We start from the raw sequence: 144,179 nt of genomic DNA, 5'->3' as shown, positions 1-144,179 counted from the left end.
CGGGAATTGAACCGGCGCTGCAGAGGCTGTGGGCAGCTTCGCAACCCAGCGCTCAACCGCTGCGCCACCGGGGAGGCCCCATTACATAGTGTTCTTTCCTATATTTTATTACCTATTTTTGGATGGAAGTATATTTTAATTGATGTAAATAGCCTTCCTTTGGGTCCCATTCTCTTGTAGCTTTGTTATCCAAACCTTTAGTCTGAGCCCAAGTTTACCTTTAGAGCTAAGGTGCATTCCCTGGAGACAGCAGAAATTTGCATTAGTTTTACTATTCTACATATTGAGAATTTTTGTTATCTACTCTCCTAACAATTTTCAAATGTGAAATACAGTATTATTAACTATAAACACAACCATAGTGATATATATTATATCCCTAGGACTTACTGTCTTATAACTGAAAGTTTTTACTCTAATTTCATCCATCTTCTGCTCACACTCTCCATCTTAGCATCCATAAACCTATTCTCTTTCTTTGAGGTTTTTTTTTAAGATTCTACATTTAAATGAGATCATAAACTATTTGTCATTTTCTGATTTACTTGTCATAATACTCTCAAATTTCATCCATGTTCTTGCAAAAGGGTAGAATTGTATTCATTTTTATAGTTGACCAAAATTTGTATGTAAACATATATATATATATGTATATTCGTACATATACACATACCCATATATATCACTTTGCATATCACATTTTATTTATCCATTCATCTGTGTACAGATGGGCATTTAGATTATTTCCCTGTCTTGATTTCTGTATATTATACTTCAGTGAACATACAAATGCAAATACCTCTTCAAAATAGAAATTTTATTTCCTTTGTCTAAATATCCAGAAGTGAAATTGTTGGACCATATGGTAGATCTGTTTTTAATTTTTTGAGGAACCTGCATAATATTTTTCATAGTGGCTACACTAATTTTTATTTTTCATCGACAGTGCATAAGTGTTCCCTGTTCTCAATATGCATCTCTTGTTTTTGTTGGTTTCATTGTTTATAATAACCATTATGACAAGTGTGAGGTTAAGCCTCAATGTGGTTCATATTTGTGTTTCCCTGGAGACAGTGATTTTAACATCTGTTGACCTTCTTTGTATCATCTTTGGAACAATGTCTATTCAGATCTTCTGCCTAATTTTTCAGCTTGATTGTTTGCTTTGCTTTTATTTTCTTCCATTCTGGCTTGTGGCAATGTAATTTACAATTTGTGTGAAGTGAGGGAATTGTTTGTTTATGACATCCTGGTAGTTCTTTATTTTTATTTTATTTTATTTTATTTTATTTTATTAAATATTTATTTATTTATTTATTTATACAAGCACTGGGTACAGTCAGAAGCATGGGAGGGTGAGAGAATTCACCAGAGCCAGAGCAGGGAACAGAACAGGCAGACTGACAAAATACACTGCTGAGGGGAGCAACGAGCACAGCAGGAGAGGTTTGTCATGCCATGTGGGACTCTCTTCTGGGGCAGGGGATCCAACCAGTGCTACAGAGGCTGTGGGAAGCTTCCCAGCTCAGCGCTCAACCACTGCGAAACCAGGGGAGGCCCCCTGGTAGTTCTTTATTTAGTGTTGTATGTATATTCTTCTCACACATGAGCAGATCAGTACTCAGCCAAAGCTTCAGTATACTCCCCTACAGTCTTATAGATCTATAGAACTTTCTTTTTACTTTTTCATTTATAAACTCATTATCTTGTGGAGTTTTTAAGACTCATATTTAGGAACAGGTAACCAATACTAAATGCATTCCGAATATATTTAATCATAGAGATAACATTGTTTTTCTTATACATAGCTCTTATAAATATCTTTAATAAAATAATATATTTATAAAATTACAGTGATTATTTAGAGTAAGATAAATTTTCACTGAAATTTATTATTTGAGTATGAGGAAAATGCATAATCTGAAATGACATTAATTTGTGATAGATATTGTCAGAAAGTAAAAGAATTATATGGTAGTATAATCAATATCTATGATTGTAATTGTATCTTTTACATGTAAAAGTAAATTGTTTGACAATATAGATCTATATTAGTCTTACTTGACCACATACTATTTGTATAACAAAATATATTTTTGTCATTCTTCCAAGTCCATGTATTTGTTATTAATTTTTAAAATAAGAGTTTATTCTTTTAACTGTGGTAACATTAGGTTTCTCCCCATCAGAGATAATTACCATAGGATACCTGCCACCAAACCATTCATAGTCCATTAACATATTCCATTGTGCTTCCTTCCCTCCTTCCTCTTATTCTGTTAGTCTCTTACAAACTCTTCACCACATATTTTTTTCCGCAAATCTTAGCTGTTTCAGCATCCATCAGCTGTGCTCTTTTTTTTTTTTTAAGATTTATTTATTTATTTTATACAAGAACCAGAGTACAGGTCAGAAGTGTGGGAGGGTGAGAGAATTCACCAGAGCCAGAGTGGGGAGCAAAACAGGCAGACTGATAAAATACACTGCTGAAGGGAGCAGCGGGCGAGGCAGGAGAGGTCTGCTGCGCCATGTGGGGTTCTCCTTGGCTGGTGGGGAATCGAACTGGCACTGTAGAGGCTGTGGACAGCTTCGCTTTGCAGTGCTCAACCGCTGTCCACGCGGGAGGCCCCATCAACTGTGCTCTAATCTCCTAAACTGATTGAGACTGCTGATTTCAGCACGCATTTTCCCTCTGTGTACGACAATCTTGTAAACACCCTCTAGGAACAAGCAATGAATGTTATTGACCTCACCTTGTATTTTCTCTTTTCTCAGTGATCGTGGTTTTGTGTTATATATTGTCTAGTAGCTGAACATCCGAGTTCAAAATATTGTTTTACACAAAATTTTTTTAAAGATTTATTTGTTTGTTTGTTTGTTTATTTATACAAGCACTGGGTACAGTCAGAAGCGCAGGAGGGTGAGAGAATTCACCAAAGCCAGAGCAGGGAGCAGAGCAGGCAGAAGGACCGAAGTACACTGCTGAGGGGAGCAGCGGGTGGCAGGAGAGGCCCGTGTGCCATGTGGGACCCTCCTCCGGTGCCCGGGGAGCAGCCGGGAATCGAACCGGCGCTGCAGAGGCTGTGGGCAGCTTCGCAACCCAGCGCTCAACCGCTGCACCACCCGGGAGGCCCTTACACAAAATTTTTAATGCAAATGGTAAATCTAGTTCCCATTAATCCATCTTGACTAATGGTGAAAATTCTGCTTTTGTAGTTTCATTTTTCAAGATGAAATGTGATAATAAAATCATTTTCAGTTTCTGTTATAATGAATTTGCTGCACATATGAATGGATTTGCTAACTTTTCCAGCACCATTTATTCTGGATAATGAGGACATACTCTATCATCGTACAAATTTGTTACTAACACTTTAATATCCAAGAAAAACTCAATTTAATCCAACAAAATTAGAAATAACAATGTGAAATATTAGTGTTTTCTAGGATTTATTTAGTCTCTTTGTTAGTTATATATAAATTTTTGCTACACTTTTATGTCAGAAGATAATAAGACCTCGTCACTTGTTATAAGTGTTGCTTGATATAAATAAAAAATAAAATATCCATATTTATATGCTTTTCATTTCAATATTTATGCAAATCATTCACTTAAAGTTATACTTTCAATTTGGTAATAGATATTCTTTCTCTTCTTTATTCATCATTGCCCATGTAAAGCCATGGCATCTTTATTTTTTTAATTAATTCATTTATATTTTTTACATTTTTGTTCATTTCTGTACAATGTTTGATTTCTCCCCTCAGGTGTAATCCCCTTAAAATTCCCACCATTCCACCATTCCATCGCCCATGAACCATCACCATACTCTCTTGTGTTCTTGTCTCCCCTGTTTTGGCCCTCTTCTTTCCCATCTCTCAGGTGAAACTAAAGATCTTCATGGTGGCCATATACATTTGGAAACAATTGGAACATTAATTTTAATATGTTAAATATCAGAAAATCAACTTTGTTAGTATCTTAAACATGTTTATAAGGCATACTTGTTATGTTTTCCCAAATCATCCACCTGATTTTTCCATTTTATCACTCTCTCTTCCCAGGAAAACAGTTGGTGTTTTTTGCTGTGGACCCAATTCAATTTCTAAGACTCTTCATAAACTGAGTAATCGTTACAACTTCTATGGGACGAGATTTGAATACAATAAAGAATCTTTCAGCTAAAAATCTTTCAGATGAACCAGGGCTCTAAAGAAGGAATGAGTGCAATTTCTAAGACTTTGAAACTCAGCTGAATCAAACAGTTTTGTCATGCCAAAGAATAGAAAAGTTTTCTTATTTATGATTATTTAAAATGGAAAATGCAAATAATGTGGCAAGATGATGGTTCACCTTACATGTTTAATCTGGAAGACAAAAAGAACTTAAAGGGTATTTGATATGGTGATTCAGTTTTCAATTGCAAATTAAAGAAAACTATTGGATGCTCACTGTTGATTTTTATGGCAGATTCAAAAGTCTCCAGTGAGGAGCTGCACTTGCTCACTGGGAAGCTGATGGTCTTGGTCCTCTTAAATTGTTTTGCTTGATCAAAGATAAGATTAAACAAAATTAAAATCTCATTTAAACACATATATCTATATATAAAAACAGAGTAGCTTTGATTTGGAAAAACTTCTGGCAAATATATTAAGTGCTTGAAAATACAACACAGGACTCTGTATTAATACGGGTAATTTGTATCAGTATTTAATCTCCATCACTACTGATGCTAATACCTCTACTTGATATCTGACTTTATGCTCAATAAAACTTTTGCAAATATTGATATAGTATCTATTTTTATATTTTTCCTCTGTCTTGGGAAATTTCCTCCCCTGTAGCATGAATTAAATATAATGATTTAATTAATGCTTTTCATTCTCAATTTATTGAATCTGTTAAAGTTGCATAGTAATGAGGGCAGTATGATTACTATAATTATAATTATTTTTTTCCTTTATGAGCATTTTGGTCTTATTGTTTTTATTTACTTCCTCCCCCTACCCCAGCATAATTTGTTAGTTTTTAGCCTCTTAAGATACTTTGTTTAATATGCACTTTGAAGTCAAAGGATGTTGTATCTTCAGTATCACTGAGATATGCTATCATTCTCTTTTGTTACAATTGGCTTATGCTGGACTTTGAAATTATAAAACACATTTCTATTAAGAAACCTGTATGTTACTTGCTATACAAGAGAAAATACTTCATTAGTTATTTATATTCAAGTTTATAATCAAGAACATTATAATTCCTCTGTCTGGTACCCTGGTTCTCCATCCAGGGAATTACTGAATTTAGAGTTGCTGTTTTGAATACACTTGTGTAACCTTATCAATTTATGTATCCTAATCATTACAGTGTTAATTCAACGGGAAAAAAAATACATTTCACTAACATAGTAAGAATTAAAGCATTTTTACTATTTAGTGATTTTATTTTGTAGACATCTGTCCATTGCTATCAAATATAGCACATTGTTAAAATTGGCAGCACAGATAATCTTGCCTTTGCTAAAATTTTGCATGATATGATATATATGATAGATGATACTATATTTTTTGGTCTAATTCACCAATCCCAATTAACTTTGTTAAATCACCTTGCATTGATGCCCATAAACATATTACTTATAGATATTTATACCTCTCCTTGGGATTCTTTCTTCTGCTCTGTGGAGAAAGGTTAAATCAGGAAAAGATAGGGAAATGTGCAATGCTCCTCCAAATTCAGATCTGAAGGCATATTTTCTAACCAGCACATCTTTTCTAGGATTTGCTTCGGTTTAGTTTTGTGTGTACCTTTGTTTTTTTTTTTTTTTTTTTTCTGTATTCCACATATAAGTGAAAATTTTCCACTTATGTCTTTCTCCTGCTGACTTATTTTACTTAGTATAATCCCCAACCAGTGCATGGTAACATTTTCCAAATTAAAAAGAATCTTTATAAAAATGCATACCAGAAGAAACATAACTGTGTGTAGACTTTGTTTGCAATAGTGATTCTTTACTGATCACGATTTATTTATGTGATTATATTAAATATATCTAATTTTAGTAAAATGGGTGTTTCAATACATTCTCCCAAGTAGGTCTGCAATTCTAGATGAGTTTTTGTCTGCTTTAAATTCCACTGATGTTCAAATGTTAATTGTTAAATATAGGTAATTTTTGCTTTTGCAGATAGAAGTGAAATTAAAGCTTCATCATGCATGTCTGAGAGCTTTGTTTTGTTTTGAGGGATACTTCCTTGGGAACTAATTATTCTTAATCATATCTGAAAATAATATTTTTAGTGGTAATCAAAGTTAAAATTGAAATGGTATCCTTGAAATCTCTAATGCTCACTTTTCCTTAAGTAGGCGAAGTTTCTTGATAAGATAGTAAAGTTTTAAAAACATCATCTATTTGAGCATGGGAAGCCCTGAGGATTTGAGTGTCACTGGATCTAACTAAGGATGTGACTTCTCAATGTGGTATTAAGATTTCTCCTTAGAACTATATTAGTAGTTACTAGTATTTCTGGATAATGTTTCTTTTTGAGAACCTGATTAAAAACATATGATATAAATATAAAAACATTTTCTATACAATTTTGAGGGACCCACAAAAGAGAACTCAGAGTTTAAGAAATAGAACAAAATTATTGTAGTAATAGGTCTTTTATCTATATTTTTCTTTGAATTTGGGGGAGAACTATCAATTTTTATAGCATTATATAGGGATTTAGTTCTGTGTAGAAAATAAGAAAATTCTCTGTATGAATACCATCAGTTTTTAATCTTGGGTTTCCAGTTTTATGAAAGGGAAGGTTCTAATTTTTCATCTTAGTAATAACAGAAAGCTTAGATTCAAATACATGCCAGCATACACACACATCACATGCATTTATGACTTTTTTTGCTTTCATTTATAAATTCAAATAAAAATGAAATTATTGATAATATTTTTTTATTTAGTGACTTTAAATGCCAGTCAAATGATTGTATTAACAGAGACATCTAAAAATAGAAAAAAAATTCTTATTTTGCAATTCATGAAACTGAGAAGCCCAAAAGGAGATGGTGTCTTGCTTCAAGTCATCCATTGAGTTTCTCAGTGTTGAAACTGGAACTCAGCTTTCCTAACCTATGCTGACTCTTTCCACCTCCTCATGATGTCTTTATCTGATAAGATATAGCTAGTCCTGTTATTCTTAATGTAATCTCTCTATAAACTGTAGTGCTACGTGGAAAATAAGGTCCTGAATGTTAATTCCAAAATTGGATACAGAAAATTACAATTTTCCTCTTCTATGTTTGTTAGTCTTGTTTGGCTTGTTAGAATCTATTTACAGTATCAATTTTAAAATATGACAATTATACTAAAGGGGTTACATTCTCCAGAATATTGTATTAGACACTTAATAGTCAAGATTTTAGGAAATGCTGATATTATAAATTCAGATCTATATTTATAAACAAAAATCATAACTTCACCATCTTTCTAACAACCCAGGGTAATGTTGATATTAAGACAAGTTTTTATTCTCTCTTTACAATGTCCATAGATGACTTCATTTTGAAGAGGAAAAGGGCAGCTTTTTGTAAACTAGTGAGACAAGAAATACATGAAGCCAAGCATAATCTGATTGGCATTAACTTTAACCACCACAGAACAATTATTGAAATGAAAGTGCAAGTTTATACACTAGAGAAGAAGCACTAACTCAGATTCAATATATATAAAGAATTGGGAAACTATATTTCATTTTATAAATCATTTTATTTATGATAAGTTCTAGTATATTTCTAGAAAACCATTGTTTTGGAACTTATGGTAAGGGTTAAAAGTTGGACATGCCTTCACCATTGCTCCAGTGTTTTTATGTAGTACCCACAAAGCTCGGTGAAGTTTTCTAAGGCAAAAAAAAAAAAAAAAAAGGCAACAGAATTTCCAGCACTTAACTAAGAGGGTTCCATTAGGAGAAAAGTGAAAAAAGGTTATGCAAAACATTCAGAATTAGCAAAAAGTGAAGCAGCAATGCTTAGAATAATGGCCAATAATTTTTAAATAAATTACAGAATTTTTATATGGTTCTAAACAGAAAATTTATATTTTTGTACATACTCTATATATTTTGTTTCTTTTCTTTTACAATGTAGTGAATTCACCAGTATTCTTAGAGTGTTAAGCAACGCTTTAAGACTTCTTAAAAGCATTAAATGTCTAATAGTAACAAAACTATATGGTGAAATATGAGAGTAAAAGAAAGAAAAATCATTTAACATATTAAGTCATGATAATACTTTTCTAACTGAATAAATATATGCTCAAATGTGTGACATAACTATTCTAGTTCTCGATAATGTAAAAAAAATGTTTAGTTTTTAGGAATCCTTCCACATTTTCACCCCCACTTCATTTTAGGAGACACTTCATCTTTGATCAGAATTATTTTTGACTTCTACTAAGAATTAGAGCAAGATGAGCTGCTGGTTGACCTAGAGATAGCCCCTATATTTGATGGGAATCAGCACTATGTAAATGCTCTAATTTACATGTTGTCATAAAAAGAGAGCAGGAGGCTGTGCTGCCTTGCTCTACTGTGTGCCCCACACATTAACAGTCTGTCATTTCAAATTCCTATTTCTTAGCTCATATGCTTTCATCCAGGGGATGAAACATTCTTAACAACATAGATGTGAGTAACACATTCTCTTTGTTATATGATGACAGTTTGCTGGTAGTAAGCAGCATATTCATTTGAACTTAGTTATTGATTCAGTGTGGCTTTGTAACTGATTTTAGGGGTGAGAAATTTCCCCAAAGCATAAAATGGGTACTTTGCTTGCCAGCTAAGAATATACAAGAGTCAGCATATTGAGGAGGGAGAAGCAGTTAAATCTAACCATAAACACATGTATGTGGAATATAAAATGAAACATATAGAAAGAAACATAACACATCTTCCCACATATATGTTGGAACATGAACTGGGGTGTATTTTGCACTTTGTGATTAGACATTCTGCACAGTTTAATCTCTACTCCAAGGGACTATCCAGTTAGGAAAATACCAATTTCAAGTCAGCTTGGTTTCTTTATCCACTACCTCCTATTTAAAGGAATTTATTTACTTATCTGATTACAAAATGACAATAGCAGGAAACTCTTAAATTTCTTTTTTTCATTAAAATCTAATTTCAAAGTCAAGAAGGGTCACTTTTTTCACAAAAGAACATTTTATTTTTTCTTGAACTGATTTAATTAAAAAATAACTATTGGTGAGGCAACATCAGTTTATAATATATAAAGTTCATGGTGTATAATGTATAATATGTCGTCTTTATACAATATGTGCACATCATCAAAAGAGTAGTCTCCATTCATCACCATGTAATAAATCCCTTTTACCTGCTTCACATTTTCCTCCCATCCCTTCTCCCTTCTGCTTTGTGGCTTTGCGTTTGTTTTTGTCTTGTTTTAATGCTTATGTTTCTTTCTATATTCCACATACAACTGGAATCTTTTGGCGTTTAATTTTCTTCATCTGACTTATTTCATTTGGTGTAATATCACAGAGGAACATTTTAAAGGCAGGCCTGTACAAAAAGACAGCTTCATCCAACCATGTACTGACCTAACTGATCATCAGAATTACCTTGGAAGCTAGTTAAATACACAAATTTCAATTGCATGCCCCTCCATATGGCAGGAATATTTCTAAAGAACTCTGTAGTATGTTGATAGAGGACAGCTCAGCAGCAAATGGTTACTAGATTACTAGATTCTTTTAACTGACCTTCACAATTTTCCTGCTTGGAGAACAAAGCCAAGTTTATCATTTATTTATAATCATTATAAAGACTGTATTGAGTTGAGTTTCAGCTCAAGCAAATTAGACTTCTTAGTTCTTAATTCTATCTCACCTCAGTCACCAGTCTACTCTAGAATCATCCTATTTCCTCACTTTAGCCTGTGGACAACATCATGTCAGAATTTTAATACCAGTTCATAATAAGTGATAAACAGAAGTGTTTACAAGGAAACAAAGGCAATTTACCTAATTAGATGATGTCATTTAGGAAGGTTGAGTGGTATTTATTTATTTTTTATTGAAATAAAATTTATTGTAATGTTATGTAAGTTCTGTACCTTCATTGTTGAGAATCAGCATGTGTTTATACTACATGAAATTTACCACTAAATTTCCTTCACATCTATCTTTCACCATGCCATTATTCCCTTTTACCCTGATTTACCCGTTCTCCCCTTCACACTTTCCTTCTGGTAACCACTAATTAATTTGCAATGCAAACATTAATTTTTGCTTTATTCAGTTCATCTATTTTTTTTTTTACTCTATGTACCATCTGTTAGTGGAATCAAGCAGTGTTTATCTTTTTCTGATGACTCTTTATTTGGTTGAATAAATGCCCAGCAAGCAAAATCACCAAAGTATCATGGCAGATGAACAACAGCAATTCTTTCATTTTTTTTTTTAAGATTTTTTATTTATTTATACAAGAGCTGGTGTACAGGCCAGAGGAGTGGGAGGGTGAGGGGAACAGCGGGTGAGACAGGAGTGCGTCTGCCACACAATGTGGGTATCTATCTGGCTGGCCAGGAATCGAACCCATGCTGCAGAGGCTGTGGGCAGCTTCACAGCATTGTGCTCAACCCACTGCAACACTGGGGAGGCCCCAATTCTTTCATTCTTATCCAAAGAAAGCTCCATGACAACAGGTTCCTTTACGTATTAAATCACCCCTGAATGTATTTCCAAAGATAGACCATGGAGGGTGGGTGATCATAGATGAGTCACTTTTCCTCTTTAAACCTTAGCTTTTGCACTTACAAATGAGAAGATTGAGAATTGCTGCTCCAATTTGTAATTGAACTCATTTGGGTCATTAGTAGTATGAGTTCTGGACTTCTCAAACTCTAGTTATATAAAAGGAATTGGAAAAGGAACTCCCAGATTTACTTACTTGGTATTAAATTCAGACCCGAAGAAGTTAAAATTTTTCATCTCAATTCACATTGCAGTGGACCCACTAACTTGGTCAGTAAGCTACACAGCCATAAGGCAAGTGAGCCAGGAAAAACAATTTCCTTTTATAAAGTGGGAATAACCCCTATTGGCACAGGGGTTAAAGACACATGCTATCAAGCTACCACCAGCCACTGCAGCACTAGTTCAATCCCTGGCTAGGGAGCTAATCCACATGGCACAGCAGACGTCTCCTGTCTCTCCCACCGCTCCCCTCAGCACTGTATATCAGTAGATCTGCTTGTTCTGTTCCCCACTGTGTCTCTGGTGAATCCTCTTCCCTCCCCCACACCTTTGGCCTATACCCAAGTTCTTGGATGCATAAATAAATAAATCTTTGAAAAAAAATGAGGCTAATTAGTTGCAATTCAGTTCTCCCTTGACAGTGTGCTGGTTTCAAAATTATACATTTTCTCTTCCTAAGTGTGGAGTGAAAAAAGTCCTGGCTCAGAAATTAGAAAACTTGGTTGTCCCTATTGCTGAAAAATGTTAGACCACATACAGAAAAAGGGGAACAATATCTTCATTTGCTTAACTTACAATGATGTAATAAGGCAAGATTATGTGGGAGAGGACAAAAATTGAAAAAAAAAGAAAAGAAATTTCCTGGGTAAATTTCCCTCAGTAGATTTCTTGATAACAAAATAAATATAAAGAAATGCTTTAAGAAAATACAAAATAGGCTTTTATGAGTCAAATCCTTTATAACTGAGTTAGTAGTTAATTGTATTTTCTGAGCAATTAAAGAAGTACCTGTAGATAAACATGCATCACCATTATGTCTTTGTTCTTCGCAGATATCCATAAACAAAGTTTTTGGCTATATATAATATAACTACCTTCTAAGTTCCTCTGATTTTGGTGAGGTCCAGTATGCAAGAGTTAGCTATACTTATCTTGTCGATTGAGCTAAGGATTGCTAGAAGGTGACAGAAGTTGCTTATTTAAGGTTTGATGGATGGAAAATTGAGTGTTTATGATACACTCCACTGAATTAAAACCAAAACCTTTATCTTAGAACTAGAAATAGTTTTATAAAAGAAAAAAAAATGCTGCAATGTTGTTTAATCCTAGATGGAAAAAATAAATTTATATTTTCCTTAATCGTACCAAAGATACTTCATATTATGTATGTTCATCAAAACTCATTTTGTAGAATTTGCATTTTCATCTTTTATGTGTTTGTTCATGTGAATGGTGGATTGGAAGAAAAATTTCCTTAATGAAAATGACATTCCACAATGATGTGTAATAACATTTTCCAACTTGTATATTAAGTACCACATGGTGGCAGATTGGCAACTGGAAGAAGTATAGCCCTCTCTTCAAAAGGTGAGGCATTCAGAGATCCAGGTGTGATTGATTCTTGTCTGGTGAAATAAAAGTTCGAGTTTATACAGTACTGGAGAGGAAGCACTAACTCAGATTCAATATATATATAAAGAATTTGGGAAAATATTTATTTTTATATGTGATTTTATTGCTGGTAAGTCAAAGTATGTTTGTAGAAAACCATTGTTTGGAACTTAAAATAATGGTTAAAAGTTTGACAAATAAAGATTAGACTACTTAAAAGTATTTTCATTATAAATAAATTGTGCACCTTTGAGGATAATAATTAAGAATTGTCTCCAAGATTTTGAGAAAAGGATAGTGTTGTTTTCATTCTTAGGAAAGACTGGTTTTACATGCAAAGATACTAAACAAATAATACTTAATGGGAAAAATTCTTTGAAAAACTTTGCATGTCATGTAATGTCAAGTCAACACTTGTAATTTTCATTTCAGCAAGACCTGTATTGGGGACAATAGAATTCTAACATCAAAGTTTAAAATATGGTGGGTTTGGAATTTGGGGTTGTTTTTTGATTTGTTAATTTTCTTGGTACTATTCTCATAATTAGATCTCATAATTATTTTCATTAAACTGAAATATTTATCCAATTTTAAGATGTCAAAGTTATATGTATATTTTTCTGCACAGAAAATTAATAAAATATATGTTATTTGTGAAATCTAAATATCGTGTGTTTATACCTGATCACTGAGGTTTTTAATTTTATCTAAACATTGAGTGTGCACTATGAATATTTATGTCCAAATAATAACTCCTGCTTAAATGATTTTGTTTGTTCCCAATTTATCCCCATCACCCCCTTATTAAATCTGTAAATTATACAAAATAGATAATAACAATATTAATTTGCAGGTTTTTCTATAAGTAGGAGATGAGGCATTTGCTGTACACTCTGAGTGTATGCATTCAGCTACCATCTGAAAACTAGCTGTGTGATTTCACCATCAGAAAATGTAGATCAGAATTTTCTCTAAGATTCATTCAATTTTGTGTTTCAATTTTGACTGTGAACCTCTATGTTATAGTGGACAGGATGCATAAGAATGCTTCAGTATACTTGACTGTAGTAATCTTTAGGTCCTAAAATATGTATAGTAAGGTCTGTAAGATTGGGAAACCTTCTTTTATCACCATAATGAAAAGATACTCTTGTTCAGAATTAAGGACACACTTAGCCATGTTTCTAAAAGTATGCTCTTTATGTTCAGCACTTTCTTAAAAAGTCACTCATGTGTCAAATCAAAGGCCTATGTGTTCTAATTTATAGTGTTTGTAGAACTGATGACTTGTCTGTAGAGTTTAAAGAGGTCTGCTGTGCCATGTGGGTGGCTCCTTGCCGGCTGGGATGGAACCCATGCTGCAGAGGCTGTGGACAGCTCAACTGCTGCCTTAAGCAGGTTACTTCTCTATGTGGTACTGCATTTTTCTCAGCTGGTTCCTATCACATCACAGATTTTAGAGAATTTGCAGTTCTGAAATGGTATCTTGTCTCCTGTATTTTACCAAGGTATCACTCTTTCTTTAATGGGCATTTCAACTGATCAACTTCAAATGCATTCAAAAGTCATGATTTGCAGTTATGTGCTATATTCTTATGTGAATGCATTGCTTGCTTTGTGTCACATTGGGACCCTCCAGTGCTTGCTTTAATGTCAATAGCAGCAGTGTTGTAAAATTACTCAGCAGCAGAAGATAGTGGGGGAAGAACACAAAAGATAATTGGAGAAAACACTTTTGGGGTGTTCAAGTCAAGGAAACCAATAAAAATCTCAATTCTGAAGATTAAATGTTCCTCTAAAGTCTTCCTATATTCATACCGATTGTGTTCTCAGGAATATTTTTGTGAGAGCTAAGAAAAATGAAAATGTGTGACAGTAAAAGTGCCTCATCAGACTTTTTATTAGTCAATGAAATCCATAAGAAACCTTAAATGACTGATGTGCCATTGGCTTTGTCTAAAGCTTGCTGATAAATGTGCCAACTACTGGAATACCACAAACATCTGAAATCTGATTGTGCAGTTTTAATGTAGATGTACAGTATCGTGTGAAAAATTACTTTTGACTTAGAGTGGCCATTAATTGTAAATTTCAAAATTGCCTTATGTGCATTTAGACAAGGTGATTTTTTAATTAAATTTCATATTTGTTCATACAAAACACTTTGGTGGGAGGTTTTGATTTATAAGCAGATTTATACTTCATTAAAAAGAAACAACTGTATTATGACTTGTATAATTTTTATGGTGATAGTAAGAAGTGATCGATTTTTTAAAAAAAACTTCCTAATAGAGTGCTAGGGTAATATGACACTTTTGTCTTCCAAAGCAGGTAGAAATGTTAGCTGGAAATAAAGCCTCAATGACAGTTATTAAGAGTTTCTTAGCTAGTCAAAGGGAGGATTTTTTTGTTTTTTTAATATTTTATTTATATATTTTTTACATCTTTGTTCTTTTTTAAATAATGTTTGCACCCCCCCAGGTTTAGTCTCCATAGAATTTCCTTCCCCAATGCACCCGTGCACCATCACCTCAGTCCCCTGTGCTCCTCCTCCCTCCCTCCCTTGATCCCTCTCCTTCCTCCTTCCCTGCAGGATGTCTCTGGTTTATAATTATCTGTTAGGTTTTGTTTTGTTTTATTGTGTTTTGTGTTGTTATTATTTTTCCCCTGATGTCTTAGTTGGTTCCCCTACATTCCTCCTATAAGTAAAGCCATCCAATATTTTTCTTTTTCCTTCTGAATTATTTCACTGAGCATAATTCCTTCTAGCTCCATCCAGGTTGCTGCAAATTGTGGTCCAACCACTATGGAAAGCTGTCTGAAGATTCCTCAGTCTACTAAAAATGGAGCAACCATATGACCAAGCAATTCTACTCCTAGGAATCTACCCAAAAGACACAAAATAATTGATTCAAAAAAACACCTGAACCCTTATGTTTACTGCAGCACTATTTATAATAGGTAAGATCTAGAAACAATCCAAATGCCCAGAAATAGATGACTGGATCAGGAAGATGTGGTATATATACACAATGGAATACTATTCAGCCATCAAAAAAGTGAGGATTTGAATTGAGGAAATAGTCCAACAGATTTTACCTCTGAGATCTGCCCAACAAATACAAATTTGAATTTAGTTTGTATTGGTAGAAACAAAGAACTCTGACATTAACAATGTCATTAGTCTTGATCAGAGATGTCTCATTTATGTTGTCCTGACCTAATGATACGCCAGTGCTAGAGAAAGGCAATGAAGGATTAATCTCTTCACTTCTGTGGAGATGCAAAGGCTGGATGCCTACTACAAAATCTTCTTTATCTGGTTCATTGATTGTTAGTGGGTGTGAAAAAGACTGACTTGACTTCTAGGCAGCGGCTTTCCCACATAGGCTAGGCTACATTATAGAGCCTGTTCAGATTTTAAGTCTGTGAAGATGGCTTGGCTGTCTTGCTGGTTAGAACAAAAAAAAAAAAATTCTATAATATGTTCACAATAACAAACCAACCCCCAAAAAATCTAATAATGTGTCACAGCTGTTAGAATTTAAGTTTTTCATTTGGAACAGTTGCCTCTATCTGTTAACTCTTATATGTTACCAGGGGACTACCCACATGGTGTGGCAGATCTCTCCTGTCTCGCCTGCTGCTCCCCTCAGCAGTGTATTTCGTCAGTCTGCCTGTCCTGTTCCCCGCTCTGTCTCAGGTGAATCCTCTCACCCTCCCACACCTCTGGCCTGTACCCTGGTTCTTTTACAAACAAATTGATAAATATTAAAAAAAAAAAAAAAAGATGGTGCTGTACCTTTGTTGAGAGCCGGGAGCTGGTGTCTCATCCTTAAGCAATGGGCCAGGATCCAACTCATATTGATTAGTGGAGGTGCTCACAAGTGGGGCTGCTGAGGTGACACCACAGAAACCCACAGCAACCATCTAAAGGCCAGACAAGACAGTGCCAGACACCTAACCAGACACTACCGGATGCTGCACTGGATGAACAGTGCTGGAGGCCACAGCACTAGGAGGCAGTGCTGGAGTATCAGAAGCAATGGGCACCTCTCAGAGGTGTACCAGCACAAGTCATAGGTCAAGTGCCAGTCATCAGTCCTACTTAATACTGGGCACCAGGAGACAGTGTCAGAGATACTGATGTTACAGCTCTTTGTGATTTGTTGGCATATGCCAACAGATAACAACTATTTTAGAGACACTGGGTCCAGGCCAATGGTGCTCTTTGCAGGCAATGTCAGATGCAGGACCACTTCATTCAGTGGCCAGGTCTCCCTGAAGGTCTACAGAGATCTGGAAATCTGCAAAGGTGTTGAATGACTTAAGGCCCTAGCATATTTGTCTGCATAGATCTGATGATTCTCCATGGAGGTCATCTGCTGAATCCTCTTTTGAAGTTATCTGATGAATGAAACCAAGCAGGCTCCTTCCCTTCTTATATCCTCTTTAGGGTCCCCACCTTTCAAACATGATTGGACCATTTTCAATCCTAGCTGTTTGACTGGTCAAGCACCAATCAGACTGCTCCATTCCCAATACCTTAATGACCTCAAAACCTTGAATGGAACTGGTGAGAGATCCAATCTGATTAGTCCATGAGAGTGCTAACATGATTGGTCCATTTTAAATCCCAGCACATTCAAAAGTGAAGCCCTGCCACCTGATTCAGATCTGACCTGCACAGACTCACCAACAGTGTGCTCAGAGGAGCCATAACCTGAACCAGCCTCAGCAGGGCCAGAGGCTTAGTGCACTTCAGCAGATCTGGTGTAACAAATTAGGGAGCCCTGCGACAGAGACTATATACTGATTTCTGTGATTTCTCCTAGAGAATTGCTCCTAGAGAATTTCTCCTAGGTCATATCGGTCAGCCTGTCAAAGTCTCATGCCCCTCTATACTTTTTTCTCTCACTGTACTTCTACATGCTGTGGTAGAATTAGCCATTTTAAGGTATCACTTTTTTTCTTTGTCAACTTTTCTGCATTCTCCAACATCTTCTTTCTATTTAATCTCATCATTCTAACCATAATCTATAGAGCACTTTGTATTCCCAGGAAAAACAAAATTATATCCATCAGCCATTCTGTATCATTCTTTTGAAAATTACCATGACAAGTTTCCCATCATTTTTGTTTATTTCTCAGAAAGGAACGGTGCTTGGATTGCTTATCATTTGTCATATTTTCAGTATTATGTTTTACCAGGGAAACTTTAGGCTTCTGATAAAGGCTGACAGTGTTGACTTAGCTGACTTCATAGATTGGTGTCTTTCAACCCACAGAGTTCAGAGTTGGAAATGTTTAGGGATACAATGTAACAATGCTATTACTAACAATGGAAATTTTAATAATTTCAGAAGGATGAGTTTGACAATCATAGAATCAGTATGGTATAGCAGGCATGTATAAACCAAAATCTCTGGTCCTAAGTTTTTACTACATTTTTTTTTTTTAATTTGGATAGGTTTCAGTTCTTCAAGTTTCTTTCTTATTAAAATTAAGATAGTACAACCACTTTCTGGGTTTATATGAGAGCCATTAATTATATAGTAACAATGCTTAGAGGGCCCCTCTGGTGGAGCAAGGGGTTAAGTTGCAGCATTAGGAAGCTATCCACAGCCAACTTAGCACAAGTTTGATCCCTGGCAGGAAAAAAACCCACACAGCACAGCAGACCTCTCCTGTCTTATCTTCTGCTCCCCTCACCAGTGCATTTCAGTCAGTCTGACTGTTCTGTTCCCCACTCTGTCTCTGGAGAATCCTCTCATCAATTATGCCTCTGGCGTGTACCCCTGTTTTGTATGCATACATAAATAAATCTTAAAAAAATAATGCTCAGAGTTATGGTTAATATATAACAGATAAAAGGTACCTTTTATTATTATTGTGGAAAAATAAGCTAACCTGAAGAAATCAGGTAGAAGACCATGAAAATTATAATACTTTTTTATATTATGATTTTATTTATGAAAGTAATATCTTGCTTAGGCAATTACATTTCCATTAAAACTTCATAGTTAACTTGTCTATTTGCCTGTCACCTGAACATTTCTTCAATGAAGTACACAGTCTTGAATTAATTATCTTTATATCCCTAGGCCATAGTAAAATACCTGTTTTTTCAATAGGTTCTCAGTTAACTTTTGTTAAATTAAACAATTCTCATTGTGATATTGTAATGAAAAAGAATAACTAAGGGCCTCCCCGGTGGCGCAGCGGTTGAGCGCTGGGTTGCGAAACCGCGCGGCCTCTGCGGCGCCGGTTCGATCCCCGGCTGCTCCCCGGCCACCAGAGGAGGGTCCCACATGGCGTGCAGACCTCTCCTGCCGCCCGCTGCTCCCCTCAGCAGTGTACTTCGGTCCTTCTGCCTGCTCTGCTCCCCGCTCTGGCTCTGGTGAATTCTCTCACCCTCCCGCGCTTCTGACTGTACCCAGTGCATGTATAAACAAAACCAGCAAACAAATAAATAAAGCATGCCTCTATAAAAAAAAAAAAAAAAGAAAAAGAAAAAGAATAACTAAGCTAAATTATTGGGTATTGTTATAGGTACCTACTAGCATAGGAAGTATATTATAGTCATTGTTTTTATGAAAGAAAATTATAAAATACTAGAAGGAATATGTTATAAATACATGTTACCAATAGATTATGTTTCAGTACTTACACTTTAATTATCTGATTGGTTAGGGGAAAAGTAGTATCAGACTCCAAAACTTGAGCATTAATTTTCATTCTTTTTGTTATTTATGCTCCCAAGTATTTTTTTCCTCTTTTTTGGGGTTTCTTGCATTTATCCTTTCTCTGTCACAGCCCCCATTTTTGTTTTAGAAACAACCTCAACACAAGATCATTATTTCACTAGCAAACATAGGGTTAAATTAGATTCAAGGCTACTCACATTATATAATAGAAATGATTTTTCCATATGTACTTAAAAAACATTTCATAAAAATACTTTCCCCTTTTATTTAATAAATATGAATAGTTATATTCAAAATTATTTTGGGCATCTATGAGAATGCATCTCAATAAAAAGTTTTACAGAACTTTCTGCACAACATTGTATAGCTATTTGAGGCCCAGGAGAACTGTAATCCCTGTTGCTTTCTTAGAAAAGTTCTGTTATATAAAAGGAACCAAATTTAAAATGTTTAAACACTTTTCTTCAAACTGGCTTCCAGACTTCCCAATCATCTGAATATCCAGAAAAATTAGCTTACCTGTAATTTTGACTATGTTTTTTTTTAAGATTTATTTATACAAGAACTGGGTTACAGGTCAGAGGTGCGGGAGGGTGAGAGGATTTGCCAGAGACATAGTGGGGAAAATAACAGGTGGACAGACCAAAGACACTGCTGAGGGGAGCAGCAGTCAAGACAGGAGAAGTCTGCTGTGCCATGTGGGTAGCTCCCTGGACGGTCGGGAATCAAACCCGTGCTGCAGAGGCTGCAGACAGCTCCACAGAGCTGCACTCAACCACCTGCATCACCAGGGATGCCCTGTAATTTTGACTTTGAAGTTTCTTTGATACTTTTTCTAAATGCACATACAGGGCCTCCCCTGGTGGTGCAGACGGTTGAGGGCCACACTGCAGCCTCTGCAGTGCCGGTTTGATCCCTGCTGGCTGGCGAGAGTCCCACATGGCATGACAGACCTCTTCTGTCTCGTTCGCTGCTCCCCTCAGCAATGTATTTCGTCAGTCTGCCTGTTCTGTTCCCCGCTCTGTCTTTGGTGAGTCCTCTCACCTTCCTGCGCATCTGGCCTGTACCCCAGTTCTTGTATAAAATAAATAAATAAATCTTTAAAAAATAAAAATAAATGCACATACAAATGCACACAGACAGCACAAATCATTCATTGAACAATAATATAGAGCAAAATGGAATGTTAGAAAATCAATGATCCTTGAGTCAGATAAAAGTTTGAACCCCAACTCCACATAATGATATGACATATTATTTAGCCTCTTAGGATTCTAACTTATCTTTTTAATTGGGAATAATTATAAACTCATAAGATTTTAGTGACAATGGAATGAGCTCCAGTGTATAAAACACCTAGATTTTGAGATGTTATATTACAAAATAGCCCCTACCTGTTAAGTCCATCAAATCTGTCAACTTCTATAATTCTTCTACAATGATTCTGATACAAATCTGTCATAATTTGTGAGTATAAGTATTTCCTACATTTCTTCCTGGACTATAAGTATCTTAAAGCCATAACATCTGTATATTCACTTCTGTAACCCCACGAGTCCTAGTCTCAGTATACCATGCTCCATTCATTTTATTCTGCAAAGAATTGTTCTGAACTAAAACAGTTTTTATATATTATTCCCCTATTATCTATTACTAATGGCTTTTCCATAATTATTTAGTATGTTATAGATGTTCTAATAGACATGTTTAACCATCTGCATCTAAGAACATTGTCTTATAAAGCCACTAGCAGATTTATCTTGTCGTTGTGCTCTTAATTCCTGCTAAGTACTTCTCTCCTCTCAGGACCTCTTTTCACCAACTACAGGTCTCCACTTTTGTAGGCATATTACATCAAAGTTAATGACGATAAGAACTATGAGCAGCTACTTTTTGGAAGCCTTTGATATTCTGAAGCGGATAGTAGATATTATTATTTCTATATTGTTTTTAATTTTTTTCTTTAAACTATTAAATATTTTATTTTGTTTTCTTATATTATTGCTAATTTTTGTACAATGATTTTTTTTTCTCTCAGGTGTAGTCCCCAGAGTATCCCTACCACCATATCACCCTTGAACCATCACCATATTCCCTTGTGTTCCACTTCCCCTGTTTTGATCTCTCTATGTTGTATGCATCAGATCTATGGTCAGATGACAAGTTTTGTCTTAATCATGGCATTTTGTTCAGTTGCTTTATATTCTGCAAATAAGTGAAAATATACAACATTTACCTTTTTCCTTCTGACTTAATTTGGCTAACATAATCCCTTCCAGCTAACATAATCCCTTCCATCCATGTTGCAGCAAGTTGCATGAGTTTTTCTTTTATGATCATGGGATAGCATTCCATTGTCTATATACACAGCAATTTTAGGATTCGTTCATTTATTCTGAAGTATTTGGATGTTTCATATCTTAGTTATTGTAAATAGTGCTGCAATAAATACAAGAGTGCAAGTTTCCTTTGGAGTTGCTTGGGTAGATTCTTAGGTATGGAATCATTGGATCATATGGTAGATCTATTGATGTTTTGAGGTGTTTTGAGGAACCTCCACAAAGCTTTCCAGCATGGCTGAATCAGTTTGCATTCCCATCAGCAACATTTGGTGCTCACACCCTTGCTAGCATTTACTGTTGCCAGTTTTGTTCTTTTTTTTTTTTTAATATGTGCCATTCTCACTGGTGTGAGGTTGTATCTCCATGTGGTTTTGATTTGCATTTCCTGATTATTAGCGATGATGAACATTTTTTCATAGATCAGTTGACCATTGGCATTTCTTCTTTGGTGATGTGTCTTTCTAACTCTTCTGCCCATTTTTTGATGGGATTGTTTGCTTTGTTTTGTTGAGTTGTGTAAGCTCTTTGTTGACCTTTGATATCAGTCCCTGATTCATTGTATAGTATGCAATTATTTTCTCCCATTAGGTACGATGTCTCTGTCTTCATTTTGATTATTGTCTCTTCTGCTGTACAGAAGCGTTTAAGTTTGATGTAGTCCCAGCGTTTTCCATCTCTTTCATTTGCTTTGCTTTGGGGATGAGTCCTCAAAGATGTTTCTGAGGTTTATGGCACAGAGTGCTTTGCCTATGTTTTCTTCTCTATATTTTATTATGTCAGGTCTTACATTCAAGTTTTTATCCATTTTGAGTTGATTGTTCTGTATAGTGTGATATATGAATTTAATGTCATTATTTTGCATGTGGTGGTCCAGTTTTCCCAACACTATTTACTGAAGAGTCATTCCTTGTTCCAATGTATATTCTTCGCTCCTTTATCATAAATTAGTTGACCATATTGGGCCTCCCCGGTGGAGCAGCGGTTGAGCGCTGGGTTGCGAAGCTGCCCGCAGCCTCCACGGAGCCGGTTCGATCCCTGGCTGCTCTCCGGCCACCAGAGGAGGGTCCCACATGGCGTGCAGACCTCTCCTGATGCCCGCTGCTCCCCTCAGCAGTGTACTTCGGTCCTTCTGCCTACTCTGCTCCCCGCTCTGGCTCTGGTGAATTCTCTCACCATCCCGCGCTTCTGACTGTACCCAGTGCTTGTACAAATAAATAAATAAAAATAAATTCTTTAAAAAAAATTATTTAACCATATATATATTGTAGGGGCAGGATGGACACTGAGCAAGTTTTCTACGATCTGGCAGATGGGTAAAGGAGAGTTGTGGAGCCCTCAGTGGATTTCTTAGGCTTTTATTGAGCTTTTCGTGTAGTGTGGCAAACAGGTACACGGTAGGCAGGGTTGCTGGGGGCCAAGAGGCCGGTAGGCCTCCAAGCCCCCCACAAGTCTTCAGCCTGGGCTTCTCTGGCCTTCTTTCTCCCCTTCTCTCTCCTGCCTTGCTCCAGCTTCTTCTCTAGGTGACTATCTCAATACTCCTCCCATGGCCCACAGAAGTAAACAACAAACAATGTAACAACTGCAGGTGCCCCATCAGGCAGGGCAATCCTAGTGGTGGGAGGGCAGAAAAGCCTGAAAACCTACATACGTAGTTTTACTTCTAGGCTTTCCATTCAATTCCATTAGAGTGCTTATTGGTTTATGTCCCACTACCATGCTAATTTTATTATTATTACTTTCTTGTATTGTCTAAAGCCTGGGAGTGTAATACTTCCATTTTTTTCCACTTTTATTCAGGAGAGTTTTTGATCTTTTTTAATATTTTATTTTATATTTTACATAATTTTTCATTTTTACACAATGTATGCATTTTCGTTTTGGTTATATCCCCCATACAATTGCAACCCACTCTTATTTTGACCCTTATCCTGCCTCTCCCTGCCTTGCCCCCATAGTGTGTCTCTGGTTTATAGTTGCTTGTTGAATTTGATTTTTACTTTGTATTAATCAGTCTTTTTTCCTGGTCCCTTATTTAGGTTTTCTAAATTCCTGCTATGAGTGAGAACATCTGGTATTTTTCTTTTTCTTTCTGACTTATTTCGCTGAGCATGATCCCTTCTAGCTCCATCCATTTTACTGCAAATGGCATGAGTTTATCTTTTTTGATTGCTGAGTAATAGTCCATTGTGTATATGTACCACATCTTCTCTACCCAGTCATCTGTTTTTGGGCATTTGGGTTGTTTCCATAGCTTACTCATTGTAAATAGTACTGCTATAAACATAGGAGTGCAGCGTTTTGGGGGTTTTTTTGTGATTACATATGAATTTCAACAATATTTATTCCATTTCTTTGAAAAATGCCACTGAGATTTTTATTGGAATTGTGCTGTATCTGTAAATTGCTTTTAGTTGGATGGCCATTTTGATAATGTTAATTCTTCCAATCCATGAGGAAGGAATGACTTTCCATTTCTTTGTGTCTTCTATTTGTTTTTTCGTAGTTTTCCTCAGATAGATCTTTCTTCTTTATGTCTTTCTCTTGCACAATTGTCCTAGCTATGACATCTAGTACTCTATTGAAAAGCAGTAGTGAGAGTGGATATCCTTGTTTTATTCCAGATCTTAAATGGAAGGCTTTCAGGGCCTCCCTGGTGGCGCAGCGTTTGAGCGCTGGGTTGAGAAGCTGCCCGCGGCCTCTGCGGCGCCGGTTCGATCACCGGCTGCTACCCGGCCATCAGAGGAGGGTCCCACCTGGTGCGCAGACCTCTCCTGCCACCCGCTGCTCCCCTCAGCAGTGTACTTCGGTCCTTCTGCCTGCTCTGCTCCCCGCTCTGGCTCTGGTGAATTCTCTCATCATCCCGCACTTCTGACTGTACCCAGTGCATGTATAAACAAAACAAACAAACAAATAAATAAATAAGTAAAACATGCCTCTATAAAAAAAAAAAAAAAGGTTTTCAGTATTTCACCACTAAGAATGATGTTGGGGTTTGTCACATATGGTTTTATTATGTTAAGATATGTCCCTTTTATCCTTAGTCTTTCAAAGGCCCTCATTATAAATAGTTGTTGAACTTTATCAAATGTTTTGTCAGCATCTATTGATAAAGTCATATGGTTTTATTTTTCTTGTTGATGTGTCGACTTACATTCATTGATTTCCAGATGTTGAGCCATTCTTGAGTCTCTGGAATTAATCCCTTTGGGTCATGGTGTATAATCATTTTTATGCATTGTTGGATTCAGTTTGCTAATATTTTATTGAGGATTTTTGTATATGTGTTCACTAGGGAAATTGGTTTGTAGTTTTCTTTCCTTTTTTCCTTTTTTTTTTTTTTTTTTGTTTTGGTATTAGTGTAATGTTGGCTTCCTAAAATGCATTTGGTATTATTCTTTTTTTTTTTCTCATTTTGAATTTTTGTAGAGTAGGCATTAAGCTCATATTTGAACATTTGGTAGAATGTGTTTGTATACTCTGTCTTGTTTTTTGATTTTTGGGAGGGTTTTGATTAATGTTTCCATTTCTCTGTTGTAATTGGTTTGTTTAAGTTTTCTATTTTTTTGTTCCACCTTGGGTGATTGCATAGTTCTAAGATTTTGTCCATCTCAACTTGATTATTGAACTTGTTTGCATATAATCATTCATACTAATCTCTAACTATCGTCTAGGCCATGGGAGGTGAGAGGATTCACCAGAGAGGGAGGTGTGGGAGGTGAGAGGATTCACCAGAGAGGGAGTAGGGAACAGAACAGACAGACTGACTGAAACACACTGTTGAGGGGAGCAGTGGGCGAGACAGGAGAGGTCTGCTGCGCCATGTGGGTAGCTCTCTGGCCAAGGATCAAGCTTGCGCTGCAGAGTCAGGTGTGCTATAGAGCACAATTGTGATAAAACTATCATTCTTAACTGGAATAGACTATTAGTCAATTGAATGCACCTGTAAATAAAGCATAACTTAGGGGTTTAAGAAACTCAAGGTAAGTGGCTCTTATTAAGTGCTATTAACATATTGAATAAAGATGACTAAAAGTTCGGGTAATTATTTAAGGTGAATTGTGAAAGTCAGTGGACCTACAATTTAATTCATATATACAAGCCCAAGAACCTCCTTCACAGAATCTAAAGAGAATATGATCTCCCGCAACCAGAGAACAGAAACAACTGATCATCAGTCCAAGACTTATTAAACATATGGGAAGCTAGGTTGCTACAAAGTTTGAATTTTAAAAATTTCAAATGTAATACATTAGTATCAGGGCTCTGATTGGAATGAAATGGGATCCTGAGTTGAGTTGAAGATATTAGGGTTGAAATACATCTTTAGTCTCCAGTGCCCTCTTAACCTTCTAGGTTGCAGAAATGTCCTACTCATTCTTGTTAAAGAGTATCCTCTCCTTTTGCTTGAAAAAGTTGCCAAATTTGCTTTACAAAATTATATGCACTTCTGTCAACATTCACCCTTAGGGGCAGGATGAGCATAGAGCTGGTTCTCTCTGATCCGGCAGAAGGGTAGAGAGTCCTGGAGCCCTCAGTGGCTCTCTCAGGCTTTTATTGAGCTTTTACCCATAGTGCAGCAACCAGGTACAAGGCAGGCAGGGGTGCTGGGGAGGCCAGGAGGCTGGCAGTCCCCCAAATCCCGGCAAATCTTGCCTCTGGGCTTCACTGGTGTTCTTTCTCCCCTTCTCTCTCCTGTTCCCTCTCCTGCCTTTGCTTTTCTTGGAGAATATCTCAATGCTGCTGCCATGGTCCAAAGAAGTAAATAACACAAGAGAGAACACGAGAGAAGGCCAGATAGAGTGAAGACTTGCTGGGGGCTGGGAGGCCTGCCAGCCTCCACCCCTGCCCCCCACCGACCTCCGCCAGCTCCCCAGCCCCCTTGCCTGCTGTGTGTCTGGTAAATCCTAATAAAAGCCTGAAAAGTCACTGAGGGCTCCAGGACTCCTCCTTTACCCGGTATGCTGGATCAGAAAACCTGCTCAGTGGCCTGTTCCTGCCTCTACGTGGAGAAAGAATATATTAAAACACATTTTATGAAGCCAACATTACACTAATGCCAATATGAAACAATGACAACACACACAAAAAGAAAACTACAGACCAAAATCCCTAATGAACACAGATGCTTAAATCCTCAATAAATTTTTTGCAAACCTAAAATGATAATGAATTAAAAGAAATATACATCATGACCAAGTGGGATTGATGCCAGGCACACAGGAGTCGATATCCAAAAATCAATCAACACAACTCACTACATAAACAAAAAGAAAGAAACATGATCATATCAGTAGACACCAAGAAAACATTTGATAAAATTCAACATTTATGATGAAAACCCTCAAAAATCTGTGGCTAAACGGAACATAACATAATAAAAGGTGGGGCTCCCTGTTTGCACAAGGGATTGAGCTCTATGCTGTGAAGCTGCCAGACTCTGCAGCGCAAGTTTGATCCTTGGCCAGGGAGCTACCCACATGGCGCAGCAGACCTCTCCTGTCTCGCCCACTGCTCCCCTCAACAGTGTGTTTCAGTCAGTCTGCCTGTTCTGTTCCCTACTCTCTTTCTGATGAATCCTCTCACCTCCCACACCTGTGGCATGTACCCCAGTTCTTGTATGCATAAATAAATAAATCTTTAAAAAATCATTAAAGTCATCTATAACAAACCTACAACTAGCATCACTCTCAATGGTAAAAAACTAAAAGTCTTTCCAGTAAGATAGGGCACAATACAATGATGTCTATTCTCACCATTACTATTCAACATAATATTAGAAGTCCTAGTTAGAGCAATTACAAGAGAAATCTATAAGATAAATCCAATTTGGAAAGGAGCACACTATCATTATTTGCAGATGACATGTGATAGAGCTGGAATGGACACAGGGAACCAGCCGGAATGGACACTAGGATCCAGCTGACCGGGTAAAGGAGGAGTCAGGGTCCTCAGTGGTTTTTGCAGGTCTTTCATTGGGGTTCACCAGGCATAAGGCAGGCAGGGGTGCTGGGGAGCCGGGAGGCTGGCAGTCCTCCCAGCCCCCAGCAAATCCTCACTCTATCTGGGCTCTCTCATGGTTCTTCTTTCTCCATTCATTCTGCTTCCGCTTCTCGCTCGGCTTCTGCTCATTCTCGGCTTCTGCTGGCGTCCCCGTGACGCTGCCCTTATAAACGCAGTCTCTCAACCCAGGTGTACCCACTTCAGGTGCCGCCATCAGGCATGCATTCAGGACCACAGGGTTCCCTCATCTATCCTAATGGCAGGAGGGCAGAAAAGCCTAATATTTTTTTTCCTTACCCTACAACATGATAATATACAGAGAAATGCCTAAAAAATCCTTGGAAAAACTACATAATACAAAAGCCAGTCATTACAGTGGCAGGTTATAAAATCAATAAAAAATAAAAGTCAGTTACCTTCCTATATGCAACAATGAAATAGAAGAGGAAGAAATTCAAAAAGTCATACTATTTATCATCACAGCCACAATAAAAAAATGAGATAACGTGGAATGAACCTAAAAATAGAGGTGAAAGACCTATGTCAGGAATTCTAGATGGCATTGTTAAAAAAAATAGAAGACACAAGGAAAAGAAAAGATACCCCCCTCCTCATAGATTGGATGAATCAGCATTGTCAAAATGTCCAACTTACTCAAAGCAATTTACAAATTCAATGCAATCTCAATAAATATTTGAATGGCATTCCTCAAAGCAATGGAATGACACACGTGTTACAAATTTCTGTGATTCGTTGGCCTACGCCAACAACAACAACTGTGTGAGCTATTGTTGTAAGTCAGTAGTAACCAGCTCTTCTTGAGACTCTAGGCCAGGAAAGTGAAGTTCTTTGCAGGCAGCATCAGAGGCAGGGCTGGAGACAGGTGTGGCAGTCGAGTGTCTGCAAAGGTATCTAGAGTTCTGAAGGTCTATGGTAGTCTGTACGTCTTCTGAATCCCATTGAGGTCATCTGCTTGATGCTTACTCCTCAAAGGCCTTCTGCTGAAACATTATTTCTTTAGAGGCCAGGAACAGTGAATCTAGACTGGTCTCTGTCCTGCCTTATAGCCTCTTTTAGGGTCTCATCCTATAGACTGGGTTGGGCCATGGTCAGTACTAAGCGTTTGATCAGTGCCAGTTAGCACCAATCAGTTGTCTTCCACTTTTCTGTCCACATAATTAACTTACAAACTGAGCTTGAACTTGACTGTCCATTAAACTTGAGCCTGATTGGTCCATTTACAATCCAGGAACCAAACACAAAAGGGAAAAACCCAGTGCCTGCACAAACTCAACCTACCCTGAGATTAGGGTAGATTGAGGGACTACCGGACTCTGAGAAGCCATGGCTAGATCCACAACTCCCAGCATCTCTGAACCAGTGGCTGTATGATTTGGGGTTGCTTCCAAAGCTTACATACTCTGCCATGGGATGACCTTGCTGCTGCTGCAGCCCCAGTGTGGCTGCTTGCCCTGTGGCTGTGCAGTGGGAAAACCACTGCCACCTTCTGCAACTGCACGCTGCTGCTGTTAACCTGAGCCCTAGAAGGACTTTTACACTGGAGGCTGTGGTTGGTGGAATACCTGCAGCTTCTGCTCTATCTATCTATCTATCTACCTATCTATCTATCTATTTAGATAGATAGACAGATATTATTTATGTTTATTTTCTTTCTCCTTTTTAAAATTTAAATATTCTTATTTACTTTTTCACAATATAGCATTTCTCCCCTCAAGTATGGTCACATAGTTTTCCTACCACCAAGTGCCCATGGTCTTCCACCATACTCGAACTGGCTCGCCTCCCCCAACCCCAGCCCTCTGCTTTTCCCTCTCCATTTGCCTCGTTCTCCCCTCTTGAGTACCTCAGATCTATGGTCTGCTTTCAAGGGTCAGTCTCACAGTTTGTTTTTGTCTGATCCTTTGTTTGATTTCTCTAGAGTCCACATATAAGTGGAACACGATGGCATGAATTTATCTTTTTTGTTTGTTTGTTTGCTGAATAGCATTCCATTGCGTTTATGTACCGAATCTTCTTGACCCACTCATCTGATTCCATATCTTGGTTATTGTAAATTAGACTGCTAGAAACATGGTATTGCAGGTTTCCTTTAGAATTAGTATTTTTGTGCTCCTTGGATAGATACCTAGGAATGGAATTGCTGTGACATGTGGTAAATCTATTTTCAGTCTTCTGAGGAATCTTCACACATCTTTCAATAATGATAGACTAATCTACATCCCACCAATAATGTTATAGTGGTCCTTTTTCTCCAAACCCTCACCATGTTTGTCAAAAATATTGTGAGCAAATATTTTCTCCTATTCAGTAGGGTGTCTTTTAGTTTTACTGATGGTTTCTTTCGCTGTATAGAAGCTTTTAAGTGATATAGTCCCAGCTATTTGTTTTCTTTTTTTCCCTTACAATTGGGAATGGATCCCTAAAGTCATCACTAAAGCTTATGTCATGAAATGATTTGCCTATGTTTTCTATATATTTTTTATAGTGTCAGCTTTTCCATTCAAGTTTTTGATCCATTTTGACTTGATTTTGCTGTATGATATGAGGTCATGATCTTGTTTTGTTGTTTTTCATGTCCAGTTTTCCCAATACCATTTACTGAAGAGGCTCTCCTTGTTGCAGGGTATATTTTTAGTTCCTTTGTCATAGATTAACAGTCCATGTGGGTTTATTTCTCAGTTTTCAATTCTGTTATTTTGGTTTGTATATTAGTTGTTGTTGTTGCTTTTTTTCTCCAAGTACCAGACTGCTATAATTATCATGACTTTATAATATTGATTGAGATCTGGAAATGTGATACCACCATTCTTTTTTTATGTAATTATTGATATTTGTTTTGTTTCTCATAATGTGGGTTATTATAGAGAACAACCCATGTGCACTTAAGAAAAAAATGTTTATTCTGATTTTTGTGGGTTCTATGCCCTGTATATGTCTGTGAGATTCAAAAGCTTTAATTCTCTATTTAAGTCTATTGTTTCCTTGTTTGTTTTATGTGTAGTTGACCTGTACATTGGTGAGTGTGGGGCTTGAAGTCTCTTACCACATTGTGTTTTTCCCAATGCTTGTTTTCAGAGCTGATAGTCATTGTGTAATGTATGTTGGTGCTCCTTTATTTGATTCACATACACTGATGTGTGTTATGTCTTCTTAATGCATTTTTCTTTTTAATCATTATAAAATGTTCCTCCTTGTCTTTTGTTACCATTTTTTTTAACTGGAAATTCACTTTATCTGATATAAGTATGGCTGTCCCTGCCTTACATAGAGTCTTACTTACTTGTAGGATTGTTTTCTAACCCTTCCCTTTGAGCCCGTGTCTTTGGTGTTTTAACGTGTCTCCTGGGGACAGCAGAAGTTTGGATACTGTTTCCTGATCCAGCTGGATGTTATGTGTCTTTTAATTGGTGAGTTCAGTCATTTGCTGCCAATTCATTCTTAATTTTTGTGTGTCTATTTCTTTATTTAACTCTTTGTGTGTGCCCCTCTTTTAGGATTCAGTGTGTAATCTTATTTCCATTGTCCTTGGGAGGGTGGTTTATTTTTTGCAAACTTTTTGAGCTTTTCTATGCCTGAAAAAAACTTTATTTTTCCATCATAAATTATGGAGATCCTTGCAAGATAGAGTATTCTTGGCTTGCAGTTTTTCTCTTTAAGTATTCAGAACACATTCTGTTGTCTCCATGCTCACAGTGTTTCATCAGAGATGCCTTTTTTTTAAGATTTTTTTTATTTTTATACAAGAACCAGGGTACAGGCTAGATGTGTGCGAGGGTGAGAAGTTTCACCAGAGACAGAGCGGGGAACAGAACAGGCAGACTGATGAAATACACTGCTGAGGGGAAGCAGCGGGCGAGACAGGAGAGGCCTGCCATGCCATGTGGAAGTCTCGCTGGCCGGCTGGGATCAAACCCGCACTGCAGAGGCTGTAGACAGATTCACAGTGCAGCACTCAACCACCTGTGCCACCAGGGAGGCCCAATCAGAGATGTCTTATGTCAGTCTGACTGGGGTAACTTTATATGTTATCTCCTTCCTCTCCTCACCAAATTCCATATTCTTTCTTTGTACTGTAGTTTTAGAAATGTCACTATCATATGTCTTGCTGACAGTCTTACTTAATCTAGGTATTCTGGGGTTCTTTCATCTTCCTGTATTTGTGCATATGTTCCCTTCTTTAGGTTTGGCAGTTGCCTTTCAATATTTCTTTAAATGCATTTTTTTTGTTTTTAATTAATACTTTTTTTTTAAGATTTATTTATTTATTTATGCAAGCACTGGGTACAGTCAGAAGCACGGCAGGGTGAGAGAATTCACCAGAGCCAGATCGGGGAGCAGAGCAGGCATAAAGGCCGAAGTACACTGCTGAGGGGAGCAGCGGGTGGCAGGAGAGGTCTGCACGCCATACGGAACCCTCCTCCAGTGGCCAGGGAGCAGCTGGGGACTGAACTGGTGCCGCAGAGGTTACAGGCAGCTTCGCAACCCAGTGCTCAACCGCTGCGCCACCAGGGAGGCCCTAAATGCATTTCTTGTTCTTTTCTCTTTATATTCTCCCACTTGTCTTCCTGTTGTTCATATATTGCCTTTTTGTGTGTGTGTGTAGAGCCAGATAGTTCTCAGAGTGTTTCTTCATTTTCAAAAATTAATTTGTTTCTCTCTTTCCTTCTCAACCCAGGTTCGCTGATTATCTGCATCTGCAGTTACACCAAGTCACGGTTCTACTTGATCTATTCTGCTTCCATGACTTTCTTCTGTGTTTTCATCTTCTGTATTTCTTTTTGAAATCTGAAACTCCATTTTTATCTTTTTTAGAGCTTCATTTTCTGTTTTCAGTTCATTGATTTCATTTCTAAGGACATTCAATTGTTTTTCTGAATTCTCTCCCATTTCTCTATATTTCTTTATCATTGCAATTGTAAACTCTGTATCTGACAGGGACACCATAGCTTCCATGTCTTTGACTTTTGGTCCTGGGAATTTGTTCTCTCTCTGTGTTGTACTATTCACTTTGGGACTCATGTTGCCATTTGTTGGGATTTTTCTTCTGCCCATCATTAAATTTGGAACCCTGCCATTGCAGATAGGGTCTCCTCTGATCATAGTTCTTCCTCCCTCACTCACTAGGGTTCTCACCTTTATGGGTAAACCACTGGCAGTGTCTCACATGATGTCTGACAACTCCAGCTCCCTCCTGCAGGTCTGAAGGGATCACATAGAAAGTCACAGGGGCTTACAAAGATCTGGGCAGGTGCTAGAAGCATCCTGTAGAAGGTCACAAGGCTTTTACCCATCTGGGAATGTGCTAGTTGAGTCATTTGTGTGGGCACTCTCAAAAGTCATGAGACTTCTGATTGTCTTGGTAGGAGCCACTGGGATCCTGTACAAGGTTAAGGTTCTCTGGTAACTCAGGTTCCTTCCCCCAGTAGGGTCAGCATCTACAATCCTAATGGGACCTGTAGAATTCCTCAGGAAGTGTGAGACCTCTATTCTTGGCTGGGGCAGGTGGGATCCAGTGCAAAGCCAGGGGTCTCTGGTGAGTCTGGCTACCTCCTCAATAAGGGTTGCATTCTCACCAGTATGGTAGACCCATAAAGTCCTGCAGGAATTTGCGAGACCTCTGCTTGTCTTGGCAGGAGCCTATGAGATCGTGCACATGATTGGAAGTTTGTGGTTACTCTGTCTCCCTCTACAACAGGGGTCCAGGGCCTGAAGGCCCATAAGATCTTTTGTGATAACCCTGGGAAATTTTATATTCATTACTTTGCTCAAATTGGAAAGTGATTTTGAAAATAATTAACACAAGTTAAACATCAACTCCTTTTACTTGCATTTCAACAGCTTTCAGTAGTCTAATCAGAAAATGAGTGGAACATTATTCTACTGACATGTCTTCCAAAAATGCTAATGCTCACAATAGGGAAACCAAATGAGACCCTTTTTTACATTACAATGGAGACTGTTTCTACAAATCAAACCCCATGCAAACAAGGAAAAGCCTATTTTAAAACATTCAAAATCAATGCCAGATGTCATTCTACTAGAGACACTGATTGAAATGACTTGTAGCCATCATATATTATTTCTACAGATGGAGAATTACATATTTGACTTGCTGGAAAGGTTGGATACTAAAAATCCCCTTTTTAAATAAAACATAGAGGAACAAAAGTAATGGGGGTTTCTTATTTCTCTCTATAACAAAAGGTAACTGATGATGTAGCAATGAAAAATATTAGAATAGAAAATGAAGCAATTCTAAAGCCACATTATAAAACAATGTCATCAGTAATGTGAGTTAGAATTTTATGAAATGGACATGTATCTTGAAATATCAACAATGTAATTTTACTACCTCATTAAGAAAATCATGGAATCAATATGATGGTTTAATCACAGATATTGCTTCTACAGATGCATATACCTTGAGTATACAGAGAAATAAATCAAAAAAGTCAGTAAAAGGAAAAAAAATCATAAAAATTAGAGCAGAAATAAATGAATAAAACCCAAAAACATGCTACAAAAGAGCAGAAAACTGAGAACTGGTTCATGAGAGGGGTTAATATAGATAAGCTAGGATCACTAAATAAAAAAGAAAACTAATAAAAAGAATCAGGAATGAGAGAGGTAAAATTACAACAGAGAGGAATGCAAAAGATCATAAAATATTACTAGGAACACTTATATGGATAGATATTGGACATCCTAGAAGAAATTCACAAATGTTTAGAATCTTATAATGTTTCAAGGCTGACCCAGAAAGTAATAGAAAGAAGTCAAAACAGTAATCAAAAACTATTTAAGAGAAATCCCAGGAACAAATGACTTTACCAGTAAATTTGACTGGTAGAAGAAGATATAATAACTATCATTTTCAAACTCTTCCAAACAATTGAAGAGGAAAGAATGCCCCAAACATATTTTACAAGGATAACATAATCCTGAAAACAAAACCATATAGAACAACATGCACAAAAAAGGGAACTACAAGCCTTGATAAAGATAAATGGAAAAGACCTTTTCAAAATCTTAACAAATCAAATCCAGCAATATATTAGAAGAATCATTCATCAAGTGGGATTCATCTAGGGATACAGGGTGGTTCAACATATGCAAATCAATAAATGCAATATGATACATCGACAAAAAGAAAAATAAAAACTATAAGATCACATCGATAGATACTCAAAAAGCATTTGACAAAATTCAACACCCAGTTATGATGAATATCTTCAATAAAATGGGAATAAAAGAAACATACATTGACATAATAAAGACCATTTATTTAAAGCTCATACAAAAAAAATAATATACCCGAAATGAAAGATTTCCTCCTAAGATAAGGAACAATTCAAGGAGTCTATTGCCATGCTACTGTTCAGCATAGTTTTGGAAGTTCTAGCCAGAATTATTAGGCAAGAGAAAGATATAAAAGCTATCAAAATTGGAAAAAAAATAAAACTTTTGTTAGTAAATGGCATGATAATATACATAAAAACAAAAGATTCTACAAAAGGCTAATTGAAATATTGAATAGTTAATGAATATAGTAAACTGGCAGGCTATAAAACAACATAGAAAATCTATATATAACATTTCTATATACAACAAATGAACTAGATGAGAAAACAAGCTGATTTTCAATCTCATCAAAAAAGAAACTACCTAGAGGAAACATCAAATGTGCTAAAATACCTATACATTGAGAACTATAAAACCTTGCTAAAATAAATAGAACATTCAAAGAAATAGAAAAAAAATACTGCATTCATAGATTGGAAGAGTAGCCAGTGTCAAAATGGCATGTTCCTAAAACAATCTATAGATTCAGTGCAGTTCCTATCAATCACCCAATGACATTTTTATATGTAACAGAAAAAACAACTATAAAATTTTTATTGTACTGCATGAAGATCTCAAAAATCAAAGCAACCTTGAGAAAGAAGAAGAAAAACAGAGATCATTCACTTCCTGACTTCATATTATACTACAAAGTTGTAATAATCAAAATTACATGGTATTAAGCCAAAAACAGACACAGAGACCAGTGGAATAGAATGAGAACTGAATAGAATAGAATGAAATATATATAGAATAAAATTTATGTAAATATAAATAGAGTAGAATGGGATATAAACAATCATATTTATGGACAGTTAATCTTTGACAAATGAGCCAACACCATACAGTGTAGAAAGGAAAGTCTCTTAACAAATGGTGCTAGATAACCTACAAAACCATATGCAAAAGAATAAAATTTTATTATTATTAAACACCACACAGAAAAATTAACTCAAAATGAATTAAAAACTTGGATATTAATCCTAAAATATAAAATACATAAAAATAAACATAGTTAATATTCTCTGTACATCGAGTGCAGAAATGTCTCTAAAGACCCAACCCTGGGGCCTCCCTAGTGGTGCAGGGATTATTTCTTGTGCTATCTAGCAACCGCCAGCCACTGTGGCATGACTGAGTTCAGTCCTGATCCCCAGCAAGGGAGCTAACCCACATGGCACAGCAGACCTCTCCTGTCTCGCCCGCTGCTCCCTTCAGCAGTGTTTTTCAGTAAATCCACCTGTTCTTCTCCCCACTCTGTCTATGATGAATCCTCTCACCCCCACATCTCTGGCCTATACCCCAGTTCTTAGAAGCACAAATAAATAAACAACAACAAAAAATTCAACCACAGAGGAAACAAAAGCAAAAACAAGCTAAACAAAATGTCAAACAAAAATTTTTCTATCACAAAGGAAACCACAAAAAATGAAAAGAAAATGATATTATTTCATCTGACTTTCAATAATGCCTCAATATCCAAAATTTATAAAAAACTCATATACCTCTAAAACAACAACAACAACAACAAAATCAAATGTTGGACAGAAGAGTTGAGTAGACACTTCTCCAAAAAGATATACAGATGCAAACAGGCACATGAAAAAAATGCTCAACTTCACTTCCAATTAGGAAAATACAAATCAAAACCTCAGTGAGATATCACCTCACATCTGTGAGAATGAATTATAATGAAAACATTTGAAATACAGGTGTTGCTGAGGGTGTGGTGGAAAAAAGAACACACATTAACTGTTGATGAGAATGTAGACTATCCCAGGCTCTATATAAAAAGTTATGAAGATTCCTTAAAAATCTTAAAATGGGATTCAATATAACAAGTATACTATTGCTAGGTAATTGCCTGTGAAAATTATTTTTTTAAAGATTTACTTATTTATGCATAAAAAACTGGGATACAGGCCAGAGGCATGTGGGGGTATGTGAGAGGATTCACCAGAGTGGGGAACAGAACAGAGTGGGGAACAGAACAGGCGGGTTGATTGAAATACACTGCTGAGGGGAAAAGCAGACTAGTCACAGTGGTCTGCTGTACCATGTGGGTACCTCCCTGGCTGGGGATCAAACTCATGCTGCAGTGGCTGTAGATTGTATGGTAGGTTGTGTCTTAACCCCTTTCACTACCAGGGAGTCCTGCCCGAAGAAAATTAAAACACCAATTAAAAAAAAAAAAGGAATATAAATACAATAGCTAAGACAAGGAAACGTTGATAAAGACATAGAGGTATAGTTGCACAGTGGAATGCTGTTTTTTTTTTTTTTTCATTCCCTCACCTCCTTGGAAAACTATTATATATATATTTTTAATTTTCTTTCTATTTATATATTTTTCTCATCATTATTCATTTTTAAACAAAGTTTACTTCCCCCCACCCCCTCAGGTGTAGTCCCCATAAAATTTCCTTCCCCAGTGCACCCGTGCACCATCACCTCAGTCCCCTGTGCTCCTCCCTCCCTCCCTCTGATCCCTCTCCCTCCTCCTCCCCTGCAGGATGTCTCTGCATTATAATTGTCTGCATTATAATTTTTTTTTTGTTTTGCTGTGTTTTGTATTGTTATTTTTCCTCTGATGTCTTATTTGGTCCCCCTACATTCCTCCAATAAGTGAAACCATCCAATATTTTTCTATTTCCTTCTCACTTATTTCATTGAGCATAATTCCTTCTAGCTCCATCCACATTGCTGTGAATGGCATGAGTTTATCTTTTTTGATTGCTGGGTAGCATTCCATATGTATATATGCCTCATCTTATTGGTCTAGTCATCTATTTTGGGGCATTTGGGTTGTTTCCAGGTTTTACCTATTATATATAGTGCTGCAATAACCATAGGGGTACAGGTGTTTTTTTTTTAATTAATGTTTTTGCGTCCTTTGGGTACATCCCTAGGAATGGAATTGCTGGGTTATACTGCAGCTCCATTTTCAGTAGACTGAGGAATTTCCAGACAGCTTTCCACAGTGGTTGGAGCAGTTTGCACTCCTACCAGCAATGTAGGAGAGTTCCTTTTTCTCCACATCCTCGCCAACATTTGTTGTTGCTTGTTATTTTTGATATGTGCCATTCTTACTGGTGTAAGGTGGTATCTCATTGTGATTTTGATTTGCATTTCCCTGATTATCAGGGATGTTGAATATTTTTTCATATGCCTGTTGGCCATTTGCATTTTCTCTTTGGAGAAATGTCTTTTAAGTTCTTCTGCCCAATTTCTTGACTAGATTGTTTGCTTTTGTTGAGTCCTGGGAGTTCTTCATATATCCTTGTGATCAGTCCCTTATCAGTTGTATGGATGCAAATTTTTTTCCTAACCAGTGGGGTGTCTGTTTTGGTTGAAGTCTCTTTTGTTGTATAGAAGCTTTCCACTTTGATGTAACCCCAAGTGTTTATCTTTTCCTTGGCTATCTTTGCTTTGGGTGATGAGTCTTTAAAGAGGATACTGAGGTGCATGTCATGTACTGTTTCGTCTTTATTTTCTTCTATACATTTTATGGTTTCAGGTCTTATGTTCAGATCTTTTATCCATTTTGAGTTGATTTTTGTGCATGATGAGAGGTAGTGGTCTACTTTCATTCTTTTTCATGTGATGATCCAGTTTTCCCAGAACCATTTATTGAACAAACTGACCTTATTCCATTGCATATTCTTTGCTCCTTTGTCAAAGCACAGTAGCCATTTATGATGAAGGCCCTTGAAATTCTCAGGATAGAAGAAACATACTTTGACATGATATAAAACATATATGACAAACCCACAGCCAATATTATTCTCGATGCTGAAAAGCTGAAGACCTTTCCGTTATGATCAGGAACAAGACAAGGATGTCCTCTCTCACCAATGCTCTTCAATATAATACTGGAAGCTCTAGACAGAGCAATAAGAGAAAGACATACAAGAAATCAAAATAGGGAAAGAAGTAAAACTATCACTATTTGCAGGGCCTCCCCGGTGGCACAGTGGTTGATCGCTGGGTTGCAAAGCTGCCCGCAGCCTCTGCAGCGCCGATTAGATCCCCAGCTGCTCCCCTCAGCAGTGTACTTCAGTCCATCTGCCTGCTCTGCTCCCCTCTCAGGCTCTGGTGAATTCTCTCACCCTCCCGCACTTCTGACTGTACCCAGTGCTTGTATAAATAAATAAAAATAAATCAATAAATAAAAAAGCCTATCACTATTTGCAGATATGATACTATACATAAAAACTCCACAAAAAAACTGCTCAAAATAATCAACCAGTGTAGTAAAGTTGCAGGATACAAAATCGACAAGCAAAAATCAATAGTCTTTCTATACACAATCAATCTGAAGAAGAGAAAATCAAGAAAGTCATCCCTTTTTAAATTGAAACAAAAAAAAAAATCAAATACTTGGGAATAAACCTAACAAAAGAGGTGAAAGACCTGTACAAAGAAAATTGTAAAACACTATTAAAAGAAATAGAAAAAGACATAAAGAAATGGAAAGACATTCCCTGCTCATGGATTGTAAGGATTAACATTAAAATGGCCATCCTACCAAAACAATTTATGGATTCAACACTATTCCAATAAAAATCTCAATGACACTCTTCAAAGAAATAGACCCAATACTGATGAAATTCATATGAAACCATTAAAAAAATGTGAATAGACAAAGCCCTAAAACAAAAACAAAGGGGAATGGACATATCTATCACACTTCCAAACTTCAAACTATATGAGAAAGTCATAATATGAGAACAGTATGGTATTGGAGGAAAAACAGACACACAGACCAATGGAACCAAATAGAGAGACCAGAAATAAAGTCACACTTATGTGGAATTCTATTCTATTAAAATAAGATGAAATCTTACCATTTGTGACAAAATGGATAGAATGTGATGTGATGATATCAAGTGCAATTACCAGATGTTTTCTCTCGTATTTTGAATATAAATAACCAAAGTAAACAAACTAAAAAATTACAACAAAAATAACTCAGACTCTGAAAAAATGGAGTGTTTTTTCAGAGGGAAAGGAAATGGAAGGAAAGGGTAGATTAGTAAACCTGATAATGGAAATGGCACTCCAACTTTGGAGTGGTGGTGGGTGAGGCAAGATACATAACATATAGAGATGAAACTGTACCTCCTAAATTTATATAGTATTGTAAAACAATGGTAAATACATATAATTTATAATATATATATATATATATCTGAAAAGAAAACATTCCATTAGATAATCAGGAGGAAAAAAATCAAAACTCATTCCCACCTTTTATAATAGCACTTTAATTCAGATACATATATCAATTATTAACAACTGGCATCTTTCTGTTAGAAATATAGCCTCTAGGACAATTGTAAAAGTGTTGAAATTAAAACGAGGCAAACTCTACTGGTATTGGAAGAGGGATACATTTTGTATTATATTACAATTCCGAGAATGGTTTTTACAGAAAAATACAAAGAATTTCTGTCCGGACATCACTGGGGACTTGAATATAACTTGAGTTAGAATGAGATCAGGTTTTAAAGCCCAACTCTATTGCCTAAGCCCTTATAAATGTGTCTGATACAAGTTGTGGTAATCCCCTTTTTCTATGAGGAGTGGCTGCTTTTCTTCAAGGATCTGCTTCTTCTTGTGATGACATAACTGGTAGGTGAGACCTCCCAGCACAGCTGTAAGCAGCGCACCCACCATAGCAGCACCAAGGAGTGATGGCCAGATCCGTCTTGCTTGTTCCAAGTAGGGCATAAAGTAGTCTTGAAAAAAGTCTGGGTCTGAAATAGATTTACATCTCAGTGTTTTTAATGGCACCATATTTATCCCCATTACTGTCAGTATCAACATCATCTCATCATTATCATCACCACCACCATTATCATCATCTTTCCATGATACTTTAGAGTCAGGCACTTTGGTATGAGTGTCAGCTCTGCTACTTAATAGCTATGAGAACTTGGGAAAGTTACCACTGATACAACTAAGCCTCATCTTCATTGGGAAATTAGTAAACAATACCACCTTATTGGGGTATTATAGTTTTTAGGTACTATCTGATCTGCAAGTTACATAACACCTGGTAGATAACATGCATTAATTAAATTCTAACTACTATTTTCACATTTCCATACACTGATATTATAATAATCCAAATGATCTAAAGAAAATTGTTATGTCATTAATCATTCAATAATACAGTGTTTTAATCATTTTAAAAGCAATGACAGCTATCACAATGGAAAATGTTCATTAATCTTAGTAGGATCTTAAAAGTCCCCAAAACATTAGAACTATCTCTGTATTTATGGAAGTAATATATTGATAATGCACAGAGACTGTAGAGCCTTGAGCCTGGATCCACAGAAAGTAGGGATATTGACAATACTACTGTAGCCTGCCCCCTACATTATTCACACTAATGATGTGACACCTCCAAGCCAGTCTTCCACCCCTTGACTCAGCAACTATAATATCAGGTCTCAGATCTGTGAAAGATCTGAGAAGTCCAAGCAGCAATAATCATACAAAAAACACAACACAACCAGCTGGAAAGATGGAAGTAGTTCCAACTTCTAAGATCTAAAACAGCAAAATGATCAGGAAAAAAAAAAAAAAAAACACCTACACACATGGCAATGTGAGACATCAAGGGAATATGACACCACAAACAAGAACAATTCTCTAGAACTAAACAACAGAGATATGGAAGATTTTAACTTTCTATCAGATAGAGAGTTCAAGTTTGCCATTATAATGGAATTCAAAGAAATGGAAAACATTCAGAAAACCAAGTAAGTGATATTGGAGAAACAACTAAAATCTTAACAGAGACACAACACAATTCAGAAAGACAAATGTATGTCATGAGAAACATAATTAATGAACAGAAACTAGTAACTGGAGTTTTAAATTTATTTTAAAGATTTATTTTATTTATACAAGAACCAGGGTACAGGCCAGATACGCAGGAGGGTGAGAGGATTTACCAGAGATAGAGTGGGGAACAGAACAGGCAGACTGATGAAATACACTGCTGAGGGGAGCAGCGGGCAAGACAGGAGAGGTCTGTGGAGCCATGTGGGTTGCTTCGAGGGCTGTGGGGATACAATTGGCACTACAGAGGCTGCGGACAGCTTCACAGCACTGTGCTCAACCGCCTGCACCACCAGGGAGGCCCTGGAGTTTTAAATTTAAAAAGAGTTGTATGATGGAGAAATCAGTTTTTCAGATTTTAAAAAAAAAAAAATCCCTGAAAGGTAGGGAAGCAGACTACATCAAATGATGGATTAGCTAGTGGCGTTAAATTTATTAATGCACCAAGGACCCAGATGTAAGAAAAAGATAAATACAGATATGTGGGGAAATAAAAAACAAAAACAAACACAAACTGCTCAGACAAAAAGAAAATGAAGGCATTTGCACCCATATATTGAAAGGAGCACTTGTATCTAAACCAAAGAGAGGAATACACAAAGAACTGAAAAAGGAAATAGATTGAATGAAAAAAAAAAATTAAGGACCAAATGTCAGCAGAAGACTTTCATATATCAATAATCACTAAATCTAAATAATCTGAATTTGCCTATTAAAAGACACAGAGTCATTCACCTCCTTTTTTAGGTTTATCCCCAGATTTAGTTTAATACTAAGATTTTGTATTACTACTTGAATCTCAGTCTTAACAGCTGCCATTATAATAGTTACCACCATTAATTTTAGTTTTAATTGGATTTAAAATCAATATTATCACAAATTTTCTTGCTAACCTAGCAGTGAGTTTCAAAGATGATTCCAAAACTGTTAATGTGTTATACCACACAAGAATCTTTAATACATCAGTCATTTAATTATCAAAATAACTCATTCAGGTATTCTGATCCCAATATTTCAGGTTAAGAAAGTGAGATTTAGGAGACAATGTCAGTGCCCTCCCCCAACCAGAAGAAGCATGAGAACTTCTCAAGATTTCCTGCCAGTGCCCATTTGGACCTGCAGAGACCTCAAAACCTCTTTCCTAAATAGATGAGAACTTTGACCAGTGAGGGGTGATAAGCCATGCCTGGAAGAAGTTCTAGATATTGCAGCTAGGTTCCAGAGCTAATAATGGGCAGAAGGAAAAATCCAATGAGTGGCAACATGATTCCTCAAATAAATAGCATCAGAGCGAGAGAGAGAGAGAGAGAGAGAGAGAGAGAGAGAGAGAGAGAGAGAGAGAGAGAGAGAGCACAGAACACCAGAGACCAAACTGATAGATATGGACATGGATGCTGTATTTTTCCCATAAGACACATAGTTTAGATTTGCAATGACAAAGAAATTCAAATAAATAAAAGACTCAGAAAAAACAAATGAGTGTTGTGGGAAATAAAAACAATGAGCTGAGGCAGTAAGTGAAGCTCTAAATAAGATAAATTTCAAAATTTAAAGTGGAATTTCAAAATTTAAAAATAGACATACAGGAGAGGAAAAATTCAAGAGAAAGTCATGAATACAGAATAAACTGAGTGGAACAACCGGCCATGTAATTGAAGATTTGGATGTACTAAGAAACTGAGATAAGATAATTGAATTAAAATTTCCCAAATTCACATAATAGTCAGCCGATAATCACGTCTCAAAAGAATTCCATTCCTATTTTAAGTCGAGTTTTTTTCTCATGGTGACCAAGCACAAAATATTCTATTCTAAGCATAATAAATATGAATTGAAAGATGCTTGAAACCTGCTTCATGTAATAATAAATAAAAATAAATTAAGAATTATAATGCATTTTCCCAATTTGAAGGGTACGGGGATAACATTTTAATTCCTAAGAATTTTTAGTCTCTCAAAATAAATTGGTCACAGTAGGTTCAGTAATTTATAGGAAAGAAATTGAACTTTACCTGAGTCTTGTAGATAGCTGTATTCATAGCCCAGATCTCTGGATGAGATGAAGAATTCACCATTTCTGTACAGTGGTATGAAAGGGACCATGTAGGATTCACGGTTATGTCCAATGGGTGCATTGGCTTCTGGATAAACTTCTTGAAGAGGTCGGTGCCTTCGGAGCCACTGTTCAAAAATACTGCACAGGAAAGGGTTACTCAAACTTAGAAACATTGTTTATTAAGTATTTGAAATTCTTAGAGTAAAATACCATGAAATTATGAAACCCAAAGACATCGAAAGATGCTAAATGAATTTCTATGCTTTCAAAATATTTCTAAAGCATCATTACTTACTATCAGGCCTTAATGAAGCTAAGTCATTTGAAAGAAATATTAGAGGATAACATTGAAAACAAATTTCTTTGAGGAGACAAATTTACATGACAAATTTAGATCCTTCAGATTGTGGCAGAGCAATTGAGTGACAATTGAGTCATATTTGGAATTGAAATGTGTCTCTTATTTGGGATTGATAAAACTATTCTAAAATTTATCGTGGTAATGGATGTAAAACTTTGAGAATCTATTAAAACTCATTGAATTGTAAAAGAATAACACTAAACTAAATTGAAATCAGTAGGGAGATTTGGTCTTCTTTTTGGTCATTGAGTGGCCCTTTCAATTATTTCAAATTCTTTTTTGTTTGGTGATGTATGCTTTATAAATCATGGTAAGAAAAATAACTCAATTTTCGTGAGAGAGGCTATAAACATTTGTTATATTTTCCCAACTTCCACTGAAGCTAGTGTATGATTGCATAATCAGTGCTCACCCAGAAAACATATCTATTTAAGACAACACAACAAGAGACAATGGCACAAGAAAGTAATGAGAAGGGAAAACCATTTTAGTGGTTAACAACACCAATTGCAGTAAAAACATGCACTTATTAGGAGCAGCAAAGCCAAGAGTAGAATTTCTGATGTTCAAGAACATCCTGAGCTTGATATCATGGTGTGTGTATATGTTATGACATACACAACCATATGTTATGGCATATCATATATGTATATACATACATATGCATGTGTGTACATATATGTATATACATTACATAGTCATATGCATGTGTGTGTGTGATATATCATAACCACTACCTTCTTCCCTTGTTCTTAGCTATTTTTGAAAATGTTTCTTCACAATTTTTCAGTTATCCAATATCCTCTCAGCATATTATTTACCTGTTTATAGCAACTGGAGTTAGATTTTTTAATCTAAATTTATTTATATATATATTTTATATCATTGTTCATTTTTGTATAATATTTGCTTTCTCTTCTCAAGTGTAGTCCCCTCAAGATTCTCACCATCAAGACACCTATGAACCATCACTATAGTACCTTTTGCTCTTTCCTCTCCTGCTTTAATCCTCTCCCCTTCACTCCCCTGTAGAATGTCTCTGATTTATAGCTGCTGGTTAATTTTTTTAATTTATTTTTTTTATTCTTGATCCCTTAATTGGTTCACCTATATTCCTCCTGATTATTTTTTTTCTTCTGGCTTGTTTCACTGATCATGATCCCTTACAGGTCCATCTATGTCACTGCAAATGGCATAAGTTTATCTTTCTTTGCTATATAGTATCCCATTGTATCTATATATACCACAGCTTCTTGATCCAGGCATCTATTTTTGGGCATTTGGGTTGATTCCATATCTTACCTATTGTAAATAGTACTGCAATAAGATAGGGGTGCATGTATCCTTTTGAATTAATGTTTTTGTGTTCTTTGGACAGATACCTAGCAGTGGAATTGCTGAGTCATATTGTATCTCCAGTTTTAGTAATTTGAGGACCCTCCACACAGCTTTTCATAGTGGTTGGACCACATTGCATTCCCACAAGCAGAGTAGGATAGTTCCTTTTTCTCCACATCCTCTCCAATGTTTGTTGTTGCTAGTATTTTTTAAGTATGTGCCATTCTCACTGGTGTGAGGTGGTATCTTATTGTGGTTTTGATTTGCATTTCCCTGATTATAAATGATCTTGAACATTTTTTAAGATACTTGTTGATAACTTGCATTTCCTCTTTGTATAAGTGTCTGTTTAACAACCCTGCCCTTTTTCGACTGTATTATTTTACTTTGTTTTTGTTTGATCTGTCCCTTTTCAGTTGTATGGAGGGCAAAGATTTCCTCCTGATGAATCGAGTATCTCTTTGTTTTGGTTATGTCTCTTTTGCTGTAAGAAGCTTTTTAGTTTTATGTAATCCCAGCTGTTTATATTTTCCTTCACTTTGTTTGCTTTGGGGATAGATTCAACACAATCCCAATAAAAATCTCAATCGCATTCTTCAAAGAAATAGAACACATATTGATGAAATGCAGAAGGAGCCACAAAAACAAAAACCACGAATACCCAAAGCTCTCCTGATAGCAGGAATCTAGAAAACTTAAATAAGGGACCAGGAAATCGAATAACTATAAGAAAGTGAAAATCAACAAAAATTATGAACCAGAGACACTTTTTGTGGGGTGGAGGGAGGGAGGGGAGGGATTGGGGTCAGAATGGAGAGGTTGAAATTGTATGGGGAATATAAAAATAAAATTTATTATTAAAAAAAAGAGAGATAACAGCCAGATTAAAAAAAAATAGGGAAAAAAAAGATTCTAATAAATAAATAAATAAATAATAAGATTCTAACAAAAAAAAAAAAAAGGAGATTGGAGGTGTCACACTCCCAGACTCAAACTACAAAGCTGTAATAATTAAACAGTATTGTACTGTAATAAAAACAGACACACAGACCAATGGAATGGAATAGAAAAAAACAGACATAAACCCATACATGTATGGACAACTTATCTTTGACAAAGGAGCAATGGTGCTGGGAATACTGGACCACCACATGCAAAAGAATGAAAGTAGGGGCCTTCCTGGTGGTGCAAGGGGTTAAGACACAACCTATGAAGCTATCCATAACCACTGCAGCACAACTTTGATCCTTGGCAAGGGAGCTGCCCACATGGCACAGCAGACCTCTCCTGACTCACCCGCTGCTCCCCTCAGCAGTGTATTTCATCGGTCTGCCTGTTCTGTTCCCCACTCTGTCTCTGGTGAATCCTCTCACCCCCTGCATCTCTGGCCTGTGCCCCAGCTCTTGTATGCATAAGTAAATATTAAAAGAAAAGAATGAAAGTAGGCTACTACTTCACACCATGCAAAAAAAAAAACAAGTCAAGATGGATAAAGTAAGTGACCATAAGATCTGAAACCATAACATATATAGAAGAAAATATAGGCAAAACACTACATGAAATACATCTCAATAACATCTTCTGGAGTTAGCTTTTGTTGCACACAATTAAAAACTAAGGTATCAAAAGGACCCAATAAGAATGGAGTAGAAACTCAAGATAAATAAGAATTTATAGTGGGTTATTAAAAGTGTGATGCAAACTATATCACTAGGCCATATAAGATAGCGGGAAGAACATTAGAGTCAGACAACTCCCATTCAGGTCTCACTCTGTGGTTTGAGAACTATATGGTTTTAAACAAATCACAGGACATTCTCAAGACTTAGCCTCTTCAACTCTAAAATGGAAAGTAATATTTGTCTTATATGTTTACAAAGGGATTGTCCAATGTGATAATTTTAATGAAAGTGTTGCATAAACAAGCTAATGTTAAGTAACTCTAAAATTTAAGTTAGGAAATAAAAGGTTAGTGCATGGTGGAGAGGGTGTGGTCTATAAAGGAGAGTGATGATGTTTCAAATAAACACACTTTTTGAGAAACCATTTTAAAATTCCATAAAAAAGTAACAAGATATCCAGATGGTACCAATGGCGAGCATATTTTCCTTGACAGAAAACCATTTTATGTGCCTAGAGAAGCTGAAATTTAAATACTAGTTGTGACAAAGCTGATTTTAATTGTGAATTGAGGGATCAATAGACCACTGATAAACACAAAATTCTGGTCCAGAAATACCCATATACTCCATAATTAGCTCACCTATTATATATTTTTACTGAGTTGCCACTATCTGTCAAGTTTTGGAGAAACATAAATGTGTATAAAAACTTGGTATCTGTGGGTATGAAGCGGAATTTGCAAAGTTTCTGAGGTATTTTTCTTTTGTTCATCTGTAGATATAATTTTTATGTAATGAAGGTATTTGAGAATTAAAATAACCAAATAAATAGCAAAGTACTTGGTTAATAGTAAATAGAAGTTATCATCATCCCTCTTCTTCATTGTTAGTACTACATCTGAAGAACTCAATTGGTGATAGACATGACATATCATATACCACAAATTTCAAAGTCATATATAAGTGAGCTGATTATTTAAAAATGGTTATTATTCTCAAAATCAAAAATGGTAAAGGGAGCCTCCCCTGGTGGCACAAGCAGTTGAGTACCGCACTGTGAATCTGTCCGCAGCCTCTGCAGCGCTGGTTCGATCCTGGCTGCTGGGGAGGGTCCCACATGGTGCGGCAGACCTCTCCTGTCTCGCCCCAGTCAGTCTGCCTGTTCTGTTCCCCGCTCTGTCTCTGGTGAATCTTCTCACCTTCCCGTGCATCTGGCCTGAACCCCAGTTCTTGTATAAAATAAATAAATCTTTTAAAAAAAGGGTAAAGGAAAGAATGCAAGAACATTGTTTTTTGTGTATGTGCCTGAAATTCCACAAATGAAGAAATTAGTCCCTGACTTAACAAATAATGTCCTGAATTCTATTCAAGGCCTATAAATCTATGAATCAAACTTTTTAGTTTCTACATTTTTCTTCTTTTCCTAAAAGCAGTACTTATTCACTATATACAATAAAGAAAATTCAAACAAGCAAAAAGGAGAAAAGAAAAATATCACAAGTAATTGCTCCATAGTTTTGTTAAAACTAGTTTATAGCATGTTTGTTTGTGTGTGCGTGAATATATAAATTGTATACATAATTATAACACAAACAGAAAATCATATAATAGTGTTTATATGACATCTTGTTTTCCCAAACAATGTTTAATAAAGTTTACTAGTTTTTTTTTTTTTAAAGTAACATAGCTTTCTTTTTTAATTAATTTATTTATTTATACAAGCACTGGGTACAGTCAGAAGCGCGGGAGGGTGAGAGAATTCACCAGAGCCAGAGCAGGGAACAGAACAGGCAGACTGATGAAATACACTGCTGAGGAGAGCAGCGGGCGGCAGGAGAGGTCTGTGCGCCATGAGGGACCCTTGCCAGTGGTCTGGGATCGAACCGGCGCTGCAGAGGCTGCAGGCAGCTTCGCAGCCCAGCGCTCAACCACTGTGCCAACGGGGAGGCCCAAGTTTACTAGGTTTTAACTAGTAAACATTTTTTTAAAAAATTATTTATTTATGCATACAATAAGTGGGGTACAATCCAGAGGTGTGGGGGGTGGGAGGACCCACCAGAGACAGAGTGGGGAACATAACAGGTGGATCCACTGAAATACACTCCTGAGGGGAGCTGTCTGCAAGTCAAGAGCGGTCTGCTGCACCTTGTGCCACCAGGGAGGGACTGGTAAACAGTTTTTTTTTTTTTTCTTTAAATAATGAGACGTTTCCCTCAAAATATCTCCCACTGAATTAAATATTGGCAATTTCAAATGAATCTAATAGTCAAGGAACTACTAGTACTACATGACGTATGAAGACAACATTTCTGCCATTTGTCACTTGAGGAAAAACACTACATTTCAATTTAAAAATAATATTGTCTTCAAAGAAATAAAAATAATTTACCTATGTAATCAATTTGTAGTAATAAAAGATTTAATGGATGAAATGGTTAATGAGCTCATACCCCTAATCAACTTAAATCTACAAAAACCACAGCTCAACTTCTAGCCAGATTAATATAAGTCCTAACATTGAAAAACTATCTACTTCAGTTCCAATCACCAAATAAAGCATATTTGACGTTCAATGCCAGTAGGTAGTGAAGAGATAATCATCAGAACCCAAGTCAGATGTGACATGAATTCTGGCATTAAACAGTGACACCCGCACTGCAGAGCTGTGGACACCTTCACAGTGCTGTGCTTACCCAGTGTGCCACCAGGGAGGCACAAGGCTTTTTTTTAATTCTATTTCCATAACCTTAGCCAACTAAAACATTGCAACTGCAGATCTTACATTTTGTGTTATATTTCTCAGTTATTTACATATCTGGGCCATGAAGTGGGGATGAAAAATATTAGTAACTACTGCAGTTTCAAGGCCTGCTATTCCACACCACACACGGAGGGCACTTCACGCTTGATGAATTAGCATTGCTTTAATGAGGCGTGCTTGCTTTTGACCATATGAGTCTTTCATGGTGTCAAGGAAAATGAAGTATTTCTAAGGTCCCCCTTTATTTTTTCTCTGACATTTATTAAAGTGTACTGGCCCAAACCAATTCTCATCTCCCTTCCTGAGGAAGCAATAAGCATAAAATTACCTGATTTCATTACCAAAATATCAGCTTGGCTTAATGGATGCAATAGTGTTGAGTTGGCCAAAAGTTTAAATTTCTCTTGCTTGAGCATGCCCCCAAATTTATCTTAAAGAAAAATAATAAACAAGATTTAAACCTCTTGTTTTTACTAGGGCACTCACTCCTCAACTCTCTTTGCCAGAAAGCGTGTTTACAAATCTGAGTATAACTTAGAGTTCCTTGTCAGACCTTAATTTGAATAGCAGAGAAAAATAAATTAAACAATGGATTGAACTTATCTATTTGCCAGTTACCTATGACCCATAACTAAATACTTGATTAAGCTGTCACTAAAAAACCCAATAAAGCCCAATAATGCATTCTACTGTCCAAATGCATTCTACTGTCATTTGTTCAAGAAAACATTATCTAGAGTGTTATAAAATCCAGAAAGGAACTTGGAGAGTAGATCAACCCTTTTTTTTTTAATAGATAAGAATATGGAAGAACAAAGCTGTCTCAACTGATGAACAAAAGATTACATTTAAAAATATTCAGAAATAGCCAAAACATACTATTGATATATTAAAATGTAATTGACAACTGCAGAAAATATTTGAAAATTTTATGACAAAACAAATTGTTAAAAAATTTATGAAGAAGGGCCTCCCCGGTGGCGCAGCAGTTGAGCGCTGGGCTGCGAAGCTGCCCATAGTCTCTGCAGCACCGGTTCGATCACCAGCCCCTAGTGAGGGTCCCTCATGGCACGCAGACATTTCCTGCCTCGCCCGCTGCTCCCCTCAGTAGTGTACTTGGTCAGTCTGCCTGCTCTGCTCTCCCCTCTGGCTCTGGTGAATTCTCTAACCCTCCCACGCTTCTGACTGTACCCAGTGCTTGTATAAATAAATAAATAAATAAATAAATCTTTAAAAAAATTATGAAGAAACTGTACCATTCAGGAAAATAAATTAACATGAAAAAGCAAAGAAAGGACACAAACATTTTAGAAAAAAAAAACACAATGCATAACATACATAAATTCAAGAAATTCAAATGTGTATTGATTTACTTTGTTTGGGCTAGCAAAGATTAGTAAGTTTTCCATAATGTGGCTATTGTAAATAATGCAGCAATGAAAACTGGACTGCATATATCTTTTCGAATTAGGGATTTTGTATTCTCCAGGTAAATGCCTTGGAGTGGAATGGATCAAATGGCAGATCTACTTTTACTATTTTGAGAATCCTATGTGCTGTTTTTTATAGGGACAGCATTAGTCTACAATTCCCAGCAAACGTGTGTGAGGGTTCCATTTTCTCCACATCCTCACCAACACTTGTTGTTTCTGCTTTTTTTAAAGATTTATTTACCTATGCATACAAGAACTGAGGTACAGACCAGAGGTGCGGGGGTTGAGAGGATTCATCAAAGACAGAGTGGAGAGTAGAACAGACAGATTGTAAAATACACTGTTGAGGGGACCAGCGGGTGAGCTAGTAGAGGTCTGCTGCGCCATGTGTGTTGCTCACTAGCTGGCTGAGGATTGAACTCATGCTGCAGAGCCTGAAGATTGCTTCATAGTGCTGCGCTTAACCCATTGGCCACCAGGGAGGCCCTGTTTCTGGTTATTTTGATAAGGGCCTTTTTCATAGGTGTGAGGTGGTATCTCATTGCAGTTTAGATTTGCATTTTCCTTAAGTCACAATAAACAAATTTTCATGTTCCTTTTGGGCAATGCTATGTCTTCTTTAACCCAGTTTTTGATTGGGTAATTTGTTTTCTTTTTTTCTATTTAAATTTTGAATCCATTTTTTGATTGAATAATTTGTTTTATTTTTGTTGAGTTATATGAGTTCTTTGTATATTTTAGGCATTATGCCACTGTAGCATGTATGATGCATATATATATGTTCTCTTCCTCAGTGGTATATCTTTTCATTTAATCACAGTCTTTAGCTGTGTAAAGGCTTTTTAGTTTGATGTAGTACTATTCATTTTTTTTTTTTGCTTTTATTTTCCTTATTGTTTGAGGCAAGTCACTGAAGATATCACTGAAGTCAAAGTTAAGTGGTGTTATTTTCTATTTATTTTATGGCTTCAGGTATTACATCCATGCCTCAATATATTTTGATGTATTTTTCATTTGTAATAACCAAGTTATGGAAACACAGTATCCAATAACACATATTTGGTTAAAGAATATATGACATATATAATCAGTGGAATACCACTCAACTATAAGGAAAAAAAATGAAATCTTGCCATATGCAACAACATGCATGGAAATGGAGATGATTATACTAAGTGGAATAAAATTAAGACAAGGCTGGATGATTCCATTCTTATGTGGAATATAAAGAAAAAAAAAAAAAACAAAGCAAGGAATAAATGAGAAATACAGAAAAAACAAAGTGTGAGATAAAGCCAATCTGAAATGCTAACCCTTGAAATCTGCCTGTGCAATGAGGGCAACCAGAAGGGCAAGAGGGGGGCTGAAGGAAAGGGATAAGAACAAAGAAATGAGGGAGCACAAAGGTCTATGATCATGGACTATGGGTTCCGTGGTGCTTGGTGCTCTGTGCCAGAAATGGGGGCTCCTTTACCGCTATCATGGAAACACTGATGTAAAACAATATCAATCACAGTTAAAAAAGAAACATAAAATCAGAACATGATATGTTGTCCCCCCCCAAAAAAAAAGAGAAACAAAACAAAGCAACTGACAAAACTAAATCCAGACAAACCCTAGAAATCTCTCTGCAGAATTAAGACTGCCAGAAAGAAAGGATGGGGCTAGAGAACAAAGTGGGGAGGGTCCAGTGGACTGCAGTAGAGGGGCATCAGTGTTTTGGGGACATAATGTAGTGATGCCCATCAGCGCCCTCATTGCCCATGATATGCTTCTACTTGTCATAATTGTGATGATGTTTTGACTGATATTAGTTAACAATAGAATTGTGTTATCAGTCATAATTCCAGTTATTTAAAATGCAAACTGAGGTCACAGTCATACTCCTCTCTCTGAAGAAATTTTAAAAGAGTTTTATGCTTACAATAAAATTGAGAGGAAGTTTCAGAGATCCCCTATATCCCTCATAGCCTCCTCCATTATCACAAAAGTGGTACATTTGTTACAACTGATGAACATACATTCACAGGTCATAATTTCCCACAGTTCATAGCTAACTTTAGAGTTTATTTTTGGCATTGCATATCCAATGGATTTGGATAAATATAAAATGACATATTCATAATTATAACAATCAGAGTGTTTTCAAGGTCCTAAAACTCCTTTTTCTGACTATTCTTTCCTCCAAACCTTGATTTTTGGAAACCATTAATAATTATATAGTTTTCATAGTTTTGTCTTTTTCAGAATTTATGAAATAGTGTCAACCAACCTGTCAACAAATGCATGGTGAAGAAGAAAAATGGGATCATTGGCAGATCCCTGTACCTGAGACATCGTTCCATTCATGTAGATGTGTAAGGCGTTGTGCATGCTGCTTTGAGAGGCATCTGCTATCCCAGTAAGTGGGCTAGCAAATCCTGTTGGTAAAAGAAAATTTAAGAGAAAAAATTAGTTTGCTTTAAGGTTTGAAAATCTAAGTAATTATCTCATTATCTGCAATTGAATACTCTGACTCAAAGTGATAAAATTATTAGTATACTTCTTTTTGTATTGAGAATTTTACATTCCAGATACTCAGTGGGTATTGAATAAAAAATCATAGAATTGACTGATGTTAATCTGGGTACAATGAACTGATTAACCAGATAGAATAGTCTAAGCCAATTTGTGCCCTTTATGTTACTCCTGCCTATTAGTTCCCTTTTGTGCACTAAAGAGCAGTAAGACCGCTTTATAATAATAAGTTTAGTCACTCTCACCTCAATCTTTTTTTTTTAAGATTTATTTATTTATTTACACAAGAACTGGGGTACGGGCCAGATGTGCAGGAGGGTGAGAGGATTTACCAGAGCCAGAGCGGGGAGCAGAACAGGCAGACTGACGAAATACAATGCTGAGGGGAGCAGCGGGCGAGACATGAGAGGTCTCTTGCACCGTGTGGGTGCTCTTCCTGGCTGGGGATTAACCTCAGGCCATAGCAGTAATAATGCTGAGACTTAAACACTAGGCCCCCAACGTTAAGATTTTCTATGTATATTATCATATCATCTAAGAGTAGCGAGTAGCTTTACTTCTTTTCTAATTTGGAATTCTTAATTATCTTTCACTTACCCAATTATTCTAGCTAATGATATTGATGAAAGATCATCAAAAGTTCATTCAATTATACATAGATAAACATTAGGCATTGATAGAAAGCATAAAAGCACAGTAAAAATTCTATTCTGAACATTAGATCTACTTCTTAAAAACCTTGAACTCATAGATATCTACATGGGAATTTAAAGACTTTTATAGTAATTTTACTTAATCTGTGAACTCCTCTTAAATTATAATGCCACAATAACAGAGCAATCAAGCTTGAAAAATTAGCTTTTATAAATGATTCCATCAGTTGACAAGCCTATAAAGAATTCACTGATGCAACAATCTTATAAATTATAAATTTGGGGGCCTCCCTGGTGGCCCGAGGGGTTAAGACACAACCTATGAAGCTGTTCCACAACATCTGCAGAACAAGTTTGATTCCCCGGCCGGCCAGGAAGCAACCCACATGGCACAGCAGACCTCTCCTGTCTCGCCCACTGCTCCCCTCAGCAGTATATTTCAGTGGATCAGTATCAGGGCTGTTCTATAATGGATCCACCTGTTCTGCTCCCCACTCTGTCTCTGGTGAATCCTCTCACCCCCACACCTCTAGCCTGTACCCCAGCTCTTGTATGCATAAATAAATAAATCTTTAAAAATAAATTACAAATTTATTTATAATCCATCATACTTCTATGATGTTTCCTATCATTAAATTTATTCACTACATTATTGACATCAATGTTTGAATTCTCCACTTGTCGCCTTATATATTTTTGCTCCTTCTAGTGAGTGGATACAGGTATATCTTTCTACTGAAATTTCAGAGGAGAGACATTGTGGAGTTGGTAAAATGAATCTTTAGGAGACTACTCACATAGATTCACTTAAGAAACATGCTTGAGAGAAGGACCTGGAATTTTGTGAACCCTTTAGAGCGACTTAGTAGTCTTGTACTAGTAGTGTGTTTATCACAGTTTGAAGATGATATTGTAGAATAGATTTAATATCTAAGTATACCTGGACTTAAATTCTATGTTATCAGTGCAGGTATGATCTATGTCAAGTTAGTTATCTTTTTTGAATCTAATTCCTTTCATTGTCAAGAGAGGACATAATGAATAGGTATCCCTAGAATTCAGATGAGGATTAATTTTGTATGAAGAATCTATGATAGAACCTGGCACAAAACTATTGTTTCCATAGAAACACATGTACATTTTATAGGATGAATGGGTTTTCATCATGGCAGCTACTAACCAAAAGTATGTGCATAGTCCTGCAGGAAAGACTTTCACAACAACCTATCATCATGGCTCATCCAAACAATCAACACCTCCCTCCTTCCTGAACTCCATTTCTCTATGGAAACCTGCCTCCTTTTTTTTTTTTTTAAGAATTATTTTATTTATTCATATAAGAGCTGGGGCACAGGCCAGAGGTGTGGGGGTGAGAGGATTCACCAGAAACAAAGTGGGAAACAGAACAGGCAGATTGACTGAAATCACTGCTGATGGGAGCAGCGGGAGAGTCAGGAGAGATCTGCTGCGCCATTTGTGTTGCTCCCTGGCCAGGGATCAAACTCGTGCTGCAGAAGCTGCAGATAGCTTCATAGGTTGCGTCTTTACCCCTTGCACCACCAGAAAGGCCCAGAAACCTTCCTCCTTCTTACTCTCATCCCACTCTAGGTATTCCTCACCACTGATTTGCCATTCTGTTGGTCCTCTTAGCAAGACTGATGTTTACTTCCTCACTTCTCTAGCTGACTTGCTATATACTACATCTAGGAAATCCTCCAATGTTATTTATGAAATGCAAATGAATAAAAAGAACATTGCTTTATGGGATATGTTCCCAGAAATAGTTCAAAGCATAGACTGAACAAATACTCAGCACTTAGGTATAGATACCAGAGTATAATATGGGCAATCTGATGATATTAACCATTTTAAATGAACTGCTTCTGTTTAAATATACTGTTAATGACTCAGATGTAGGTAGGGACCAAACACTTTGCTTTGCTTTTCCACAGTTAAACAATGGAGCTTTATAATATTTGCATTTAAAAAGACAATAAATCTAAATTATTTTCAATCCTATTTCAGTGAGAAAAAGATAGTTTTTCTCTATAATGAAAGAACCCTATACAGTTCCTTCAGGATCTCCAATCTGTTACTTGCTACGTGATAAGATAAAGAAAAATGTTATCTATAAGAATAATGGAATATATGAACAAATTATTTTCTATTTTACTTCTTCAAACAATTTTTGGCTGGCAAGTTACCTTGAGAAACATAGAAATGATTACAACACCAACATTAGCAACTCCTTTTACTATTATTTTGTTGTCTTATGGAAGGTCAAGTCAAAGAGAACATTCTGGGCACCAAATAGTAATCATTTATACATGAAGCCTTTCAAAAATTTTTCATGTACATGATTTCATTTAAATTCTGTGATTTTACTTCTTTCTAAATTTGGATTCCTTTTAAATATTAGCTGTGGGTTTGTTGTGAATGGCTTTTATTATGTTAAGGTATTTTATATTTTTCCACAGATTTTGAGGTTTTCATCATGAACTAATGTTGGAGCTTATCAAATTCTTCCTCAGCATCTATTGATATTGTCATGTGGATTTATTTTCTATATTTGTCAATACAGTGAATTGCATTGATTGATATTGGGATCTTAAATCATTGACCTAGTCTTAATATCACTTGGTCATGAGGCACGATCCTTTTAATGCATTGTTGGATTAAGTTTGCTAAGATTTTAGTGAGGATTTTGTGTCTGCGTTCATTAGGGATAGTGATCTTTAATTTCCCTTTTCTGTGTTGTCTTTAGTTTTGTTATTAGAGTAATGTTGGCCTCATGAAAACCATTTAAATTATTCCTTTGTTTTCAGTTTTTTGGAAGTGTTTGAGCAAGATAGGCATTAGTTCATTTTTGGAAGTTTTGCTGAATTTGGCTGAATTCTTAGGATGTATTGTTAAGAAAGAGAATCAGCATTAGTGGAAAAATTAGAAATTTCTATCAAATTATAAATGAAGAAATGAACCATTATTCTTGATGTGTAAGATCATTTTATAGATGTGTTTATAAACTGTATATGAGATATGATAAATGTTGAAAAATCACTGGATGATATGCATACACTTTGTACTTACAATGTATGTAAAGAAAATGATCACATGTGTGCACATATACTTATGAACACACACAGACATAAACTGAAGTTATGAAAAGGAGGTTATTAGTATGATGTTTAAATTATATGCAGTAAAAAGTCATAACACACAAAATAACTCTCTTGCTTTCCTTTGTTGAGTTTATGGACATAACTATAAGTCATGACTGCTTCATCATTAAATTTGTGAAAACAATGGGCCCAGCTGCCATAGCTGCAGCTTCCTCTGGGCATGGCTCTTCTCCCTCTCACTGGTGAGGGGTATCCCCTGTCTGGATGAGTAGCTGGCAGTGTTGCTGTCAGTAATGTGGCCTCTGGTTGCCCTGGTGCCTTTTCCTGCCCAGGATCAGGGCTTCACTGGTCTGGATTGGTGCTGGTGGTGTCCTATGTGCAGTTATGAGGCCTCTGCCTGCTCTGAAACCTTCACTAGTGTGGGTCTGGGGTCTCGCTATTTTTGGCAGATACTGGTATGACATGGCAGGAGGTTGCAAGGCTTCTGCAGATATGGGAACATGCTGATGGGATTTTGTGGGATGTCATGAGACTCCTGGTAACACTGGTATCTCCTCCAGCAAAGGCTTGGGGTCTCCCCAGTCTGGAAAACACTGGCAGGGTATCAGGACAGGTTGCAAAGCCTCAGCAGAACTGGTCAAGTACTGGTGGGGTTTTATTGAAGGTCACAAGGCCTCTGTCTGTCTGGGTGGGCATTGGTGGATTCCCATGGGACATCTTGAGGACTCTAGAATTTGTGTTCTTTGGGAAAAAATACTTTTAACTGATTCATTTGATTTCTTCAAACATGAGGAACAGAGTAGTGAAGAATCATAGCGGTAGGTGATTACCTCTTACCATATAATCACTAAATGATAGTCTAAGTTCTCAAAAGTGTGGTCCTGGAGTTAGTACCATTACAACAAATACTCTATTTCTACAAGAGAACTATTGAAAGTCGGGATTCAGCATTTGTATTAACAAACCTTTCAGATGATTCTAACATATACAAATGTTTGAGAACCATTACTCTAATTCATTTTTTGTCCCCACTAACAATGTACCACAGCTTATTTTTTAATTTTTTAATTTTATATATTTTTACATCATTTTTCATTTTTGCACAATGTACACATTTTCATCTTGGTTATATCCCCCATACAATTGCACCACCCTTATTTTGACCCTACTCCTTCCTCCCTCCTGCCCCTGTAGTGTGTTTCTGGTTTACAGTTGCTTGTTGATTTTGATTTTTACTTTGTATTAATTAGTCTTTTTCCTGGTCCCATATTTAGGTTTTCTAAATTCCTGCTATGAGTGAGACCATCCAGTAATTTTCACTTTAACTTTGGTTGATACCTGATATCTACCCTCAAATGTGGTCACTGTACTTTCCCCACACCAAAGCGCCCATAATCCATCACCTTCTTCTTTCTGCTTTTATCCTCCCCCCTTTATCTCACCTTTTCACTTCCTCCTCCGCCCTCATGGATGCCTCATATTCATGCTCAGCATTCAAGGACTGTCCTTGTCTGACCCTTGGTTTGTTTTTTCTATATTCCACGTATAAGAGAAGCTATCTGATATTTATCTTTTTCTTAATACTTTGCTTAGCATTAACAGTTCCGGCTCTATCCATGTTGCTGCAATTGACATGAAATGACCTAAGTACTTGCAGCTGCTCATCCAGACAAGGGAAACCTCTCCTCAGTGAGGGGGTGAGGAGCCATGCCCAGCACAAGCTGTAGCTATGGCAGTTGGGCCCCATAGTTTTAAAAAAATCAAATGATGAAACATTCATGACTTATCACAATAATTTCCATAAACTCAACGGAAAGCAACAGAGTTATTTTGTGTGTTATGACTTTTATTGCATATTAATTTGACATCATCCCCCCGGTGAAAGGATTCACCAGAGACAGAGCAGGGAACAAAACAGGCATATTGTGAAATACACTGCTGAGGGGAGCAGCGGGCAAGACAGGAGAGGTCTGCTGCACCATGTGGCTTGCTCCCTGGCCAGCCGGGGACTGAACTTGTGCTGCAGAGGCTGAGGATTGCTTCATAGTGTGGTGCTTAACCCCTTGTGCCACCAGGGAGGCCCCTCATCCAGTTATTTTTCAACATTTATATTATCTCATCTCCAGTTTACGAACACATCTATAAAATGATCTTACACATCAACAATGGTCCATTTCTTCTTTTACAATTTGTATGAAGTACTTTAAGTTAATTTTAAATCTTACAATGACATTTAATACTTTAAGATTTATATGTTTAGAAAGACTCAGGAACATTCAAGCACACTGCAGAATTTTCAATTCTCTAGATTATAGACTTAAAGAACTTTGCACACAATGTGTTATTCAAGCTAAGTTGTCTTCCCTGCTCTTCACTGATGATTAAATGATTAATCATCATCACTGATGATTAAATTAATAGAACCTGATATATTTAGTATATTTCATTAAATGTGCTAAAACTTTGATAGTATTTTAATTCCACTGCAATTTTTTGAAGCAAATGCAGGGTAACAAACTGCACTAGTTCTTATAAATCTTTTTTTTAGATTTATTTATTCATTTATTCATTCATTCATTTATTTATTTATTCATTCATTCATTCATTCATTATTTATTTATTTATTTGTTTGTTTATTTATTTTTTTTATAAATTTTATTGTTATATTCCCCATACAATTGCAGCCCCCCATTCTGACCCCAATTCCTCCCCTCCCGCCCCCGCCCCCCTAAAAGTGTCTCTGGTTCATAGTTTTTTGTTGATTTTGATTTTCACTTTCTTATAGTTATTCATTTTCCTGGTCCCTTATTTAAGTTTTCTAGATTCCTGCTATGAGTGAGACCATCCGGTATTTTTCTTTTTCTTTTTGGCTTATTTCGCTGAGCATGATTGTTTGTTTATTTATACAAGCACTAGGTGTGGTCAGAAGCGCGGGAGGGTGAGAGAATTCACCGGAGCCAGAGCCGGGAGAAGAACAGGCAGACTGATGAAATACATTGCTGAGGGGCGCAGCGGACATGGCAGGAGAGGTCTGCGCACCTTGTGGGACCCTCGCACGGCAGCCGGGGATTGAACCGGCGCTGCAGAGGCTGCGGACAGTTTTGCAGCCCAGTGCCCAACCGCTGCACCATGGGGGGAGGCCCTGTACTAGTTCTTAATTTGCGCCAGATAGTTCTGGTTTTAGCACAAAATTCCTGTGTAGGATCAACTTCATAAACATGCATATAAGTATTCTCCACCCAGACTCTTACAGGTAGATTAATGCTGTGCTGTTGGTATTGTGAACATTTTTTAATTTTTTAAAACAAGATTAGTATTTTTCAATTTTGCACTGGAATCTGCAAATTGAGGAGTTGGTTTTGGCCCTATATTTTTTTATAGGACCTATATTTCTTATCACTATATTTTATAGTCCCAGGAAAGCTAAATAATTTCCCTTTATTGTTTTAATTTGATAGGAACTTTCTCTAACGCAAGTCAATTAAATCAGGAGTGTTTCCCTCTATCTCATTTATGTTTTGTTTTTTAATTGGTAAAGCCATTGAATGATGTTTTCATATGTAATTCACAGGCTCCTGATAAAACTATACATTCCTATAGTGAGTATTATAACATTTTCATTTCATGTTACAGTTCAAGGCATTTTCAGGCACATTATATAAATTGTTATTCTCAGTAGTGTGTTAACAAAAGATTACTAATACTATCTCAAAAGGGAAATTATAAATGGAAATTATATTTATTTGCAGCATTTAGTAATTTCATTGGTATAAAAGTTCCCATTTTGGTTAACTTTAAGGGACTCACTTGATGTCATTAAGAGTTGCAAAAAGGTCTCACAGAAGCTATGTCAGCCCCTGTACACTCTTGAATGTTCTTTACATAAAGGAGACAGAAGAAGTATTGACAGGCTTACACTGTGAATGAAAGTGCCAAGATTGGGGGATCCAGATGACATGTTAAAGGTCACCTGTCTTCTGAATGGGTAGTGCCAAATTATATCCTCAATCTGCTCATTCAAATACAGGGTGGGCATCCCTGGTGGTGTGAGGGGTTAATACAACACTGTGAAGGTATCCACAGCCTTTGTAGCATGAGTTTGATCCCTGGCCAGCCAGAAAGCTACCCACATGGCATGGCAGACCTCTCTTGTCTCCCCACTGCTCCCCTCAGCAGTGGGTTTCAGTGATTCTGCCTGTTCTGTTCTGTCTCTGGTGAATCCTTCCCCTCTCCCCGGTACACACCTCTGGCCTACACACCAGCTCTTGTATGCATAACTAAATAAATCTTTAAAAAAAAATTCAGTGTGCTTCCCCTAACACCACTGTGATTTTCTTACCTCTCATCACAATAAATCTGTATATTATCCTTATAAATGTAAAATGATAACATTTAAATGTCATGAATAAAAACAAAGTAAATTTCAGAGAGCATAATGAACTTATATTAAGTTAAAGGTAATTATTTTTAAGATGCTTTCATTAAAATCACTAGAAAAACAGAAAACAATTGGCTTTTTTGCAGTTGTGTCTGAATTTATCACCTTGAAATGGCAAATAGAGCTTGTTTAGGGCCTCCCTGGTGGCGCAGTGGATTGAGCACAGCGCTGTGAAGTTGTCTGCAACCTCTGCAGTGCAGGTTTGATTCCCAGCTGGCCATGGAGATACCCACATGGTGTGGCCGACCTCTCCTGCCTCACCTGCCTCTCCCCTGTTCTGCTTCCTGCTCTGTGTCTGGTGAATTCTTTCACCCTCCCATGCCTCTGGCCTGTACCCCAGTTATTGTATAAATAAATAAATATTTAAAAAAAATAGAGTGTGCTTACCTGTTACATGTTTGTAAAGTAAGGAAAAAGGATCAGGCTTTTCTGCCCTCCTGCCATTAGGATAGATGAGGGAACCCTGTGGTCCTGAATGCATGCCTGATGGTGGTACCTGAAGTGGGTACACCTGGGCTGAGAGACTGAGTTTATAAGGGCAGTGTCATGGGGACGCCAGCAGAAGCCAAGAAGAAATGGAAGCCGAGAGAAGAAAAGAAGCAGAGAGAACACCAGAGAGCGCCCAGATAGAGTGAAGATTTGCTGGGGCTGGGAGGGCTGCCAGCCTCACAGCCCCCCAGCACCCCTGCCTGCCATATGCCTGGTAAATCTAAATAAAAGACCTGCAAAAGCCACCGAGGTCTCCAAGACTCTCTCCTCCTTTACCCCCGTCTGCTGGATCAGAAAACCTGCACTGTGTCCATTCCTGCCTGTAGGGTAAGGTAAAAGGTATCAGGCTTTTCTGCCCTTCTGCCATCAGGATAGATGAGGGAGCCCTGTGATCCTGGGTGCATGCCTGATGGCGGGCACCTGAAGTGGGTACACCTGCACTAAAAGACCAATAATATAAGGGTGGTGCAGCAGAGTGCGGTGTGATGGTAGTGCGGTGTTAAGGGTGGAGGAGTGGAGTGTACGAAGGAGTGTTGGAACAACTACAAACCACGGCGAAGAGCATGTGGCTGCTAGAACCGTTCATAAACCTGCTCGGAATGTGTTGGTTGCCCTACAACTGGCGTAGACGGCAGGACGGTTCGAGGCAGGACAGCTCTACGCAGATGAAACCCTTTGAAATCTGGAGAGGGATCCCCGGATGGCTGGCCACGAGCAGATGGTACCCGGGGGCCGACCTCCTCACCCAGTGGGCACCTCCCCAGCAATGGCCAGAGGTAGATGGATCCCCGGGGCGGTTGGAACAGGCCCTGTATGAAATAGAAGAAACCCTGAGTGGATGCAGTGCCCGCGAGGCAGCAGGAGCCGTGAGATGGGTGTTTCTCACAGCTCTGCGAGAGTCCAGGCAGAAAGAGCAATCTAGGATCCAGCAAGTACTGGATGAGATGCGAGAAGAGATGCGGATACAGCAACAACATTTGAGGATTCTGGAGGAAGAAGTTCGGAGAAACCGACCCACCCCTCCGGAGATGCCAGACTCCGTCTCAGGAAGGAAGGAGAGGGAGGCTGGCCCTTTGCCCGAATCGCAGCCGGTGGTGGCAAACCAGCCTGCGACTCCAGAGATACCTGACCCCTGCTCAGGAGAAAATGAGAGGGAGGCTGAACCGTTGCCTGAGTCCCAACCGGCCATGGCAAACCAACCTGCAACCCCGGAGATGCAAGACTCCTCTGGCGAGGAGGAGGAGGCTGGTCCCATGCTCCGGGCCCGCCCGGTGGTGACTCAGAAAATGAAGAGGCAGCGACCCATGGCCCCAGGGGGTCTGGCTGCAGGACCACCACAGATGACGGAATTTACTACCTACCTACCTTACACCCAGGCGGAACTGGTGGACTTGGGCAAACAGTTCCGCCAGAAACCAGGGGAACCCTTGGCAGCCTGGCTGCTACGTTTATGGGACCTGGGGGTGGATGGGATTATTTGCACGGCTCAAGAGATGGAGAGACTGGCCTCTGTGACTTCACACCCATCCTTGCAACAGAGGCTGCAGAACAGCCGGCAGTATGGCCAGGGCGACTACACCCTCCTGGAGTGGATAATGGCTGCCATACGGACAGTATGGGCTGATGCGGGAGACGTGCCGGAGACAGTGAGCGGATGGCAGACATACACCGAGCTGGTGCAGGTACTTCGGGAATTGGGGATGCGGCAGGCCATGTTTAATGTGAATACGCGTGGTCCTGATGACGAGCGTTTCACAGCAGGGATGAGAAACTTGGTATTAAAGAATGCCCCCTCATCTACATTTGGATCTCTCATGGCAGTACTAGCACCCTATGTGGGACGTCAGATACATGACGTCACCACAATGATAGCCAGCTTGGGAGAAGTTGAGAGCTGGCGCTCTCAGAAAGGAATACGGGTAGTTTCAGAAAGATCAAAAGGAATGCCAAGGAGGGCAAGGAGGCCTCTTGGCATCACAGAACCTATAAAAGTCACCCGTAGACAAATGTGGATGGATTTAATAAGAGCAGGTGTAGATGGCACTAAAATAGACGCGCAGCCCAATGCATATTTATTGGAATTATGGCAGCAGCTGTGAGAAGACCAGAGGTTCACACCCATGACAAGGACTGCTGCTCAGGGGGAGCCTGGAAGCCCCAGGCCTCAGGCGCGCGCCCTGCGCCTGGAAGACCACTTGCTGCCAGCCCCGTCCTCGGGTGATGGCCTGATATCCTTTGAATAGGGTGAGGGCCAAGGAACCCGTCCACAGGGGACGGGCGGGGACCAGAGGCCACATGTGGAGCTTGCCATACACTGGTCCCCGACTAACGTACAAAAGGTTTTAGCTCTAGTAGACACAGGAGCAGAATGTACTCTGCTCTATGGAAATCCAGAAAGATTTCATGGGTCTACTTGTTATATTGATGGCTATGGAGGCCAGAGTGTCAAGGTGACAGCAGTAAAACTATCTCTGGGGATTGGGCGATGACCCCCGAAAGAATATAAAGTATATGTATCGCCCATCTCGGAGTACATCCTGGGGGTGGATGTACTACGTGGCTTATGGCTAGAAACCACAGTCGGAGAGTTTCGCCTTAGAGTGCGTGTGGTAAAGGCAGTGGTGAGACGACACGCTAAGCATCCGCTCCTACAATTGCCAGTCCTTAGGCGAGTGACTAATACCAAGCAATATCGGTTGCCCGGAGGCTACAAAGAAATAACAGGCACAATATCAGAGCTGGAGAAAGTGGGCATTGTGCGTACTGCCCACAGCCCCTACAATTCGCCAGTGTGGCCGGTGAAGAAGCCCGATGGCTCTTGGCGCATGACAGTAGATTATCGTGAATTGAATAAGGTAGTTCCCCCCTTGCATGCTGCAGTGCCTTCAGTGGCAGAGTTGATGGATCGTCTGAGCCACGAGCTGGGAATGTACCATTTTGTAGCCGATCTGGCAAATGTTTTTTTTTTTTTTTTTTTTTTTTTTCAATAGATATAGCCCCAGGAATTCAAGACCAGTTTGCCTTCACCTGGGAAGGCCGGCAGTGGACATTCACCGTGCTGCCACAGGGATACCTGCACAGCCCTACTCTGTGTCACGGGCTGGTGGCAGCAGATTTGGCCCGGTGGGAAAGGCCATCTTCAGTGCGTTTATACCATTATATTGATGATATTTTATTGACAAGTGACTCTCTTACAGATCTGGAAAAGGCAGTACCTTTCTTATTAACACACCTGAAAACATGTGGCTGGGCAATCAACGAAAGCAAACTGCAGGGGCCTGGACTGTCAGTTAAGTTCCTGGGAGTTGTTTGGTCGGGTAAGACAAAGGTTATCCCTGAAGCTGTGATAGATAAAGTTCAAGCTTACCCCACTCCAACCACAGTGAAGCAGCTGCAAGCCTTTCTGGGCCTGCTGGGTTATTGGAGGGCATTTATACCTCACATGGCCCAGCTCTTACGACCCTTGTATATGTTAATACATAAGGGAGCCAGGTGGGATTGTTCAGCTGAGGCAGACACAGCATTTGCCATGGCCAAATGAACTATAAAGACTGCTCAGGCCTTGCAGGTTTTTGACCCAGCCCGACCCTATGAGCTTGATGTGCATGTTACTCAGGAAGGGTTCAGGTGGGGACTCTGGCAGAAATCAGAGAGGCTATGACAGCCTATTGGGTTCTGGTCCCAACTCTGGAAGGGGGCTGAGGTTAGGTACTCCTTAATTGAGAAACAGCTAGCTGCGGTATATGCAGCCTTACTAGCCACAGAAAGTATAACTGCCACAGCCCCTGTCTTAGTGAGAACCACTTACCCAATAGCTGGATGGGTACGGGACTGGACAACAAAGCCCCATAGTGGCACTGCTCAAACGCCCACTTTGGCAAAGTGGGGGGCATACTTAGAACAGCGCTGCACCCTGTCAACTAGCCCCTTAAGGGTGGAGTTGCAGGAGGTTCTTGGTCCTGTGATATATATTAGTATGGAACCAAATTTAGAAGCCTGTATAGAAGCCGAACCTGAAGCTAGTCCCTACAAGGAGGGTCGAGCACCAATTCTAGCAGAGGCCTGGTATACGGACGGCTCCAGCCGGGGCCAGCCAGCCTCTTGGACAGCGGTGGCTGTACACCCAGAAACAGACACTATTTGGTTTGAAACCGGGATGGGACAGAGCAGCCAACGGGCTGAACTGCGAGCAGTATGGATGGTGGTGGCCCATGAGCCTTCCCCTCTAGTAATCTGTATTGACAGTTGGGCTGTGTACAGGGGTCTGACACTGTGGATTTCCACATGGAATTTAAATGACTGGACAGTTATGCATCGGCCATTGTGGGGCCAGGCCCTATGGAAAGATCTATGGGATCTGGGGCACCAGAAGCAGGTGACTATTTATCATGTCACAGGACATGCCCCATTAGCCTCACCAGGCAATGATGAGGCAGATACCCTAGCCCGGGTTCGATGGCTTGAAACTGCTCCAGGGCAGGATGTTGCACAGTGGCTACACAGACACTTGCTCCACGCAGGACAGAAGACAATGTGGGCCACTGTGCGTGCCTGGGGTCTACCTATAACTTTAAAAGAAATCCAGACTGCATGTGAAACATGTGTAGTATGTTCTAGGACTTACCCCCAGAGACCTTTTGCATCTACAGTCCAGGTGTTACGGGGGCAGGTACCCCTGACACGCTGGCAGATTGACATCATTGGACCACGACCTCACTCTGATGGACAACAATATGCTGTCACCTGTGTGGACACTGCTACCGGGTTATTGGCAGCTTACCGTGCTCCACATGCGAACCAAAAGGCAGTGTTGGCAGCACTGGCACGCCTATGTGCTGCATATGGACGTCTGCTGGTAGTGGAGAGCGATCAAGGGACTCATTTTACAGGAGCCCAGGTGCAGTAGTGGGCCAAGAACATGGGTGTTGAATGGAAGTTTCACACTCCCTATAATCCCAAAGCTGCAGGGATTATAGAGAGGTATAATGGCCTACTGAAGCAAGGACTAAGAGCCACTGCCCCCACTCAGACGCTGGCTGGGTGGAGCCAACGTCTATGGGAGGTGTTGCAGACATTCAATGAGAGGAGCAGGAGAGGCGGCCTGGCTCCAGTGGAGGCATTGCTACATCGTGCCGCTGCTCCCATCCAATTACAAATAAAGACGTCAGGCGTCTTATTAAAACCGGGACTTGGACAGCAGGGCAACATCCTATTGCCAGCCCCAACTGGAGTGGACCGAGGGCAGACCGTGGACTGGGAATGGCCCTGGACAGTGAAGGCTCCCCACATGCGGTGGGTGACTCTGATAGCCCCTTGGGGTCATGGCCTGGAGGCCAATTTACAGATAAAACCATGGGTGAGTGCGCAGTGGCCGCCACGGGTGCGTGTTACCCACCCTGGAGTGGCAGATCAGCAGGCAATCCTCAAGGGGACATTTGTAATAACTCTGTGGCCTATTATGAGCTCTCCACTCCTGCTGCATGTAGAACCCACTGATGCCTCTTCACTGGCAAAGCGAGTGTGGTATTCACGCCCTGGAAGGCCACTGATACCAGCGACAATATTGTCTTCGGATGCCAAATTAGCATGTATATTGCCCGATGGGAGGGATCTCCCATTGCTGGTACCGGTAACTTCCCTGTCTTTCCGCCCCTAGGAAAATTAAGTTTAGTCATTTTGCGATGTATTTGCTTTTGTGGTCCATGGCTGCACTGTTTATGTTTACTTAAAAAATTGTACATACGTGGACTATATGGCAGAAAACCCTGAGGGGGTGGACTGTAGCGTAAGGTAAAAGGTATCAGGCTTTTCTGCCCTTCTGCCATCAGGATAGATGAGGGAGCCCTGTGATCCTGGGTGCATGCCTGATGGCGGGCACCTGAAGTGGGTACACCTGCGCTAAAAGACTGATAATATAAGAGTGGTGCAGCAGAGTGCGGTGTGGTGGTAGTGCAGTGTTAAGGGTGGAGGAGTGGAGTGTACGAAGGAGTGTTGGAGCGACTACAAACCACGGCAAAGAGCATGTGGCTGCTAAAACCGTTCATAAACCTGCTCGGAATGTGTTGGTTGCCCTACACTGCCCCTGCAATGTTACATATAACAAATCTCATCTTCACAATTTAATTATAATTAGAAATATGTTTCATACATTTTCTTATTTCTTTTTATAAATAATTCCCCCTTGGCAGCAAAGATTGTTGCTATTAATATGCTGTATCACTATTACTCCTGTGTTTTTATGTGTTAGATGATGTGTTTCCTATGTTCTTAAGGAACTTAAACCTCATAGTAACTATGCAAACAAAATATTAGTAAACCAAATGTTAGGTGGTGAGACTGAAGCTCACAGAGGCTCAGATATTTAGTCAAGGTCATTCAACTGAAAAGCCACAGTTTGGGCTAATTATCTAGCAGATTTCAGATCTCTGCTCATAACCATTCTGTTATAGTCTGGTATAGGGCTAATAGTTGTACTAAATATAAAGTTACTGGAATGACAATCAGTTTTCTTTTCTAATTCCAGCAGTACCCTTACTCTCCTTAATTCTTTTCATGAGGTGCTGAGGCACCTGATCCTATCCATTGTATATTAACCTACTCTGTCAGGGTACGAAGACCCAATCACGGTGGGTTCAACTTTCCCTCTTTCATTGGATGAACACTCACAAGTTTCCAGTGACTGGACTTGTGATGGCATATAATCAACTTGATAAATCAAATTTCTGTCATTGAAACACAGAGAGGGATGGAAATCTTTGCTCACATCATCAATCTGTAAGGCCCAGCTGTTCACCTCCTGAAGCCCAATGTTGCTGTTGTTGTGGCTGTTGTTGTTGTTTTTTTAAGATTTATTTATATATTTTTTTATTTATTTATACAAGCACTGGGTACAGTCAGAAGCGCGGGAGGGTGAAAGAATTAACCAGAGCCAGAGCGGGGAGCAGAGCAGGCAGACTGACGAAGTACACTGCTGAGGGGAGCAGCTGGCGGCAGGAGAGGTCTGCACGCCATGTGGGACCCTCCTCTGGTGGCAGGGAGCAGCCGGGGATCGAACCGGCACTGCCGAGTCTGCGGGCAGCTTTGCAACCCAGCGCTCAACCACTGAGCCACCGGGGAGGCCCTGTTATTGTTGTTTTTATTCCATTTTAATTTCCTTACTGAGTTTCAAAAGTTTGTAGAAGAAAATAATCGCATCTTAAGGTTGCTATTATAAGTCATCCACAGTAGAATGTAATACTATTTTGTTATAGAATATAGGAGTAATGTTTTTAGAAACAATTTTTTTGTTCACGTGAAGGTCTCAAATACTAATTTATTCCATTGCTTGAATTTGGTTTCTATGTGGAGCTAGAAAATTAAAATGTGTATAGCAGCACACATACAGTGACTTTATTTAGTAGTGTCACCAAGATATAAGGCCCAGATGTTCACTCTGTGTCTCAATATTTATTTTTGTCAATTTTATTTCCCTTACTGAATTTAAAATATTTATTGTAGAATATAATTTCATTGTAAAGGCTGCTTTAAGTCATTCACAATTTGGGGTCTCCCTGGTGGTGCAGGGGTTAAAGTCTCAGTGCTACCAAGCTATTGCAGCCACTGCAGTATGAGTTTGATCCCAGGCCAGGGAGCTAATCCACCTGGTGCAGCAGACCTCTCCTCTTACCCACTGCTCCCTTCAGCAGTGTATTTCAGTAATGCAGGGTAAGGTAAAAGTATCAGGCTTTTCTGCCCTCCCACCATTAGGATAGATGATGGAAACTGTGGTCCTGAATGCATGCCTGTTGGCAGGCACCTGGAATAGGGTGTGGGCATATGTAGATGGGATTCACCTGGCTAAGACTGGGCTTTTAAGGGCGGTGTCACAGGGACGCCAGTAGAAGCAGAAGAAGCAGGAACAGAAGAAACAGAAGCAGAGAAGCAGAGACCACCAGAAAATGCTGGAGAGCCCAGAAGAAGTTAAGACTTGCTGGGGACTGGGAGGCCTGCCAGCCTCCAAGACCCCCAGGACCCCTGCCTGCTGTGTACTCAGTAAATCCCAATAAACGCCTGTAAAAGCTACCTTGGACTCCAGGATTCTCTCCTCCTTTATCCCGTTTGCTGGATCAGATAACCTACCCTGTGCCCATTCCTGTCCCCTACAAGCAGATCTGCCTCTTCTGCTCACCACTCTGTCTCTGGCTTACACCCTAGTTCTTCTGTGCCTAAATAAAACAAATCTTAAAAAAAAAAAAAAAAAAAGGTGGAATGGCAGGAATGGCACGGAGCAGGTTTTCTGATCCATTAGACTGGGGTAAAGGAGAAGAGAGTCCTGGAGACCTTGGTGGCTTTTTAGGCTTTTATTGGGATTTACCAGGCACAGAGCAGGCAGGGGTGCAGGAGCAGGCATCCCAGCCCCCAGCAAGTCTTCACTCTATCTTGGCTCTCTGGCATTCTCTGGTGGTCTCTGCTTCTCTCATGGTTCTGCTTCTCTCTCAGTTTTTCTGTATCCCTGTGATGCCATTCTTAAAAGCACAGTCTTAGGGCCTCCCAGGTGGTGCAGTGGTTGAGCACCATGCTGTGAAGCTGTCCACAGCCTCTGCAGCACCAGCTTGATTCCCTGCCAGCCAGGGAGAACCCCACATGGCACAGCAGACCTCTCCTGCCTTGCCCGCTGCTCCCCTCAGCAGTGTCTTCGCTCCGTCTGCCTGTTCTGCTCCCCGCTCTAGCTCTGTTGAATTCTTTCACCCTCCAGTGCTTTTGACCTGTACCCCAGTTCTTGTATAAAATAAATAAATCTTAGAAAAAAAAAAAAAGCACAGTCTTAGACCTGGTTAATCCCATCTACATAGGCCCACACCCTATTCCAGGTGCCCGCCATCAGGCATGCATTCAGGACCACAGAGTTCCATCATCTATCCTAATGGTGGGAGGGCAGAAAAGCCTGATAATTTTACCTTACCCTACAAAGGTCATTCACAATTTATAATGAACTGTGCCAATACAGATACTATTCAAGTAATTTACAATTATTAACTCATGCAATCTTCATAACAATGGATGAGTTGAGAGCTGTGATTACCCTTTCTTTATAACTGAAGGTCTCAATAAAGGCAGATTATACTTATTTACAGACATCTGGCTAGCTGTGGTAGTATCAGTATTTTAAGCCAGGTAGTCTGTTTCTTTATGACTGCTATTTATCTAAAATTTGGCCTATTTGGAAGACATGGGGATGTAATCGTCCCTATTGATGATCCAATTTTGGTACTTATTAGCCGTGTGACCTTGTCAAGTTATTTCAAGTATCTGTATCTCAGTTCCCTCACTTATAAAATGAACATAATAATGAAAATAGTATAAGGCTTTTGAGAGACAATTAAGGTAATGAATGTGAGAAGTTTTAAAGAACTGAAAGAGTAGGGATAGACTGATGTCAGCAGTTAATAATTACAGAAACTATCTGTGAATTTCTAAGTTTTTTTAGAGAAAATTGGAAATCATTTGTAATTTTTTTTTCACTTTATTGTTCTCCTCCAAGTCATTTGTAGGGTAAATGATTGTCAGGCTTTTCTGCCCTCCTGCCATTAGGATTGATGATGGATCCCTGTGGTCTTGAATGCATGCCTGATGGTGGACACCTGGAGTGGGGTATGGGCAGACATAGGCAGTTTCACCTGGGCTGAGATTGGGCTTATAAGGGCGGCATCACCAAATGGAATCAACTATAAGAAGAATCAGCAAGAGAATAAGAACACAAGAGAATGCCAGAAAGAGTGAAGAGCCCAGAAAGAGTGAAGATTTGCCAAGGGCTGGAAGGTCTGCCAGCCTCCTGGGCCAGGGCCCCTGCCTGCCGTGTACCTGGTAAAATCCCAATAAAAGCCTGAAGAGCCATGAGGACTCTCCTTTACCCCTCTGCTTGGATCATAGAGAATCAGCTCTGTGCCTTCCTGGCACTGCATCATCCTTGCATCATTGTGCACATTATATCCTCAGAGTTTCTCTGACAATTATAACTGGCTAAGTCCTTCAAGTTAATAACACTTTTACTTCCCTATTTTAGCAACTTATTTACTTTAGATTAATTATCTGGGTCTTGTTTTTAATTAGGCTATGAGTTTTAAGAGAGAAGGGCTTAAATCATAGTCACTAGTTATTCCTAGTATATGGAAAAGGACCTACGCAATTAGATCTTTTATAAATGTGTGTTGAGTGAACAAATGTGAAATATTTATCTTTTAAATTATGTAATCCAAGTTCCTAGAATAATTTTAAAATTATTAAAGTAGCTTTTTTGGGAACATGTACATTATGTTTCAAGATTCGTGACTGAATAAGTTGAATCTCAACTCTGCATCTAGTCTTTATGTTTTTATTTTTTTTAAAAAAAGATATATTTACTTATGCATATAAGAGCTGGGGTACAGGCTAGAGTTGCTAGTGGGTGAGAGGATTCACCAGAGACAGAGCAGGGAACAGAACAGGCAGACAGACTGAAATACACTGCTGAGGGGACCAGCAGGTGAGTCAGGAGATGTTTGCTGCATCATGTGGGTAGCTCCCTGGCGGGGGATTGAACTCATGCTGCAGAGGCTGCGGGCAGCTCCATAGGTTGTGTCTTAACCCCTTGCGCCACCAGGGAGGTCCTCTTTCTGTTTTTATTTAATGGGACATTCTCAATATTCTTTGAATGAAAAATGAATTGCATATAGAGAAAAGACTGAAGCTTGTATGAAAAGTAGTTATGGAGTTGTTCATCACAGAGGAGATAATAGTAGATGTTAGGAGAAAAAAAGACAAGTGATTCTTCATTCAGACAAAGCATGTAATAGAAATAATTATTTACCCATAAATCATGAAATACATTTTGAGATTTAAAATTGGGAGAGAAGAATATGTAATGGAAAGGAAAACAGAATCTCATCCTTTTTTATAAAGATTTAATTAATCAATTTATTTATTTATTTATTTATTGTGGGACCCTCACCGGTGGCCAGGGAACGAACGGGTGTTGCAAAGGCTGCGGGTAGCCTTGCAGCCCAGCGCTCAACCGCTGTGCCACGAGGGGAAGCCCTATTTATTTATTTATACAAGCACTGGGTACAGTCAGAAGTGCGGGAGGGTGAGAGAATTCACCAGAGCCAGAGTGGGGAACAGAACAGGCAGACTGAGGAAATACACTGCTGAGGGGAGCAGCGGGCATGGCAGGAGAGGTCTGCGTGCCATGTGGGACCCTCACTGGCGGCCGGGGATTGAACTGTTGCTGCAGAGGCTGAGGGCAGCTTCGCAGCCCAGTGCTCAACTGCTGTGCCACCAGGGGAGGCCCACTCATCCCTTTTTTTACTTGGTGGGATAAAATGGAAAAGCATTATAGCAGTGGGGTGGGAATACTGTAAAGTGATAGAAAATAAATGATCTTTCTTAGTCAAGAATGAAGGTGTCAATGCAAGTGAGGCATACTAGCCCAGAGGTAAACCCTCCAGCAGTTATTGGATCCTAGAGGAGGAAAAGAATCAAATATTCAAACAGAAAGATCAAATACACAACCCGGACTCCCTGGTGGCACAAGGGGTTAAGATGCAACCTATGAAGCTATCCACAGCATTGGCAGCATGAGTTCGATCCCTGGCCAGCCAGGGAGCTATCCACATGGCGCAGCGACCTCTCCTGACTTGCCCACTGCTCCCCTCAGCAGTGTATTTCATCAGTCTGCCTGTCTGCTCCCCACTCTGCCTCTGGTGAATCCTCTCAGCCCCCACACCTCTGGCCTGCACCCCAGTTATTTTATGCATAAACACACCTTTAAAAAATGCACATTGATTCAATGGTGGTTCATGAAACCCATTTTATAAACTCCTGGATGCACAACCAACCTCCTGTTTAGGTGTGACCTTGTGAATGAATTGTGGCCAATGAAACCTAGGAAGGCCTCTTCCAGGTTTCACCTGTCTCTTCCTCTTGTAGTGTTCTTCAAACACCCTCTTTCCTATCTCCCTGGAATATGCAGATGACCTATCAAAGAACTAGAGGATAGTAGAGACAATAAATTTTATTGTCTCTATATGAAAGGTCACTCAACAATCATTAACATCCAAATTTGACTTTGTGTGATAAAGAAATCATTCTTATTCAGTAATACCATGAAGGCTTGTGGGTTTGTTTGGTATACATCCCATGTCTTAGTTTGTGTTATTATAACCAGGTCCCATAAACTAGATGAATTATAAACAGAAATTTATTTCTCATAAATCTCAGGGTCTGTAAGTTTGAATTTAGGTTGTCAATATGGTGAAAATCTGATGAGAGGCATCTTTCATGTGGCAAACTGCTGGCTTCTGATTATATCCTCACAACTCAGAAAAGGGGAGAAAGTATTCTTGTGACTTACAAGGATATTAATCCACTTTACAAAGGGTCCATATCTAATCCTAATTAAAATCAAAAACTCCACTTTCTAATACCATCCATTGGGTCAAAAGATTGTGGTTTTACTCTACGATATAAAGAAAAATGTAGCTTGATGATGGCTTATTGGGGCTGAGGGATGCTGCCTAACTAAGCCCACAGTCTATGGGTGGTCCCCTTCTCCTAGCCCCAGCATGTGCAGGCTGTGGGCTGGTGCAGGCAGTTGTGAAAATGGCAGCAATAAGTGTGAGTAGCCCTGCTGGGCTCTGGGTTGACTAGCTCAGGCCAGCTCCAAAGGCAGTGACAGTGTCCTAGAAGTGGCATTTGCAACAAACTTCCAGATCTCTGAAGACCTCAAGTCTCCATAGGCCTGCAAACTGCCATAGACCTTGAAACCTCAGTTTACCCTCTAGACTTCAGTAGACCTTTGCAGAGACCCAGCACCTGCACTTACTTCTGGTATTACCTCTGTCATCACATGCAAGGAGCACTGTCAGTCTCAGACTGGTCTCTTAAAGAGCTGCTGGCTATTGGTTCATATGAATAGCTCACAAAGAGTTATAATACTGGTTGTCTGAACTACCTCCTATTGACTAGTGCTGACCAGCACTATTAACTGGTGACTGCCCTCTGTCTGGTCACCTTTGAGAACTGCCCACACTACTGATTGTTCAGCATGATTTCCCCATGCTGTTGAGTCCAGCACTCTTTGGCTCAGTGTCCAATGCTATCAGTCAGACTTCTGACTATTGCTGTGGGCAGCTATGGTGTCATCTCAATAGTCTCACCTCTGAGCACCTCTAATTGCCAACATACATTGGATCCTATTACGCTTATTAGTGTGCCGTAAGCTCCAAGGCCACATAGATGGGGCAGTGCCATATTGCATGAGTAGCCTTTGCTTGGGACTATAGGACACTATGGACACGATCTTGGAAGAGACAGGTGGCCACATGTGGCTTTAAACACTCTTATATTCCCAAATCTCATGTATGTTAAATAAACCCCCATTGCACTTGCACTCTGAGTATTAGTGGTCTTGCAGTTACTAAGGCATGGGGAAGATTCACAGAAGTGACCTGTCTCCCACTTTAGCACTATCCTTAGAACTGTTTTAATGGTGTTTTATTTTTAATAAATCCTAAAATAGTATATTATAATGGCCACATAAAAGAAGTTTAGCACATTTAACAGATTTAACAAATTGTGTTTAATACATTTAACAAAAATTATCTTTCTTGGTACAGTTTGTTGTTTTCTGTGAAGAGACAGTGAAAAAGATAAGAACTTAAATGACTGACTCATGTTTGAGGCTCTTCTTAAGGATGGTGGTATATCACATTTTAAAATATTTTCCAATGAGATTATGAGAATTCAATACTAATTTTGGATTTCAGTTCTACTTTTTTTTTTATTTAGAAGATGGAAATTAATAAGATCGAACTTACTACTTAGATAAAAGGGAGATTAATTACTAAAGTAACAATTTGTAATGATTGATGACAGATATTTCTTCTTATCCAGTAAATTTTGCCTATCAGTCTTTTTTTTTTAAGGTATATATATTTATTTATACAGCACTGGGTACAGTCAGAAGCGCAGGAAGGTGAGAGAATTCACCAGAGCCAGAGTGGGGAACAGAACAGGCAGACCGACAAAACACACTGCAGAGGGGAGAAGCAGGCGCGGCAGGAGAGATCTGCCCGCCATGTGGGACCCTCGCCTGCGGCCAGGGATTGAACGGTGCTGCAAAGGCTGCAAGCAGCTTCCCAGCCCAGTGCTCAACCACTGCACCACCAGGGGAGGCCCACCTATTAGTCTTTTTAAGTTGGATAGATATGTAATTTAGATACATAGTAAAGATGCATAATATATTTTGTGAGTAGTTCAATCTAGGGTTCAATACAATAAAAGTTTCTTCTAGCATTGTAAAATGTAACAATTTTAATAAATTAAAAAAAAAACACCTAAATATCTTTTATCTTGAGGAAAGTGATATATCACCACATATAAACAAACATTGGAAATAGATTCTATTTCACACATATTCCCTTGGAAATAATTCAAGCTCTACTACAAGTTTTTACTGAAGTCACTTTAGTGATTTAAAAAAACATATTAATACCCCTAAACTTAAGTGTGAAGAAAGACAGAAGCAGATACTGAATTCCAATGTTTTCCTATTGCAAAAATATAAGCTGTTATGCCACTTAATTTTTTAAAATTATAGTTTCAATCATTTATACTAGACTATGATGAGTTAAATTTCATTACTTTAATAAATCAAATAATTTCAAAATTTCTCAATTTTAAATATGATGAGGAGCCAAATAAACAAGAACTTTTTCTCTACATATTGTGAAAATTGTAAATGGATTCTGAAAATAAAACATTCTAGGCAAATCACTATAAAAAATTACAAAACACTCATATATATGCATGGATACAGTAAATTTGTTTAAATAGCATGACTTATCTAAACTATTGATAATATTCATTAAATGGATAAATGCATAAAATGTAGAATTCCATTTTTTCTTTGGTGTTTATTGCTAATGAGTGGTCATATTTTCCCACAATTTGTTCTAACGGATAAACACTCCTAAGTCTGGAGCCTCACTAGAAGAACATTATCATTTATTCATAAAGATCTTCTAAGAACCTATGATGAATTTTTGGAAAATGTTATTCTTTAGCAAACAGCAATTTCCTCAACAGTGAATTCAAACGATAAAAAATTAGATGAAAGTTGTCTATTATGAATAAATACATATGAAGATTAATAGTCTATGTTAAATTGTAAGGGAAATAGGTAAGATTATTGAAGCTTACAATGAAAACAGGAGTGACAGTATAACAAAATATTTTTGTTTATATGGTATGCACGCATCCTCTCAATACTTTAAATATGCAATTATTTAATGATTTTTAAATGAGAAAGGTGTTTAGAATGTTAAAATTGATGTCTACAAATATTTTTTATGCCTTCAAATTCAGTGTTTCAACCCCCTTTATTTTTTCCCCCAATGGAAATTTATCATATTGGATATAAGTCTTCCAAACACTTGTACTTTGTTCCCATTCTTAGAGCTAAGTTCTTGTGTGGGAGTGGACCTTAAATTTATTTTTTTTTTAATTTTATCTATATATTTGTTTATTTACTCTTATAATGTTTGCTTTCTTTTCTCAGGTGTAGTTCCATAGAATTCCCACCACCAATTCACCCGTGCACCATCACCACAGTCTCTTGTGCTCCTCCCACCCTCATTTTGATCCTTTTCCCTCCCCTGCACTGCAGAATGTCTCTGAGTTATAGTTGTCTGTTTATTTTTTTTATTGTTTTGTTTTGTTGTGTTTAAGGTTCACCCCACCACCATCCTTAATATCCCCTGTCCATTTTGCTCACAACACCCTCTTACTTCAGAACACTCACGTTATTCATTGATGTCCACTGTTTTTTGAAAGCATTTTATGTTATCAAATTTTCTACTGTGTAAATGTCCAGTAGTTGCTTTTAAATTGTGATGTATTTTGCTGCACATAATTAACTTGTTACCTCCATTTTATTGAAAATAGCGGCATTCATCCTTTCTTGTGAGTATATAATATTCCACTGTATGTACATAGCACATCTTGATCTAATTGTTCATCAGAGGACATTTAGGCTACTTCCATGCACTAGCTATTATAAATAATGCTGCCATGTTATGAACATTGTGGAACATATCATGATCCACTTTAAAGGACCCGCCCAATTTTGAAAAGCTCTCTCTTTCCCTCTCTACTGTAGCATCTACGATGGTGTTTGCCAGCACATAATACCTTTCAAGTCATAGAAAATATGACAAACATCTTAAGTAATTACTTTCTAATTATTCATATTTCAATTTGAATGCCTATACAACTAATAGGACAGGGAAGAAGTGGAAGAGTAATTTTAAATGTATGAATATATGGGGGGCCTCCCCAGTGGCTCAGCGGGTTGAGCTCAGCACTATGAAGCTGTCCGCAGCCTCTGCAGCATGGGTTCAATTCCTGGCTGACCAGGGAGATACTCACATAGTGCGGCAGATCTCTCCTGTCTCACCCACTGCTCCCATCAGCAGTGTTTTCTGTCAGTCTGCCTGTTCTGCTTCTCGCTCTGTCTCTCGTGAATTCTCTCACCCTCCCACACCTGTGGCCTCTACCCCAGTTCTTGTTTTGAAAAAAAAAATAAATATATGGGGAATAATAATCCATTTTTAAGTATGTCCTTCAGGACAACATTTTCAAAGTTGTTGCTAAAATTTACTGAGTATTAAGCAATATCCCAAACTTTAAATTATGTTTTTAAAGTTTGATATTGAGATAAATATGAAACTATGAATATCAACCACCCAGATTTTTAAATAATGTCACATTTAAATAATCTGTCTCTACCAAATCATCTGTTCAATTAATATATATATATATATATATATATTTAGAAGTCTCTTCTTCAGAGGAGTATCAACATAGAACATCAATTGTTATGACAGTTCCTTTTCCAAAACTGGTTTTCCATGAACATGAGAAAAAGTGGTTAGGGAATAGTTAATTTTGTTTCATATTTCTCTACAAAAATAAACTTTTCAGGGGCCTCCCCGGTGGTGCAGCAGTTGAGTGCTGGGTTGCTAAGGTGCCCGCAGCCTCTGCAGCGCCAGTTCGATCCCCGGCTGCAACCCAGCCACTGGAGGAGGGTCCCACATGGCGCGCAGACCACTCCTGATTCCGCTGCTCCCCTCAGCAGTGTACTTCAGTCCTTCTGCCTGCTCTGCTCCCCGCTCTGGCTCTGGTGAATTCTCTCACCCTCCCGCACTTCTGACTGTACCCAGTGCTTGTATAAATAAATAAATAAATAGATAAATAGATAAATAAATAAATAAATCTTTAAATAAAATAAACTTTTCAAAACACCTAAGTACCTCTATGTCTCAAATTCAGAGAGAAACTGGATGTATTCATATGACAAAAATATTTTAAAAATAAACCTTTTTCTGCAAAAATGTAAACATCACTTACTGTCCAAATAGTCACAGTTTCTCAAACTATCTCTGCACCCTGAGGAGAGCTGTTTTTGTGTGTGTGTGTGTTTTTTTATTTTTATTTTATTGAACTTATTTATTTTCTTACATCTAATTTTCTGTAAGTTGTTGATTTCTCCCTCAGGTGTAGCCCCTTTAGATATTTTAATTCCTGGATGAAATGAATAAGTTCTACTCTTGCCATCATTCTGCTGTGAGAAAAACAACATTGATTAAGAATTTAAAAGGCATCTGTATTGTTAGAAACTATGATGGGTGTGTGTGTGTGTGTGTGTGTGTGTGTGTGTGTGTGTGTGTGTGTGTAGCTAATACATATTTCTTCCCTGAGAGCAAGTTCTGACTTAGGTATCTTATCACATATATTATGTGCAAAACCTTATCCATACCATAGCAGTCCAGAATATATCATTCCCTATATTGTTTCAGGCTTTGGGAAACAATAACATCTGCTGATTAAAGAATCACATTCAAAGTAAACCTACCAAGTTACTCAGCTTTCTGATTTCCTAAAGATTGGTAAAAAAAGGTGTCTATGAGAGGACTTAAGCCTTTCAAATCAAGAGAATGCCTCACCCACTTAAACAAAGTCCTTGATATTCTGATATACATAATCAGTCTCAACTGAAATTAATATTTTGTGTTTGTGCGAATATTTTGCAAGTTCTGAAAATGTTCAGTTTTTAGGGAGGGTCACTAAAAGTAGGTCATTCTTTCAGACTGCATTATGACTGAGATCTAATTTTTCTGTTCAAATGCACACACCATTACATTAAAACTATATTTAAAATCTTGTTTTTTTTAAAAACTCAAAACTTATCTACCATTTTCTAGAATTTTCCTTAAAAGTTCCAGCAAGTAAAAAAGTAATATACTTTCTATGGAAGTGTTCACAATAAAATAGAAAGAATTGAAGAACTATGGGAAAATCATAATAGTGTTTTTTGGTTGCTTTCTAAGAGCTGTTTAATGATTATTTACGTGGTGTGTAGCTTAAATGGATAAATCAAGGGCCAATTTTCAGAAATCAATGGTAAGTGTTTCAAAATCATCTCCTATGAGTTGCTCATCTTTCTACTTTATATTCAGTCATTAAGAACTGATACTGGGCCTCCCCGGTGGTGCAGCAGTTGAGTGCTGTGTTGTGAAGCTGCCTGCAGCCTCTAAAACGCAGGTTCAATCACCAGCTGCTCCCCGGCCACCAGAGGAGGGTACCACATGGTGTGCAGACCTCTCCTGCCACCTGCTGCTCCCTCAGCAGTGTACTTCGGTCCTTCTGCCTGCTCTGCTCCCCGCTCTGGCTCTGGTGAATTCTCTCACCCTCCCATGCTTCTGACTGTACCCAGTGCTTGCATAAATAAAAATAAATAAATAAATAAATAAATAAATAAATCTTAAAAAAAAAAGAACTTCTGATACTCTGTGAAGTTAAAAGAATTTCTATCCTGTAGACAACTAATCACATTTGTTACCATAGAAGAAAATCCCATTATGCAGAACCCTCCCCCCCATAATTCATTGATTAATCTTTTTGCATACAGGTGAGGACAGTAACCTCATGTATTTCTGTAATGTAGATAGGTATGCAGATATAATCTTGAAGTTAGGAATATTATATCATGATTTTTAAACATTGGGTATTCAAATATGTGTGTGTGTGTGTGTGTGTGAAAGTGTGTGTCTGTGTGTGTGTACACCAGGTACATTTATTACAGGGAAAATATGAAAGACATTCACAGAAAACAGGCTTTACTCTTTTTAATTTCCTCAAGACCTGTGGACATATTGTTTGAGGGTCTATAATATTTTTTTCTTACATCCAGAGAAGACCAAGAAACAGTCATGTACCTGGTATATTCTTCACCTTTCTTTTTAAGATTTATTTATTTTTGTAGAAGAGCTGGGGTACAGGCCAGAGGCACAGGAGGTTGAGAGGATTCACCAGAGACAGAGCAGGGAGCAAACAGGCAGAAGGACCGAAGACACTGCTGAGGGGAGCAGTGGGCAAGGCAGGAGAGGTCTGCTGAACCATGTGAATTTCTCTTTGGCCAGCAGGGAATCGAACGCGTCCTGCAGAGGCTGCGGACAGCCTCAACCCCACAACTGGTACATTCTAAACCCCTTAGACCTCTTGCAATTTCCCACTATGAAATTAACATTTGTAACTTCTCTTTTTTTAATCAATATCATATTTTCACTTTATTCCAGCGTATATTTTTTACTTCTTCTAGAAATGCTTTTTTTTTGGTAAGGTACTATTGATGCTTCATGATCCAGTTCTTTTTTTCATTTTTCACCTTCTTGGAAAACATTTCTAGCTTATTGCTAGATTCTTACTTCATTTAATATTAATCACAACATTATGTTCTCCTTATGTGTTGTATTTTTTTTTCCCACATAAGGGGTGAACCCCTTGAGGTGAGTAATTTTCCACAGTATCAGAATCATGCAGGCTTTTCAGGTTCATTTAGTTGAATGGAATTAATTAATATTTGCCTATTTCAATAACTTCCTTTATCCCCTTGTCCTGGAATGGTCCCATAGAGATACTGTCATTGTTATCTCAGCACAATGTGGGATGTTGGGATGCACAGACTGAAAAGTTTGTTCTAACTATAAGTTCCATGATCTTACTATTTGCCTAAGGCTGGGAGCACACCACTAAATTTGAATTGTTTCTTATCCCTGTACCTTCTTTAGTTGTGGGTAATAGGAGGTGCCTTTGATCTTATCGTCAGCTTTTGGAAATGATCTCTGAAAGTTGTCTCCAGAAATGCTATCTCTTTCTTGGTCTACTTCAAGAAAGTTTCCTTTTGATCCTTTCTCCTCCATACTTCATGGATGATAAAACTGTGTCTCTGAGAAATTTAATAATTTACCCAAGGTAACACAACTAGAAAATAACGGAATTTGGAGCAAACCCAGACATTTTGATGGCGTTTAGCCACAACGCTAAACTGCCAGTCCTCCCTATTCTCCAACACACATAGCTGTGATGATTTTGTATTATCAATATTATAAAGCATGAAATACAAAATGCTATAGCGAATTGGAAATTTGTACATGAGAATATCTTTATTGAATCTTATAGCAAACACTCTGCGGAGACCTCTTACTTAGCTTAACCAGAAAACGAACTTTTATAATGCACACCTTTTTATTTTTGCTTTAACAAGGAACATGGGTTTCTTTTACACTATTCATAAATTTTATACCTTCAATATTTATTTCAGCCTTTAAATCTGAAATATGGATAGCTGAGGTTACATAAATAACTCCAGCAACAAAAATACAAGACTTTCTACATCCCATTGACTGAAATTTGTTCTATGAGACTTTAATTACATATTTTTCCCAAGGTCCAAAATAATAAAAGGTCAGCAATAACTCTGAGGTTCAATCAAATTTGACACTTCAAATCATTGACATTTATAAAGAGAATAGTGTACAATGAGTGCCTTTGCTCCTGCTCACTCACAACTATATTCACTTGAGCTGTCCTGTAAACCAAGACATCCCATATATCTCTAGTGAGCAAAACTTACTCTCAGATATTTGTCTCTACATCCTTTGATATTTGAAATGGACAAATATATCTAAGACTATGGCTGATATCAACCTGTAGGTATAACATGGCTATAGAATATACTTTTTTTAATTGAGGATGGGTCGGCTTCAACACTGTATATAATATAGGGGAATAAAGTCACACATCCTCAGGTGTATGTCACCACAACATAGCCAACATGAAAACACCCATAATATTTCACAACGGAAGACTGGATTCCTTCCTCCCCTTTGGGACATTCCCCCCCAATCCTGTTAACCTCAATTCTACAGTCAGATTTTTGGGGTTTGTTTTGGTTTAATTTTGTCAGTTCCTTTAATTTTTTTTTCATATTCCAAACATAAGTCATTTTTTTGACTTATTGCACTTAGTATAATCTTCTACAGTTCCATCACAAACAGCAAGAGCTCAACATTTTGATGTGTCAGTAGTATTCTGTCATGAGCCACAACTTCTTAGTCAACTCATATGTCATTGGACACATAAGTTGTTTCTGTAACTTGATTTTGGAAATAGTGCTATATAGAAGATAGGAATTCATCTATCCCTTTAAATTGATGTATTTTGATTCTTTTTTAAAATATTTATTTATTTATTTATTTATACAAGCACTGGGTACAGTCAGAAGTGCGGGAGGGTGAGAGAATTCACCAGAGCCAGAGCGGGGAGCAGAGCAGGCAGAAGGACCGAAGTACACTGCTGAGGGGCGCAGCGGGCGGCAGGAGAGGTCTGCGCGCCATGTGGGACTCTCCTCCAGTGGCCGGGGAGCAGCCGGGGATCGAACCGGTGCTGCAGAGGCTGTGGGCAGCTTCGCCACCCGGCACTCAACCACTGTGCTACCAGAGAGGCCCTGTATTTTGATTCTTTAGGGAGATACCTAGGAGTGGAATTTCTGGGTCATATGATAATCCACTTTTAATATTTTGAGAAACTTTCATGATTTAAATAAAGACAAGACCAGTCAACTTTCCCAATAGTGTACAAGGATTATTTTTCTCCATACCCTCACCAACAATTTCCATCTTGTGTTTTTTTTTTTTTTTTTTGATATGGGCCATTACTATGGGCAGAAGGTGGTATCTCATTGTGATTTTGATTTCCCTGATTTAAGTGATGAACATTTTTCTTGCACTTATTGACCTTCTGTATTCTTTAGAGAAGTGTCTCTTTAGCTCTTCTGATCATATTTTGATTGGCTTATTTGTTTCCTTTTGTTAGTTGTATTAGTTCTTTGTCAATCTTGGCTATTATTCTCTGCTTTGATGTATGATGTTCTCCTGTTCAATCCAATATTTTTATTTTAATTATCATTACATTTATGTATAAAGCTCTTTAGTTTGATGTCATCCTATTTCTTTATTTTTGCTTTTGTGTCCCTTTCTGTTGGATGTGAGTCCCCAGACACCATTGATGTCAGAGTTATGGAGGGCTTTGCATGTCTGCTCTGAAGTTTTATGGTTTCTGGTCTTATATCCAAGTTTATTTTTTACCCATTTTGAGTTAATTTTGGTATATGGTATAAGATGGTGTTGTAAGGGCCTCCCTGGTGGCGCAATATGTTGAGCACAGCACTGAGGCTATCTGTAGCCACTGCAGTACAAGTTTGGTCCCTGGCCAGGGAACTACCCATCCACATGGTGCAGCAGACCTCTCCTGACCTGCCCGCTGCTCCCCTCAGCAGTGTATTTCAGTCAGTCTGCCTGTTCTGTTCCCTGCTCTGATTCTGGTGAATCCTCCCACCCCCACAACTCTGGCCTGTACCCCAGCTCTTGTATGCATGAATAAATAAATCTAAAAAAAAAAATCTCAGTATGAGATTGTTTCACAACTATGGTTTCAAGTTAACAAAAAGAAAAATGAAAACCCCCCTTTAAAATTAGATCAATAGATGTCAAGGAAACATTTGATAATGTTAGCATCCATTTAGGATCAAAGCACTTGAACAACAGAGGATAAAAGGAACATATCTTAACATAAAAGAAGTCATATATGACAAACACAGATTAACATCACTATCAATGGTGAAAAACTAAAAGTCTTTCCATTATGATCTGGAATAAGACATGGATATCGCTCTCACTACTGTTTTTCAATACAATACTGGAAGTCCTTGCTAGATCAATTAGGCAAGAGAAAGACATAAAGGAAATCCAAACTGGGAAAAAAGAAGTAAAATTATTATTTTCAGATGAAATGATAATATATACAAAGACCTCTAAAAAATCCATGGAAGGGCCTCCCTGGTGGCACAAGGGGTTAAGACACAACCTATGAAGCTAGACACACCCAATGAAGCTGGAGTTTGATCCCCACCCAGGGTGCTACCCACATGATGCAGCAGACATCTCCTGTCTCACCAGCTGCTCCCCTCAGCAGTGTATTTCAGTCGATCTGCCTGTTCTGTTCCCCACTCTGTCTCTAGTGAATCCTCTCGCCTTCTGGCCTGTACCCAGTTCTTGTATGCATAAATAAATAAATCTTAAAAAATACCCATGGAAAAACTATTTAAAATAATAAACCAGTTTAGTAAAGTAACAGGTTACAAAATCAAAACACAAAAATTAGTAGCAGCCTTATATGCAAACAACCAGTCTGTAGTGGAAGAAATTAAGAAAATCATTTCATTTACAGATATATAAAAAAATAAAATACCTGAGGATAAATATAACAAAGGAAGTAGGAGAACTTTATAAAGAAAATTACAAAACATTAAAAGAAATAAAAGACACAAAGAAACAAAAAGACATGCCTCACTCTTGGATCACAAGAATTAACATTACTAAAATGGCCATCCTAGCAATTTACAGATTCACTTCAATTCCAATATAAATCTCAATGGCATTCTTCAAAGAAACAAAACAGAAATTCATATGAAATAACAAAAGCCGTGAATAGTCAAAACTTTCCTTACTGAAGTGGAAGACTGGTGGCATTACACACCAACACTTCAACCTATACTACAAAGTCATAATAATAAAAAGAGCATGGTATTGGAACAAAAACAGATGCACAGAACAATGGATTCAAATTGAAAGCACAGAACTAAAACCACAAATATATGATCAACAAATCCATGACAAAAGAGAAAATCTACACTGGAATAAAGAAATCCTCTTCTAGAGATGGTACTGGGAAAATTGGACTGTCACATGCAAAACAATGAACTAGACTAGTGCCTCACACCAAACACATATGAGACTTGAATGTAAGACCTGAAACCATAATATATATATAGAAGAAAACACAGGTAAAACACTCCATGACATTAACTTCAGAAACATCTTTGAGGGCACATCTCCAGAAGCAAGGAAAAGAAAAGAGAAGATAAACTTGGACTACACCAAACTAAAAAGCTTCTGTACAGTAATCAAAGTGAAGATACAACAAAATGAATGGTAGAAAATATTTACACACTATAATCTCATGAGGGACTGATATCAATGATCTACAAAGAGCATACATAATTCAACAAAAACAAAGCAACAATCCAATCAAAATGGACAGAAGTGCTTAAATGACACTTCTCCTAAGAAGAAATACCAATGGCCAACACGATATGGAAAAAAAAAAAAAAAGTTCAACATCATTTACTATCAGGGATATGGAAATCAAAACCCCAATTAGATAACACCACACACCTGTGAGAATGAGCCACGCTATAATACTAGAAATAACAAATGTTGACTAGGATGTGATGAAAAAGGAATTCTCGTACACTGCTGGTGGGATTGTAAACTGCTCCAATCACTATGAAGAACTGTGTGGAGTTTCCTCTAAACATTAAACACAGATCTACCTTATTATCCAGTGACTCCACTCCTAGGAATCTACCCAAAAAACATAAAAACACTAATTCCAGGGGCCTCCCTGGTGGCACAAAGGGTTATACACCGCACTATGAAGAAATCCACAGCCTCTGCAGCACCAGTTCTATCCCCGGCCGGCCAGGGAGCAACCTGCATGGCACAGCAAAACTCTCCTGTCTCACCTGCTGCTCCCCTCAGCAGTGAATTTAAGTCGGTCTGCCTGTTCTGTTCCCCACTCTCTCTGGTGCATCCACTCACCCCCTGCATCTCTGGCCTGTATCCCAGCTCTTTATTCATAAATATATAAATCTTTAAAAACAAAACAAAACAAAACCAAAAAAACCTCTAATTCCAAAGGAAACCAATAATCTGTTTATTGCAGCACTATTTACAATCTTAACATAGCTAAGATATGGGGAAAAAATAATCCCACAAACAGATGAATGGATCAAGAAAATGTGCTATATATACAGTGGAATACTACTCAAAGATCAAAAATGGTAAACTCATGCTATTTGTGACAAAATGGATAGAGCTGGAAGGGATTATGTTAACCAAAATAATTGAGAAGGAAAACAATAAATATCACATGGCTTCACATACATGTGGAATATGGAATAAAACAGAACAAAGGATCAGGAAATAGATAACAATGTGAGCTGACCATAGATGTCAGATATGCAGCAGGGGAGGTAGATGGAAAGGAGTCAAATAGGTGTGAAGAACACAAAGGACTACGGCAATATATCACAGGTGCTATAGTGTTGGAAGAACTATAGGGACTACACCTGAAGGAAGAAGTCAAATTCTGTACAAAAATTATTTCAGTGATATAGGAAAATAAATAAATTTAATTTAAAAAGATAAAGAGGACCTCCCTCGTGGCACAGTGGTTGAGTGCTGGGTTGCGAAGCTGCCTTCAGCCTCTGCAGCACCGGTTTGATCCCCAGTCGCCAGGCGAGGGTCCCACATGGCATGTGGACCTCTCCTGCTGCGCCCACTGCTCCCCTCAGCAGTGTACTTCATCAGTTTGCCTGTTCTGCTCTCCTCTCTGGCTCTGGTAAATTCTCCCACCCTCCCGCGCTTCTGACTGTACCCAGTGCTTGCATAAATAAATAAATATATATTTAAAAAAATAAATAAAATAAAAAGAGAAAGAGAAAGCAAGCCAGTGAAAAATGAGAAGGCCCTATGAAAAATAGCAGACTCAATTAGAAGAGGAAACTAAGAATTGTGAACCCCAGAGGTGAAGAGAGAAGGGAGAAGAGACTGTTTCAAAAGCATTAAGAACTGAGAATTTGTTTTGTCACTGTCTCTTTTGCTGTACAGAAGCTCTTTAATTTTTTTTTAAGATTTATTTATTTATTTATTTATACAAGAACCGGGGTACAGGCCAGATATGCGGGAGGGTGAGAGGATTCACCAGACAGAGCAGGAAATAGAGCAGGCAGACAGTCAAAACACATTGCTGAGGGTAGCAGCAGGCGTGAAAGGAGAGGTCTGCTGCACCATGTGGGACCCTTGCCAGCCGGCAATGAATGGGTGTTGCAGATGCTGTGGACAGCCACACAGCACTGTGCTCAACCACCTGCACCACCAGGGGAGGCTCAGAAGCTCTTTAATTTGATGTAGTCCCAGCTGTTTATCTTTGCCTTCACTATCACTGCTTTGGGTGATGTGTCTATAAAATTTCCTTCTATATACTTTATGGTTTCAGGTCTTAAATGTCTAGTTCTTTAATCCATTTTGAGTTGGTGAGTTATTTAATCCATTTTTTCTGCATGGTGTGAGGTAGTAGTCAAACTTCATTCTTTTGCATGTAGTGACCCAGTTTTCCCAGCACCATTTATTGAACAAACTTTCTTTTCTCCATTGCATATTCTTTGCTCCTTTATAAAATATTTATTGACTGTAAATCTGTGGGTTTCTTTCTGTATTTTCTATTTGGTTCCATTGGCCTGTGTGTCTATTCTTGTTCCAATACCATGCAGTTTTGATTATTATGGCTTTGTAGTATTGTTTGAAATCTGGGAGTGTAATGCCTCCATCCCCTTCTTTTTTTTTTTTTTTTCTGGGAGAGCTTTGTCTATTTGGGGTTACTGGTGACTCCATATGAATTTCATCAATATTTGCTTGATTTCTTTGATGAAATTTATTGAAATTTTTATTGAAATAGCATTAAATCTGTAATTTGTTCTTGGCAGGATGGACTTTTTTTTTAAAGATTTATTTATTTATTTATACAAGCACTGGGTACAGTGAGAAGCGCAGGAGGGTGAAAGAATTCACCGGAGCCAGAGCAGGGAGCAGAGCAGGCAGAAGGACCGAAGTACACTGCTGAGGGGAGCAGCAGGCGGCAGGAGAGGTCTGCGCACCATGTGGGACCCTCCGCCGGTGGCCAGGGAGTGGCTGGGATCGAACCAGTGCTGCAGAGGCTGCAGGAAGCTTCACAACCCAGCGCTCAACCGCTGCACCACCAGGGAGACCCAGGATGGCCATTTTGATAATGTTAATTCTTTCAATCCATGAGCTGGGGATGTCTTTCCATCTTTGTGTGTGTGTGTGTTTGTGTGTGTGTTCTTCTATTTCTTTTAATAGTGTTTTATAGTTTTCTTTGATAGGCCCTTTACCTCTTTTGTTAGGTTTATTCCCAAGTATTTAATTTTTTTTGTTTCAATAATAAAAAGGGATGGTTTTCTGATTTCTTCTTCTTTATATCTATTGTTTGTGTATAGAAAGGCTACTGATTTTTGCATGCTGATTTTGTATCTTGCTACTTTACTAAACTGACTGATTAGTTTAATTAGTTTTTCTGTGGAGATTTTAGGGTTCTCTATGTATATTATCACATCATCTGCAAATAGTGATAGTTTGACTTCTTCCTTCTCTATTTGGATCCCTTGTGTGTCTTTTTCTTATCTTATTGCTCTGGCTAGGGTTTCCCAAATGCCCAAAAATAGATGACTGGATCAAGAAGATGCGGTACATACACAATGGAATATTACACAGCAATCAAAAAGATGCAATTTGCAGCAACATGAATGGAGCTGGAAGGGATCATCTCAGCAAAATAAGTCAGAAAGAAAAAGGAAAGTACTGGATGGTCTCACTCAGCAGGAATTTAGAAAACCTAAATAAGGGACCAGGAAAAAGATTAATTATAATAAAGTAAAAATCAAAATCAATAAGCAATTATAAACCAGAAACATATTACAGGGGAGGGAGGCTTAGGGTCAAAACATGGTGTGTGGAAATTTTATGGGGAATATGGGGAATATACCAAGATGAAAATGCATATATTATGCAAAAATGTAAAATGATGTAAAAATATATAAAATAAAAAATAAAATAAAATAAAAAGAACTCAGAATTTCCCAAACTTAAAGAATGATTTAAATATGTATGGGACCTCCCTGCTGTCACAAGGGTTAAGTCTCAGCACAATGAAGCTATCCACAGCTATTGCAGCATGAGTTTGATCCTCAACCAGGGAGGTGACCCACATGACACAGCAGACCTTTTCTGTTTTGCCCGCAGCTCCACTCAGTAGTGTGTTTCAGTCAATCTGCCTGTTCTGTTCCCCACTCTGTCTCTGGTGAATCCTCTTACCCCTCGCACCTCTGGCCTGCACCCCAGCTCTTGCGTGCATAAATGAATAAATCTATAAAAATAAATAAATAAGGAGAGATGTCCAGGAAGCATAGAGAACATACACATTTTTAAATAAAAAATGAAATAACCAAGACACATAATTGTTAAATTATCAAAAATCAAAGATTAAAAACAATACAGCAAACAATGAAAAAGAATATAACTTACAAAGTCACCCACATCAATCTTTTCTCAGATTTGACCACAGATACTCTCCATGCAAGAATAGATTGGAAAGATCTACTGATAATCTTAAAAGCCAAGAGCTTCCATCCAAGAATACTTTATAGAGAAATAGCATTCCGATATGAAGATAAAATAAGGGTTGCCCTAACAAAGAGAAGCTATTTGAATTTGTTACCACAAGACCCAGTCTTTAAGAAATGATGAAAGATGTTCTTCCATAAGTAAAGAAAATATGAAACAGTGCTCTAAGCAAAAAAAAAAAAAAAGGAATCCAAAAAGAAAAATTCAAAAATAGTATAAACCAACAACAAAACACTAATGGAGAAGAAAAAATGGGCAGAAACTTTACAGTTAAATGTCAGAAAACAGACACCAACTTATAATGACTGAAGACATAGTAATTTAAGCAAAGCCCCTATGGTATTTACTAATCAAAAATTCAGAATAGGGGTGCCCAAATAAAGCAACAAAGAAATTGATAGAGTTATGGGCCTCCCTGGTGGCACAGGTGATTGAGCGCTGCACGCAACCTCTGCAGCTTGGGTTCAATCCCGGCTGGCCGGCGAGAATCCCACATGGCACGGTAGACCTCTCCTGTCTCACCTGCTGCTCCCCTCAGCAGTGTATTTCATCAGTCTGCCTGTTCTGCTCCCCACTCTGTCTCTGGTGAATCCTCTCACCCTCCTTTGCATCTGGCCTATACCCCAGTTCTTGTATAAATAAATAAATCTTAAAAAAAAAAAGAAAAAAAATGATAGAGTTACTAAGGAAAGCCATACAGAAAGAGCACAGGAAACAAATGGAGAATGAAACAACAGAAAATAAAACAATCAAAAACAAAGATACTGATAACAAGCTGTGTATATCAATAACCACCCTTCATTTGAATGGTCTGAATTCACCAGTTAAAAGATATAGACTGAAAAATTGGGTTAAAAAGTTTCAATTCTCTTTATATTTAAGAGATCCTTTTAAAATAGCCAGACAAAAGCAAACTTAAGTAAAAGATTGTAGCAAGACCACAATATAATATACAGAGAAAAGCATGTGCTGCTATTCTAATATTTGATAAACAACTTTCAACTCAAATATTAATCAGGGGCAAAATGGACACTATATCATGATCAAGGAAACAGCTCAGCAAGAAGATGTATCTGGGGCCTCCCCTTGTGGTGCAGGCGGTTGAGCACCGCACTGTGAAGCTGTCCACAGACTCTGCAGCAACGCTGTTTCAATCCTGGCCAGCCGGCGTGGGTCCCACATGGTGAGCAGACCTCTCCTGTCTCGCCTGCTGCTCCCCTCAGCAGTGTATCACAATCAGTCTGCCTGCTCTGTTTCCCAATCTCTCTGGTGACTCTTCTCACCCTCTCACACATCTGCCTGTACCCTGGTTCTTGTGTAAATAAATAAATAAATCTTAAAAAAAAAAAAGAAGAAGAAGATATATCTGTGTTACTAACATAAGAGCTCATAGTTGCCCATAGAAAGAAAAAAAAAAGAAAAATATCAATAAACAATCTAACTCTGCAGTTAAAGGAACTAGAATAAATAAGGATAGAAGTATCAACAAACAGTAGAAGGAAAAAAATAAAAATTGAAGCAGAAATCATTGAAATAGAAAATTAGAGTCAAAATTATTAGTGAAACCAAGAATAGATTCTTTGAAAAAACAAAGAAAATTTACAAGTCCTTAAGCTTACAAAGATTATAGGGGAGAAAATCCAAATAAATAGAATCAGAAATGAAAGAGGCAAACATTCAACAGATACTGTAGATACACACAAGCTCATAAGACAATATTGTATATCTCTATGCAAACCAACTGGACATCCTAGAATAAATGGACAAATTTTTAGATTCATACAAACTTTCAGAACTGAATCAAGATGAAATAGATTTTTCATCAGTCTAATCATACATGCTGAAGCTGAAAGAGTAATAAAAACATCTCCCTAAGGACAAAAACCCAAAACCACATAACTTTTCTAGTGCATTACACCAACCTTACAAAAGAGACCTAATACCTATCTTACTAAAACTCCTCAAAATAATTGAAGAGGAAAGAAAATTCTATGAGACAAACATTATCCTAATCTTGAAAACAGAGATAGAACAAAAATTGAAAATTATATACCAATATCTCTGATGAATATAGGTGTAAAAATTCTCAACAAAATTCTAGCAAACCAGATACAGCAACATGTTTAGAGAATCATCAACACAATTAAGTTGCTTTCCCCCAGGGATGAAAAGCTAGTTCAACATAAGCAAAAAGAAAGATAAAAATCACATTATCATCTGAATTGACACTTGACACTGGATATGCATTAGACAAGATTCAATATACATTTGTGAATAAAAGAAAACAATAAAGTGGGAATAAATTGAATTTATCTAAACATCATAAATAGTATATATGAGAAACACACAGGCAAATTAATACAAAATGGTGAAAACTAAGAGCATTTATGCTAAGGGAAAGAACAAAACAAAGTTGTTCACTATCTCCACTATTTCTCAAAATAGTATTAAAAGTCCTAGCCAATGTAATAAGACAAAAAAAAAAAAGACATTAAAGAAATCCAAACTGGGTATTACTACACCTGTAGAAAAGCCAAAAGACTTGACAAAAAAAAAAAAGAAATAAAAATTGAATACAATAAAGTAAAAATGAATGCAAAAAATAAGCTGCATTTCCATATGCAAAAAAAAAATCAGAAGAAAGGAAATAAGGAAAATAACCAGATTTACAAACATACAGAGAAGAATAAAATATATGTGAGTAAGCTTAACACAGGAAGTAAAGGAACTGTATATTGAAAACTAAATATTTAAAACACCCTGTTAAAAGAAATAAGAGGAGACAAAGAAATGGGAAGGCAACCCAATGCTCATGAACTGGAAGAATCAACATCATGAAAATGTCCATATTGCCTAAAAGAATTACCAGATTTAAAGCAATACCTATGAACATACTTTAAATGAATATAACAATTATGAATTTTATATGGAATCACAAAATGTTCCAAATAGCTAAAGCAAACCTGAGGGAAAATAAGAAAAATGGAGGTATCATGCTTCCTGACTTCAAACTTCAATACACTGCAACTGTAATCAAAACAGTCTGGTACTGGAACAAAAAAAAAAAAATTCAGGCCAATGAAATACAATAGAAAGCTCAGCAATAAACCAATGCAAATAGCTAATCTTGGTCATTTAAGACCACATATATAAGACCACAGAGGAGAAAAGATAGCCTCTTTAGTAAATGGTGTTAGAAAACATGGATAGCTGCATGCCAAAAAAAAAAAAAAAAAAAGAAAGAAAGAAAAAAGAAAGAAACCAACTTCATACTTAACTCCATAAAACTAACTAAAAGTGTATTAAAAATCTGAATATAAGAAACAAAACTGTACATTACTTGACAGAAAACATAAGAGACACACTGCAGGATATCCACTGCAAACATGTATTTGGGTATTAACCCCAATGGCAAGGAAAGAAAATCAAAAGTAAACAAGTGGGGCTACATCAAATTAAAAGGATTTATATTTGAATATAAATCATAAGAGAAACAAAAAAGCAACCTACCGAATGGAAAAAAATATTTGCACATCACACATCTGACAAGGGGTTAATCTCTAAAACTGACAAAGTTCTTACTCAATCCAACATGAAGATAACAGGCAATCCATAAAAATAAGGGAAAAGACCTAAACAGACAGTTTTTAAAGGAAGATGGCCTATAGACATATAAAAAATTATCCAATATAATTTGTCATAAGTGAAATGCAAACTAACATCTCAATGAAATATCTCCTGACCCCTGCAAAAATGGCCCATACTGAAAAACAAAAAGGGAAGGAAAATAAAAGGAAATCAACAAATGTTGGTGAAGTTGTGATGAAATCAAATTAGCCATTCACTGTCGGTTGGAATGCACGTCGTAATCTTCAGAAAAATGGGTTGGAGATTTCTTAAGAAAATAAAAATGGAAATTCCATATGATACAGCAATACCTCCATCAGGTATTTATTTAAAAAAATATGAAAACTCTAATACAAAAAGTTTTATGTATTTCTGTACATAGCAGCATTGTCTACAATTCCCAAGTCATGGAACCAACCAAAATGTTCTTCAACAGATAAATGGACAACAAAATTTTGGAATTATACTCAGTGGGATACCACACTGTTACAAAAAAGGACGAAATAGTGGCTTTGGGGACAAAATGGTTGGGCTTCGAGGTGAATATGTTAAATGAAGTAAGTAAGAATTTGAAAATAGATATTGGATGGTTTAATTTACCTATGGAATATAAATAACAAATAAATATATGGCAGGATACAGAAATTAATCTCAAACTCAATGAAGAATTTCAAAGGAATTAGAGGGCTTGGGAGGAGGAAGGGAGGATGTGAAGGAGCCAGAATTGTTTGGTGAAGGGTGAGCAGAACATGTGCTCATATAAAGAGCGAAAATGTAACTGAAAAATTAAAATAAGCAGAAATTTAGAAAACCTAAATAAGAGACCAGGAAAAAGATGAATTATAATAAAGTAAAAATCAAAAACAACAAGCAACTATAAACCAGAGAAACACTACGGCGGGGCGGGGAGGAGGGAGTATGATCAAAGCAAGGGTGGTGGGAATTGTATGGGGACTATAACCCAGACAAAAATGCATACATTGTGCAGAAATGAAAAATGATGTAAAAAATATAAAATTTAAAAATTTAAAAAATAAAAATAATGAATAAATAAAATTTAGACTGAAAAATTAGAATATAAAGAAAATAAAGCAATGAAATATTGAATGTTAATAAAACATGATAGGAAGGTATGTATAGATAGTAAGAGCAGGAAGAGTGAGTATAGAGGATTTTTTACAGTTCAATCCTTAGAGCTGGCCAGTAAATGAAAGGGAGTGTAGAAGTTGGAAGTCATCACTCTAACGAGGCATGGATGATAACTCAGAAGAAAGAAAGATAGCCACAGAGTATTTTTTTTTAATTCTGCATGTAGCCAACTCATTAACTGTAAGGGGAATGGAAATAACTATACATTGGGGAAGCTGAACGACACTTGAAATAGGTGACCAAATTAATATCATAAATACAAGACAAAGATCATCATGTATCTCTAGATGTGATACCGTGTTAGAAAGATACAAAATCACTTTGCAGAATTGTGACTAAGAAAGCATTCACTGAATCCAGCATCAGGAAATATCCGTCAAACCCAAATAGGGAACATTATATTTTAAAAACATCAATATCATAAAAAATGGCTGTGAGATACTTGTGATTAAAGACAAATGGGACATTAACAACTAAATGGCACCTGACTCTAGACTGGACCATGTTACAAAGAGGAAATATGCCATAAAGATATTTAGGTTTATTGAGAAAATTGGAATAGAAACAGTAGATTACATTATAATATTATATCAATATCGAAATTATTAAAGTTGAAACTTGTTTGATTATTTAAGAGACTTATTCTTAGGAAACACACACTGAAATATCCAGGGTAAGGGATTCTGCTGTGTGGAACTAACTTTCAAGTGGTTCGGGTTGGGAGAGAGAAAGCAAACAAAATAACATATAAGCAGTACGTGAATGTAGATAAAGGGCATGTATGTATTAACTCTGTTTTTATTTCAATTTTTCTGTGAGCTTAATTAAAATTTTATGAAAAAATTAAAAATAAGCCCATTCTAAGCAAAATCCTTATGGCAGTTGAGAATAATGTTTCAATGTTTTCTAAGATTTTTTTTTTCAGCCCATGTGCTTCATACAGCAGAGGCAGATAAGCTAAGTGGTGAGTTAGGTGCAATTTGAAGTTCCTAACTGTAGGGTAAATGGTTTCCAGGCTTTTCTGCCCTCCCCCCATTAGGATTGCCCTGCCTGATGGGGCACCCACAATTGTTGCATTGTTGTAAGCCATGTTGTTTACTTCTGTGGGCCATGGCTCAGTATTGGTATATTCATCAAGAGAAGCAGATGCAGGAGAGAGAGGAAAGAAAGAAACCCACAGTGAAGACTTGCTGGGGGCTTGGAGGCCTGCTGGCCTCCTGCCACCTCCACCACCCCACCCCTCCACACCCTTGGCCCCCGCACCTCTACCTGCTGTGTACCTGGTTGCTGCACTACTTGTAAAGCTCAATAAAAGCCGGAGAAACCACCGAGGGCTCCAGGGCTCTCCTTTACGGGTCTGGTCTGCTCAGATCTTAGAAAACCTGCTCTGTGCCTTCCAGCCGCTACAGCAATGTAAGCCATGTTTCTTTGTTGAGAACCAGACAACTGAAAGTCTATTTCCTTATTTTGAAACCAGCCCATGTTCCTTAACAACAACTGTCATACTTTCTTACTCACTGCTAGAAAATTTGCCTGAAAAATATGTAAATTACTGCAGTTCCTTAAGGATGAAACCACACTTTGCAAATAAGTCAGTATTTGGAGTTCTCTGCTAACTTCTGCAGAGTCTGATGGGACACCCAAACTCCCAGATGGTGACTGCCAAATGCTGGGTGAACCTTTGACCCAGCAGGCAGGCTCTGAAATCCCTGGGCATTGTGAATTTATTGTATTACATTGTTGAAGAGCCAGTGTCATGTTGTACACCTTCATCAACTCTCAACCCAGTCTGAGTAGTCAGACAACAATTGAAATGACTCTTGGATTTTAGAACTGGAGAAATACACAAATGACTTTGGTTCCTTCATTTACTGAATGAGCAGTGATAGCAAAATCACGGTGCTCTCTAATATTGTTTCCTCTCTCTAAACTGGGAATGGGGCCTCCCTGGTGGAGCAGCAGTTGAGCACCGCGCTGCAAGGGTGTCCTCAGCCTCTGCAGCACCGGTTCAATTCCCTGCCAGCCAGGGAGAACCCCATGTACCTTGGCGGACCTCTCCTGTCGCTTCCGCTACTCCCCTCAGCAGTGTCTTCGTCTGTCTGCCTGTTCTGCTCCCCACTCTGGCTCTGGTGAATTCTCTCATCCTCCCGCACTTCTGACCTGTGCCCCAGCTGTTGTGTAAAATAAATAAATAAATCTTTAAAAAAAATAAACTGGGAATGATGATTTTGTCTTCCTCAGAGGCAGTTATAAGAATTAAGTGAGATAATGCTATATAAGGTGTTTGGCTCAATGTCTTGCACAAAGTGATTGCTTGAAAAGGTTAATCACAATATTACTGTTAGGAGGATAAAAGGATAAGCATAATTCTTATTTTTAACAACTAGGACCAGGTTTCTTCTATAGGGTGATACTCTGCTTAAATTGCCACTTGGGGGTCCTCCCTAGTGGCGCAAGGAGTTAAGCACGGCAGTATGAAGCAATCCACAGCCTCTGCAGCACGAGTTCAATCCCTGGCCAGCCAGAGAGCAACCCATGTGGCACGGCAGACCTCTCCTGTCTTGCCCGCTGCTCCCCTCAGCAGTGTATTTCAGTCAGTCTGCCTGTTCTGTTCCCCATTCTGTCTCTGGTGAATCATCTTACATCCCACAACTCTGGCCTGCACCCCAGCTCTTGTAAGCATGAATAAATAAATATTTTAAAAAATTAGAAAAAAATAAATTGCCACTTGGAGAGAGCAAGGCCCTATAGTGATGGATCATAGAGATTCAGGTAAACGAAAGAGACTAAAATTCTGTATAGTTCCACAATGGAAGTTAAATGATAAAGCAACAACTGCAATGACAAGAAAACAAATAGGAGAAATAGAGAAAGTGGTAAAGGTGTTCGACATAGCAGGGTTCAAAGATATTTTAGGAGATAGAATGTGCAGTGTTATATTTTTATTTGTCTGCCTTGCCACAAGTTAGACCCCCAAGCCTGTTCAAACTCCTGTTAAACCTATGCCTTGAATGAATGCTGTTTGTTTTTATTTGTTTGTTTGCAACATTGTTTCACCTCTATGCAAGAGGTGAAAGGTGTGGGTTTCACTACCAGGACAGCTTTGAGCAGGAATGAATTAACTCTTAGATTGTAGCAGGGGGGATGCAAGCAAGATTGTGAGCTTTGTAGAAGTGAGTAGAATTTAGGTGATGCTAGAGAAGGAATAGCAATGATGCACAGAAATCTTCAGCGATACAGGGACATTAACACAAATTTTATTTTAATTCTAGTTAAGGGAGTGAACTCACTTCAAAGAGTTTAGTGTCTAGAATTTTTTTAACTAGAGGAAAAATACTAACACTTGGGAAAATATGCTTAGATCTGCACTGCTCTATAATCCCATGGAATGATACAAAAAGCTCTGAAATGGTATTCTTTTGTTTGGTGTCTATATCTTTCAGCTTACTCACCAGTAAGCTGCCTGCTGTTTTTATTCATTGCCATGGTAGGTAGGCCCATACATTGTGTGAATAGTTATAATACATTGTACATATTATATGTATTATACATGCTGCCCAGCTCTTCTAGGGCTTTTAGACATATATCCACACAGGCCCTTACCTAACTCAGGAAATTCTGAATTTTTTTAAAGATTTATTTATTTATTTATACAAACATTGGGTATAGTCAAAAGTGCAGGAGGGTGAGAGATCTACCAGAGCCAGAGCGGGGAACAGAACAGGCAGACTGACGAAATACACTGCTGAGAGGAGCAGCAGGCGAGACAGGAGAGGTCTGCTGAGCCATGTGGGTATCTCCCTGGCCCGCCAGGATTGAACCGGCGCTGCAGAGGCTGCAGACAGCTTCACAGCCCAGTGCTCAACTGCTGCACCACCAGGGAAGGCCCAGGAAATTCTGAATTTGCAAACAGTTCTGAGTCCAAGGTTTTTGATGAGGTCCATAAACATGAATTAATAAAAAAAAATAAAGTGATAGAAAGGATTACCTTCCAATGTGTTTCTAAAGCTGAAATTGGCAGCTTTATCCATGGAACCAGATTCATACTCATTCAAACTCAGGCAAAATTCCACATCAGCTGAGGAGGGGAGTCTTGGTGTCCTGGCTTTGTCATGGTTTCCAGGATTACGCAGTAATGGTCCCTCAGGAGTTCCATCACACACAGTCTGCAGGCTGTTGTACTCCTCCGATCGGCTACAGATGATCTGTACAAAACACCTTTATGTTAAAGACTTGCCTCCACTTCTGTGTCAAAGAGAGGAAGAAAGAAATGTGGTGTTCCAGATACCTGTATTTGGATTTCTAATCATCAGGTCATTAACATTTTCAAAGTAAATTGTTGAAGGAAGCAACTCCTGAGAGTTATAGAAAAAAATAAATAAATAAAAGTTAGAACCTAAAAAAGAGTTCTAGTTTTGCAGTAATGGGTAAGAAATGAAGTCAATTCCTTAGCTTCATTTATCAAATGGAGATAATATTAACTGTTGGGATAATTGATGTGAAGTGCTGTTTGATGAGAAAATTAATTCCACAAATATTTGTTAAATTTCCATTATACTGGTAAGCACTATGCAGACATCTGTTTAGATTGTCGTGACACCATCACTAGTAATAACTCACTAAAAAGTAACTATTAATGCTAATCAATGTTGAAAATCCACATGATGTTGAGAATTTCAAGGGTAATGAATGATTTCACATTGTCTTTTTTTGGTCAGAAAATACCACATGATTAATGTCTATTGTTTTAATGTGCAAAATAACAGTTTAATATGCAAAATAGCAGTTTTCCAGATTTAAATTAGCTGGAACCAATGTGATTCTCTTGGTAGAATAATCATATTAAAAATGACATTTCCCGGGCCTCCCCAGTGGCACAGCGGGTTGAGCGCAGCACTGTGACACTGTCTGTAGCCTCTGCCATGCAGGTTCGATTCCTGTTCGGCCAGGGAGATACATGGCACAACAGACCTCTCCTGTCTCCCGCTGCTCCCCTCAGCAATGTCTTTGGTCCATCTGCCTGTTCTGCTCACTGCTCTGTCTCTAGTGAATTCTCTCACCCTCCCGTGCCTCTGGCCTTTACCCCAGCTCTTGTATAAAAATAAATAAATAAATAAATATTTAAATTAAAAAATGACATTTCCCCATATTTTATTAGATAAAGTAGAAAAAATGGTAAATTCATTGTTTAATTTAAAACACACAGAAATGATTTTCATCTTCACATCTGAGGGAAGTGAGGCTCAAAAACGGTACATAATTTTTCCCAGGTGATACACGAATGATTGGCAGAGTTGAGACCCTGATCAAAAATTTCATCAAATTTCAATATTGAAAATTGTTAATCAGGTTCTATATTAAAACATTGAACTGTGTTCCATTACTGTAACTAGTTTGGAGCTAGCTCAAGACATGGGATTCCTTTGATTTAATATAAAATACAGTGATAATCAAGTCAAACATCAAGGGAACAGAGATGTGTCTTTAGACATTGCTCTTTTAAATATAAGTCAGACTCCTGAGATAGATAATGACTTGTGGGAGAAATCTGTGTTAAAATAAAGCAACATATATTAATTAAAAAATTATCAAATGGCAAAAACCGGAGCAAGTTATTTAATTGTGTAGCAGACAGTGTTCTTAGCTTTCTTTATCATTTGATTCTATTCTCTTTTTTTTTTCTTTTTTTTTTTCTTTCTTTTTTTTTTTTTTTCTTTGCCTCTTTTCTACAAACCCTTGTGTCGAGGGCTGACTTTCAATAGATCGCAGCGAGGGAGCTGCTCTACTATGTACAAAACCCCGACTGATTCTATTCTCATTCTGTCCATAGAGAGCACGTTTGTTTGTCTTGTTTAGTTTAATAAACATTACTGAGATGCTCTAAGAAGCAAACCATATTAATAACATAAAATTTTGCTTGATTTGTAGATTGTTCATGCTAAAGATTCCATATTCTAAGACAAAGTAGTGGGCTAGAGCAAAACAGAGGAGAATTTGGTAGTCAGGCACAATCATGTGAAGAGGAACTCACTGATTTGAATCCAGGGAATATTGACAAGATCAAATATTGGAACCTAGTAAAAAGAAGGGAAGAGACAGAGAAAAATCAACTAATGGGTAACTTTGATAAATCCATAGGAGACACATTCAATATAGACTCCAAGCTCCTGATGTGGTAGCATGTAGGAATGTAGTTCCCTCCTGTGGGTTGGAGCTTCTTGGCATTTTACTTAGAAATAATGTTAGTAACTTCTTACAGAGTAAAAGTCAAAGTTATTATACTCTAACCCCCACCTCAAATTACTTCTGATACAGCATCCTCTCTGACCTTGTGCTGGATATTTTTTTGTTTTGTCCCACTATTCAATCTTCATCCTTCTTTACTTATATCCGTGCACTGGAAAGATGAATTTTAGGATTATAACAAGTGCTCCCTTGAGCTTTGGCTTCTGTTAATGGTGGCACCTACCATTCTGCTAATGGGGGCTTCAGAGGACAGTGAAGGGATCCCCAGAGGTTCTTCTGTTCAGCCAATTTGGATCACCTCCGTTCCTCTGTCAAGAGCCTCTGTCAAATGACCCTCACAATTTAACAATTTGCTTCATGGTCCAAGAACCTGTTTCTCTTCTTAGCCTTTATGTCCAGAGGCAGTGATTGCTATTGCCAGTCTCTGGGCGTTGTAATATCTCTGTTAGTTTTCCTAAACCCTGGTCTAACTGTAAATAAACTCTCCTAATACAAATCAACTTGAGTATGTCATCTATTTTATGCAGGAATCCTGAGTGATGCAACCCTTATATGTACTACTTTCTTCCTTCCTCATTTTTCTATGGCTTTCTTATTACCAGGCCTTACCAAATATTCTTCTGCACCATGTTCTTGCACTGGCTGTTTCACTGTGTGGACCATTCCTCCCTTAAATATATGCATGAGTTAATCTGATATATTCTATTGCTTCATTGAGGCCTTAATAATATTTATTCAATGTAATATCCACCCATGAACTATAATTTTTTGTGTAGAAGTACTGGGGTATAGGCCAGAGGTAGGAGGGGTGAAAGAATTCACCAGAGACAGAGTGAGGAGCAGAGCAGGCAGATCTACTGAAGTGGACTGCTGAGGGGAACAACAAGAGAAAGTAGAGAGTCTGTTTTGCCATTGTAGGTTAGCTCCATGGCTGGGGATTGAACTCAGCCTGTAGCTGTGATAGCACTGAAACATAACCTTCCATTAACTTTAGTAGTAGAACTTTTGGAGCTAGTTAATACCAGCGAAATGAAAGCTGACTAGTATAACTGTTCTCAGCTCTAAAATGTCTGATAGCATGGTATTGGTAATTTCATAGCTACCATTGTTAGAATATTTGTTGAAGTATTTATACATCAAAATTGGCATAAGTTATAAATCATGATCATCCCTCCCCTCTCCCTCATAATAGCTAGTAGTTAAGCATTTATTGGTGCCACAATACTCTACTTTATCCCTGCACTTGGCACTAACATGCTATATAATTAATTTACTTATTATTACTTTTTTTTTGTCTTCCTGTTTACAACATTTTAGCCTCCACTCCACTAGATTGATACCATCCATGTAAGTGCTCACAACTTAAAGTGTTCATATTTCTTAAATGGGTATTTTAAGAAATACCCATTTTACCATACTATATATGACCCAGAGGTTTAGGATACTGTATATGACCCAGAGGTTTAGGATCACATCTCTTCAGAGGTCTGTTACACACCACACGCACCACCAGGGCACCTATATTTCTCCACTGTAGTCCATTTGTCCTCTCCCTCCCTCCCACTCTCCAACTGGTAGACTTAATTTTACAGTCAGAGAGCCTCCCCTGGGTGCAGCAGTTGAATGCTGGGCTCTGAAGCTGCCCACAGCCTCTGCAGCGCCAGTTCGATCCCCGGCCACCGGTGAGGGTCCCACAAGGCATGGCAGACCTCTCCTGTCTCGCCCTCTGCTCCCCTCAGCAGTGCATTTCGTCAGTCTGCCTGTTCTGTTCCCTGCTCTGGCTCTGGTGAATTCTCTCACCCTCCTGTGCTTCTGACTGTACCCAGTGCTTGCATAAATAAATAAGTAAATCTTTAAAAAAAAATACAGTCAGAATTCTAGGGTTTGTTTTTGTTTGAATCTTCACACCATGAAAATAAAATGTGTGCTAGCTTGTTTGCTACCTTCCTAACAGTGGACATAAAAAAAAAAATACTTCTGTTCAAATGCAATAAAAACAAATCAATTACTGAAGACTAGAATTATATTGTTATTCCCATTTGATTAATGAGGATACAAGAGATTGACATGCCCATGGTATTATGGGTTTTGGTAAAAAGGTGAGAGGCCCTTGTCTAATTACTTTCCACCATGCTTTGATGCTTCCACCCCTGCCCTCAGCCTTACCCTGCCACAAGATGCAAGGGGGCGGAACTCATGCCAATGAGACAGATTCTGCCAAGGTAGGAAGGATAGAGGCCCACTGAGGGTGAAAGTGGTAAAAGAAAAATTATAGGAAAATGGACACAGACTCTGTATCTGTGAGCAGGAGATCTGCTTGTAAGGCAGAAAACCTGCCTTTCATCAGGACAGAGGCAAAAAATGCTTGATTGGAAGAGGAGAAGGAGGGATAGGGGTGATAGTTTTGTTTGAAAAATAACCCATATCCAGGTAGTTTTAAATGATTCTACTGAGTAAGAGACTCCTGCAGAATACTCCATTAAATTAGAGGTTTGAATGGAATTTCTGACATTTTTATTTTTCTGAAATTCCAACAGTCAAGCAAATAAATGTTCAGATAACTGGGTGTAATATTGCAAAGAGAATATCTAAACTGGTTCTAGAAATAATATGAAAAATATTAATCCCAAATCATTATATTTGATACAAGAGGAAAAGCAGTGTAGTAAAAATTGTAAATACTGTTGTTATTACCATAAAGATTGCAGTCAGAAAGACATGTCTTCCAATATTGAATCTATGTGTTATATAATAGTGCACAAATTACTTAAGCTTTCTGAATATCAAGGTTTTTTTTAATTAAAGATTTATTTTATTTATTTATGCATACAATAGCTGAGATGTAGAACTGAGGTGTGGGGGGCAGTGAGAGGACTCACCAGAGACAGATTGGGGAGCAGAACAGGCAGATTGACTGAAATACACTGCTGAGGGGAGCAGCGGGCCGTGTGGGTTAACTCCCTGGCTGGGGATCAAACACATGATGCCCTGACTGTGGATTGCTTCACAGTGCTGAGACTTAACCCCTTGTGCCACCAGGAAGGCACCTTTCTGTGTATCATGGTTTATCACCTGCCAGTAGGGATTACAATAACTTTTTAGGAAGGATCAAATAATCTAACATATATAAAGCATTTAGCATGCAGTGCCAGTTACAGAGTGTTTAATGAGGCAATTATTGTAATTACCATTAAATTGTCATTGGGCAGACAGCCAAAGCGTTTATATAAAATTTATTTATAAATATATAAATGCTTTGGCTGTCTGCTCAATGACAACTATATATATATATATATACATATATACGCATATATTTATAAATATATTTGGGATAGAAGTATTCATGCATTTTTTAAAGATTCATTTTTATTTATTTATTTATGGCCTACACCTGTTTGTGGGGTATAGGCCAGAGGTGGGGAGGTGAGAGGATCCACCAGAGACAGAGTGGGGAACAGAATAGGCAGATCAACTGAAATACACTGCTGTGGGGAGCAGTTGGCGAGTCAGTGTGGGTAGCTCCCTGGCTGGCATCAAGATCATGTACCCATGGCTGCCTATAGATGGATAGCCCGGAGACTTAACCTCTGTGCCACCAGGGATGCTCCAAAAGCATTTTTAACCCTGAATCTGTTACTGTGGTTGAATAATCATTATTATAACAAATAGCATAGATATATCATGCAAAGATATAATAATAATTTCCACATATCAGACTCAAAGATTATTTTAGATACAAAATTAGTTATTTTAAATAAATGTATTTCATTTAATCCCTACACAGGGCCTCACCTGGTGGCGCAGGCAGTTGAGCGCAGCACTGTAAAGCTGTCCACAGCCTTTGCAGCACGTGTTTGATCCCTGCCGGCCTGGGAGGCTCTCACATGGTGAAGCAGACCACTTCTGTCTCCCCCGCTGCTCCCCTCAGCAGTGTATTTCAGTCAGTCTGCCTGTTCTGTTCCCTACTCTGTCTCTGGTGAATTCTCTCACTGTCCCATGCATCTGGCCTGTACACAGGATCTTGTATAAATAAATGAATAAATCTTAAAAAAAAAGTAATCCCTACACAATAACACTTTAAAATATAACCTAATATCAGATCCAAAAAAATCTCAAAATAGTTAAATAATTTGCCATGATCTTAGAATTAAGATACAACAATCTGGTGAAAAATTTATCTATATGTCTCAAAAGATTAAATACCCTTTCTGCTACATTATTCTGATTTTTATGCCATTCAAATTTACATTAAAACCAAAACCGAGCATATATCATGATCCCCCCACCCCATTTATTTTCTGTGGCAACAAACCGAAGCACAAATATTCCTCATAACTCGTCTAGTATCATCTGGTAAATGGCAGAGGTCTTTTGATGAGGAATTTGTTCTTTTTATTTCAAAACAGGTGACTTATGACATATGAAAAATATCAAGTGTTCCAAGTAAAATGAAGAAAAGTAGATAAACAAACAAACAAAACAGATATACTGATAAGGTATTGATATTGAAGATCTACAAAGAGCTTATACAAATCAACAAAAAGAAAACAATCTAACCAAAAAATTGGACAGAGGAGCTAAAAAGATACTTCTCCAAAGACATTCATACAATCATCAGTCATATGGAAAAATGTTCATTATCACTATCAGGGAAATGCAGATCGAAACCACAATGAGATACCACCTCACCCCTGTGGAATGGCCCATATCAGAAGAATCAGAAACAGCAAGTGCTGGTGACGAAACCCTATTGCACCACTGGTGGCAATGCAGACTGGTCCACCGCCTATGGGAAGAAATGTGGAGAGTCCCCAAAAGTCTAGAAATGGACCTACCATATGACGCAGCAATTTCACTACTGGGTGTTTATCCAGAGAACATGAGATTGCTAATGCAGTAGGAAACCTGTGCTCCTCTGTTCACAGCAGCACTATTACAGCCCAAGTATGGAAACAACCGAAAGCCCCAGAACAGGTGGCTAGAGCAAGAAAATGTGATCTATGTACGTAATACAATTCTGCTCAGAAAACAAAAAAAGAAAAGCTCATGCTCTATGTGTGGCAACATGGCTGGAACTGGAAGGGATTATTCTAAGTGAAGTGAGTTAGAAAAAGAAAGATAAATAGTGGATGGTTCACTTATATAAAGAAACTAAACAAAGGATCAGACAGAGACAAAATGCAAGACGGACCCTTGAGCAGACAATAGATCTGAGACATTAGGAAAGCAGAGGAGGGCAAGAGCTGGGGAGCCTAGAAAAACATGTTGGGGGGAGAGTAGAATGGAACAGTGAGGAAGGTGGGTGCTGGAGTGGTGGTGAAACTATGGCAACCTAACCCTAGGGGGAAAACCTTATAATGTGAAAAATAAAAAGGATGTCCCGATAGTAATAACAATTATTGGAAAAAAAACAAACAAACAAACAGACAAATAGATCTACTAATGGATAAGGTGAACCGAGGTGATGTTGTTCTAAATTTAAAGAAATAGCAACAAAAACTTTCAGGTTCAAAGATTCCGTTATAGCATCAGAGCTTTCTTTACTTGAAAAAAATAAATAAATAAATAAGAGTAAACCACAAGACACTCCACAGAACCTTTTTCATAAAGTAAAAAGTGAAGCTGTTATTTCAACGAGCTGTTGCCGTGGTTACCTAAAACCCATGACTGCTAAAATGTGACATTTTTCTTCTCACTGTTTGCTTCCATGCCATGTGCCTTTCACCTGATGAGTGAATTCCTCAGTCGCATTTTACACGTGTCTATCATGTAGGAAATATATTCTCCGTTTTTCTCCATCATGACAGCTTCCTTTGATTTACCTTTTATTTTTATGAGTAACTTATCTGTTGCTTGCATAATATGGATCTAATTGGATTGAGCAACATTATTTGTACTTTAATGTTATTAAGCACTCCAACCTCCAACATAAATGACTGTTTAAATTTATGGTAAACATACTTTCACTTTAAAATTTCTTTGAACAAAAATAAATAAATAATACAAATAAAACAGGAATTCTGAATATAAACAGATAAAATTAACATGAAAACTACCTTTTCTTGGGCTTCCCCTGGTGGCCCAGGTGGTTGAACACCACGCTGTGAAGTTCTCCTCAGCCTCTGCAGCAATGGCTCCACTGCAGATGGCTGGCGAAGGTCCCACATGGCACAGCAGACCTCTCCTGTCTCCCTGCTGCTCCCCTCAGCAGTGTATTTCATCAGTCTGCCTGTTTTGTTGCCCGCTCTGTCTCTGGTGAATCCTCTCATCCAACCGCGCATCTGGCCTGTACCCCGGTTCTTGTATAAATAATTAAATAAATCTTAAAAAAAAAAAAACTACCTTCTCTTTAAAGATTTAATTATTTATATTAATTAATATATTTATATTAGGGCCTCCCCGGTGGCGCAGCGGTTGAGCGCTGGGTTGCGAAGCTGCCCGCGGCCTCTGTGATGCCGGTTCGATCCCCGGCTGCTCCCTGGCCACCAGGGAGGGTCCCACTTGGCGTGCAGACCTCTCCTGCCGCCCGCTGCTCCCCTCAGCAGTGTGCTTCGGTCCTTCTGCCTGCTCTGCTCCCCGCTCTGGCTCTGGTGAATTCTCTCACCCTCCCGCACTTCTGACTGTACCCAGTGCTGGTATAAATAAATAAATAAATCTTTAAAAATACATATATATTTATATTAATTAATATAAATATATTTACTTATTTATATGCTGGGGTGTAGGCCAGAAGTGCAGAGAGTGAGAGGATTACACCAGAGACAGAGTGGGGAGCAGAACAGGCTGATTCACTGAAATACCCTGCTGAGGGGAGCAGGGGCGAGACAGGAGAGTTCTGTTGTGCCATGTGGGTATCTCCCTGGATGGGTATCGAACTCCTGCTGCAGTGGTTGCAGGCAGCTTCACAGTGCTGTGTCTTATCCCCATCACCCCCAGGAAGACCCCTAAAACTAACTTTTTTCACATATAATTCTATTTAATAGAAAACTTTGCCAGTAGATTTTACTTGTCTCACATAAATATTTTAGAATATCTGGCCATGCGGTATTTTTTTTTCTTAAGGTATGTTAATACTGAAACTAACATTTGTCTTCTTTTCAATTTTGTTTAATTCAGCCTGTATTCATAATACCCATGTCATATACCATGTAGTAGTGTTATAATATAAATTTGGACAAAGTATAATGATCGCACAAAGTGGTGAGACACAGTTCCTCCTGATTAAACAAGGGGGATCACTTAAAGTTTTATGTAATGTTTTCATTATAACCTGAATTAAAACAATTACCTCAGTATATCTGTTCCAGCTATCTGTGCAATTGGATTTTAAGCGAGTTATGACAAGTTAGGTTTCATGTCCTTGAATCAGTGGTTTATTTCTGATCATAAGTGGTTGCTTATAACTAGGGAATACCATAGTTGACTTGAAATATCATTGAAGTCAGAAGTATAGTGGGTTTTAAGTTTCAATTCTTTGTCCTTGGACCAATAATCCTATGTTCTTTGGTCTCTGCATGTTTCTGTTATAAAAGGGCAGTGCACTACAAAACTTTTTTTTTAAGATTTATTTATTTATGCATGGTACAGGCCAGAGTTGTGGGGGCTGAGAGGATTCACCAGAGACAGAGCGGGGAGTAGGACAGGCAGACTGACTGAAATGCACTGCTGAGGGGAGCAGTCGGCAAGTCAGGAGAGGTCTGCTGCACCATGTGGGTTGCTGCCTGGCCAGTTGAGGGCATCGAACTCCTGCTGCGTAGGCTGTGGAGGCTCTGGACAGCATTATAGGCTGTGTCTCAACCCCTGAGCCACCAGGGAGGCTCAGTCAACTACATACCTTGATTTTTTTTTTTTTTTACTCAGAGTTCATACATACTATGAATCTCTAAAACTTCTATTTTTATGAAGAAATATGAAATTAAGAAAAAATGGAGGCTTTACATCAAAGGAGCTTTCAATGTTGCTAATTTGAAAGGTATTAATGAAATTACCGCATGGCCAGAATCTAAAAGCTCATATCACATGAACTACTGTAGTTTTCTATTTCAGAGCTCAAGTCAGAAGAATGTATTTGAATTAGTGGTCTAGTGGTATGTTTATTATAGATTCTGAGTTGTAATGAAATAGATTCATAAGTAATTTCCATATTAATTAAATCAGGGATTCTCAGTGTTGATGGCACATGAGAATAACATCAATTTTTAAAAGTAAAAATGCCTGGACTTCACAGCAGATGCCCTGAATGTCATTTTTGTGGTAGAAGGTAATTGAGTAAAACCATATAATTTTATTTTTATCTCCCTAAGTGATTTAGAGGCTGAAAACTATTAAACATAAACAATACAAACAACTGATCTTATTTTTTTAGGAGAGACAGGATAGAATGGAAACAGTCCAAGAGCATTGGAATTGACTGTCACCTCCTATAATGCATCAACCGCTTGGTTGGTGGACACAAATGTTAATTCATTTCACCTTCCTTATTTAGAATGTTGTTTGCTTGTTTTCCTTCAGAGGGATTCATCTACCCTTTTTCCTAATTTTATGTTTAACAGATTAATGCACAGCAGTTTAATCCTGGAATAATATTGAGACTAATGCTGTAATCCTTTCAGTCCAGTGATTACCACTAGACCAGAAAATTTACTTTATACATAAAAATGGCCATGATCAAAAGGAAAAAAAATCTATTCGATAATTAATAAATGATTAGAAAAAATACAAATACAGTTCTTGTTATGATCAGGTGGCATATATATTATGTAATTAAATATCAATTACTTTTCTTAGGCTTCAGTTGGCTATTATAACTCTTTAATATTTGTACTTTAAGTAATTCCCCAGACTCTCTGGGTCAGTTGAAGCTAAATAGTTAAGAAAACATTACAACAAACCAAAACTCCTATATCCAAGCTTAACAGGATTTAAACATCAAAGGAGGATATAAGCACTTGATGAAAGATATGCATTTATAGATTGATAAAGGAGGTCTGAGGTTTACTGAAATAGATTTTTTTCAAGTATATTTTCCTACATAAATATTAACTCGTGATAATTACTGACATTAGTGACACCAGAAGTTACACAGTGAGCATTTCTCAACGAGCTCCGAAGGCTCCATTTAGAAGCTATGTCAACTTACTAGGAACAGGTAACAGGGGAAAGTTATTCCCCTGTCAAAACTGCAGAGTGCAAGGCACAGATGGAAGATTATTCCTATCTCATTCAATATTGTACTGATGCATTGCTAGACAAAATTGCTGTATTAGACATGTCTAGTATACAGGCAGAGAAACATTCCCTCCAATATGATTTTAATATGGTAAATAATTAAAAACATATCCCTCAGGTTATTTTTTTGTCTCTTAGCCAGTGTGAAAAATTCAGGTAAAACTGAAATTAAATATCAAAATAATTCTCCTTTATTTTATACAACACCTCTGATGTTTTCATGTTGAGACAAGAAAGTTTTTTTCTTCTGTAGTCTATTGAAAAGAGAGACAGAATGGGTCAGATCATTTAGCTAAAGACATCATAGCAGTCATGTTCTTGGAAATAGTATAGCATAGTCATGCAGCCAGATTACCTGAGAACAAGCATTGTATCAGCTACTTTCTAGCTCTGTGATCTTGTGCAAGTTACCTAATGATTTTGTAATTTAATGTTTCAATTAATCTTTAAAATGAGGAAGATGAAACAAGGCTACCCTTGAATAGGTCTACCCATAAGCTGAATGCTCAATGAATATTAGGTTATTTTCATTATTTACCTAATTGTGCCTCAGAATCCTCATATATTTTATCAATGAAGATTTGATATATTATTTCACAAGCTTTCTTGGTGATAATAATCACCACTGACACTGAATAAATGATTCATCCCAGAATCCTTCCTTAAAGATTCTGATTGATGGGTCAAGAATAGGGTGAATAATTTGTAGTTTTATTGTGTGTAGTAAATGAATTTTATTGTAAAGAAAATTTCAGAACCACTAGCCTAAGTTATTTATTATCACTAGCCTAAGTTATTTATTATTTAGTCATCTAAATATTCAATTGCCTATTCATTTATCTTTTACCAGGCACTATTCTAGGTGCTGGGAGATACAGTTATAGACTAAGTATTCTATATTTATTAGATCATAGGAAATTAGAACTAGACAAGTAAGCACACAGATGTCTATATAACTGTAATTATGAAATATGTTGTGGAGAAAATGCATAAAGTTTGTTGAGAGCTCTTAACAGGGAATATTTTCTATGTTTGCAGAGAGAAATGGGGAAGGATATTTAAGAATACCTATCTGAAGAGGCTACTGCTAAGGTTCCTTTTGCTCTGATATTGTATGTTCATCTTACCTGCCAGGACGAGAAGATGGATGCTGGGCTAAGTAGGTTAGGGTTCGCCTGGTTGCGACCTCCCATGTACTCATCTGTACAAACGTCACAGTTTTCTGCATCTCGCCAGTCCCAGTACGGAATAGTGAAATTCTCATCCCCTGTCAGATTCTGGATTTCTTGTTCCCACAGCAATAAGAAGAGTCTATGCCAAGGCAGGAAACCTGGTGCTTCATGAGCAAAGTCAATGTCTTTCCAGATTTCAGATCCCCCCAGCAGGGTATCCCTTGACACATAATAATGCATCCAGACAAAGAGGTCATAAATATTGATGTCACTAAACATAGGTGTTGATCCATTATTCATTTGTCCATATGTGCCTGTGGGAATGACATAGTCTGGGCTGGTAGTATGCTTGGCTAAAGTGAGATAAGCAAGAAATTTGTCCTTTTCTGGGACACTCAAATCAAAGATGTTTCTTCTCACCAACAGTCGCCTCTCTGTGCAGTTTGATCCCCAAAAGCCGAACTTGCAATTTCCACAGTTGAATCCCATGAAGTTGCCAAAACACTGGCAGGTCCTATTATAGAAGACAGAGGGCCAAGCTTCCCGGTCATCCACCCCTGTGAAGGGGAATTGTGGCCCAAGGGGTGCATTGGACAGAACAACATCCTGACAGGAACCCCTGCCTGAGAGCTGGCCGCATGGACTGCCATCGCCCCTCCACAACGGGCAGCATTCCTTCTCCATCAGGTTCTTGGAGGAGGCACAGGCACGAGGGAAATGGCCTGTGCAGGGCCGAAAGCTCCACAGCAGGAGGTGTAGAACCGCCAGCAGCATTCTTCTGCTAGTGCTCCGTGATCTGTTGGAGCTGGTTAAGTGACTCACGCAATTTTCTTTCCAGCTACCCCTACAGTGACTATCACATGTTTTGGCTCAGACCTATATAATACCACTCCCACCTCCAGATTCAAACACTCTTTATCTTAAGCTTTCATCCTCTGAAAAGCACATGACTCTCTTTTGGCTGAACTTGGCATGCATCCCACAGTGGACTGGTCCTATGTTAAAGTGAGGAACACTATTTAACTTTTATAGTGTGATCATTACAGTTAGAATAATTATATTAAAAATAACCAGTTTGCTTCCCCTCAGACAAGAATTCCAATCGCAGTCTTATGGATAGTGCAAATGAAACTTTTGTCTATATCTGTGATAGATTCCAAATTAGACTGATATTCTACCAAGTCCTTTTGTCATTTGTAACAATATAGATGGAACTGGAGGGGGTTATGCCAAGCGAAATAATTCTGAAGGAGAAAGACAAATCTGCATGGAGTCATTTGCATGGGGATGTAGAGAAACCAAACAAAAGGCCGGGTAAAGCCAAGCTAATAACAAATCCTAGAAATTTGACTATAGAACTGGGGCTATCAGAGGGGAAGGAGCAGTGAGTGGGGCAAGAAGAAATTGAGAACAGAGCAAAATGTGTGGAGGTGGCTAACAGTGGGTGCTTTGGTGGTAGGTTTGTGTGGTAACGGAGCATGATTGGGGAGATTCTGTACTGTAAAACAATCAGCATTGTAAACCACTGATACCTTAATAAAAATAGTATGAAAATATTAACAATGATAATGCCATATCTAAATTATCTCAGTTAGTTGGCTATAAAATGAATGGTGATTTGAAGTTGAAAATGAAAAAAATAGTGTCAAGAATCTCTATTCTTTTTTTACAGTATTTTTTTTTCTTTTTAAGATTTATTTATTTATTTATACAAGAACTGGGGTACAGGCCAGATGTGCTGGAGGGTGAGAGGATTCACCAAAGCCAGAGCAGGGAGCAGAACAGGCAAACCAACAAAATACACTGCTGAGGGGAGCAGGGGGCGGCAGGAGAGGTCTGCATGCCATGTAGGACCCTCGCCAGGGGTCGGGGATCGAACCAGTGCTGCAGAGGCTGCGGGCATCTTCGCAGCCCAGTGCTCAACCGCTGCACCACCAGGGGAGGCCCAAGAATCTCTATTCTTGATAAAGGTCAGACAATGTTAGAGATAATGGGCGCAAATGTGGCAGTTTCTCAGAGACTATAAAGAGGCCACGTCATTGGCAGATCTTAGTTTTGTAAGAAGATATTACTTCAGGTGTATTTCAGGCAGTCTGCCTTTTCCGTTCCCTACTCTGTCTCTGGTGAATCCTCTCACACTTCCACACATCCGGCCTGCACCCTGGTTCTTGTATGCATGAATAAATAAATCTTTTTAAAAAGATTAGTGGGCTTACACAACAAATATGTATTGGTTATCTATTTTGTTTCAGGAAATCTTTATTTCTGTGTATAGTGAGTAATATAAATTGAAATACAAGGGCCTCCCTGGTGGCACAGGGGTTAAAGACACAGAACTATCAACCTATTGCAAGCCATTACAACATGAGTTTGGTCCCTGGCCAGGGAGCTACCCTCATGGTGCACCAGACCTCTCCTGTCTTGCCCGGTGCTCCCTTCCGCAGTGTATTTCAGTAGATCAGCCTGGTCTGCTCTTTACACTGTCACTGGTGAATCCACTCACCCCCTGCACCTCTGGCTTATACCCCTGTTCTTGTATGCATAAATAAATAAATCTTTAAAAAATAAATTGAAGTACATTGATAAATTGTAATTTTAAATATGTGTACTGGTTTTCAAATGAATAAATATTAAAGATGATATGTATATCAGACTTTTAAGGAAGTGACATCTCTGTGAGCTGAGGATACTGTGTAGTTTTGGATAAGAGTATTCAAGTTTATTAAAGAGAGTCCCTTGAACAAAAACATTAAATGGTGGGCAGAAGATGGAAAGATGAATGACAATGGAGATAAAGTTTCAAGCATGGGGATCTACAAAATCAGGAGCTGTGTTTCATCAATGGGCTTGGAACATTGATTCAGGTAGACCCTTCCCCACTACAGGAAATTAAACTTGGAGTCTTAAAAAAAAGAAGTCATTTAAAATAAGGTGAGTTGAATAATGAGAAGATAAGAATAATCAAATCAAATCAAGTTTTCCTTTGGGATTCTCCCTTCCTTTTCCTCCCTATACTATAATCTGGATTATCCTTTCAAATTAAAGAACAGGTGGGAGAAAATGAAAGCTCTGATGGAAGCAGCAGCAGTTTGGTGCTTAGCAGTGGCTTCTGGGAAGCTCGTCTTTATCCTGGTGAGGTTGCAATGTTAGTCTCTCCACTCTCTTCCCTTTCTGGAGTTGATTTTCTCATTTAGAAAAACATCAAGGTTTTTCCATACATTCCCTTGAGACTCAAAGCAACCTTTTAAAGACAGAATGAACAGAATTGGATGAGGAGGAAGAGAAGTTTCTATGGAAATTTTGCCCCCGGCTGAGTTCAGAAAGTCATCACATGATCTTCACAAGGAGGCTTAATCTTTTTTCTTCCTCCTTTTTTTCAGGACCACAAAGAGATTAGCATAAGGCTTCTCTTCCCTGGGAAGTCTTAATTCTGTACTACTTGTAGCCACAAAGGACTTTTATAATTACGTTCCCTCTATTGCAGACAGAATTCATCTTTTTCATGTTCAATTTAATTAAGAATTTTGCTTCACACTTGGCCCCACCCCCTTCATGAGGCTTCCCATTGAGTAACTTGAAAGCCTGGATCACACCACTGGGTCTCCGTGTCTATGCTCCCAAGTCTCTTTTTCACAATCTTCTGCAAATCCTTGGAGGAAAACCTAAAAAGATTTTCTCTAAATTTCCTTCACAAGTTTGATTTCCTTAGCTTTATAGATCTCATTACCCCCAAACATAGGGCACTATCACCTTTTATCCTTATGTATAACAGTCTTATTGTGAGTACAAACTTCATAAATATCAAACCCCATTTAGTCTGGTTATTCCCTGAACTCTAGATGTCCATTCTCTAGGTGTCTCTAGTTTATAAAATTGATTAATAACTTCTTAAATTGTTATAAAAATCAAAAAGTTATTAGGAAAGATGACAGAGTGACTATGTATAGTATGACTCATATCCAAGGTAAGTTTTCTGGGAGAAGCTACATTTTTAAGTGGTGACATCTGCAAGAAGTGTTTTTAGTGAAGAGAGGAATAGTTGGAGAGAAAGCATTATAGGTAAAGGGTATGTCATATGAAGACACTCCAGAAAGAAGCAGTTTGACAAGTTTAAGGATTCTAGACAAGTTCAAAGATAAAGACAGTAATGGGGAATATAACAATAAAATTTATAAAAAAAAAAAAAACAAAGATAAAGACAGTTAAGTAAGTATAGCCTTCCGAAGCTATAGAGATGCAGTATGAGTATACATGGACCCCATTCTTGAAGGGTTTGGTGAGGGGTTATGATGTGATCACAAGAAAATTGAAAACCTTTAGCTCAAACTGCTGAGACAATAATAGGTTTTGCAGCAGCAGGAGAGTAAACATAGGAATAACAATTAGGGTATTATTGCCATAATCCAGGCGAAGTTTTGGGTCAGTTAGAGAAGAATGATGATCCATAAAATGGATAGAATTGAATGGATTTAAAAATATATGTGGGTAGGGGCCTCCCTGGTGGCACAGGGGTTAAAGACAGCATTATCAAGCTATCACCAGCCACTGTGAAAGGGAACTGCTAAGCAAATGAAATCTTTCCTTTCTTGCTAAAGAGTCCTAGGCCTGGTGCAGTAAATAATGCAAAGTAAGTGTAAATGACAAGGTTGCTTCCTTAATAAGCATATCTAAAGTAGGTGACATTCTAACACATGGGACCACTGGCCAGGCTGATTGATCTCCCAGGCCACCCTTGGATATCTGCATTTCCCCCCCTTTTGTCAAGAACTGTTGTGCTCACTGACCAATGTTATCAATGTAAGATGGTTGTGTATAAAAGAGAGGAAGGACTAGGGTCAAAATAAAAGGGGGGTGCAATTGTATTGGGAATAAAACCAAAATGAAAATGCATACATTGTGCAAAAATGAAAAATGATGTAAGAATTATATAAAACAAATTATTAATTAAAAAAAAAAGAGAGAGACCCTTTATCTCTAGACCAGGGCTCAGACCTTATAGGGCTACCCAGGTCTGGGACCTCCTGCATGAATAATAAAGCTTCTCCTGACCTCACCATTCTGAAGTATTGCTTGTTCTTCCCTTGCCTGGGTAAAAGGCTAGAATTTATTTCTGTAACAACTGCAGCAGGAGTTCTGAAAGGAAAATGCCAAGAAAAGGAAAATCTTTCCCTGTTAAAGAGTCATATACCTGGATATATAAATAGCAAGTTTGCTTCTTTAATAAGCAGATCTAAACAAGGTCTGGCAGCCTCTAGGCTGATTGATCTCCCAGGCCATCCTCAAAGATCTGTATCCTTCCCCTTCTCTTGTGTCAAGAATTTGTAGGCTAACTAACCAACTTTATCAAGTAAAGTGTTTATGTATACAAGAAATTCTTTGTCTCTAGACCAGGGCTCAGACCTTATGGGACTACCTGAAAGGTCCATGCAGGAGGCCGGAATGCAGGAGCCAACCAGGAAGTCCACCTGGGGGGCAGGAATGGGGATACCTGCCTGGAGGATTCAGACAATGAGCCTCCCCCCTCCCCCTATGAGTCTCTTCTCAGACAAAGAACCTCTACCTGCCCTACAAACTTTTCCTGCCATAGGAGCCCAACTACCCACCTGACCTCTCCTCACCCTATAAAACCCTGCTTCCCCCTAACAACGTGCGCGGCTTCACTGACCCCCACCTTGGGTGCGTGAGGTCCTCCCAGGGCGCAATAAACTTTCCCTCCCTTTGAGAAATGTAGCCTGGCTCTCCTTTTCTTTACTGCGCCGAACCTTTCACTACCCAGGTCTGAGACCTCATGCATGAGTAATAAAGCTTCCTGACCTCACCATTCCTAAAGTACCACTTGTTCTTCCCCTGCCTTGGTAAAAGGCTAGAATTTATTTCTGCAACAGTTCCATCCCCAGCCAGGCAGGGAGCAACCCACATGGCTCAGCAGACCTTTCCTGCCTGCCTTCTGCTCCCCTCAGCCGTGTATTTCAGTCAGTCTGCCTATTCTGCTCCCCACTGTCCGGTGTGAATCTTCTCACCATCCCAGTCCCTGCACCTCTGGCTTACACCCCAGTTCTTGTATGCATAAATAAATCAAGAGGATTGGGAAGTAAAAAAAAAAAGAGAGAGAAAGAGATATAGGGTTGCCTCCTGGGTTTCTGATTTATGCCATTAAGTAAAGCAAGGGATAGCAGAAGGTAAAACATAAGAGAATTAAATATGGGTTTAGTGCTAGATATCTTGAATTTAAGAACTTAAGTTATAGACTAGCCACACACTTTGGTTCTCTATATGACAGTATACTTACTATAATTTATTAAGTATAAAAAACATAATTAGGCCTCCCTGGTGACGCAAGGGGTATAAATGAAACTATGAGGCAATCCGCAGCTTCTGCACCAGGAGTTTGATCCCCAGCCAGCCAGGCAGCTACCCACATGGCGCAGCAGACCTCTCCTTTCTGCCCACTACTCCCGTTGTTATAGGACAGCCCCGATATTGAACGGGTTCGACCGGGGGTGGAGTCTACAAAGCCAGTATGGAATTAGCTTTAGGACATCCTTTTCCCCCTAACACTGTCAGCAGTGTATTTCAGTCAGTCACCTGTTCTGCTCCCTGCTTGCTCTCTCGCTCTCTCCAGTGAATCCTCTCACACCCCCCTCCATATCTCTAACCTATTTCCCAGTTCTTTTATGAATGAATAAATGAAAATAGATATTTAAAAAAATAAATCTAAACACAATAACATTATAACTCAAATAGGAAGAGAGAACAGCATTTTCTTAAATAGCATCTGTATTCCATTTAATTATCTTTAAAGTGTTTTTTTTTCCCCAAGAGCTAAACAAGGTCTATAAATTGCTTTTCGTTGAGAGATTTTTTAATTGTATTTTTATATTTATTTTCTTCTTTAAAATGTAAGTAACATTGTTTAGTTTTAGAAGTATAGCATGCTACCTTCTAGCGTTATCATAGGACACCCACCACCAAAGCATCCATATCTACAACCACAGTCTATTGTGCTCCCTTCCCACTTTGTTTTTTTGTTTGTTTTTTGTTTTTTAAGATTTATTTATTTGTTTATACAAGCACTGGATACAGTCAGAAGTGCGAGAGGGTGAGAGAATTCACCAGAGCCAGAGCGGGGAACAGAACAGGCAGACTGACAAAATACACTACTAAGGGGAGCAACGGGCGGCAGGAGAGGTCTGCGCACCATGTGGGACCCTCGCCTGGCGACCAGGGATCGAACCTGCACTACAGAGACTTCGGGCAGCTTTGCAGCCCAGCGCTCATCCGCAGTGCCACCAGGGGAGGCCCTTCCTTCCCACTTTGTTCTGGCAACTGTCCATCCCACTCCACCTCTGGTAGACTCAATTCTATAGTCAGGTTTCAAGGGTTAGTGTCTTAGTTTGATTTTATCTAATCCATTGTCTGGTTTATCTATATTCCACAGATATGTGACATTGCAATTAGTCTTTCTCCTTCAGATTTATTTCACTTAGCATAACCCATTTCAGCTTCATCCATTTTGCTACAAATGGCAAAAGTATATATTTTTGATAGTTGAGTACTATTCCATTGTGTATATATACTGCATTCTCTTGAACTACTCATCTGTTTTGGGGAACTTAACTGTTTCCATAGCTTGGCTATTGTAAGGAGAGGTGTCATGAAGTGCAAGTCATGGGATGTCAAGGGAGTGCAAGTTTCCACTTGAATTAGTTCTTTTGAACTTTTCAGGTAGATACCAAAGGATACATTTTCTGGTTTACCGGCAGATCCATTTTTAGTCTTTTAAGAAACCTCTTAAATTGTTTCCACAGGGGTTGGACCATTCAACCTACCACAACCTACCACATTTCCCTCTTTATCTAAATCCTTGCCGACATTGGTTCTACAGCTTTCTAATATGAACCATTCTTACAGGTGTGATGTGGTATCTCATTGTGGTTTTGATTTGTATTTTCCTGACAATGAGTCACGATGAACATTGCTGCTTATGTCTGTTGTCCCTCTGTATCTTCTTTGGTGAAGTGCCTATTTAGCACTTCTGCCCATTATTTTGATTGGGTTGTTTGTATATATTTTGTTGAATTTTATCAGTTATTTGTAGATCTGTGATATCACTCCTTTGTCAGATGTAAGGTATGCAAATATGTTCTACTATTCAGTAGGGTAAATTTCTTATATACATATGTTTGTACTCTATTTTGTTTTCTTCACTGTGGAGCTGAATCCACAAAAACAATTCTGAAGTATATATTGTGATGTGTTTTGCCTGTGTTTTTTCTATGTATTTTATGGTTCAGGTCTTACACCCAAGTCTTTTATCCATTTTCAATTGATTTTTGTATATGGTGTGAGGTGTGAGTTAATGATCTAGTGTCATTCTTTTTCATGTGACAACCGTTTAGGTTGTTGCTGTAATTGTGTCTGTTCTTGGCTGCCTTGCCATGTAGATTAAGTGTACATATATTTCTGGACTCTGAATTCTTTTCCATTGATCATTGTGTCTGTTTTGTTCCAGTACTAATCTATTTTAATTATTATGGATTTTTAGTGTAGTTTTTGTAGTCTGAAGTATGGTACCTTCCTTTTTCTTTCATTTTTTGTTATGATTGCCTTGGTTATTCTATGGCTCCAGATGAATTTTAGAAACATTTGCTATATTCATTTGAAGAATGCCATTGAAATGTTGATAGGAATTACAATGAATCTGTTTATTGATTTGGGTGAGATGGACATTGTGACAATGCTAATTCCTCCTCCTCCAGTCCATGAAAAGAGAGTATCTTTCCATTTTTTGTGTGTATCTTATTCTGTTTTTTTTCTAACAGTGTATTATTTCTTTGTAAATGCCCTTCACCTTCATTGTTAGTTTTTTCAGTAGGTACTATTCTTTTGTTGACATCGAGAATAAGATTTTGTTCTTTAGTTCTTTCTCTTGTAGCTAATTGTTTGCATGTAGGAAAACAGTTGATATTTGTATATTGATTATATAACCTGCTATACTGCTGAACAGATTTATTGTTTCACTTTGTTTCTTTAGTGGAGTATTTTGGGTTCTCTATGCATATTACGTTGCCAACAAATCACTATAACTTCATTACTTTTGCCCAATTTGTATTCTTTCATGTTATTCTCTTGCTTAATTGCTCTACCTAAGACTTCCAAGTAGACATCCTTGTCTTTTACCAACATTCTGTTTTACACCATTTAGAAACGATATTAGCTATGAATTTGTCATATAGGGCCTTGATTGTGTGGAGTTATTTTTCTTTTATCCCCAGTTTTTGAGGGATTTCATCATAAATGGAAGTGAATTCTTATCAAATGCTTTCTCGGCATTTACTTATATGATCATATGGATTTTATCTTTCCTTGATAGACATGCTGAATTACGTTTATTGATTTTTGGATGCTAAACAATCCTTGTGTCCTTGGTATATACTCCACTTGGTCATTGTGTATAATCCATTTTATGTATTGTTGGATTCTGTTTACTAAGATTTTAGCTAGGGTTTTTGCCTCTGTTAGGGAAATCAGTCTTTAGTTTTCATTCCTTGTGTTATCTTTTTTGGTTTGGTATTAGAGCAATGTTAGCTTCATAAAATATTTATTAATGTATTTCTTACTTCAGTCTTTTGGAAGAAATTAGCACAATTGGAATTAGCTCATTTTTGAAAATTTTGTAGAACTTACTTGTGAAACCATGTTGTTTTTCAGGAAAATTTTGATTATTATATCCGTTTCCTTGTTTGTAGTTGGTCTATCAGGTTTTCTATTTCTCCCCTGTTTAGTCTTGGATGGTTGTAAATTTCTAAGAATTTTTCTATATCTTCTTGGTTATTGACCATTTAACCCTTAAATATTGATAGTAACCATAGTTACTAGGAATTTCTGCAGTGCCTTTAGTAATTTTTCCTCTCACTTCTAATACTTTTTCTTTCAGTTTTCTTAAGTTTCATAGTGAGCGACATTGCTGATTTGTCTATTTTGTTTATTTTTTCAAAGAATTAGCTTTTGGTTTCATTAATTTTTGAATGTATTTTAAATTTATATTTCATTTATTGTTACTCTAATTTATATTATTTCCCTTTCACATCCTTTTGTAATGAAGGTCCTTAAATCCTCAAGATAGAAGGAAAACTTCCTTAACATAATAAAAGCTGGGATGGGGGGCAGAGCAACATGGCGGTGAGGAGACGCTGTAAGATCTCCCATTAAAAAAAGTTAATAGGGAGGAAAAGCAGCAGGTGCCAGTGAGAACTGGGACACGGAAGACAAACGGAAGACTCCAGCAAACTACCCAAAGAAGAAAGTTGCCAAAAAAGAGGACTAGAATGGAGGAAAGCGCAGAACCCTGCTCCCCTCCCCCGCCCACAGAGTCGGCACTCTCCGACCAGCAGAGAGGAGGAAAAAAAAAAACAAACTAAAACAGCCAACAAGAACAAACTACGACCAACAAGAACAAACTACGCAGCAAGGGGGACTGTGAGTGGAAAGGAACTATTTCAGCCACCACACCCCATGAACGGGAGCTGTGGAGAACCCTGCAGGATTCGCAGCGGAGGTGAGCTCCAGGCGCCATTAAAGAGAGCCCCCCCCCCCAGGAGGAGACCAGCACCAGCACACAGCCCTGGGCTGCCCTGGGCTGCCCGGTAAGCTTGCGCGGAAAAGCGGCGCAATGGAAAAGCAAACGCGGATCGGGATCGGGATTGCGCGGAAAAGCGATGTGCTGGAAAAGCAAATGCGGATCGGAATCCAGATCACGCGGAAAAGCAGTGCGGTTGAAAAGCAAACGCGGATCCGGATCGCAGCTGCCCAGGTCCCCCGCCTGCAACCTAGGTTTGCGGGGAGACGCGCGGAGGCCCTCACTGAGTGAGCAGGAACCAGGTGCCCAGGCACGGGAGCAGGATTCAAAAGGCACCATTCCCGCGCCACTGAACTGGGCTACAGCCCGCGTCCTGGAACTGAGGGCTTTGGAACTGAGACCCGGGGCACGAAATTAGGGGCGTGGGTTCCCCACGACGGTGGGGCACAAGGCAGACACAGCACCCTAAAGCCGATGAGGTTTACCCTACCATTCCCGCTCTGTTCCCAGTCCCACGGGGTGGAAAATCAGCTCCCCAAGGGCTCTAGGAGAGATCTCTGGCGCCACCTAGCGACTTGAAACCAGCAGAGGCTCCTGGAGGAGCCAGTGGCTAGCTGGGGAGTTAGCCCACGCCGGGCCCATTCCGACCAGTAGTCTGAGCCCACAGGGGGAGTGAGCACCCACAGCCAGGGCAGACCAGGCGAGCAGAAGAGTGTGCCTGAGACCGGACGTGCAGGGAGTGTGTCCCACATCACCATTTTAGAACAGGGACATTTCTTCAGTAAAGTCTACCTGCAGAAGGCTTCCTCAGGACCCAGAGGTGAGCGGGGGAAGTTCGCCCTCACCAGACCCCCTCTGGCCTGCAGTCCAAGCCCAGAGGGGGAGCAGGAACCCACCACCGGGGCAGACCAGGCGCACAGGGGAGTGTGTCCCCATATCGGCATTTTAGAACAGGGACCTTTCTCAAGTAAAGACTGCTTGAAACTGACAGATGGCTCCTGGAGGAACCAGAGGGGAGCAGAGAAGCTCACCCCAGATGCCGGCCAGTCCCAACAACACAGTGTCCCAACGCATACGGCAAATTAGAAAACAGACAGTAGGGAGTAGAAGAACCACACGCAACCTAGCAACTCCCCAGGGAAAAAGCACACCACAAAAAGAAAACCAGCCCCCAGATTGCAACGACAGTAACTTGGAAGAACTTCTGAGCCTTCCAGAAAGAGAATTTAAAATTGCCGTGATTAAAAAACTGACAGAAGTCATAAAGGAAAACAATGATAAGGGAAAAATAATCAACGATCAGAAGAATGAAATTGAGTCCCTAAAGAGGGAAGTAAAAGAAATGCAGGAGATCAAAGAATTAATGGAAGAACTAAAGAATTCTGGGAAAAGCAATGAAAGCAGAATAGATGAAATGGAAGAACGAATAAGTTCTCTTGAAGACACAGAAATAAAAAGAATCAAAACAGAAAAGGAAAGAGAAGTACGAAGGAAAAAGAATGAAGAAAGACTTTGGGAACTATCTGACTCCATGAGGAAAGGAAATATAAGAGTTATAAGAATACCAGATGGAGAGCAGAGAGATGTAGGAACAGAGAAAATATTCAAAGGGATAATTGAAGAGAACTCCCAAATGTGAAGAAGGAGCTGAAAATTGATATACAAGAAGCAAGAAGAACATCAAACTTCCACGACGAAAGGAAAAATACAGCAAGACACATAATAGTAAAGCTCCCAAGAATCCAGGACAAGGAAAAAATAATGAAGCTGGGAAGAGGGAAGAAACAGATAACATTCAAAGGAAAGCCAATCAGGCTGACATCAGACTTCTCTGAAGAAACACTACGGGCAAGGAGAGAGTGGAGGGACATAGTCAACAGACTCCAAGAAAGCAGATGCCAACCAAGAATACTCTATCCTGCAAAGCTCACCTTCGTCTTTGAAGAAAGAATATGGACCTTCCCAGACAAACAGAAACTCCGGAATTTCATTACAACTAAACCCCCACTCCAAAAAATACTAAATTGAGTCCTAAAGCCAGAACCTCAGAGGGACGAATAACAATGAAAGAAGGCCAAAAAAAAAAGTTATTAAAAGAATAAATAAATAAAATCAAAGGAAAGACAAACACAATGGCAAATACAGATGCTAACATATCAATATTAACTCTAAATGTAAATGGACTAAACTCTTCAATAAAAAGACACAGAGTTGCAGCCTGGATTAAGAAACAAAACCCAACCTTTTGCTGTCTCCAGGAAACACATTTAGCTACAAAAGATAAAAATAGACTCAAAGCTTAAGGATGGAAAACAATCCTACAAGCAAATGGACCAAAAAAGAAAGCAGGAACAGCTATACTTATATCAGATAAAACAGATTTCAAACTCAAAAAGATAAAAAGAGACCCCAATGGTCACTACATTATGATCAAGGGGACAAAACTTCAAGAAGAAATAACACTCATTAACATATACTCACCAAACGAAGGAGCACCAAAATATATCAGACAACTGTTGTCCTCTCTGAAAACAGACATCAGAGAAAACACAAACGTAGTAGGAGACTTCAACACACCACTATCAACAATGGATAGATCAACAAGACAAAAAATAAGTAAAGAAACCAAAGCTCTAAATAAGGACCTAGAGCAATTGGGCTTAACAGATATCTATAGAACAATAAACCCCAAAAAATCGGAGTACACATTTTTCGCAAGCGCACACGGATCATTCTCCAGGATCGATCACATAATGGGGCACAAGACAAACATCAACAGATACACCAAGATTGAAATCATATCAACCATCTTTTCTGACCATGAAGGCATCAAACTAGAAATAAACCATAAAAAGAAGGCAAGGGACTTTCCTACCTCATGGAGATTAAAAACCACACTACTGGAAGACCACTGGACTAATGAGGAGATCAAAGAAGAAATTAAAAAATTCTTTGAATTGAACGACAAGCAGGACACCAATATCCTAAATGTATGGGGTGCAGCAAAAGCAGTAATAAGAGGAAAACATATAGCAATAGAAGCTCACATCAAGAAACAAGAAAGAACTCAAAGAAACAACCTAATCTCGAAGCTCAAAGATCTAGAAAAAGAACAACAAAAAAAACCCAAAACCAGTAGAAGAAAAGAAATAATAAAAACCAAAGCAGAAATAAATGAAATTGAAACTAAAAAAACAATCCAAAAGATCAATGAAACCAAGAGCTGGTTCTTTGAAAAAATCAATAAAATAGACAAACCCCTAGCCAGGCTCACAAAGGAAAAAAGGGACAAAGCACAAATAAACAGGATCATCAATGAAAGAGGAGAAATCACAACGGACACAGCAGAAATCAAAAGAATAATCAGTAACTACTATGAACAGTTATATGGAAACAAGTTCAACAATCTAGAGGAGATGGACAAATTCCTACAACTCTACAATCACCCAAAGCTAGATAAAGAAGAAATAGAACACCTAAACAGACCAATTACAAGCAGCGAAATTGAAATGGTAATCAAAAACCTCCCCAAATACAAAAGCCCAGGACATGATGGATTTACAAATGAATTCTACCAAACATTCAGAGACGAATTAGTGCCTATCCTTCACAAACTCTTCCAAAAAATTGAGAAGGAAGGGACAATACCAAACACGTTCTATGAAGCCAACATTACACTAATACCAAAACCGAAGAAGGACAACACAAAAAAGGAAAACTACAGGCCAATCTCTCTAATGAACACTGATGCAAAAATCCTCAATAAAATTTTAGCTATCAGAATCCAACAATGTATCCATAAGATAATTCACCACGACCAAGTAGGATTCATTCCAGGGACACAAGGATGGTTTAACATCCAAAAATCAATCAAAGTTATCCAACACATCAACAAAAAGAAATATAAAAACCATATGATAATATCAGTAGATGCTGAGAAAGCTTTCTACAATGTGCAACACCCATTCATGATAAAAGCCCTTGAAATTCTTGGGATACAAGGAACATACCTCAACATCATAAAGGCCATCTATGACAAGCCAACAGCCAGTATCATTCTCAATGGTGAAAAGCTGAAAGCAATTCCATTAAGATCTAGAAAAAGATAAGGATGTCCACTCTCACCACTGTTTTCAATATAATACTGGAAATCCTAGCCAGAGCAATAAGACAAGAGAAAGACATCCAAGGAATCCAAATAGGAAAAGAAGAAGTCAAACTATCACTATTTGCAGATGATATGATAATATACATAGAGAACCCCAAAAACTCCACAGAAAAACTAATTCAACTCACCAATCAGTTCAGTAAAGTGGCAGGATACAAAATCAACACGCAAATGTCAGTAGCCTTCCTATACACAAACAACAAATCTGAAGAAGAAGAAATCAAAAAAAAATCCCTTTTTTTATTGAAACAAAAAAATCAAATATTTGGGAATAAATCTAACAAAAGAGGTAAAGGACCTATACAAAGAAAACTATAAAACACTGTTAAAAGAAATAGAAGAAGACACAAAGAAATGGAAAGACATCCCCTGCTCATGGATTGGAAGAATAAACATTATTAAAATGGCCATCCTTCCAAAAGCAATATACAGATTCAATGCTATTCAAATCAAAATTTCAATGTCATTCTTCAAAGAAATAGAACAATTATTGATGAAATTCATATGGAATCACAAGAAACTCCGAATAGCCAAAGCTCTCCTGAAAAAAAAAAAAAGAAGGGAATGGAGGCATCACACTTCTGGACTTCAAACTATACTACAAAGCCATAATCATCAAAACTGCATGGTATTGGAACAAGAACAGACATACAGACCAATGGAATTGAATAGAAAATCCAGAAATAAACCCACAGATTTATGGTCAACTAATCTTTGACAAAGGAGCAAAGACTGTGCATTGGAGCAAAGAAAGTTTGTTCAATAAATGGTGCTGGGAAAACTGGGTCGCTACATGCAAAAGAATGAAGCTTGACCACTACCTCACACCATACACAAAAATCAACTCAAAATGGATTAAAGAACTAGACATAAGACCTGAAACCATAAAATATATAGAAGGAAATATAGGCGAAACACTACGTGATTTGCACATCAAAGACATCTTTACAGACACATCACCCAAAGCAGTGATAGTGAAGGCAAAGATAAACAGCTGGGACTACATCAAATTAAAGAGCTTCTGCACAGCAAAATAGACAATAACAAAAACAAAGAGAAACCCCACCAACTGGGAGAACATTTTTGCACCCAACACTAATAATAAAGGACTGATCACAAAAATCTGCAAAGAGCTGATGAGACTCAACAACAACAAAGAAAATAATCCGGTCAAAAAATGGGCAGAAGAGCTAAAAAGAAACTTCTCTGAAGAGGAAATGCAAATGGCCAACAGGCATATGAAAAAATGTTCAACATCACTTGTAATCAGGGAAATGCAAATCAAAACTACCATGAGATACCATCTTACATCAGTGAGAATGGCACATATTAAAAAAACTAGCAACAACAAATGTTGGCGAGGGTGTGGAGAAAAAGGAACTCTTCTGCACTGTTGGTGGGAGTGCAAACTGGTCCAACCACTGTGGAGAGCTGTGTGGAGATTTCTGGACCTACTAAACATAGAGCTTCCATATGATCCAGCAATTCCACTCCTAGGTATTTACCCAAAGGACACAGAAACATCAATTCCAAAGAACACCTGCACCCCTATGTTTATAGCAGCACTGTTTACAATAGCTAAGCTTTGGAAACAACCCAAATGTCCAAAAATAGATGACTGGATCAAGAAAATGTGGTACATATATACCGTGGAATATTACTCAGCATTCAAAAAAGATAAACACATGCAATTTGCAGCAACATGGATGGCGCTGGAAGGGATCATGCTCAGCGAAATAAGCCAAAAAGAAAAAGAAAAATACCGGATTGTCTCACTCATAGCAGGAATCTAGAAAACTTAAATAAGGGACCAGGAAAATGAATAACTATAAGAAAGTGAAAATCAAAATCAACAAAAAACTATGAACCAGAGTCACTTTTAGGGGGGCAGGGGCGGGTGGGGAGGAATTGGGGTCAGAATGGGGGTCTGCAATTGTATGGGGAATATAAAAATAAAATTTATTATTTAAAAAAAATTCATAAATCATGTAAAAAAAAACATAATAAAAGCTGTATTATTCTCAATGGTGAAAAGATGAAAACCTTTCCTTTAAGATCAGGAACAAGACAATGATGTCCACCCTCACCACAGCTCTTCAACAAAATACTGGAATTCCTAGCCAGAGCAATAAGACAAGAAAAAGACATACAAGGACTCCTAATAGGGAAAGAAGAGGTAAAACTATCATTATGGACAGAAAATATGATAATACATATAGAAAACCCTAAAAACTCCACAGAGAAACTAATCAAAACAATTGACCAGTTTAATAAAGTGGCAGGATACAAAATCAACACACAAAAGTCAGTAGCCTTCCTATATATATATATATAAACATTCTGAAGAAGAAGAAATCTAGAAAACTATCCCTTTTATAATTGAAACAAAGCAATCAAATACTTGGGTATAAACCTAAACAAAGAGGTGAAGGAACTATTCAAAGAATATTATAACACAATGTTAAAAGAAATAGAAGACACAAAGAAATGGAAACACAACCTCTGCTATGGATTGGAAGAATTAACATTATCAAAATGACCATCCTACCAAAAGCAATTTACAAATTCAGTACTGTTTCAATAAACATCTCAATGATATTCTTCAAAAAATATAAGAACAAATATTGATGAAATTCATATGGAGCCACAAAAAACCCTCAAATAGCCAAAGCTCTCCTGACTAAAACAAAGGAGAATGGAGGTACCATACTCCCAGACTTCAAACTATACTATAAATCCATTATAGTTAAAGGAGTATGGCATTGGAATAAAAACAGACACACAGACAAATGGAATTGAAAGGAAAACCCAGAAATAAAGCCAGGTGTATATGGACAAGTAATCTTTGACAAAGGACTGAAGAATATGCAATTGGAACAAAGAAAGATTGTTCAATAAATGCTGCTGGGAAAACTGGACCACCACATGCAAAAGAATGAAACTAAAAAGACTTAAAAGACGTTTCTCCAAAGAGGGAATGCAGATGCTAACAGACATATGAAAAATATTCAACATCCCTCTAACAGACCTCATAATCTGGGAAATGAAAATCAAAACCACAATGAAATACTACCTTACACCAGTAAGAATGGCACATATTACAAGAAACTAGCAACAACAAATGTTGGTGAGGATGTGGTGAAAAAAAAAAAGAGGGCCTCCCGGGTGGTTGAGAGCTGGGTTGCGAAGCTGTCCGCAGCCTCTGCAGGGCCGGTTCAATCCCCGGCTGCTCCCCTACCACCAGAGGAGGGTCCCACATGGCACACAGACCTCTCCTGTCGCCTGCTGCTCCCCTCAGCAGTGTGCTTCAGTCCTTCTGCCTGCTCTGCTCCCTGCTCTGATTCTGGTGAATTCTCTCACCCTCCCGCGCTTCTGACTGTACCCAGTGCATGTATAAACAAACAAACAAACAAACAAACAAATAAATAAATAAAAACATGCCTCTATTAAAAAAAAAAAAAAGATACTTACCTTCGGTCACAGCACAGCAGTGTGATGATTTCTTAGGATTCTAAGTTCAGCTTCTCTCCATTACTCATTTGTATATTCCAGTTATACTGTAAGATTCAGTTTAGATTTTATACCTTTAGGAAAGTCTTTGATGATGTCCAGTTCTCTTCAAAGCATGGATTGGGGTACTTTCCTTTTGAATTTAATTGTTCCCTGATTCCACATTTGTCATTGGACTAATCATAGTACATTGCAATAATCAGTTATTTACCTCATGGTTCCTACAGACCATGTATCCACTGAGGGCAAAGAAGTGGTTTCACTCCAAATAATTATTACAGAGATTGACACTTTATGTTTACCTTTAATGTGTGGAGAGTAGAGGTTAGTTTTGTGTACTTAGCTATACATATCATTGATGGACTTTTATAGTATGGAACAGTCACACCTTGTTCAAGTTTGACACTTATCCTTAGTAAGATATTACTTTAATCATGCACTAAAGCTCCCCTCAAAATTGGTCCTTACAGACTGTTAGGTGTTAAGCAAATCACAATCTCCACAATGCTGAATGACTCATATTTCCTTTGCTTCACTTAAATTGTCTATAAATTATCCTAAAATAATGGGTTATTAACCTTCTGGATTTATATTTCCTGATTCTGCAAAACACTACTATAAGCAGTACTAGTTCTGCTACTGCTTAATGTGTAGCCAACTTATAATTAAGCTTTGATTAGAAGTTATTGAAGTAGTGTCAGCAAAAAACATAACTGTCTTACAAGAATGGGGGTTATAATTTAAGACACAGTATAAATAAAATGAGTTAGTGAGAAGACACAAATCTAGGATGCTGCTGAAAGATAATACAGCCTCTGATGGCATCACAGCAGATCTAGTTAATACACTGAAATGCAGAATTAAAATACCCAGACTTTACAAGTAAAAAGAAATTTGTTTTAATTCAAATAAATTGTGCACATCCTCCAGGATAAAGTACATGACTTTCAGCATTTATTGTACATAAATAACCACAGAAACTATTGATTTAATAATTTTCTTATATAAATTTATATATTATTTTTCACAGTAGTGTGTACATGCATTTGTAAAATATTGAGCATATATATTCAGGTGACAGTATTTACTTAAGTCAACACATAAATGAGTTGGTATTGAATAATTATTTCACCGAGGGTTCTGCAGTTAATGAATTGGTAATCACTAGCATAGGCAATGTCACACAACAGTTTGCATCTGCTTTTAAGAGTAAGGGTGTCTAGGACTACATCAAAACCCAAACCAAAATGAGGCTCATGTGAGAAACTGAGTGTTTTATCAATAGAGAAAGATAAACTCTTGTTTTAAAAATTCTTTAATAAGGTGTCAAAAATGCCATAAAAAGTTAATCATTAGAGTGGAAATTAATATAATGAAAGAAGAGTCTTTAGAATATGCATCTATGATAAAGTGAGGTAAACAAATTGTCAAATTTGTGCTGAAAATTGTCTTGGTAAAGTTGAAAACAGTGGACTACAGATTAAATTAGTCCTGGTGCCGCCATGTTCTGTGTGATTGTGTGCAAAACACTAAACCTCTTTGATTTTAACCTTCCATAGGTATAAAATTTAAGTGATAAGGCTTACTTAGTATACTTTCAAAGGTTTTTAAGATGAGGCTTTTTTTTTCCCCCCAGTATGTTGGATAATAAAGTAAATTCTCACCTCAATCTGTTTCTCTTAAAGTTGAAATCATTCCCTCCCAAATCTGACAACCCATCACAACCCATGACTTCAGATTGAACATTTTTTTAAAAGATTTATTTATTATATTTATACAAGAACCAGGGTACTGGCCAGATTTGCGGGAAGGGGAGAGGATTCATCAGAGACAGAGTGGGGAACAGAACAGGCAGACTGACTGAGATATACTGCTGAGGGGAGCAGCGGGTGGCAGGAGAGGTCTGCAGCAACATATGGGATCCTTGCAGGCTGGCCGGGGTCGAACCAGCGCTGCAGAGGCAGCGGACTTGAACATTTTTAACTAATTGTCTTTTCCTGTTTTTCTTGGATATCAAATGATCCCTGTGATAAGGTGTCATTCTTAACATAAGCCCATGAGCCTCCCCGGTGGCGCAGTGGTTGAGCACTGGGTTGCGAAGCTGCCCGCAGCCTCTGCAGCGCCGGTTTGATCCCCGGCTGCTCCCCGGCCACCTGAGGAGGGTCCCGCATGGCGCGCAGACCTCACCTGCCGCCCGCTGCTCCTCTCAGCAGTGTACTTCGGTCCTTCTGCCTGTTCTGCTCCCGGCTCTGGCTCTGGTGAATTCTCTCACCCTCCCGCGCTTCTGACTGTACCCAGTGCTTGTATAAATAACAAATAAATAAATAAATCTTTAAAAAAAATAAGCCCATGAAATTAACAAAACTATCATCTATACTGTGGTGAAAGTAAATAATTAATCTCAGTGATTATGCTTTAAGTAGTATCCATCTCAACAAAAATGCCAGAATAATGTTCTGTACAAAATAATGGTTGAAAAATGTTTATCTAAATAAAGCCCTTTCCTTCATAGTTCACTTTCTCAGTAATACTTATGTTGATTTCTGAACTAAATTTATGAATATATTCACTTAATCCCAGTTTTGTGCCTTCTCTAGAGCTCAGTCAGTCGTGCCTATCATTTTAAACTAATTTTTATAGAACTTACATTGGTAGCCTGTTGATGTTTGCCAGGATATATTTTTTCTTGAAACAGTACTCTCAATCATCTTATATACTTATTTCTGGAGAAGTTCACATTTATTACAGAAAACATTTACTTTTATTATGCAGTGGGCAGGCAGCACTGTGTTCAGAATAATAAGGGACAGTGCCTGTTTTTATTTTTATTTATTTATTTATTTATTTTTATAAATTTTATTGTTATATTCCCCATACAATTGCAGCCCCCCATTCTGACCCCAATCCCTCCCCTCCCGCACCCGCCCCCCTAAATGTGTCTCTGGTTCATAGTTTTTTGTTGATTTTGATTTTCACTTTCTTATAGTTATTCATTTTCCTGGTCCCTTATTTAAGTTTTCTAGATTCCTGCTATGAGTGAGACCATCCGGTATTTTTCTTTTTCTTTTTGGCTTATTTCGCTGAGCATGATCCCTTCCAGCGCCATCCATGTTGCTGCAAATTGCATGTGTTTATCTTTTTTGAATGCTGAGTAATATTCCATGGTATATATGTACCACATCTTCTTGATCCAGTCATCTATTTTTGGGCATTTGGGTTGTTTCCAAAGCTTAGCTATTGTAAACAGTGCTGCTATAAACATAGGGGTGCAGGTGTTCTTTGGAATTGATGTTTCTGTGTCCTTTGGGTAAATACCTAGGAGTGGAATGGCTGGATCATATGGAAGCTCTATGTTTAGTAGGTCCAGAAATCTCCACACAGCTTTCCACAGTGGTTGGACCAGTTTGCACTCCCACCAACAGTGCAGAAGAGTTCCTTTTTCTCCACACCCTCGCCAACATTTGTTGTTGCTAGTTTTTTTAATATGTGCCATTCTCACTGGTGTAAGATGGTATCTCATGGTAGTTTTGATTTGCATTTCCCTGATGACAAGTGATGTTGAACATTTTTTCATATGCCTGTTGGCCATTTGCATTTCCTCTTCAGAGAAGTTTCTTTTAAGCTCTTCTGCCCATTTTTTGACTGGATTATTTTCTTTGTTGTTGTTGAGTCTCATCAGCTCTTTGCAGATTTTTGTGATCAGTCCTTTATCATTAGTGTTGGGTGCAAAAATGTTCTCCCAGTTGGTGGGGTTTCTCTTTGTTTTTGTTATTGTCTCTTTTGCTGTGCAAAAGCTCTTTAATTTGATGTAGTCCCAGCTGTTTATCTTTGCCTTCACTATCACTGCTTTGGGTGATGTGTCTGTAAAGATGTCTTTGATGTGCAAATCACGTAGTGTTTCGCCTATATTTCCTTCTATATATTTTATGGTTTCAGGTCTTATGTCTAGTTCTTTAATCCATTTTGAGTTGATTTTTGTGTATGGTGTGAGGTGGTGGTCAAGCTTCATTCTTTTGCATGTAGCGACCCAGTTTTCCCAGCACCATTTATTGAACAAACTTTCTTTGCTCCAATGCATATTCTTTGCTCCTTTGTCAAAGATTAGTTGACCATAAATCTGTGGGTTTATTTCTGGATTTTCTATTCAATTCCATTGGTCTGTATGTCTGTTCTTGTTCCAATACCATGCAGTTTTGATGATTATGGCTTTGTAGTATAGTTTGAAGTCTGGGAGTCTGATGCCTCCATTCCCTTCTTTTTTTTTCAGGAGAGCTTTGGCTATTCGGGGTTTTTTGTGATTCCATATGAATTTCATCAATAATTGTTCTATTTCTTTGAAGAATGACATTGAAATTTTGATTGGAATAGCATTGAATCTGTATGTTGCTTTTGGAAGGATGGCCATTTTAATAATGTTTATTCTTCCAATCCATGAGCAGGGGATGTCTCTCCATTTCTTTGTGTCTTCTTCTATTTCTTTTAACAGTGTTTTATAGTTTTCTTTGTATAGGTCCTTTACCTCTTTTGTTAGATTTATTCCCAAATATTTGATTTTTTTTGTTTCAATAACAAAAGGGATGGTCTTTTTGATTTCTTCTTCTTCAGATTTATTGTTTGTGTATAGGAAGGCTACTGACTTTTGCGTGTTGATTTTGTATCCTGCCACTTTACTGAACTGATTGATGAGTTGAATTAGCTTTTCTGTGGAGTTTTTGGGGTTCTCTATGTATAATATCATATCGTCTGCAAATAGTGATAGTTTGACTTCTTCTTTTCCTATTTGGATTCCTTGGATGTCTTTCTCTTGTCTTATTGCCCTGGCTAGGATTTCCAGTATTATATTGAAAAGCAATGGTGAGAGTGGACATCCTTGTCTTGTTCCAGATCTTAATGGAATTGCTTTCAGCTTTTCACCATTGAGAATGATACTGGCTGTTGGCTTGATATAGATGGCCTTTATGATGTTGAGGTATGTTCCTTGTATCCCAAGAATTTCAAGGGCTTTTATCATGAATGGGTGTTGCACTTTGTCGAAAGCTTTCTCAGCATCTATTGATATTATCATATGGTTTTTATATTTCTTTTTGTTGATGTGTTGGATAACGTTGATTGATTTTCGGATGTTAAACCATCCTTGTGCCCCTGGAATGAATCCAACTTGGTCGTGGTGAATTATCTTATGGATACATTGTTGGATTCTGATAGCTAAAATTTTATTGAGGATTTTTGCATCAGTGTTCATTAGGGAGATTGGCCTGTAGTTTTCCTTTTTTGTGTTGTCCTTGTTCGGTTTTGGTATTAGTGTAATGTTGGCTTCATAGAACGTGTTTGGTATTGTCCCTTCCTTCTCAATTTTTTGGAAGAGTTCGTGAAGGATAGGCACTAATTCGTCTCTGAATGTTTGGTAGAATTCATTTGTAAATCCATCAGGTCCTGGGCTTTTGTTTTTGGGGAGGTTTTTGATTACCATTTCAATTTCGCTGCTTGTAATTGGTCTGTTTAGGTGTTCTATTTCTTCTTTATCTAGCTTTGGGTGATTGTAGAGTTGTAGGAATTTGTCCATCTCCTCTAGATTGTTAAACTTGTTTCCATATAACTGTTCATAGTAGTTACTGATTATTCTTTTGATTTCTGCTGTGTCCGTTGTGATTTCTCCTCTTTCATTGATGATCTTGTTTATTTGTGCTTTCTCCCTTTTTTCCTTTGTGAGCCTGGCTAGGGGTTTGTCTATTTTATTGATTTTTTCAAAGAACCAGCTCTTGGTTTCATTGATCTTTTGGATTGTTTTTTTAGTTTCAATTTCATTTATTTCTGCTTTGGTTTTTATTATTTCTTTTCTTCTACTGGTTTTGGGGTTTTTTTGTTGTTCTTTTTCTAGATCTTTGAGCTTCGAGATTAGGTTGTTTCTTTGCGTTCTTTCTTGTTTCTTGATGTGAGCTTCTATTGCTATATATTTTCCTCTTATTACTGCTTTTGCTGCATCCCATACATTTAGGATATTGGTGTCCTCCTTGTCGTTCAATTCAAAAAATTTTTTAATTTCATCTTTGATCTCCTCATTAGTCCAATGGTCTTCCAGTAGCGTGGTTTTTAATCTCCATGAGGTAGGAAAGTTCCTTGCCTTCTTTTTATGGTTTATTTCTAGTTTGATGCCTTCATGGTCAGAAAAGATGGTTGATATGATTTCAATCTTGGTGTATCTGTTGATGTTTGTCTTGTGCCCCAGTATGTGATCGATCCTGGAGAATGATCCGAATGCGCTTGAGAAAAATGTGTACTCCGTTTTTTTGGGGTTTAGTGTTCTATAGATGTCTGTTAAGCCCAATTGCTCTAGGTCTTTATTTAGAGCTTTGGTTTCTTTACTTATTTTTTGTCTTGTTGATCTATCCATTGTTGATAGTGGTGTGTTGAAGTCTCCCACTACGTATGTGTTTTCTCTGATGTCTGTTTTCAGAGAGGACAACAGTTGTCTGATATATTTTGGTGCTCCTTCGTTTGGTGAGTATATGTTAATGAGTGTTATTTCTTCTTGAAGTATTGTCCCCTTGATCATAATGTAGTGACCATTGGGGTCTCTTTTTATCTTTTTGAGTTTGAAATCTGTTTTATCTGATATAAGTATAGCTGTTCCTGCTTTCTTTTTTGGTCCATTTGCTTGTAGGATTGTTTTCCATCCTTTAACTTTGAGCCTATTTTTATCTATTGTAGCTAAATGTGTTTCCTGGAGACAGCAAAAGGTTGGGTTTTGTTTCTTAATCCAGGCTGCAACTCTGTGTCTTTTTATTGAAGAGTTTAGTCCATTTACATTTAGAGTTAATATTGATATGTTAACATCTGTATTTGCCATTGTGTTTGTCTTTCCTTTGATTTTATTTATTTATTCTTTTAATAACTTTTTTTTTTTTTGGCCTTCTTTCATTGTTATTCGTCGCTCTGAGGTTCTGGCTTTAGGACTCCTTGTAGTATTTTTTGGAGTGGGGGTTTAGTTGCAATGAAATTCCGGAGTATCTGTTTGTCTGGGAAGGTCCATATTCTTTCTTCAAAGAGGAAGGAGAGCTTTGCGGGATACAGTATTCTTGGTTGGCATCTGTTTTCTTGGAGTCTGTTGACTATGTCCCTCCACTCTCTCCTTGCCCGTAGTGTTTCTTCGGAGAAGTCTGATGTCAGCCTGATTGGTTTTCCTTTGAATGTTATCTGTTTCTTCCCTCTTGCCAGCTTCATTATTTTTTCCTTGTCCTGGATTCTTGGGAGCTTTACTATTATGTGTCTTGCTGTATTTTTCCTTTCGTCGTGGAAGTTTGATGTTCTTCTTGCTTCTTGTATATCAATTTTCAGCTCCTTCTTCACATTTGGGAAGTTCTCTTCAATTATCTCTTTGAATATTTTCTCTGTTCCTACATCTCTCTCCTCTCCTTCTGGTATTCCTATAACTCTTATATTTCCTTTCCTCATGGAGTCAGATAGTTCCCGAAGTCTTTCTTCGTTCTTTTTCCTTCGTACTTCTCTTTCCTTTTCTGTTTTGGTTCTTTTTATTTCTGTGTCTTCAAGATTACTTATTCGTTCTTCCATTTCATCTATTCTGCTTTCATTGCTTTTCCCAGAATTCTTTAGTTCTTCCATTAATTCTTTGATCTCCTGCATTTCTTTTACTTCCCTCTTTAGGGACTCAATTTCTTTCTTCTGACCATTGTTTTCCCTCTCTAGGGACTCAATTGCATTCTTCTGATCGTTGATTATTTTTCCCTTATCATTGTTTTCCTTTATGACTTCTGTCAGTTTTTTAATCACGGCAATTTTAAATTCTCTTTCTGGAAGGCTCAGAAATTCTTCCAAGTTATTGTCGTTGCAATCTGGGGGCTGGCTTTCTTTTTGTGGTGTGCTTTTTCTCTGGAGAGTTGCTAGGTTGCATGTGGTTCTTCTCCTCCCTACTGTAGGTTTTCTAATTTGCCGTATGCGTTGGGACACTGTGTTGTTGGGACTGGCCGGCATCTTGGGTGGGCTTCTCTGTTCCCCTCTGGTTCTTCCAGGAGTCATCTGTCAGTTTCAAGCAGCCTTTACTGGAGAAAGGTCCCTGTTCTAAAATGCCGATGTGGGGACACACTCCCCTGTGCGCCTGGTCTGCCCCGGCGGTGGGTTCCTGCTCCCCTCTGGGCTTGGACTGCAGGATAGAGGGGGTCTGGCGTGGGCGAACTTCCCCCGCTCACCTCTGGCTCCTGAGGAAGCCTTCTGCAGGTAGTCTTTACTGAAGAAATGTCCCTGTTCTAAAATGGTGATGTGGGACACACTCCCTGCGTGTCTGGTCTCAGGCACACTCTTCTGCGCGCCTGGTCTGCCCCGGCTGTGGGTGCTCGCTCTCCCTGTGGGCTCAGACTACTTGTTCGGAAGGGGCCCGGTGTGGGCTAACTCCCCAGCTGGCCACTAGCTCCTTCAGGAGCCTCTGCTGGCTTCAAGTCGCTAGGTGGCGCCAGAGATCTCTCCTAGAGCCCTTGGGGAGCTGATTTTCCACCCCGTGGGACAGGGAGCAGAGCGGGGATGGTAGGGTACACCTCAACGGCTTTGGGGTGCTGTGTCTGCCTTGTGCCCCACCGTCGTGGGGAACCCACGCCCCTAATTTCGTGCCCCGGGTCTCAGTTCCAAAGCCCTCAGTTCCAGGACGCGGGCTGTAGCCCAGATCAGTGGCGCGGGAATGGCGCCTTTTGAATCCTGCTCCCCTGCCTGGGCACCTTGTTCCTGCTCACTCAGGGAGGGCCTCCGCCGTCTCCCCGCAAGCCTGGGTCGCAGGCGCAGGGACCTGGGCAGCTGCAATCCGAGCGCAGCTTTCACGCAAGCTTACCGGGTGGCCAGGGCTGTGTGCTGGTGCTGGTCTCCTCCTGGGGGGCGGGGCTCTCTTTAATGGCGCCTGGAGCTCACCTCCGCGGCGGATCCTGCAGGGTTCGCCTCAGCTCCCGTTCACGGGGTGTGGTGGCTGAAATAGTTCCTTCCACTCACAGTCCCACTTGCTGCGTCCGTTTTTCTTGTTGGGCGTTTTGGTTTGTTGTTTTCCTCCTCTCTGCCGGTCGGAGAGTGCCGCCTCTGTGGGCGGGGGAGGGGAGCAGGGTTCTGCGCTTCCCTCCCTTCTCGTCCTCTTTTATGGCAACTTTCTTCTTCGGGCAGTTTGCTGGAGTCGTCCGTTTATCTTCCGTGTCCCAGTTCTCACTGGGACCTGCCGCTTTTCCTCCCTATTAACTTTTTTTAATGGGAGATCTTACTCGCAGCGTCTCCTCGCCGCCATGTTGCTCCGCCCCCCCAGAATCTGCTTCGACAGTGCCTGTTTTTAAGGCATGGGGATAATATGCAGTAATTCCTTCCTTCATTTAAATCAATCTGCAAAAAAAATATTGTGTTTATATTTTGCCAATTAATGTATTTGGCAACAGAGGAAATTAGTGAAAAATTAGGCATCATCCTTATTCTAAAATGGTTTACAGTCTAACAAGAGATGCAGAAAGTTGAGAGATAATTGTAGGGCAGTTTGTAAAATGCATATTGTTAATCATATTAAATATGTATCAATTAGGGACCTGACAGGAAACAGCTGACACACTCAAGCTGAATTTTTGAGAAGGGCTTAATAAAGGAACTATTTATAATTTAGGGAGCAGGGTTTAAGGAAGCAAACAGGGGATACTATAGTATCCTGGAATAAAGGACAAGGGGAGGAACACTTGCTGGAACACAGAGATGGTCACTGTATTGACTGAGCCAAGTGGTAAAATTAAGCTTCATCTTTGTAAAAGGATACAGACAACCCCTGTATCCTTCTTGACTCCTGACTGCACTTTCCTTCCTTCTTCTGATCTTATCTGACCTTGCACCTCTGTTGTACACAAATTAGAGTCAGATGAGCAAGAATCTCATTAATGTTATTCTTATCTCGGCTCATGGATCCCAGGACAGGGTAGATAGGGCAGAGAATGAATCAGGGTAGTGAAACAAATAATATCCAGAACAAACGACTCGTTTGTACTTTTCGCATAATGGCATTCATATTTGTAACAAACTTCCAAGAATGTTTATTCTAATCTTTTAGATAAAGAAAATGAGGTTCAGAGCGTTTAAACAACATATGCTAAAACTTGAAATCTTAACTGATCCATCCAGGTTATGAACATGAAACAGTACAAAACCAGTATTAAAACAGTACTCAAGGCAATTCCAGGGATAATGTCCAAGGTAGGGTCACTCTCAGTGGATCCTCACCCACATGCACAATTACAAGACTTCTCAGGCACAGTATCCAACAACAACAGGGGTCATTTAACAAGCAGGATATCGTAGGAAAAGTGAGTTTCTAAGGCCACAAGTGACCAATTGTCTTACGTTGGATAGTGTCTGCAGAGTTCAGAATTCCCAAACAGAGGTGACACTGTGGCAGTCCACAGCCACAATTAGAAGACTGTGCTGGATGTCAAAACAGAGAGTGATGGACTCAATAGGACTAGGAGATGGTTCTGGAGAACCAGAGGTTTGGCACAGCTCTAGATAAATTGTTGACATATATCAACAGCAAATGACTTTTTGAGGTACCTGGCCAAGACCAATAGTGCTCCTTGCAGTTGTCAGACCTCTGCAAAGGTCTATTGAAGTCTAGAGGTCTGGAGTTTGTAAGTCTAGAAGTCTATAGAGGTCTGGTGAATCCCATGGAGTTCATCTCAATGCATATCTCTCCTCACAGACCATCTGCTGAATTCTTTTTCAAAGGTGGTCTAATGAATGCTTCCTCTTTGAAGGAGATCTAAATAATCTTTCTTGTCTCTTAAGAGGTTGCCTATCTCTTGCTGAGCATGTGTCAGCTTCAGAATCTCCTATTCTACAAACCTTTTTGGACTATTTAGCACCAATCAGTTCACTTTCCAATTTCAATCCAAGGTTGAGTGGCAGCTGCATAGCTCAGACCTGTCTGGTCCACCTACGTAGAACATAATTGGTCCTTTTAGCTTGAACATGATAAAATTATTTAAGATCCTGGAGCCAGATATAACAGAGAAAAGGCTGCCTAGACTAACCTGCACTCAGGGCAGGGCAAGCTCATAGGCCTGTGGACACTGGGGAGCCAAAGCAAAAATCCACCTCATTAGGACCATGGTGGAGATATGTGGGGAGTTCAGGGGCAGCAGGCTGAGACTGATGCACCTCAGCTTCAACAAAGCTTATTACCCTGCAGCCTCTGGGCATCATGGGGATCCCCTGATAAACACACTAAAGTGGTTTTAATTTTCCTGTCTTTTTCACCAGGTATATACGTTGGAATTTATGTTCAGAGAGTTATTGGAACACAGTGGAGGAATATATGTCCCCTTACAGTCTGTGAAGGAGTCTGGGGAGATTACTCTCAGGAAAGGTTTCCTGGGGTGATATATCTGAATTGAACTTTGAAGAAAGACTACTATAATTAAGCAGATAGGGTAGCCCAGGTAGAGGAAGCTGCAAAAGTGTTACAATAAGTTGTATTTAGGACTCCAAGTACTTATGTTTGAAACAAACAAGGTAGAAGTTATAAGGCATTATAACTTCTTTACTAGGAGTGTGAATTAAACACTGCATGATATATATCTTACGGTATTCAGATACTAAATATTATGTGAATAAATGAATAGGATTATTTCTAGTTAAAATAAGAGAAAAAGACCCATGCAGTTTTTATGGTTATGGCTTTGTAGTATAGTTTGAAGTCTGGGAGTGTGACGCCTCCATTCCCTTCTTTTTTTTTTTTTTTAGGAGAGCTTTGGCTATTTGGGGTTTTTGGTGATTCTATATGAATTTCATCAATAATTGTTCTATTTCTTTGAAGAATGACATTGAAATTTTTATTGGAATAGCATTGAATCTGTATATTGCTTTTGGCAGGATGGCCATTTCAATAATGTTTATTCTTCCAATCCATGAGCAGGGGATGTCTTTCCATTTCTTTGTGTCTTCTTCAATTTCTTTTAACAGTATTTTATAGTTTTCTTTGTATAGGTCCTTTACCTCTTTTGTTAGATTTATCCCCAAGTATTTTATTATTTTTGTTTCGATAATAAAAGGGATTTTTTTTGATTTCTTCTTCTTCAGATTTATTGTTTGTGTATAGGAAGGCTACTGACTTTTGCGTGTTGATTTTGTATCCTGCCACTTTACTGAACTGATTGATTAGTTTAATTAGTTTTTCTGTGGAGTTTTTGGGGTTCTCTATGTATATTATCATATCATCTGCAAATAGTGATAGTTTGACTTCTTCTTCTCCTATTTGGATTCCTTATATGTCTTTCTCTTGTCACACAGACCAATGGAATTGAACAGTAAATCCAGAAAAAAACCCACAGATTTATGGTCAAATAATCCTTGACAAAGGAGCAAAGAATATGCATTGGAGCAAAGAATGTTTGTTCAATAAATGGTGCTGGGAAAACTGGGTCACTACATGCAAAATAATGAAGCTTGACTACTACCTCACACCATACACAAAAACCAACTCAAAATGGATTAAAGAACTAGACATAAGACTGAAACTATAAAATACATAGAAGGAAATACAGGTGAGACACTACATGATCTGCACATCAAAGACATCTTACAGACACATCACCCAAAGCAGTGATAGTGAAGGCAAAGATAAACAGCTGGAACTACATCAAATTAAAGAGCTTCTGCACAGCAAGAGACAATAACAAAAGCAAAGAGAAACCCCACCAACTGGGAGAACATTTTTGCACACAACACTAATGATAAAGGACTGACAACAAAAATCTACAAAGAGTCGATAAGACTCAACAAAAACAAAGAAAAAAATCCAGTCAAAAAATGGGCAGAAGAGCTAAAAAGAAACTTCTCTGAAGAGGAAATGCAAATGGCCAACAGGCATATGAAAAAATGTTCAACATCACTTGTAATCAGGGAAATGCAAATCAAAACTACCATGAGATACCATCTTACACCAGTGAGAATGGCACATATTAAAAAAAAAAAAAAACTAGCAACAACAAATGTTGGCAAGATTGTGGAGAAAAAGGAACTCTCCTGCACTGTTGGTGGGAGTGCAAAATGGTGCAACCACTATGGAGAGCTGTGTGGAGATTTCTGGACCTACTAAACATAGAGCTTCCATATGATCCAGCAATTCCACTCCTAGGTATTTTCCCAAAGGACACAGAGACATTAATTCCAAAGAACACCTGCACCCCTATGTTTATAGAAGCACTGTTTACAATAGCTAAGCCTTGTAAACAACCCGAATGCCCAAAAATAGATGCCTGGATCAAGAAGATGTGGTACATATACACCATGTAATATTACTCAGC

General features: G+C 38.3%; 2 protein-coding genes across 3 annotated transcripts in view; one reads left to right on the top strand and one right to left on the bottom strand.

Annotated features, from left to right (window-relative positions):
• Window positions 1–4,186, top strand: part of NOX4 (NADPH oxidase 4) — a gene marked incomplete at both ends in the record, with an annotated part of 203,829 nt that extends 199,643 nt beyond the window's left edge. For both annotated transcript variants that reach the window (XM_084230445.1, XM_084230444.1), the window contains one exon: window positions 4,066–4,186. In XM_084230445.1, coding sequence (XP_084086571.1) covers window positions 4,066–4,186 — 121 coding nt within the window. The remainder of the gene's footprint in view (window positions 1–4,065) is intronic.
• Window positions 4,187–40,338: 36,152 nt separating this feature from the next.
• Window positions 40,339–113,377, bottom strand: TYR (tyrosinase; the record flags this gene model as incomplete). Its single annotated transcript, XM_084249437.1, has 5 exons — window positions 40,339–40,562; window positions 43,671–43,852; window positions 53,502–53,649; window positions 99,946–100,162; window positions 112,559–113,377. The coding sequence occupies 5 exons, from the start codon at window positions 113,375–113,377 to the stop codon at window positions 40,339–40,341; spliced, it is 1,590 nt and encodes a 529-aa protein (XP_084105563.1).
• Between the last annotated feature and the right edge of the window lie 30,802 nt (window positions 113,378–144,179).

The sequence above is a fragment of the Talpa europaea genome (genome assembly GCF_964194135.1).
Source record: "Talpa europaea genome assembly, chromosome: 1".
NCBI lineage: Eukaryota > Metazoa > Chordata > Mammalia > Eulipotyphla > Talpidae > Talpa > Talpa europaea.
The sequence above is the reverse complement of the archived record's forward strand: the minus strand, read 5'-3'. Positions and strand labels throughout refer to the sequence as shown.